General features: G+C 36.3%; 1 protein-coding gene across 1 annotated transcript; it reads left to right on the top strand.

Moving 5' to 3' along the window:
* Nucleotides 1–14,119: 14,119 nt before the first annotated feature.
* CPI1 (cyclopropyl isomerase) lies at nucleotides 14,120–87,288 on the top strand. The gene is made up of 8 exons (XM_089993720.1): nucleotides 14,120–14,250; nucleotides 14,331–14,464; nucleotides 15,781–15,864; nucleotides 17,974–18,015; nucleotides 26,561–26,671; nucleotides 41,443–41,634; nucleotides 44,941–45,038; nucleotides 86,784–87,288. Exons 1-8 carry the CDS (start codon nucleotides 14,247–14,249, stop codon nucleotides 86,956–86,958), a joined length of 840 nt encoding a protein of 279 aa, XP_089849846.1. The 5' UTR covers nucleotides 14,120–14,246; the 3' UTR covers nucleotides 86,959–87,288.
* The last annotated feature ends 56,891 nt before the right edge of the window (nucleotides 87,289–144,179 follow it).

A 144,179-nucleotide genomic window follows, 5' to 3' on the forward strand; every position in this document is an offset into this window, starting at 1 on the left:
CAGGTTCCTACATAGGTTGTCGATGACATAGATGTCATTTTACAATAGTATTTATCCTATCGCGATCTGTTTTGTGAACTTTGTCTATGTGAACAAATCGTTGTAATGCTCTCCCTTCGTAAATGAAAACCGGAGAAGGGATTAGCCATGTGTACGGTGAACAAATCGGTGCAATGTTCGCCCTTCATTAATAAAAATCATAAAAGCGATTAACGTTGTGTACTGTTAACAAATCGTTGTAATGTTCACCCTCTGTAAATGGAAATCGTAAAGCGATTACCGTTGTGTTCAGTGAATAAAGCCTTGTAATGTCCGTCCTTCGTAAATGAAAATCCTAAAAGCGATTAGCGTTGTGTACAATGAAAACGAGTTGTTTTCTGTAATGTGACATTCTATAAGTGTAGCACACAAATGTCACTAAACAAATCGTTGTAATGATCGGCCTTCGTAAATTAAAATCGAACAAGCATTTATATAAGTCTGAAAAAATTTGCACAAACATTCATAAATGGCTGAAATGATTTGCACAAACATTGTTTGTGCACTTTTATAGTGATTTATACTCATGCACAGTGTGATTTTCTTCCAGTTGTACCATCATGATTTACACAGTGACGTATGAAAGCAACGTCTATGTCAATGATATTTTCTAATCGCTTTTACGGGCGATTGGAAAATAGGGTTTAGGTTTACGGATTTTGGGATTTACTTCAATGATACAAAACGAGTTAACTTCTTAAATGCAAATCAATTTTGTTCATAAAAACAAAAAAAGATATATCGATCTCGCTATAACTTTGTAACTACAAATCCGCATGATTTACAACCACATTCATAAATAAAAAATATTAGTATTTAGTTACAATATCTATGGGAGGACATTTCTGTCAAATGCATATCTATCATTTAGAGACTCTCAATTTTACAGAAAAGATCACAAAAACATCCATATCGTTCATCGTCGAGTTCATTTCCTGTTGCAAAATGATTTTATGTGCAACTGAGGATACATCATCTCCAAGAGAACAAGCTCATTAATAATGGTAGACCACTGTACCATTTTTCTCGGACTGAGACTGATTCTTAGAGACTCTAGCAACGATGCACTCTTGAGAATATGCTTCACAAACTTCAGTTGAGGCACTGTACCATATTTGTCATGAAGTATATAAGAGATTAGGCAAATATTTTTTCAACAGTGAAGTATGGTTTGCGAACAATGGATGGTCCAGCAGTAGGAATAGATCAAATAGATGAACATCAACATCACCCCTATCATGCAGAATATTTGTGCTTGCTTCAGTATTACGGCAACAATTGAAGATGATTATGGTCGTTATTCAAATCTTTCCTCATGGCGTGAAACAACTACGTTATCAGCATCAAACCCCATCTATCAAGCATAGATAGAAGGAACACAAAAGAATAAAGAAGAAGAGAGGTTAAATAGATTAGGGTTTTAGACCTTGACAACAGGTCGTGTCGGGTACGGTTTTATATATAGATCTATATTAGGGTTTTATATTTTACAGGTTTTTACTCACGTGTACACAAATCGACACGATATTTACACTTAGTAAAGTACAAATCGATTTACAACTTGATACCGGTTTAAGTAACAGTTGCAAATCGATTTCACTATAACGATTTGTACAACCACAGACATAAAGCGAAAAATATTTATATCGCGAATCGATTTAGGGTTTAGGGTTTAGGTTTTTGGGTTTAGGGTTTAGAGTTTAGGGTTAGGGTTAGGGTTTAGGTTTTAGGATTTAGGGTTTAAGGTTTAGGTAGTAGAGTTTAGGTTTAGGGTTTAAGAAGCTACCACGACAATGATATATCTTTGTTTGTCTTTGTGAACGATAGGCGAATTAGGCGTATATTATCTAAACATTGTGTTGATTTTCTTCAAAATTTGTCTCTTTTATGGTGTATATTCGATTTGTGTTGTGTCATGTAGAATGGAATTTTAATATCATTTATTGAATATTCTGCTAATGTTAGTAGAACATCCACAAAAGGCGGTGCCTGAAAACTCAGCAAAGAGCTCCAAGATAACATCAAACGGATGCAAAATGAATTTGCAGAAGGGAACACTATCAGTAATTTTGTACGTATGAAACCACTATCAGTTATATATTTATGTATGCCATGGGTATGTATGTTAACAAGTTCATATTTGTTGTAAACAAACTATATCCGATTTCATCATATATATTCAAAGCAACGCAACAAGCAATACTAGATGCATAGTCATCCCTTATTTCATGGTATATAGGTCCTCTTATATGTTTATTTTCTTTTTTGATTTACTCTTGTTGCTTCGTGTTTTAACATTACTATTATCACTATTTCGTTTAACAGAGTATCGTTCGTCGATTGCCATACTCTATTGGATTTCAAGATAGACTACCATACTGAGGCAACGATGATCATTACAGAGACTTTTGGTCAAGTGAAAAGGTAAGTGAACAAACATCTTGTCTAAAGTTTAGGCCTAACAGTCGTAACACGATTTATACTATCGATTTGCAGATATTGATTCCTACACTCTGGCAAACCGATAAGCATTGGGTCTTATACGTGATGGATTTACGGGAAAAACAACTATGGTGCTACAACTCATTGGACTAACATAGTGGTGTACATAGTGACATTTTGCATTTGGAAAGTTTTCATCTATAAGGGTACGGTGGTAAAGAATTTACTTTCTTCTGCATTAACCACAGGTGGGATTCATCAAAGACGTTTTGGGTGTCGACATTGGCGAGTGAAGGTTTTGCTCAGCACATGATGCTCCTTTATAAAATAATGGCGTCGATTGTGGCGTATTTGTAATGAAGTATATTAAAATAATATATAATAGACGAGAACCTGATTTCAATGTTGTATGTTCTTTATTATCCTCTATTATTGGGGACTCAATTTATATATTGGTGTCATATTATATTTTTGTTGCAGGATGATATACCTGAATTTCGTACAGAACTATACAAAATATTGACGGAGTTTGTAATTATAGAAAAGAAAAAAATCATCTGGCAAGAATACCTAGAAGACAACGAACGACCCCCCCCCCCCCTCAGGAGTAATATGATATACATTGACTTCTAACAGATTTTATAGACTGTACAACCAAATTTTGTATACAAAATTTTTTAAGACTGTGTATACAAATTATGTAAATATCTCTTGGTTGAAATAAATAAAATTTTAATTTTACGAAACACGCCAATAAGTTGGACTTTTATATAGTAAAAGCAAATCGTTGTTATGTTCGCTCTTCGTAATTGAAAATCATAAAAGCGATTAGTGTTGTGTAAAGTGGAAACGAGTTGTTTTCTTTAACGTGACTTTTTATAAGTGTATAAATCTATTTTAATTAGTGTAGCACACAAATGTCACTCAACAAATTGTTGTAATGATCGACCTTCATAAATTAAAATCGAGCAAGCATTTATATAAGGCTGAAATGATTTGCACAAACATTCATAAACTGTGATCACGATTTGCAGAAACATTGACTGTGCACTTTTACCACGATTTGTACTCATGCATAATGCGATTTTCATCCAGTTGTGGCCGACATAGACGTTATTCTCTAAATCGTTATACCATTGTGATTAACACAATGATGTTCGTCTTTTAGATAATGAGCTTTATCTAAGCGAATGATGCATACCATCGCGATTTACACAGTGTCGTATGAAGGCTACGTGCTATTGTGATTTGCTTTTACAGGCTATGTCTATGTCAATGATATTTTTTAATCGCTTTTATGGGCGATTGGGGTTGAGGGTTTAAGGATTTTGGGTTTTACTTCAATGATACAAAATGAGTTAAATTCTTAAATACAAATCGATTTCGTTCGCAAATACAAACAAAGACTTATCGTTCTCGCCATAACTTCGTAACTACAAATCCACATGATTTACATAATTTACATGATTTATAACCATATTTATATAGAAAATAATTTAGTATTTAGTTACAATATCTATGGGAGGACATTTCCGTCAAAGACATGTCTATCTTTTAGAGACTCCCATTTTTATAGAAGAGATCACCAAAACAATTGTATCGTTTATCGTCACATCCTTCTATTATGCAAAGTGATTCTTTGTGCAGCTGAGGTTATATCCTCTCCAAGAAATTGAGCTCATTAGTAATGGCAGCCCATTGCACCATTTTTCTCAGACTGATGCTGATTCCTAGATACTCTATCATTGGTGCGCTCTTGACAATAAGCTTCACAACTTAAGCTCATGCACCATCCCCTTGAAGGAGCCAAAGGACTACATGATAAATCACTTTTACGTATTTATCATGAAGTATATCAAAGATTATAAAAATCTTTCCTCACAGTGTAAAACAACTACGTTATTAGCATCAAACCCTATCTATCAAGCACAGGTAGAAGGAACACAAAAGAACAAAGAAGAAAGAAAAATACAAGGAAGAAGAAGAAGAATAAGACAAATGCGGAAGAGAAAAAAGAAGAAGAAGCTGCGCTACCACAAAAAAGAAAGAAGAAGAGAGGTTAAATAGATTAGGGTTTAAGACCTGGACAATGGGTCGGGTTGGATACGGTTTTATATATAGATTTATATTAGGGTTTTACATTTTATAGGGTATTACATACGTGTACAACAATCGACATGATGTTTAGACTTAGTAAAGTACAAATCAATTTAAGTAACAGTTGCATAATGTTATGAGTAAATCACTATATTACATATCGATATCGTTCACATATACAAACAAAGACATATCGTTGTCCCAGTTACTTCATAAATGTAATTAGACGTCCTGTTAATTACCTACTGGTGATGATATCTTTTTTTTTTATGATGGTCATGTATTTTATTTCAGCCAAACCATTGTGGTGAGGTAAAAAAGATTATGTTTTTTCGTAAATGATTGCAGTTGTAAATCACATTGATTTGTAGTTTTAAAGCTACCGCGACAATGATATGTCTTTGTGAATTAAATCGATTTATATTTTTAAAATTACTTCGATTTGTATCGTTGAATTATTCTCGATTTGTTCTTTACTGAGTCTATACATTGTGTGGCTTTGTTTATTGATTTTCTTTTTGGCCATTTATTAATCAGTCATTTCGGCCATTGGTCATGATGTATTATAAATAGATACTAATATGTAAGAAGCTACCGCGACAATGATATATCTTTGTTTGTCTTTATGAACGATATCAATATATAATATCATGATTTACTCATCGATTTGCAATAGTTACTATAACATTGTTTCTGTATAAAATGTAAATCAGTAACATGTTGTAAATTACTTTGAATTTATCTCATTTTTTTATTGAATTTCACGTTGATTTGTAGACGAGACAACGATTTGTCTATGCACTTTTATCGCGATTTGTACTCATGCACATTGTGATTTTCATCCAGTTGTATAAATCCTTATACACATGGCAGAATATATTATAAAAATTGATACAGAAATGCAACATAGTAACTTAAAAAATGATATTAACAAACAAAATAATACCTCACAAATCGGTATTATGTTACTACAATAGTGATTTGTGATTTGCGATACATTGCATATACTGAGTGAATGGACAATACTGGATAGTGTAGAGGCCCTCCCATACAATATGAATGATACAATATATGTATAACGATTTGTATATGTGAAGGCTAGATGAGACAACGATTTTCACTAATTGTATAAGCACTAAGCAATGGAGATTTACTTACGATATCAAAATTATAGCTCTATATGCTAAATGAGACAACAATTTATACATGTGAATGATACATATTACAATGATTTATACATGTAAAATATACATTATTAAACAGAATTCACACGCAATTCTTTTATTCCATAGTTTTTTGGATGAAGTCATTTACATGAATGGTGCTCCACAAAAATATTAACAATTCTATTTTTGTGGCACACGATTCATGAAAATGGCTTCATTCCAAAAACTCTTTCTTAATAAGATCATCTAGTGTATAAGCATATTCACCTCCTATTTTGTTAAATTCTTAACAAATATGATAATGTAAAAATTGGGTCATATAAAGAGGCATGACAACTAACTTTATAGTAAGACTTAAACAGAATTCACACACGATTTGTGTGTTTCATAGCTCGCTTTTGAATTGATCTGAGTCTGTCATGAAACAGAACAATATAAGATACTATGTTAAGTTTCACTAGAAATGTAAACATCCTCCCAACATTGATTATATACCAAAAGACTTGTAAAATTGAAGCTATCATTCCGAAAAAATTGGTCAAGAGGATTGAAGGTTACAACATTGGAAATTACGTCTATAGGGTATTGCTGCATGTTGGAAATTATGCAAGTTAGATATTGATAAGCTACACGTAATGCAATTTATATGGGAAACAATATAATGTCTTACGTACCTGTTCATGCGAAGAGCTTGGTTGCTTTTGCTTAGAGGTTGGTTGTTTCTTAGACCTTTTCTTGTCAACCAATCCTAGTGCAGTCTTCGTCCTCCGACGACTGCGATCAAACACATGTTTTCTTTTGATACCCTTCGCTTGGTAAAATTTTTCATCATAATCTACAACATTCACTCCTGACTTATTGAAGATGGTGTTTATGCTTTGGCGAAACTTCTCATGAGTGTCAAGGGAATCATGATTTTTACCTCCGTTGTTCGCTCTCATTTTCTTGGACTGGTCTTCATGAGCTGCAACAAACTAATTGTGAATTAACTGCACATTTTCAAGTAACTCCCTTGACGCTTTTTTCATGCATACATAGACTTATTCACTTTTTGATGTCAAATCTGCAACATGCATAATTAACCTACACAATTGTTGGTAATGAGAGGCTATGCAACACTTCTTATCAACACCAAATTGACTCACATTATCTGTATCCAACAGTTTAATCTTTACTTGTCTCCTCCATCTTCACATTAAATATGACTCACGTATTTCTTGTATCTTCTCTTGATTAAGTGTCTTTAATGTATGACGATATAAAATACCTTTGAATTCATTCTTTTTGCACGTACATTCAACTGTTCCATTGTCAACATTGTACGTGATATGCGCTTCTTGCCTTTTCTGATGCTCTTCGGCCTCCTATACAATATGATATTTACGCATATTCTCAGTTTGCACGCGTCCTTCTATGTTGCAATTCATGACCTGTATAACCTCCTTCTTAATTCATTCAAATACAGTTAGTGTATACAGATCTGCAAGTCGTATCATTATTTTCATGCCCAAAGTTACAGGGTGTGTATTGAAACATTTCACATCTTGTTTAAGCTCATTCTGTCTAAGACCGTCTACAAATAATTCATATTGTTCCATGAAGCGATACATTGTTAAACATGAATACAAGGTTTTCTTCGGTGTGACATGCATAAATTCATCTCTTTGTGTACTTATCATACCTGCACAAAAGTATTGTCTTCCATATGCCAATGTCCACTTTTCTTTTTCTGCATATAAATTTTGTAACCACAGACAATCTTTAAGGTCATATATCTGAATCATTACCTCCCAATCAGACATAAATGTGACCTCATCTGCGCTCTCAAGTACACACCTTGTAAACTTTTTGTCAAATTTTGTCTTTTGATTAAATATTTGTCCTATGTTCTTTGCTATATTTTGAAAGATATGTAAAACCCGCAAAATTTCTACAATTATCAAACTAAATAAAGGATAAAATCCTTTGAAATAAATACGATAAAATGATATAGATTTGATTCAAATGAATCTTGAAATCCAAACTGGATCAACTGGATCCAGTATCTAGATTCGGGTACGATGAACGGATTTGGATTCTGGATGGATTCGAAAACCCAATTAGAATCCAATTGGATCTTAATGGATCCAAATAAGGTTGAATTGCGAACAAGATTCATAAAAAATAAAATAAAATAAAATAAAATAAATAACGCAAACCGATTATAAACACAAACCCAGCCTGACAACAAGAAAATCATTTAGACTTACAAGTACGCAGGCTACTACGAAACTGGGTGGGTCATCGCTTCAACATGGGACAAACCTGGACCGATAGCGGAGTGTGGCTGAGAGTTGTATGCTTAGCCTACCGATGCTGCTACTATACGGTAGTACTGGGACCACCGAAATTTACACATGATGGCCATGAAACATCAGTTTCTGTAGTAAGTATAGGAACTGGTTTTGGGTATTTTATCATATGATGAATGATATATATTGTAAACTTTGTAAACCAAAAATTTTAGATCTCAACTTATATATATATATATATATATATATATATATATATATATATATATGAAAAATAGTTTTTGTCTATGACGTTGTGAGTTTAGTTTAGCATATAGAAAAAAAAAGGATATTTCCTGTATCACGTTTCTCTTATGCGAGGAATGGATGATTATGTCGTAATCAAAATGCTCTAATATTCTTTATGATTAAAAGTAAGGGTTACACACATATAATGATTTAGGTATGAGTCTCAGTGACTCTTTCAAAGTACCTAAAACCCTTATTGTGAGGGGCCACACGGGTAGATCTAAAGCTAGTAACATATGGAAGTTGTGGTAGTATATGCTAAAGTCTAGTAGAATCGTGTCCCAGTTATTTCATATGTGGACGTCTTACTTACGGATGTGCGACTCCGCTATGAACTCAACCTTGTCATAAAAAGGTTATGATAGTTACGTTATAGTAGATGAAAATCCACTATGAACCTGGAAATGCTATAATATTCACTTGTGAGATGTGTGTACATTTGAAACTTTCTACTATGCACATACATTAATATTCTCTTAACAATGTTACGTATTGAGGATTGTGACAAATGAATTAGATTTCACTAATGTAATCTTAGTACATATTGGTTATATATGTGGCCAATTGTTAAATGCATATGTTTGATATAAATTCTCAATTAAGGAAAATCTACAGTGGTATGGTGGTACAATATGTAAACTATACATACAAAACTCTTGTAGTGTCATGTGGGCACTTATGATAAAATTTGGTTTTATGGTAATGGCAAACCAACAATTATTTCCATGTCTAGTGTCAATTTGTATATGCTGGTTTACAAAAGCTAGCTAAATAAAAGCACTTGACATGCCATGATTAGGTGAGAGTTTAAAACTGAGCTTACAGCTTCGCAGAAAGCTAAAAGTGCCATACGAGCACCTATGAATTATTAAAGTTGGGTTATGCCATGTTGCAACATCATCTGTGGGCTACGATATGTATACCCTAGCACAAAAACAAAAGCTAAGATGATGCATATACAAGTATTTGGTTCGGGTTCGCACCGAAACGACAAAAAACTGTATTAGTGCCTATTGCACACTAAGTTAAGAAATGGGTATACATTGAGATCACCCCGAGTATGGGTTGGGATTTTGGAAATCCCCTGTGGTGCAATGACTCGCATCGAGAAATAAACAAAATATGAAATATGCATATGATATAAGTGTGGGATTCTGGGTATACCTGATATGGTATATGTTACTGGTTTCTCGGGATACTGGGTATACCTAACAACGGTATATGTTACTGGTTTCTCAGGGCTCTGAGTACACCCGAAAGATGGTGTATGTTACTGGACCCATGGTCTACCTTGGAGAGGGTAGATGGTACAAACTCCGTGGGACATTTTAGTTTTTGTGAGAGCAAGACGTCTCACCCGGTCCCCAGTCCTCGAAGTTAGGGGACCAGGACTACCAATTCGTCCTAGGTGGTAGATCCAAGTCTTCTGCAGAAGTACAGGTTGCATCCTAATTCTAGTTCTAACCATTGAGGAGTACTCTCTCGATCGTGAACCGTCCACTTTGGATATCCGTACGGCTAGTCACATGGGTTATAAAATAATAGACCCTCTTGTGGTCTCGGTCCGCTACGATGTCGAATGCCTGTGCGTACCCACAGGGTAATTAACAAGATGAAACATAAAGTTAGTGCATTAAGAAAGATCTTTAAGTAGTTGCATACTGCTCGGTGTTGAAATTGTTGGATTAAGTTGTGACTCTTGTAGAGCATGATTCAAATTAGTTTTCCGTTACATGGAAATTGTGATAACTTATGAATGATGTGTTGAACGTTGATGTTTGTGCTTTATATACACTTTACATTAATTCTTTAGTTAAGTCAGGTGTACATCCTTATTAGTTGAAAAGTTGTTATTGCTTATATAAATATGGTTCATGCATGTGATGTATCGTGCTTTGACGTTGATGGAATATATCATGAAATATTTGACTTTGGTGACCTGTATATTTATCACTTGTTAAATGGTTACTAGTTCTATCTAAACATGTTGCACATATACTTGTACACGTGACACTGTGCACATTCATATGGATATTTTGCTTCTTACTTAGACGTGGTAGTCTGACCTTTTCTGAATTAATGTTTTTCAGGAAACTGAATGACGAGCAATTGCGGTCGTCGCTACGACAGTGCCATGTGACCATATCTTCTTCGGATGTTCTGAGGAATATGACTTGTAATAAATCATTAAGTTGTAAATAATAACTTGTAGTATTTCAATGCAAGAATTTATTTTACTTAAATGCCTTGAGTCTGTGCTATTACTTGTAACCCGCCCAAATAATTTGAAGAAGGATTTAATAAAGCTTTTCCGCTGTTGTTTAGAAAAAATTTGTATTCCAAAATTTTCAAGTTAAAAATTTGGGGCGTTACATCTGACCACACATGAGACACTGCAGCCGCAATTGTGTGATCACCATCTGTAAGTACAGATTCTGGTTGCTTCCCATTCATTGTCTGTGTAAATATTCTGAACAACCACTGAAAGCTTTCTTTGGTCTGGTTATATAAAAAAGCGCTGCCTAATATACAACTCTGTGAGTGATGGTTCACTCCGACAAACTGCGCAAATGGCCACTGTTCAGTATTAATCTTCACTGTCGTATAAAAAATAAGCATATCATTAAAGCATTCATAATCTACACTTGACTTTGAATCTGCACAGAACATATTCACAACATATCCATCTTCATCCAGTTGCATTGCACTAAAGAAACCAGGGTCAATGTTTGATTTCTTCTGTAAGTAATCAATCAAATAATATATTTCTTCATTCTTCATGTTATTTGTCCTCTTCCTTCTCAAGAGGTTTCTTAGATCCATAGGTGTGAATAAGACATTCTCGCGACCACCATCTATGTGCGCGCACAAATTGTATGTCTTCCTTGGTGCAATGATGGTGCTATAAGCTATTTTAGCAATTACAGCATGAACTTCAATTACTTTACGACGTGACCTTAATATAGAAGTCATAAATGAATCAGATAAATCATGGTTATGATCACTGATTATAGTACAAACTACATATTTCTCATTCGAAAATCTTCTTAACACCATTATCGTTGGACATCCACATCATGATTCTAGCTTGCTCCTTATTGGATTTCCACTTGACTTCTTCCAACCTTCCTTAGAACAAACATATATCTTTCTCACCATGACACCCTGTGCATTTTTTGACAAAGAATACCTTCTAACACTGAAGCCGAATTTTAAGGCATAATCATTGTAAAATTTATATGCAACATCCTCATTATTAAACTGCATTTTTTCTACGGAAACAGAGTCAAGTGTACTATCATGTACATTCCTAGTGCTTGCACATTTATCAAGTGTACTGTCACGATAGTCTACCTCATTATCGAATTGCATTTCTTCTGCTGGAACATTCAAGTCAAGAGTGAATCCAATGCCTGCACCCTTCTTATCATGTGCATCATTAGTGCACATGTTCACTTCTTCAAGTGCGTCATTATTAGAGATGTTCACTTCTCCATAACTTTCCAATGATTGAGATAGATCATCTTCATTACAATCAGATGATAAGCTTACCACTGTTATAAGCAAGATATCAATTTGCGTTAGCCAACGCATACATTTACTATGGTTTATTCAAGATGCATATAACAACAGATACCGATAATGTTAAGCAAGTCAAAGAAATGATTGAATGAATCATAGTATAAAAGCAACAACGATTTGTTATTTGCTTATACTATGCATCAAGTTGTTATTTACCATGCCAATAAAAGAAATGATTTGTCGTATATGTGTGTTGACGATAATGGTTCACGTGACAACGATGTAATTATATCTATGACATTGTGAAGCGATTTAAATAGAGATCGCTAAATAAGCAACAATTTTATTACGAAATCGTCACTGCAAGCACACAATAATGTATTTTCCAGACACATTTTGAAATTCTTTCTACATATATCTTACAAATTGATACAAGAAAATACATAATATCTTATAAATCGATATACATATCGCATACTATATTACAAATCGATACGACAATTCAACATAATAGCTTATAAATTGACACTACAAAACACATAATGTCTTACAAATCGATATACATATCACAAAATATATTACAAATCGATAAAAAAATTCAGCATAATAGCTTACAAATCGATATTAACAAAGAAAATAATATCTCACAAATTGATAGTATGTTACTACAACCGCGATTTGTAGTACATTGCATATACTGAGTGAATGGATGATACCAGATGGGGTAGATGCCCTTTCTCACATCTGTAAACAAGCATTCTTGTCAACAGGTCCCAGCGTCTTACAAATATTATTAAGTTTCCAACAGTCGAAGAGACAAGATCCACCTCCAATAACAAAACAATGCTTTAATGACACTCACGATGACATACATTCTTCAACAATAGCATGATAACATGAAAAGATACTAACGATGCCTTAATGACACTTGTTGAAATGTTTGTGCGTCATTGCTTTCTTCTATATTGTCTAACGACAACGAAAAAGAAGAGAATATTATAAAAGAGATGGCCGACAAATGCCCCTATGATGCTCACCAATGACCAAATCAGTCAATCGCGAACCTGAGAATGTTTTGTAACACAAGGCAGGGACGAGAAGTCGACAATGTGTTGTAACACAAGCTAAAAACCAAGGCGAGAACTTAGATTCAAGATGACAACAAAGGCTACTTCGACAAAAGCAAAGGACTGTAAATGTGCGTTGTCAAAGAAAGCTTCTGTTAGAGCATATAGTGTAAAAGTTTACTGTTTAGAGCAAAAACGAAATGTTTGAACTTTAAAGAGTTAACATCATTCTGTTTTTTTTGGATAAAAAGCATTTTTGTTTTTTTTTTTTCAAATAATCATTTTTTTTTTAATAAAAGATATTTTTGTCATTTTTCCAAACCATCGTTTCATGCCCAAAATGACAGGAAAGAGTACTTTTAAGTCTTTGCATTGCAATCACACATAATTCTGATAAAACAGGAGCCCCCATGTGCTTAACGTAGCGCTCAATCGGGGGAGAACACGCAACACCCTCCCATTTATCAGTGGGCAAGCAGACCCTCCCACTTGTACGGAAATAAGCTTTGTGTTTTGAGGTGGTTTTGTCTTGTTATAAAAAAAAAGAAAAGGAAACAGGTTAAAAAAAGATCAGTTTAAGCTGCAAGCTGGATCCAATTTCAATTTTTTTTATCAAATCCAAATCTAAATTCGACCAACTAAATAAAAAATTCAGTATAGCCTGTCAAAAGGCTGCACGAGTCACGATTGACAGCTACCAAACGGGTGTACGAAATGACGTCTCACGTGAAGCAAGAAGCCATATTTGAAGAAAGTGAGTAAATGCATAAAGCCTACAGGGCAGGGCAGCACAGACCGAGCACAAAATAAGACAAAAAAGTAGATGCTGCGGCACATCTGTTTTTTTTTTATTTAAATAATTTTTTTAAGTCTGTAAGTTTTATATAAAATATGATTTAAAAAATACAATTCTTTTAACATTAATTAGATCATTCCAATACGAAGAATAAGGTTGAAGAGATTTATTTATTTATTTTTCGACGGGTAGCAAGAGATTTTTAAAGATGGTTTGTGTGATAGCTTCACAAATAATTAGAGATAAGAGACTCCCCGCTCGCTCGCTCGCTATAAACGGATCTACCTAAACTTTCGAATCGGGTCAAGAGATCTGAAATCCGATCCGTGAAGCGGAAGCCCACCATCGTGGAAGTGGAAGTGAAAAAAGCCAAGACAAAAACCAAAGTGATGGTCCTTCCTAGATAATTCAATTTGTGATTTGTGACTCAGCTGAACCTGTCACGTCGTCCACACGCCTCTCTCTCTCTCTCTCTCTAGTGCATTGCCATCACTGCAGCTTCAACTCAACCCAGGATTCGGGAGAGCAAAAGGCAGAGATGGGTGGGTAATATTTGGATTGTAGATCCGCTTTTGGTGGGTTTTCGTTTCTGGGTGTGCTGAGTTATGTTTTGCTTCATCAGGTGCGGATGAGGAATGCAGCCCATGGCTTGCTCCTACGCCCAGCAAGAGATGGGGGGAGATGTTCTTCCTTCTCTACACGCCTTTCTGGCTCACCCTCTGCATCGGCATCGTCGTTCCTTACCGGCTTTACGAGGTGGGCGAATGCTCCCTACTTCTCTGGACCATTTTGTATGCTTGCTTGTTTTAATTTTAGTTGGTTGTCATTCCTTTTTTTTTGTTATTATTGATGTCTGTGTGTGCTTTCAATGTTGTTGGGATTGATTACATGTGGTGTGTGGGTTTGATTAACTTTGTGGCATTGGCATTGGTTTGTTGGGTGTTGTAATGGCTTTTGAGTTATGGAGAATCATTGAAGTAGTGGGAAGGTTGATGTATTTAATGGTGGTTGTTTGAAGAGTAAGAGAAGTGTTCATTAAAATTAGAAAATCTGAATGACAAGGCGTCATTCAGCACAGAAGGCAAACTACAACAAATAGCAAAAAAAATACATCACATTGTAGGGAACAAGCACCAAGATAAAGAGTAGGTTAACCAGACGTGGGATCCGTGAGGCTAGATATGCCGATCCATGAGTGGTAATCGAATCCCTTCCCAGGTGTGTACGTCACTCTGTGACTGCATATGTAAGGCAGAGGTGGAGTACGGATCTTCCTTGAAGACGCGCCTATTACGTTCTTTCCATAGGTACCACCATACAAGAATGCTTTGGCTCTCGTGGAGGGCCCAAAGTATGTGCTTTGGGAGTGACTCAACCCCCATAGGCTGTCACGACTTGACTGTGAAGACTCCATTTTTTTCAGGCAACTATATAAGCTTGTCTTCCTCCTACGAAAATCTTTGGGTGAACAGTAGAGTATGAAGACGTTCCAGTTCAGTCACTTCCAGCTCCCTTAATCTGCGCCTAAATCTGATGTTCCAGCCGGAGGAAGGCTGCCGGTAGTGCGCAACAGAGCTGTGTTGCTGTAAGGCAATAGATAATAGGTTGGGGAAGAAGTCTGGTAGTGGCCCCACGGTGGTCCATGAGTCCAACCAGAATGCAGTGGATGTCCCTGAACCTAATTTGACACTAATTCTCTGTTTGAATACTGACAGACAGGATCTCCAATTTTGGTGCTTGTTGTCGTTGTATATGTAATAGGATGCAAAGCGGGGCAGTTTTTTTTTTCTCTCTTTTTAATTTTGTATTTAAATGAGGTGGTTAGAGAAGAATGGGTTGCTGAGTGTTTCATATGTTTGGATTTCTCTCCCTCTCTCTCATATCCTGTTTACACATTTTTATGCATAAATGTAATGACATAATGTGGTAGTATATTTTGTTTCATGCGTGTTGAAATGAACATGAATCCTCTGGAATTTTGGATATTTGTTTCTTTTAGAAAAAGTATGTAGCTAGAGAGTTTACTTGAAGCCAAAAAGGTAATTTTGTTATTTTGCTTTGTTGATTTGTAGAGATTTTCAGAGTTGGAGTACCTGCTTCTGTCATTGGTTTCTGCGGTTCCTTCTTTTCTTATACCAGTGATTCTAGTTGGAAAGGTATCTCCTTGACCACCTCCTTTTTGTAGTTGGCATTCTGTTTTATTATTCATCTTGTTTTGTGCATTGTTTTATGATTCATCAGCAACCTTTCTTATTGATGGGCATTATAAGCTATTTCTCATGAGATTGTACTACAATACGTTCAACCCTCAATGATGAAATGATGTAGACTCAGAGACCGGTAACTATCAGTGTATTTGGCATTGATTTTTGTGTTCTAGGACAGTTGATCCAAGTATTTTGGTCAGTATTGAGTTTCCATGAGGCACAAGTTCTGAAAATGATGTTTCTTCAGAGCATAGTTGGCAAACCCGGTGAGTTGACTCGGGAGAATCACCCCAGTTGACCCGGATCGAATCCCAACTGGGTCACCGATTCCGGACCACCGATCCACATACCTCTTATGTATCTTTCGTCATGCATTTTATGGTTTTAATGCATAATTCTCATAAAAGATAATTTTTATATTGAATCATATATTTTAAAATAAAAAATATCAACAATTATGTATAGTTGAATACTTATATAACTTAGTCATTGATGTCATGTGCTAAATTTAGTGATTATACAATTTGGAGTTTGATTTTTTCCATAACACAAAAAAATGCATAGTCCTAACTCGTATGAGTTACCGAGTCAACCTGCTGACTCGCTCAAGATTTAGGCGATCCGGATTCAATTCACGAGTTTGCCAACTATACTTCAGAGAATGGCAATGACAGCTACTAGTTAGGAAGTTATGATATCAATTGTAATTAAACAAATAATTGATCCAATGTAGCACCTCATTGTTTGTTTGAAAAGCTTCAATTTTGTGAACACCAATTTGGACTCACTAGTGTATTGTGGGCAGTCACCTGATATTCATCTCAGATACATGGAGTTCAAAACACCCAAAATGCACAGTTTTCTAGACAAGTTGTAGAAGGCTAATAATTCTTCACATAACAAGGTTGACAGATATGGAATACAGAGCCCTAGTCATGGTTGTAGCAATGGCTGCCGAAGTGTATCGTGGGTGATCACCTGATATCAATACTCAAGTATGTGGATTTCAAAACAACCAAAATCACGTAGCAATCTGGAGAAATTTTAGAAGTCTAAATGGCTAAATAATTCTTTGCAAAATGAGCTTTACAGTATGTTAGACATGATCGTATCAAAGGCTTTGACCAAGCTGCTTCTATTTACCATAAGCATGAAAATTAAAACCTCCGTAGCATACACTGTAGTCCTTGGTTCAGCTAGAAATCAATCACAGTGGCCTGGGCCCATTTGGTCTTGTTGCACCACAATTGTCAAGGCTGAGCTTGTATTTATAACCAAAGCTCTGGCTTGACTTACTTTGCCAGTGTTTTCTGGAATATTATTTCCTCATTTGGACAAATAGATTGAGTGTTAGGCCAGCACCTTGAAATGGGCTCTATTTCCTTTCACCTGTCAGATAGGTTCCATCCATTTACTGCTTTAAATATCGGAATGCATGTTGCAGCTCTTCCTTGGGGGATGAGGCCACCCTCGAAAGAAAGGAAGGAAATGCAATGACACATTCTTGGAAGAAGAATAAAACAACAATTAAATCTAAATAAGCTTTCAGAGTTCTCCTCGTGAATCCATCCATTTATCTAATTGGGGTCTATGCGTGTGACTACTGAATCTGAATTATCACTAGTGGAATTGTGAAGATGACATGATTAAGTGATGGTATTCATGTAAAGTATGAGTTCCCGTGTTATTGGTCGGAGTCCAAATTTTACTGGGGGATGATCACTCAGTTTCATTGTGTAGCTGATGGGAAAAGGGAAAGATGCCTTTTTATTGTTTCAAATGTATCATATTGTTGCCAAAATTCCAAGTGTCAAGTTCAACACAGGAATCTAGTTTTCACATGCATCAGTCGCACTCTGTGGGCAATGTGGTCAGCTGTTGGTTAATTTGTTGTTGGCTTTGTAGTGTCTGCTACCAAAAGAAATGTCTATGTTTATCAGGAACATCTTTCAATTGGGTTTGGCTAATTTTAGAAGTTTTATAAAAGTTGAGTTTTATGTTTTTAAATAATTGAATTTGGAGTTTTGTGAAAAAATAACTTCAGGATGCTTGTTGCAGGAAGATGGTGGCAAACGTTGGAAGGACCGGTACTGGGTAAAGGTCAGTGTCTTTTCCTGCTAAACTGTTAGAGAACATGACCATGACCATGACCATGATCATGTTGACAAACTGCAATTATCAAGGTGACTTCTGCAATTGAATCTTGTTAAAAAGGAAGCTAGTGTTCATCGATTTCCCCCCACGAGTTCAAAGCATGGATAAAGGAACTAAGATTTGGGTTTATGTGAAGTTCTTCCATCATATGATGATCTTGTAATGAAATATCCTCCAAGGATGAGTAGATGCTCAGGCCACTAAGGGCACAATCACAAGCCACAAAGGCACACACTCAAGCCACTAAGGACTCACTTACATAGGCCACTAAACGCACCACAAAAAAACAAAGAGAACACAAACATACACACACACACTTAAAATAATTAATTTTATTAATCATAAAATGCACAAGAATGCATGGAATTACAAAGGCACCAATGACCCCTATTATTAGCATGGGTCGGATCTGCGTTAGGATCTAGGGTCCATGTTATCAATGCTGTTTTATATTTTCTTTTGTCTTAAATGACCCTCATTAGTATTCTTTTGTATTATATGTAAACAGGGGTGTATTTCTGGTATGCAACTCAATGGAGAGTGTATTTCTGGTATGCAACTCAATGTAGATGTTGATATAAAAGGAATAGCAAGAGGCACAATTTCCTAGATTGGGAATTGTGCATATTCAGCCCCTACACGTTTCTGTCTTCTCTCTCTTCCTGCAGAAAATTCAAAAATCCTAAATCTAACATGGTATCAGAGCTATGATCTGGATCAGAACTGGTGGGTCTTTGTAACCTTCAAGATCTGATTTTTCTCCCTCCAGGTAATCATCTATTCCTATTCCCTCTCATCCCTTCTTCTTCCTCACGTTTTCTTCAAACCAACCTCTTTTCTTCAAATCTGCATTCCTTTCTTCTCTATTATTCTGATTCATATTATTAATCTTGATTCCCATAAAGCTTGCTTGCGTTTTTTTTTCTTAAAAACTCTTGGCTCACGTTTCTTTCTCAAAATGTGTTTCTTATCCTTTATCGACAAAGATCATTCAATCTTTTCTCCTATCCTTTTTTTCTTGTTTTCTTCCTCATTTTTCTGATTGATCTCTTGCTTGCTTGATTGAATCTGTTCTTTTATATATCATATGATATTTTTGATATATATTTGTGGTGCCATAGCAACCCAAGATTGATGTTGATACGTGGGTTTGCTAAAAATATTTTTGCTGATAACTGGTAATCGTTGGGTTCCGTTTTAACCTGATCTGCAAAAAAAAAAACAATTATCGTTTTCTAGCTTGTTTTACTCTGTGGTTTATTGTGTGATATTGTCTTTTATCATTATCGTTTTCTGGTTTATTTTACTCCATTGTTTACCGTGTGATATTGGCTTTTCTCAATTATCTTTGATGGATTCAAATTCTTCTCAAGGGTCCATCTTTGCCCATTTTCTCAATCAGTTGATCTCTGAGAAATTGAACAATTTCAACTTTCTTACTTGGAAGAGGCAAATCATTCCTTTTATTAGGAGCTAGGATCTTGTTGGTCGCCTAGATGGAACAGTGGCTGCTCCACCAGAGTTTCTTGTGCACGAAGTTAACGATGACAAAGGGGCTATCATCGCAACCAGAATAGTTTGCAATCTAGATTATATCAACTGGATGAATGAGGATCAGACTTTCATAGCATACATTACTTTCACTTTGTCTCAGGAAGTATTAGTAAGGATTCCAGATGACTGCAGTGCCATGGTATTATGGAACACGTTGATGCATACTTATTCTCAAATTTCAGAGGCTAAGGTCATTTACCTGAAAAGAGAATTTCAGATGTTGCAAAGGGAAGCATCCATGTCTATTACAGAGTACTTCAACAAAATTAAATCCATCATAGATCAGTTAGCATTGATTGGATGCGAAGTTTCTGATAAAGACAAAATTCAGTAAGCTCTAGTTGGTTTGGTACCCAAGTTTCATGTGCTGTCCACAGCTTTGCAGTACACTGGGACTGTTTGTAGTTTTGATGATCTGAAGGCCAAGCTCCTTAGTTATGAGATGTCATTGAAGGGAATGTCTGACATAGGAAAGGGTGAAACAGATTCACATGAAGTGTTGATTAGAGGAACATTTTTGAATCGTAGATATGGTAAAGTTTTTTTTATCATGGAGGATGTGAAATACTTCCTAGGTAACTCTAATAATATTCCTATATGCTATATCTGCAAAAAGAAGGGTCATGTAAAGGCAAAATGCTGGTTCAAGGATGACCCAAGGTATAATCCTGAAGTTCAAGGTAAACCTCTGTTTAGTGATCAACAACATAATAACCCTAACAAGGAACTCCTTTTGCCTGCATTTTCTGGGCTGAGTTTTAAACAAAATGATCAAGGTGTTTGGTATGTTGATTCAAGGGCTACAAATCATGTCACAGGTGGTGCGTGTAAATTCTCTAGATTAATTCCTTATTCTAGTAAAAGTAATATTATTACTAAAGATGGTAAATGTCACCCCATCACACATTCTGGGAATATCCTTATTTCTCCATTTAAATCTTGTCCCATTCACTTATCCAATGTACTGCGTTCTCCCAACATAAAAAAAATATAGTCTATGTTTCTAAACATGTTGATGATACCAATTCTTACATTAAGTTTACTCCATTTTTTGTGTATATAAAGGATCTTCAAACGAGGAAGACATTCACTGAAGGAGAAAGCTGCATCAACATGTACGTTTTCAGAGAAGATCCCTTGAATGCCGAGCTAAATTGGATAGTCATTCGAAGCCCGAGTCCTCTGCGTGTGTCTTCAGTATTTTAGAGTTTGGTCCATCAAATGTTTGACATAGTAGGTTAGGTTATTGTGGTCAAGTTTTTATTAAGAGATTAGTTTCAAATAAAATGTTGCCTAAATATGTTTTGGATCAAGAGTCTAGTGATAGTTTATGTCCTAGTTGTCAACTTTGCAAAAGTCATGTACTTCCATTCAATTCATATAATAAAAGGGCTTCGAGACCTTTTGAAATTATCCATTATGATGTCAGGGGGCCATCCCCACTTGTCTCTTTCTCTGGTAGTAAATATTATGTTTCATTTATCGATGATCTATATAACACAGATTCTTCTGATAGGGAACCACACTCGCGTCGCACCCGCACCCATGCAAGTGTGACACTTGGACACAACTTCCTTTGTGTCAGGTGAAGTCAACCACATTGAGGTCAATTTCTGCCCAAAAGTAGATTAAGTTAACCCTAACCAAGTCTAGTTTTATTATATATATATATATATATATATATATATCCTTACCTTCGCACCTATGCGGTGTTAGTTTTTATTGATGAGAAATGACAATTGTAGATTGTTAATTTGATTTATTATATGAATTTTTAAATGATGAATTGATGATATGATAATTGTTTCTATTTTATTAGTGTTAACTCAAAGCTGTTAAAAATTATATATATATATATATATATATATATATATATATATATATATATATATATATATATATATATATATATATATATATATACCCTCCCCGCACCCAAGCTTTTTTAAAGTGCCGCATCGCCGCATTCACACCCGTATCCGCACCCACACCTATGTGACATAGTCGATGATTATTCTCATTAGACTTGGATATTCTTCTTGAAACATAAATCTTAAGTACTTGATGTGTTTAAAAAGTTTTGTGCTTATGTTCGTATCCAATTTTCCTTGAGCATTCTAAATTTTCAGTGTGATGGTGGTGGTGAATACTCATTGAAGGAATTTATTGATTTTTTACGGAATAATGGGATTAAGTGAAGAGTTTCACGCCTGCAGACACCTCAACAAAATGGCATTACCGAAAGAAAGCATCACCTTATTGTAGAGAGTGTGTTGTCCATGATACATGCAAGTAAGATTTTCATAAAACTGTGGACCGAGGCATTTCATTCATATCATAAACCGATTTCCCATGAAACTCTTGCAAAATAGTTCTCCTTCGTGTTATTTGAGAAGCATCCAAATTATGATGAGTTAAGGGCATTTGGTTGTGTATGCTATGTTCATGTGGACAAGCAACTGAGAAGCAAATTTCAGGACAAGGCTTGTATCTGTCGCTTTGTTGGATATGCTGATGACTACAAGGGTTATAGATGTTACGATCCTAAGTCATGAAATATCAAAATCTCTAGAAGTGTTATATTTGATGAGTGTAATTTTTCTAATGATATGTGCAACAATCATGTTTTACAGGACAAGAATAATGTTGAAGTATATTAGCCTTGGTTGGACGATGGTTTATTTTCAGCAATGAATAATGAAATGCAACAACCGAATTATAATTCTGACCAAGTTCATGATAATGAATTAGAGAATGATGCCCCTGAGGTGAACATAAAAGATGATCGTGACAATGTACAAATAAACTCAAGAAAATTTAAAGGTGTCTACACAAGGCACAACAAAGGTCAACAACAGTCAACGCCGAGTAATCAACAACCACAATCAGATCAAGGGAGTCAACTTGAGCCTGTGAGAAAGTCAAATAGGATGAGACATCCGATCGAAAGATGGTAAGCTATGAAAATTTTAGCACGAATTTTCAATTTTTTCTCACCCAGATTGAAAGGTAGCAGGAACCCAGAACGTTTCAGCACACAGTGCAATCCAATAGGTTGATAAAAACAAAATGATTTCCACATAAATTCTACAAGCAATGGGAGATGTAGGGTGTTTCAGAAAGGTGGTTCCTCAACAAATGTGATTGATATTAGTTGTTTCAGAAAATAATTGTATTTTTTGGGTATTTGAGCAAACATTATCTGCAACTAGGAGTTTTGACTCCTGTTTGGCTACAAACACAATGATTGCTACTGGCTTTCTGAGGTTCAGTTTCTAGGCAATTTGCAGCAGCACTGGTGCTATTGCATCGGTAAGGTCAGGTCCAGTGAGTTTTTCTTGACAGATATACTTGTTTCTTAGAATACAAATCTACATGTGTTAGAATTTTTCTAAGCATAGTCACAAATATAGATGATATTCTGAAAATATAGCGATAACATAGCTGTAAATTCATAAAACAATATTAAAGGCAAAATATCATGATATTTTGAAAATCTCAGAAGTGTATATATATCACGATATTATCACAATAATGTCATGATATTGAGTTATCTTTTACTTTTTTTCTATATCTTAACTACATTTTTCTTAATTCTTTTATATGTTTTACTTATTTCTTTTATTATATGAGTATTTTATTATCTAAACGTTATTTTTCTTACTTATTTTTACTATTTTTATATTTTTAATATTTTTTAAAGCACCAAGTTTTATCAACTAAACCTATATTATAATGGGAAATTGCCTTTCTGAGATATAGCCGAGACCAATATTTGTGAATATGCTTCTAAGTTGTTCCTTTTCGTTAAAGTTTTAAACTTCTTTGCAACTCTCCAGGAATTACTATAGATTGTAGAATTTGGCCAACAAAGAAGTACATGCCTGAAAAGTCTGCATTCAAAATCTCACAGAGAGAGCAACTTTGGGCAGCCATGGCTTGTTAAAGAGAGGAATTTCAGTTTTTTTGTTTTATTTGATGAATGTCTCAGATAAAATTAAGCCATGGATAAAAAAAAGGATCCTGTACAGCTTCTACAATATGATGTATGAAAAAGGAAAAGCTAAAAACAACAAGATTCATGCATAAGTTCTGACATAACAAAGGCAATTAAAAGTTATGGAAAGCTTCACCACAAAGAATTGTGTAAATGGATCAACAATGCTTTTGTGGAAACAACAATAGTCTCAAGATTCTGAATGCTACCAAATTTAAGCTGAAAAATGATCTTGAAGTTTAAGTGGCAATTTTGTTAAAGATCACAACTTACAAGTCAAGCTGATTCCTGGGTGATACTTGGTAAAAATAGAATTGCATCACAAGATATTACTTGAAAGTTCATCACCCCCTGTTCAAGCAAGTAAACCTAGCAGGATGAGTGAAACAAACTACAAGACGTGGTTCTTTTGTGTGAACCAATACTAGTTTGTTTGGATGCATGTGTGTGTGTGTCTGAAAATCAGTAGCACTGCACTATACAGAAAAATCATAGATACATGTTAGTAGGTAAATTAAACCCCTTAAATGCTTTTATCACGGTTAATTTAACACAAGAAATGTCATTGATTCAATGTATTGTACATGTGTGTGTATTATTTAATGTGATACCATATATATATATAATGGATGCTTCTATGGTGGTATTGTACCACCGTAGCTTAAGGTGGTACATGCTTGATTTACGTAGATCTAAGCTTCAAAAGCAAAATCTAACCATTGGACTATGCTTAGCATATTCTATTTATTATTTTCATGTGTTAAAGTTGACTCATATATGATGTTTTATACCATTTTTAAACCACCCTTATTTTCATGAATTGTGATTCGTTGATTTTCACCATCTCAAAAACTGGAATCTTATGGTGTATTAAATATGATAAAACCTTCTAATATACTCAATAAATCATTCTAAACTCATCTGTGTGGTTAGATTTACCATTATCTGGCTAGATCATACCGCCGTAACATATCATGATACATAGCCACTATATATATATATATATATATATATATATATATATATATATATAGAGAGAGAGAGAGAGAGAGAGAGAGAGAGAGAGAGAGAGAGAGAGAGAGAGAGAGAGAGAGAGAGAGAGAGTAATGTTTAATTTCCAGACCATGTATCTTCCAGACCATCCTAGACTCCTTTTAAAAAACATATTTGCATGTGTTTTTTACTTAATCTAAACCCGTAAATATGATATCTATGTTTTATTTAGTAGAAAACATGTATTAGTTTAAATATTTTTCAGGTTTACATGTGCTTTTAGCTCCACAAAAAAAATCAATGGTTTATATTACAGCAAAAACTTGCTTAACTAAAAATCAAGAATTCTTGTTAAATTAATTTTATCCAAAGCATGGTTCTTAGTGAATAAGTAATGATAGACACCTTTATAGGTTTGGATTAATCAAAAAACACATGTAACTGCATTTTTTAAAGGGTCTGGGATGGTCTGGAACCTACACATTACTCTCTCTCTCTCTCTCTATATATATATATATATATATATTACTGTACTGTATAACAAGGTCTTAGATCTATGTGTTATTAACTAAATCTTATCATGGTTAATTAAATCCAAAGTAAGGCCTTTCATTGAGTTATGTGGTGTAAAACCAGGCTGCTGCAAGTGGCTGGTATAATAGTTAGGTTAAGTTTGGTATGGTATTCATACTAAGAGGATACGGGGATGCCCAGATCCATTAGGGGTTAGGAGCTCAAATCATATAAATAGTCCTGTGTACAGTTTGAAGTCAGTTCTGAAATAATATTGAAAAATTGGAAGCTGTCTTCCCTTGAAAGGAGGCTCACACCCATCCTTCCCTTCTCTCCCAACCCTTCATGCTATCCACCCCCATCTTCATCTCCCTTCAGCCACTCAGTGCAAGATTGGGTCTGGATGGCCGCCAGACTTTCATCTCATGCGGTGCTTGGAATTGAAATCACCAATGGCATTCTCAGATCAGGTGCAACACCAAATTGCCTTAGCAATTTTGTTCCCATCAAGAGGTTTAGCTGGCCATCACACAACTTTGGAACATTTCTTCCCTGTGCATGAACATCACCAGCCCACACACAAGGCTTTCTCCATTATGCAGTGCTGCAGTGCTATTGGTAATTTATTTTTGTCATTATCAGAGACCTACTTCATGTTCCCTTAACTTGATGTAATCATATGGCTGAATGCCTCAGAAGATTTAATCTATTGTACCCTATTGACAAGGTGTTCCTTCAGTTTATAGGAAGTGACAGAAACTAGGTTCGGCGTTCAGCAGCGGATCACGAAATTTGCCAGATGATGCTGCACTTCCATAATACTAATTGTACGTGTCATGTATGATGTTGCATGTGTCTGTATATGCCCCTGCACATTCACAAGAGGACTGACATTGGATTTTGAAGTCCAATCATTTACAATCTATTTCATTTATGGCCTTGTATCAGATCCTGATATTGCAAAAAAGACCTTTTCTTAGTTACTATGGCATATTGACAAAATATTTGACAGAAAAGGATATGGTTTGAATTTATTATGTCACATAACATCCATATGACTCAATGATGGATTACTGAGTGAAAAAGATAACTGGCTGTCTGAGTGAATGATGCTAATCGAATATGTAGCTATCTGTTGTGAGAGTGCTTCAACTATCATATGAGAAAGTATGGTCAAAAGTGATGTGAATTAACTATGGCCAAATTTTTAGAATATGTCATTTAGAGCAGATGGTCAGCCAATCTCCAGTTTGGTGCTCCTCATGGTACAATGCTTCTTGATCTCTTGGATACTTTTAGCAAGCAGAAAGCTGTTTATATCAAGCATAACTTTGGCCATGATTATGTTATTTAAGCTTAACACTCTAAATTCATTTTGTTGATTGTGACTATGCCAATGTCCACCTAATGCTTCTATTTACTAATCTGTGGCAGGCCAGTTTGTGGATTTCTATATTTAGTTATGTTGGCAACTATTTCTGGACTCACTATTTTTTCACGGTCCTTGGAGCTTCCTATACTTTTCCATCTTGGAAGATGAATAATGTAAGTACAAAAGGTGATTCCTATGGGTATGATTAACTCTTAAATTTCAGTTTCAGATTTTGTTTTTTGTCCTGTTGTATTCAGGGTTTTAACTTTTAAAAGGAATGAGGCAATTTTGTCATACATCATAGCAAGGTGTAAGCGAAACAATTTAAATTCTTTTTTTGGGATTGAGAAATTCCAAACTTGCCATGCAACTCTGGTAATATTGTAATTTTAAATCAAAAGGCTAGGTAAGTCAATTGTTTGAATATTATCTGATAGATGCAATAGTGACCTGATAATATTCGGTTCTGGAGTCAGGACTGTAAATAAGTCTTGATAATTAAGATTTGGCACACAGGATCCTAGTAGTAAATGTTCTTGGATTTGGTTTGGTGGTTAATAAATGAGAAGAGAGTCTGATCTATTGACCCCTGTGTCACAAGGATACAAAATGTGGGAATGGGACATGATATGGATATGCTTGGTATGACAGCAGTTTTAAAAAATGAAGACATGACCATAAACACACAAAATGCGTGCATGCATGCATGCATGCATGTGTGTGTGTGTGTGTGTGTGTGTGTGTGTGTGTGTGTGTGTGTGTGTGCATGCATGATTCTTAGCCTAAATCAATAGAACATATCATCTCAAGTTCAAATTCTTGAACAGCAACCCTACATCACTATACTTGAGAACATCAAATAATAAAACTAAGTTGATACTGAAATATAATGTAATTTATGACAAATTTTAAAAGAAAGACAATGCAAGTGAATACAAATTAAGTAATCAAGATCATAAAACAAAATAGTTAATGTTAATGACACAATGTTGAATGTGTCTGACACTAGTTTGACTGTTTTCATAAAGTAACCTAGTGTTTCCGAGTGCCATGTCATGCTGACACAGGATACACCGGCTAAGTGAAGTGTCTGTGTGACATAGATTGATCCAGGTCTAATTCCTACCATCTTGACATGGACCTGAAACTGTTCCTGCCTAAGTCAATTCTGACCGGACCCTGATCCTGGTACCTGTCCCTGATAGTTGTATTTGGGTCCGGACCCAGCCTGGACTGACCTAGATGCTGCCTGTTGACAGCCCTAAGGTAGAGGTCCACTAGAAAATATAGCCCTACCAAAGATGGTGTCACTACATAAATATCTGTCCTGGAATCTTTGTTCAAAGGGAACATTCTTCCTCTTTTGTTGAAGGTATCTATGCATGAGCTGCCCTTGCCCAATGTAGCTTCTTTAGCTTGCCCTTATTTCTCCCTTTTCCCCTTGGCTGGAAGCATACTGTTTTTATTCATATTCTCGTTATGATGGATCATGGATCTTTTCCAATAGTCCACTAATTGATTACTGGAATTTGAAGGAAGGTAATACTGAGTAGAAGGAATAAATGACTCAAATAAATAGGTTGGAGTGAAGCAAAATGTTTGGACTGGGGTTCTATCTTTAGTCAACTCTTATAAGCTGGTCAAATAAAAGCATTATCTTTTTGAGCTTGAACCCTCTCAGCACCAGGCAATTACTAGTTTGTCTGCTTCCATGGCCCATTAGTGTTTTTTCTAAGGGTAGGTTCCTCAAACCATACATTATATCATGGTTTTAAAACTCGCCGAGTCAACTCGGTGACTCGGCCCTCCAGCGAGTCAACCCAGCAGGGTAAACTCGGCTTGCCTTGACTCGGCCTGGACTCGGCCTGACTCGGTCGAGTTCTGGGATATTTGAAATTTGATTTTTTGGGTATTTCAAAATAACAGTTTAATAATAAATAATAAATTACAAGACAAACCAGTTCAAAGATACAATAATCTATCAATCTTTATGTGTTGATTAAACATATTGGCAAAAAAAATGATTCAAAGATCTAACAAAAAAGTGAAGCATACACGTATCAGTGCTTGTACTTCATGTTCTGGTGTTGGGTGCCTTTGAGTGTTGTTTTATGAACACATATCATATCCTTCATTGTATATAAAAATACATTTTTGTACAAAGTCTGTATCACACCTGTGCATAACAATCTGTACCCTGTCATCCTTATTTTTTGACAGAAACACCCATATCATACCAGTTGTGCTGATCTTGTACAGTATGCTTGTACATGTATCCATGTGACAACATTTCCCTTGGTCATAATTGGAATTTCTTCTGGTGATTCATTCTCTTATTGTTGTTTTACCTTGTTGCAACTAATTCAATCTGGCTTTTTATGCAAGATGATGTGTTGCTGTTCTCAATGAGGTGAGATCACTAGAAAGGAAAACTAACAAAAGCTAGGGTGTCTTCTGGAGAAGTTTAGCTGAAATTCCTAAACCATTCTATTTAGAAACTTGACTTTAAGACTTAAGTATGTTTCTAGACTCAGTTACATGGGGCCTTTATTGAATACCAAAAACATGCTTGTTATGAAGAAGTTTCTTCATGTAACTTGATCTTTCCATGTGACCTTGTTATGAAGAAGTTTGTACTTTTTCCACTCTGAACTTGCAATTTTTTATTGTCAACTCTTTAGACTATATGTTTACTGAAAAACATGGTTTGAGACAAATTATATATTGTTTTTCTTTTAAAATCAAAAGTTAACAAAACCCGGTCCGAGTCACCGAGTTGACCCGCCGAGTCACGAGTCAATAAAGAACGAGTCGAGTTCCGAGTCACGCGTTTTAAAACCTTGCATTATATTGCACAAATTCTTTTCTCAAAATTTAGAAGATGGTCACTGTATGGAAGTATGCGGATGCACTAAAACACTAGCCACTTGAAGGCTTACAAGATTACAATCATACAAGTGTACATGCACAAGTCCTCCATAGGACAATACAAAGATCAATAAGGCAAATGAAAGATACACAAAAAGTAAAAAATTATAAGCCTTTTATTGATCAAGTGCTTAATACACATGGCCCATATATATACACAAAACCGAGGAGAAGAGGGACCATTGGGAGCTCCCAATGGAGTCGTTGGGAGCTCCCAACGGCCATATTTCTGACCGTTGGGAGCCCCCAATGACTCTATGGTCATTTTGACCATAGAGCCCCTAAACGTCTTCTAAAATTATATTTTAAGAAAAAAATAATTATTTTAATAAACAATTTTATTACATGAGTGAAATGACAAAAATGCCCCTATAGAGCATATACCTATATAACTGAATATATATATATATATATATATATATATATATATATATATATATATATATATATACATACAATCTTAACACCCCACCTCAAACTTACGGTGTAAACATCGAAAGTTTGTTGAGAAAGAAAAAAAAACGTGGAGCAATAAGAGGTTTAATAAAAAAGTTTGCAAGTTGAAATTCTGAGGTGACAAAAGGCAACTCAATAGTTCCTTTCAGGAATTCATAACAAACATAATGACAATCCATTTCGATGTGCTTGGTGCGCTCATGAAATGTGTGGTTGCTGGCAATGTAAATTGCACTTTTATTATCGCAACACATCTTCGAAGGTTTGAGGACGTCAAAACTCATATCTCTGAGAAGATTTTTTAACCATACAAGTTTCATAGTTGTAGTTGCCATAACTCTGTATTCTGCTTCAGTGAAAGATGATGAGACCTTCTGCTGCTTCTTGCATCTTCAGGCAATCAGAGAATCACCTAAAAAGACACAAAAACCAATAGTTGAGATTCTATCATTGGGATTTCCTCCCCAATCAACATCAATATAAGCAAGTAAATCTAAAGATGAAGATGGGGATAGAAAGAGTCGTTTAGTTATGGTATTCTTGATATATCTGCCGATCCTTAATACAACACTCATGTGTACACTTGTGGGAGCATGTTTAAACTGACTAGCAGAGTGAACGACATGAGCGATATCTGGTCTGGTGATAAACAAATAAGTGAGAGACCCAATTAGTTGTCTATAAGGTGTGGGGTCTTCAAGAAGAGTCACATCTTCAAGTCCTAATTTAACATTCACCACTTTAGGAGTTTCCATCTTATTATCTGAAATGCCAGATTTAGCATATATATCTGCAACAAGATTCTTTTGAGAAAGTATGTACTCCTGGGAGAGCATGTAACTTCATTTCCTAAAAAATATCTTAAGAATCCTAGGTCAGACATATCAAAAATATCTTTTAACACATTTTTAACATTACTACCTTTTTTGTCGTTCCCTGTTATAATCATATCATCCATGTAAAGTAGAATGATAACAATGCTAGTACATGTATTTTTCATAAAGAGAGCAGTGTTAGTATAGCATGAACGAAAACCCAAATTAGTCATAACATTACTGAATCTATCATACTAGGCCTTGAGAGCCTCTTTAAGACCATACAAAGCTTTTAAAAATTTAAGAGATTTTCCTTTTTCAATATCAAATCTCGATGAAGGATTCATATAGACTTCTTCGTTTAGTTTTCCATTAAGAAAAATATTTTTAACCTCTAATTGGTATGTAGGCCATTTTTTAGTTGATGTAACGGCTATTAGAGTGCTAACACTAGTCATTCTAGCTACGGGTGCAAAAGTCTCTTCATAGTCAATTCCATATTCTTGTTAGTATCCTTTAGCTACTAACCTCACTTTATATTTCTCTAAAGTTTCATCACTCTTGGTTTTTACTTTAAAAACTCATCGACATCCAATGAGTTTCTTGTTTGGAGGTAACCTAACGACCTTTCAAGTTTTTGTTTTCCTAAGATCATCTAGTTCTATGTTCATGACTTCAATCCAATGAGGAACATTTTTAGCTTCATTATAGTGTGAAGGCTCATGATGTGAATGTAAAGTTATTAAGCAAGTCCTATAATTAAGGCGTAAGAAGGTAGGCGTTGTATCCATTGAAAATAAGATGAGAGAAAATCGTTTACGGTGGTTTGGACATATTCGACGAAGGCCTAATGATGCTCCAATTAGAAGGATGGACAAATGAAAAAAATATATTAGTCAAAAGAGGTCGAGGTAGGCCTAAGAAGACTTGGATGGAGATGATAGGAAATGATATGAATGTTTTGAACCTCACCGAGGACATGACTTTGGATAGAAATGATTGGAGGAGAAGGATTCATGTGGAGGACCCAGAATGATTTTCTTTTTTGGTTCATATCGCCGACCCCAATTGTTTTGGGATGAAGGCGTAGTTGTTGTTGTTGTTATAATTAGGAGATAATGTCTCATAAGAAACAAACCTATTTGGTGGAATAGATTCTTTACTAGATCTTCTAAGAGGAGTTTCTTCTATAAATTCACTATATTGAGACATTTTTTCTAAGGGACTAATAGGATTATTTTGCTCACGCCGGGTATAAACTTGAATATTTTTAGGAGAATTATCAATGATGTCATCACTATTCGGTGATGTTCCAATATTAGAATATTCATGATTTATATCACCTATAATTTCATAATGATTCAAAGAGTCATCATTAGCATGCATATCTTCCTTTAGAGTGAGATCATACAAAAACATATAATCCATTTCTTCCCTCTTATCATATTCTTCAAAACCATTTTCATCTTCTAAGAATGTCACATCTTTGGAAACATAAAGTTTGTTATTTTTGAAATCAAAGCATCAATATCATTTTTTATTTTCACCGTATCCAATGAAAACACGTTCAATTGCTTTTGAAGATAACTTGTCTCTTTTGTGTAAAAGCACAAAACATTTACAACAAAAAATTCGCAAACGATTGAAGTTGGGTGTTATTTTAAGAAGTTTTTCATAAGGAGCGATATTTTTCAAAGTGGATGATGACATTTGTAACGCCCCAAATTTCAAACTTGCGAACCCTTTTCAGAAAAACAGGCAAGAGACTAGAAATATCTCTTTCCTTCAGAGTTTGTTTATGAAATCAACAAAAGATTTTTCTTTGATAAATCATAAGGCAAGCTTACAACTTTGGGCACGTTAGCTAAAAGAACCAAAACTCACAAGATTCGGATATCCCAAGGGAAATCCGATACAAACCCAAGCGTCCAGGACGCGAGCTAAGGGCAGGAAGAAGAAGTCTTGAAGCCATCTTGCAATCGCGCCATCGCCCGTAGTGTACCTAAAAATCACCTGTACCCATAGAATGGGTTAGTTTCGCGAAAAACTAGTAGGTGCACAAGAGAGACTACAAGGAACTGAATTAAGTACATTTAATTCAGTAGGCTACGCAGTTTAAAGCAGATATGCAGTTAAACAGGTAAGCAATGCAAGCAGGTGAATAGTGCAAACACGTAAGCAATACAAGCAAATAAGGCGTGCGAGCGAGTAAGCAGTGCAAATGCGTAAGTAGTGCAAACAGTAAGCAGTTCAACGCAAGTAAGCATACGATCCATTTGATCGTAAGCTGTGAACTACTACGCAACTAGCTTGTTTTCGTTCCTAGAACAAGGTCACAACATCTAATCACCATCAGGACATCGTTTGTCGCTCACTACTTCTAACAAACGCGTTGTCCTGAACAACCTTAATCTATCCTCATCTCTCAAAGTCTTACGCGGCTAACCGTCACCGGTTATGACGCACTAAGGCGTCATACTTTCTCAGAAAAGCTCACCCTTCCGTAGAAGGTCCAAAACATGATCACTAACTCAAATCACTAACGATCTGATTCTCATATCTGAGTCATGCACGTAATCATGCTAAAACAGAAAGCCGAAACTATGAATTCATAGTTGGCTATCACAAACAATCTCAGAAGATCGTCACAGCTCACCATAACTTTTTATGGTAAGCGAAAACACAAGATCCACGTCAGATCGTTCGGTCCGAGAGATATACAACCGGACAAGGAATTACCGCCCTAGAGGGTATACCTGATCTTGGACCCTACACTTCCTCACAGGAGTTCACCGTCTTTGCAGCTACCCGTTCGTGGACAGTGTACATTCTCACAGAGATCTACTCTAGCCGGGTCACCCGATCTGGGAAATGTATAACCTCACAGCGAAACCTTTGGGAAACAGATCCCCAACATATGCCATATCTAATGAAAATCATTGCGATACACGCATCAACACAAAAGACCGCTCTTGGGGTCGATAGCTACTAATACAAACAACAAGATCAACGCCGGATCACCTGGTCTGGGAAATGTATAACTTCACAAGGAATTCCGCCCTAGATGGTATACCTGATCTTGGACCATACACTTCCTCACAGGAGTTCACCGTCCTTGCGGCTACCCGTTCGTGGACAGTGTACATCCTCACAGAGAATCTACCACTCTAGCCGGGTACCTGGTCTTGATCATACACGCCCTCGCAGATAATCCTTTGGAGATCAGGTGCTCGTCAGACACCCTACTTGGTGATACACGCATCTATACAATCGACTGCTCCGAACAGTTGATTGCTCTCGAGGTCAGTAGCCACAATATGGGCACAAGCATGTATATCAGCAATATGCATTGTATCACTCCGCGCAGAAGCATATAATCCTACGCATCGTATGATTGCCACGAAGAATATTGCAATCCTCAAATAGGCCCTCAAAGCATGTGTAAACGACACATGAGAACGCGCAGATATGGCAATTCAGTTGATTCTATGGGCGAAGGGTAACTAACTCTACCCGTCAGCCAAACAAAACAACTGAATAAGACAAGCACTCATAACAATGCTCGTAAAACATATAATTACCATAAAATAGCTCAGTCCATGAACAAGTAATTAAATTAATCGTAAGGCATAAACCATTACATCACAAGCCATTCATAAGCAATCATACGGCAACAATTTTATCACAATATGTAAGCAGCTTATAAGACAAGCGGCCACATCAATCCTAGTTGCCACCAGTTCGTAGATTACGAGCTGTATGCAATCACATCAATCATAAGAGATGCAAGCCAACAAGTGCTACACTACAATAAGCACCAAACAGTTCGACCAAGGGATAAATCAAGTCACATGCTAATATGTAGCAACTGGTATAATGCTATTATTATAATCATTTAACTAGCATGAGAAACTCCTTATTACTCCACAAAGAACTGCGTAAGCAGTTTAACCAACTAGAGTAACGTCTTGACAGGCGTGCTTAGTTCAACGAGTAGCATACTGAACTATCGAGCAAGCAAGCGAATTAGTAGTGCAAGCGAAGCAGTAGTGCAAGCGAAGCAGTAGTGCAAGTGAAGCAGTAGTGCAAGCGAATCCGTAGTGCAAGTGAATCAGTAGTGCAAGCGAATCTGTAGTGCAAGTGAATCTCACGACCCACGACCAGTGTGAACAGACCTTATGTTTCGATAATTACTGGCTTGCGGGTACGCGCAAGCAAAACGTAGAAACAACTGAGACTAGTTCGGGCGTCTGTTATTCTATGTATTTTCAATAACCCGAATAGCTAGTTGAGTCCGCTCCAAAGGGGACGGCATTAGCCGAGAGAGGATTCCCCAGAGGCTGAAAAACAGTGCTACGGATGCATCCAACTTCTGCAGAAGTGTTGAGCTAACTTGTGTAGCCCATATCCCCTAACTCCAATGACTGGGGAGGCCGGATCTTTGCCCGTGGGTGGTTGTTAACAACCTGTCCATTGGAGTTTTTGTACCGATCTGTCCTCTCCCTTGACAGACAACCAGAAGCGAACGGGTGCGTTAGGGGTTGCTTAACTAACGACCCATTCTATGCTGTGGTCTTTAAACCACTCGAGCATCTTGCCTGTGAAGGCGAATGTGAGGCCATTTATGTGATTACAGCATTGTGCATTTAGCACTATCCGAGGTCGCACGACCGTCTCATCCGATTATCGCAGTACTAGACGTGTCGTGCACGACTACAAGTACTCTAGGATGAAGGGGGTATAGCTCCTCAATAGAAGCCTCAACAGGAGTGTTTCACAAAGATGTAAAGTTTATCAACTTTACTCTATCTTTTGAAACAACAGTACCTTGTGCCAACATGATGCATGTGATTATCTCGAATCACATCCGCTATCGGGGTATCTACATGTCTTGCATGACTCGATACCGGCCTCGATTGAAGGGATACAGGTCTCTCAACAGAACACCCGCTAAGAAGTTCGCTTGAACCTCCAATTCGGGATCACCCGAGATATGCCAAAAAGGCGAGCAGAACCAGCCAGTCACATCCTTCCAAATGCTTCGATTTGGAGCAGTCTTTGATGCTTTTGCGCAGCTCCCTGAAACCTCAAGTCGACTCTCCAGGACTGCACGCACGAAGAGCCAGGATCCTTGCGAGGTATCCCTCTCCTTAGACGAGAATGTATCGCTCGCTCCCGACTGAACTCTTGTCGCAAGAGGGAGAGGGGTGAATGCCCCTTGCATCCTCCACGAGGATGCCTTTAACGCATACGCAAAGAGCAAGAACCTGCACGTCATCTGCAATAGCAAGGCAATACCAACACATATGCAAAGGCAAGAGCCTAGGCGCAAAGCGCGACGGCAAAGTAAAGACGGTAAGCAGAAGTGCAACGCAAACCCCCGGCACAACGCGCAACGGCAAAGTAAAGACGGTAAGCAGGAGTGCAACGCAGAACCTTTGCACGATGTGCAACGACAAAGCAAAGGAACTGTAAACAGGAGTGCAACACAAAACCTGTGTGCGATGCGCAACGGCAAAGTAAAGGACAAGGATCGCAAACCGCGTCCTTGAGTTAAATGCGTACTCGTATAAATATATATGATATATATATATATATATGCATATATATTTATTTAATTGTCCTTTTTAGTTAATTGAACTCAATTCAATTGTCCAAGTCTTCTGTGCAATCTTCCCCTACCTTAAGAGTTACAAACTTGTTGTCGTCCGCGGATGTACGCGATTGGCGGCTTGGGTCGCGGAGCGCGAGCAAGATCCGTCGTACGAGCTGCAAAAGTAACGATCTTAGCAAGCTAATACCAAAATAGAAAGTCAGGGGCACTATCGTCGTCCTGACGTACAAGAAAGCAAAGGCAGGCGCATCGTGCACATGCGCACCTGCTATAAGCGCAAGAAGCAGGGGCAGGGCCACAAGCCCCTGTTGACATGCTGTCAGCAAACAACGGGGAGGCAGGGGGGTTGCTCCCCTGCCCTCCGAAAGCAAGGGTAGGCAGGGTTGCGCCCCTGCCTTACGAAGGCAACGAGGGAGGTCGAAGCGTCGCCTTGCTTGCCAGAAGAGCAAAGAGACAGGGGGTCAAGCCCCCCACCCGTTAGCACAAAGGAGGAGGCAGGAGGCTTTGCCCCTGCCTGTCGAATACACAAAGAGGCAGGGGCTTGGCCCCTGCCGGTCGAACACGCAAACAAGCAGGGGGCAAAGCCTCTGCCTGACGCCCGAGAAGAGGGAGCAGGGAGGAGCTCGGCCCCCTCCCCTGCAGTAACAAGTAGCAGGGAGGGGGCTCAGCCCCTTCCCTGCCAAACAAAAGGGCAGGGAGGGGGCTCAGCCCCTCCCCTGCCTAATAGGGAGCAGGGAGGGGAGCTCAGCCCCTCCTCTGTCTAATAGGAAGCAGGGAGGGGAGCTCGGCCCCTCCCCTGCCGAACAAAAGGAACAGAGAGGAGGGGGGGGGGGGGGGGGCGAGCCCCTCCTCTGCCGTAACAAAAGGAAAGGAGGAGGGCTCGGCCCCTCCCCTGCCGCAACGGAGAGGAGTAGAGAGGAGGGGGCCTAACCCCTCCTCTGCCGTAACGGAGAGTAGCAGAGAGGAGGGGGCCAAACCCCTCCTCTACCGTAACGAAGAGCAGCAGAGAGGAGGGAGCCGAGCCCCTCCTCTGCCGTAACGGAGAGCAGGGAGGGGTGTTGTGCCCCTCCCCTGCTAAAAGGGGGCACAGGGAGGGGATTTGACCCCTCCCGTGGCCACAGAGAGAGGTGAGGGAGAGAGAAGAGACTGCGAGGAAAAGAGGGCGTACCTGGTGGTCACCGACGGCGACAGCGTCGGCATCGGAGGCTGTCGCAGGTGGCGGCGGGTCGGCAATGCAGAGGAGCGAGAGAGACCGAGAGGCAGTGAGGGAGAGAGGCAACGAGAGAGGAAGAAGGGGGGCGGGGGTTATCTTTGAAACCCCGGCCTCTCTGTGTTAAAAACACGGGAGGCGGTGCCTCCATTCGGGTCCAGGGGGTCCGGGTCCGACCCGAATCCAAACTAATTTTTTTTCCGTTTATTACAACATTTGATTTATTAAATAAGTAGAAGTTAACACAACTTCGGCCAAAAAACTTTTGGAAATATTTTTAGAAATAAGGTTCTAGCGGTTTCTATTATATACTTATGTTTTCTTTTCGATAGCCCATTTTGTTTTGGTCTCCTAGGACAAGATCTTTGATGGCAAACTCCATTTAGTTTTAGATAGTTTTGAAAATCATTAGATAGATATTCCTCATCGAATCTGATCTAAGAATAAATATATTGCTTTGAAATTGATTATTAACTTTCATGTGAAATTCTTTAAAGGAGAAAACTTCCGACTTAAGATTAAGAAAGTAGACCCATACATATTTAGTAAAATCATCAATAAAAGTCACATAATACGAGTAACCACCTTTAGACATGACCGACGGACCCCATACATCCGAGTGCACCAATTCAAAATGTCTTGTTGAGACAAAGGTTCTATTTGAAAATAGAATAAATTTTATTTTTCTAAGAATACAATATTTGCAAATCATATATTTTTCGTTACAAAATTTGTTCCCAAAAGAAAAAACATACATTTTAGAATAGCTTGGATGTTCAAGTCTTTTATGCCAAGTTTCAATACCCTTATCTTGGGCATAAGTACAAAAAGAGTTTAAAGGAAGAGACAAATGATCCATAAAGTAAAGATCTTCCTTCTTATGGCTTTGCCCTATCCGCTTTTCGGACCAAAGATCCTATACAAAGCAACCATTAGATGAAAAAAATATTTCACATCCATAATTGAGAAACGAAAAAAATGTTTAAATTTAGTTTGGAAACAACTCTAACTTTTGAAACAAAAAATTTTTGAATTTTTTTAGAATCTAATGTTCCTATACTCTTAATTTTTAAAATGGTTCCATCGGCCGTAGAAACACAAGATAAATTTGAATTGGTGCATATACTGGTTAAGGTATTCTCACATAGTCATATGGAAAGATGCTCCCAAATATAGAATTCAAGAGTACGTACCGGGTGAGGATGCAGAGGCAATGGCGGCACCCGATGTAGAAAGAGTTGCTTTGAGAATTTGTTGAAGTGCCATGTATATTTCTCCAAGTGTGTCTTTAAGATTTTCTCCACTTTTGCCTCCTTCCTTCTTGGGAATAGATTCTTCAACGAAAGCAACCTTATATTTGAATGTTCCATTTACTTTGGGTAAGCGGGTTTAACGTGACCCGACTCATTACAATGATGACAAATAATCATTTTTCTTTCTCCACTATAGTTATTATTATTATTATAGTCATTTTGCCTTTCAAAGTGTGAAGGCTTATAGGTCTTGACATGGTTGCTTGGTTTAGATACAACTAAGACTTCATCATAACTCTTACTCATACCAAGACAAGTTTCCTCTTGGATGATTTCGGCAATAGCATCTTTTATAGGAAGAGGAGTAGATCTATGTAGGAGAAGAGACTTAACTTGCTTAAATTCGGGATGAAGCCCAAATAGAAATTGAAAAAATCTCTCTTGTTTCATTTGTTGTTGCCTAAGTTTCACATCTTCAATAGCAACCCACTTAAGTTCTAAGAATGCTAGTTCTTCCCATAGAGGATTTAAAACACTATAATAGTCTTGGATATTCATTTCATCTTGTTTGGTGGTCATAACCTTTTCTTGCAAGAAATATGCTCTTGCAAGATCCTTTTGAGTATGAATACCCTTCATAAAAAACCAAGCTTCATTGGCTTTGTGGAATTTTGTAATGTTAGCATATACCTTAAGTTCGACGTTGTTCATGAACCATGGAAGAATTTTTGCTTGGTTACTCTCCCAATCTTGTACTTGTTTATAATGATCTTCAATAGCCTTGGTACAAGCATCTTCCTTTCTCTTGACCTCTTTTTTATTTTTGTAAGCTTGAGTTGGGGTTTGGGAATAGTGCCCATCACATAACCCAAAAGCTTTTTCCCTTTGAGATTGTTTTCTATGGCGGAAGCCTACGTCATGTAATTTTTACCATTGAGCTTAAATGAGAGATCAATCTTGGTTTTGATATCGTGAGCAAGAGATAAAAGAAGTGAAAAAGAGAGGATGATGTCACAAGAACAACAAATTGTCAGCAACCTTTCTCGTCGAAGAACACTATAGCTCTGATACCATGTAAGGAAGTATGCGGAAGCACAAAAGCACTAGCCACTTGAAGGCTTACAAGATTACAATCAAATAAGTGCACATGCACAAGTCCTCCATGGGACAATACAAAGATTAATAAGACAAATGAAAGATACACAAAAAATAAAAAATTATAAGCCTTTTATTGATCAAGTGCTTAATACAAGCATAATACAAAAGAGGGGAACATGCCCCATATATATACACAAAAAGGAGGAGAAGAGGACCATTGGGAGCTCCCAATGGAGTCGTTGGGAGCTCCCAACGGTCATATTTCTGACCGTTGGGAGCCCCCAACAACTCTATGGTCATTTTGACCATAGAGCCCCTAAAGGTCCTCTAAAATTACATTTTAAGAAATAAAAAATAAAAAAGAAAAAATAACTGTTTTAATAAACAGTTTTATTACATGTGTGAAATGACAAAAATGCCCCTATAGAGCATATACCTATATAACAGAATATATATATATATGTATATATATATATGTATATATATATATATGTATATATATATATGTATATATATATACAATCTTAACAGTCACAACTTTTTCAGGCTTTCCCCCTGATTATTTTGATTACACCAAATTGAACAGAGTATGGTCATACCTGAGGCTGCAAAAGGAGATTTGATGCTTGTTAAACTTGACTCACCACATTTCTAATTATTAGTTTAATCTGTATCTATATTTTTTACATTTGAGTTAACAATAAATTCTAAAACAAGGAAACACAATAATTTGGACACTAGATGATTAATCAAAGTGATCTCATTAGCATCTCAGCTTAAGAAAAGTCCAGTGACAAAAAAATATTCTTAGTCTTTTAGTAGTGGATGAAGCTTCTTGCATTGGATCCAATCTGCATGCATAAGATCTTCTCATATAAGTACATCCAATTTGAAGTAGTCAAACCAGGAGAAGTGTTGCCTTTCTCCCGGTAATGATTCTAGAAGATAGAGGAGAGGGAAAGCTAGTTTTTCCTAAGTTTGATGTTTCTTCTGTCAGCATGTTGTATTCAGCATAGCTATTGAGTGGTCAATAGTGCTACTTGAGTGTTAACTTGTTTAAACAAAAAGAAAAACACAATTCACAATAAACACAAATGATGTAAGAAAATAAGCATAATTCTGAGATTGCTCTCTCTCTCTCTCTCTATATATATATATGTATATAGAAAGAAAGAGAGAGAGAGAGCGAGCATGCTTAGGGAAGGAATTTGTTCATCTCATCCTTCAATACTTCAATCCTCCAAAAGGGGGCCATGCTAACCTTATTTTTCCAATAGAATGCATGTCTTTTTATGAAAAGAACAAGTAATAAACAAAAAGAAAAGCACAATTCACAATAAATACAAATGCTGGAATAAAATAATCATGATTCTGAAATTTCTCTCTCTTGTGCCCTTTGCAGGCGGCATGTTTGGACACTACGCCATAGACTAATTACTATAGTATAATTTTGACTAGTTACTTTTATTACATTGTGATTTCATTTATTGTAACATACTAGATAAAGTTTTGTGGGTCTTGCTTTTGTTATTATTTTTTGTTTTCATTAACATCATTATTTATTTTGTAGGTACCGCATACAACATTTTTTCTTACTCATGTTTGTTTCCTATTTTACCATGTCATGTCCAATATGACATTACGCCGACTACGTCATTCCATCTCAGACTTGCCACAACCGATTCAATTAATTATTCAGGCGGCATGGGTTTTATTGCTCTCTTATTTCATAGCCTTCTTAGAGTCCTTCGCTATTGCCAATGTATGTTGAGAAAGATGGTGACCTTTGGCTTCAGTTTTCTTTATCTAATTATTAATGTTATGGTTATGTGCTCCATAAGATGACTCCACATGTACTGACAGAATGTAAATTCGTGTTACATACTCTGTCCATCATGATAAGTTGTTAGTCATGCAGTTATCATGATTGCTATAGTGGAATTTCTGTTTCCTGAATTTTTATTTTAATAGTGCATACACTTCAAACTACTGACATTTACTTCATCTGGGAAAAGTGGAAAAACTACTTTCATGTAATTGATATGTTCTTTCTTTTTGAAATTATCTCCATTATATGCATGCTTTGACTTTTGAAGCATATAAAATAAACAGAATAAGGCAACTTTCCAATTTCTAGTTGGAAATGAAAGTTAAAAAAATGATGTATAACAAGGTCATGACCTTCCAAGAAGAGGGCTTCTTGATTGGATATTCGATTTCAGTATAATAGATTTTGTGTATGATATTGTTTGCCCTTTAGTTTGAAATGAAGAGACAAGCACTATGTCGATCAGCAAGATGTATAGCAGTATTAAAAAAAAATTAGCAGAGCATCTATTACATTTAATATATGGTAAAACTGGCTATACTCTAATATGGTGAAAAAGTGGAGATAACTGATACATGCATATAGATCTTGGAGTATGACCTTATAGGCTCTAGATATCTAAAGAATCAACTTTGTGTGATAAAATCCTGATATTTTCAGAACATTGCATATTTTCAATGTATCATGATTGTATCAAGTTTGATATTTTATATTTTAAAATCATTTATTTATTTTTATATATTTTCTTAGATTTTCATATGTTATATAGGCTGATCCTTTCCCAAAGTTTACTAAAAAACAAAAACTTTAGGCCTCATTTATTTCATGCAACTTACATGGGAAAGTGCTGAGCTGGCAACCCTGATGTATTCCTTTCCCACCATGAATGAAACAAACATCAAATCATCATGATGGGAAAGTGCCACGCTGTCACAAGTGGGCCCCAGTTTTTCCCACCACCTACCACTTTTTGTGTGTAAATCCTTTCATACCTCCCCTACTATGAAAGCTTTCACATGGGAAGGCTGAGCTGGTAGGATGTTTTAAAAATCCATGCCCATTCTCATGTAAAGCATTTCCTTTACATGGGAATGAAACAAACAAGGACGTAGTTTATTTCTAGATTTTCCTTTTATAAGAAAATCTAACACCGAGATTACTGAGATTTGTGACATTGGCAGGAATATTGAAATACTATTTGAACACAGCTAGAAGTCTTGTCATGGATTTCATTCTTTAATTGTAGTGGTAAGAAAAATGCATTTTCCTCATGGTTCCATTCAATATGCATTACTGAAAGAGAGACTGGCAGAAGCCAGTGCTATGGACCCAACTTCATGAGTGGTATGGCCATATAACGATCAAACTTATTCTTTGGACATCTTAGATTAATTAATGCATTCCGGTTCCTTGATGCCTCCTAATTCCTATTCTTGCTGGCATTACTGGACTATGAAATAAGCCTAATCAAACTTCTATGCAGATAAACAGAACCATAATGACATATTATTTCATAACTTACTACAAGCCTTGTAACACTTGTTTTCTGCTGTCAAACGTTGTTCTGGTGTGGAAATTTGATTAATGAGGTCTACCTCAGAGAAGGACCCTTTTATGGCTCCTTCACATATCAAATGTACAACAGAGGATGTTACACCAGTCACCACTTATGACCGCCTTTCTGTTACCTGTTTTCTGCTAACACAACAGATTGTACCATGGACAACTTAATAAATAAGATAAATCTCAGAAAAAGACTTTCTAGGGCTCCAGCCATCCTTTTTTCTCTTTTTCCTTCCATTGCCTTTGCACCTAGCTGCCTTTTCAAGACTAGCATGGTTAATGTTGGACATTTGTTACTGACCCATCATGCATCGTAATAGTTCATGTTCAGTCATCTCTCATATGGAAAGCTTGTCCTCATCAGGATAGCCTGGTTTGCTAACCCTGGCTCTTTTAGATGTACTTGTTATTCATCAACACTCTCCCATCCAACATATGGAAAAGTCATATAGCATAGTCACAGATAGAAGCAGAAATAATTTACAAGTTTTGAAAATTCTGTTAAATTTGTGCTGAATTCAATGTATCACGATTTAAACTTATATGTTTATATTAACCCAAAACTTTATTTTATTCACATTTTCGTATATGTTTCTTTATTTTATACTTTCTATTTCTTTTTATTTTAAATATACCACAATTCCTTACATTTTTCTCGAAAAGCATTTTTTATGTCTTGTGAGATTTTCTTAGAAAATCTCATGAACAAGATTTTTGACTTATGTAGAAAGGTTAGATTTTAGCTGTAGGTTGGTATCCCCATTTATAAAGTCAGTAATCAAGGACATGCCACAGCTTGAGGTAGGAGAACTTTTGATTCAATGTTTAATTACCTTTAACAGAAACTATGAGACCATGTCATTAGAGGGAGCAGAGGCAGCTGACATGAACAGTCATCAAGTTCAAAATGCCTCTTCACTAAACTCATTGAGTCACCAAGCAAACGGGTCTTGCGGTTGTTTGCCCTATTGATAATTCTTAATCCATGAAGATGAGCACTTGCTTACCACTGGATACGTCTTTACCATATATGATCTAAGGAGCTTGTATAATTGTCACATAAAATAGTAAAACATCAGAAAGTGTAGAGTGTGTATGTTTACTTTTTCTAAGTATACTGCTGATAATGAAGATTCCTCGAGCATTAACTGCTACTACTGCCACCATTATTACTACTACCACTACTTTTGAGTTGGCATCTGGCTGGAGTTTATTGCATACCTAACCAACCAAATCAATTAATGGTGTTCCTTTTATTATTTGGCCTGCAGTGACTTCAAAACTATGTGCATACTTGTTCTGTGCCAATTTATTAATTTTGATGCTTTATCTATTTTATGCTTTTGTAGATGAAGCATCATGATTAATAAATTGGCAGAGAACAAGTGTGTTTTCTCTTAAAATAAAATCTATATAATGTTTTTTCTTCCTGCCGGCTAGTATAGCATCTGGTTTATCCTTGAAATGTCTTGATGAGTTGAGAATAGCATTGGTAAAAGTGATGCTACCAAGAAATTTTCTCTCTTCCATGTGTTTTGAAGTTGAAAACAGGGCTGGACAATGGAATCTGCTAATATCATGTTCTATTTATCAGTTGTTTTTGCACAAAAGTCTGTTATTGCTTCCATTATTATATTTATATTTAACAAATTCTCAGTTTTTGTTTGTGATATGCAGTTCCCTTACTACCAGTTTGTGGATCGTGCAGCAATGTACAAAGTGGGATCGTTATTCTATGCCATTTACTTTATAGTTAGCTTCCCAATGTTCATAAGGTAAGAGGTTGACGCAGGAACAAGTTATGGAGCCTTGATGTGTTACAAAGCCCTTCACACTTTCTTTTCCTTGAGTGTAGGGTTTGTTGTCTTCTTTTATGAGGCAGTGATATTATTCTACATTTATGTATGAGCTATTAGCTTGTAATCAGTAATCTTATGCACATAAAGTGCATTTGTTTCTCTGTCACATGGATAGGGATCATAGTCACCTATATTGCTCAAGGTATTTTCTTGGCATTGGTTTTTCTTGGAGAGATTTCCAAAACTTGGTTTTTCTCAGAAAAATCTCAGGAGTTTAAAAATATTGAAAAAAATATAAATAATAATAACACAGAAAATAATAGTCTTGCATGATTTTTCTTGCATAAATATAAAGAAACAAGTTTTAAAATGTTTTAAAATATAAAAGAAACAAAAAATTGAAAATGTATGCTTAAAATATTAAAAAATGAGTTTTTTCCAAAAATATCGTGATATTATCGCGATAACATCACAATAATTTGAGCATTGGTGATATTTTGAAAATATCGTGATATATTGCTGATAATATCGGCTGACTTGATATCGCCAATGTTATTGGATATTCTCAAAATATGGACAATACTGGTGACAGTGATATGGATGTAGGAATGGGGCACAACACGGGTACATTTGGTACAGCATGACAATCTCAATAATTATGACACAGCTGTACACACATGCACACAGATATATATATATATATATATATATATATATATATATATATATATATATATATATATATATATATATATATAATCACATTTGCTACCCTTGTGGGTAAGGAACCCCTTAGTTGGAACTCATAAGGGGATGTTCTGACCAAATCTGACCTCATGGATGTGTTCAGCACAGTCAAAATAGTGGGAATTGACCCTTGGATCATAGTTTTTCGACGTAAAAATATGTTTCTTTGAGATTTGAAAATTTTGTACATTGTAGGCCGTTGACATATGCAACAGAAGACGGATCAAGGGCAGTCTTGTGCAAAGTATTGTCTCAGTTATATCTTTTTTTCTAATCACATGGGATGTGTTGTCGTGTACACATAATTTATAGATTTGTTTGAGAATTGTTATTTTGCAAAATGATACCCTGCCACTCACATGGACAGGTTAGTAAATATTGTTAAAGCTAGAGTCCTTATTAGGCTTTATAAAGCCACTGTATCAAGGCCTCCCACTTTGGCTTTCCCAATGCTGCTACGCATTAATACCCAATCATTGTGGGAGGGAAATCCGTGCCTTCTTCATATTCTTGGGTTCCTCTTTTTCCTAGTTTTTGGATTTGGAGCCTTCTAGGATGCCAATTGCATCGGAATCGGCAGAAGAGGCGAGCAACCCGATTTGAAGATTAGGGTTGGGGATCAAAATCTCAACACAAACAGGGAAGAATAATTTGGATTGTAGTTTTGTAGTTCTTAGTTCTGCAGGGAGTTTTAGGTTTCGAGATTTTTGAAGAACGAGATTATTTCAGTGGTGAACTTGGGTCAGGATCTCGGTGGAAACTGGCACTACAAAGGGGGTATTTTCAGTAAAAGGGCTTTGGATGCTGTTGTTTGATGGCCTGTTTCTGTTAAACCTTGCAATGGAAGATATTTGTTGAAGTTGTATTCTCATTCATGTATATACATAGTTATACACTTATATAATATGTGTGTATATATGATATACATATATAATATGTATATATATATATATATTTATTTTGTTTTTCTGTATATGTAATAGGTTTGTGCCCATTAGGAGCATTTTGGTCATTGCATTTATATGTAATAGGTTGTGCCCATTAGGGGCACATTTGTATTTTTCCTTTTCTTTTAATTTTTGCTTTTTATTTAAATCCTTCTAGCCGTTGGGCTCCCAACGGCTAGTTGACTAGCCCCTTTGTTGTATGTGTTGCCTATAAATATGGGTTCTTCACATATGTTTGTATGCTTGTCTCAAGCATTCTCATTATTAATATAATTTATTTTTTATGTTGTTCTTGCCCATTAGTGGTTTTGTGATCTTGTTTTGCATTGGCCCATAAGTGACTTTGTTTGTTCACACTCTTTTATGCTTGTAAGCCCATAAGTGGCATGTGCCCTTTTACATTTCATTACATGGTATCAAAGACTTGGAGCTCTTAAGTTGTAATTAGTGTGATCGAGCATAGCATGGTGGTTCATGAGTTCGAGGGATCGTTGCTTTAGGAAGCGTGCCATCAACATCTTCCATCTTCTTCGTCTTCTTCTCTCTTCTTTTCTTCTCCATGTCCGTCAAAAAATTGTCAGTTCCCATCAAATTTGATGGGACCAACTATAACATGTTGGCCACCGCAGTGAAGAGGATTGTTGTTGGAAAAGACTTATGGAAATATGTGATGGTTCCACATCAGAACCTCAATCTATTCTCACCAAGTCTATTGTGGGAGAAGATGGTGAGAATAAAGAAGAAACCCTTAAAGGGAGCGAGAGAGAGAAAACTCTCTTGGATTACAAGAAGGCTTATAAAGAATGAGAATTTGGACATGCCAAAGTTCTTTCCCTTTTCATGGGCAGTATATTTGAAGAACCATATGTCAACATTCTTGAATTCGAAAGAGCCAATGAAACATGGGTCTTCATCATGCAAACTTAGAAACAAAAGGATGCCACATGAAAATGGGATTTACGTGATCACATCCACAATTGTAGACAAAAGGATATGACCATTAGAGAGTATTATGGAACTCTCAAAAGACTGGAACCAAATGACTAAAATGAAGCCTATACGTGATACCCCCAATAATGCTCTTCAAAGAAAAAACCAAATCCTTTGAGAGCAATTTTTTCAAATCATGAAGGGTCTTAGACCTGAATATGAACAAGTATGGGTCACAATCACCCACCGCAAGAAGATTCTACCTTTGTATGAGGTCTTTCCCGAAGTATGCATAGAAGAAATTAGATTGAAGACTGTCTGAAACCAACGAGACCAATGACAATGTGTTGGTCATCTCTAGAACTAATGCCAACACAAATGCACATAAGCCTCCCCACTTTACCAAACCTTACTTTGGGAGGCAACACAATGATGATGTGAGAGAAGATTATGTGTCACAATTGTGGAAAACAAGGGCACATTAAGCCCTATTGTCCCAAATATAAAGTAAAGGATGAGAAAAGGCTGGCAACCATAGATGCATCACAAGAGAACAAGAATGAAACTGTTGAAAGTAAGGAGAGATGCACAACAACCAAGGTAGAGAGAGAGAGAGAGAGAGAGAGAGAGAGAGAGACGGCTGGAGAATAATCTTACTTCCTTAATTCAATTAGGGCTACTCTCTATATTAAATAGAGATAGTCCAAAGAGCACAATTACACCCAGGTCCCTCATTAAAGAATAAGATTCAAATAACCTCTAGTTTAGAAAAACTTATTTACTAAAAAATCATAAAAACATCTTAGTCTCAACACTCCCCCTCAAGCTGGAGCATAGATATCAATCATGCTCAGCTTGTCACAACACTTTGAGAAATTTGGTCTCGCCAGGGCTTTGGTAAAAACATCAGCTATTTGATCTTCGGAAGATACATGATCGGTGCAGATATACCCAGCCTGAACCAAGTCGCGGATATAGTGACAGTCAACTTCAATATGTTTAGTCCTTTCATGAAATACTGGATTGTTGGCAATATATGTAGCAACCCTATTGTCACACATCATCAACATAGGTAGGGATACTTTCTCCTGAAGCTCGGTCAAGACTGATTTTACCCACATAATCTCAGCTGCAGTCTGGGCCATTGCTCGGTATTCAGATTCAGCACTCGATCTGGCTACAACGATTTGTTTCTTACTCCTTCAGGTAACAAGATTTCCTCCCACAAACACACAAAATCCAGATGTTGACTTCCTATCTTCAACAAATCCTGCATAATCCGCGTCAGTGTAAGCAACAACGTCCAAAGATGGATTTCGTTTAAACAACAGACCTTTACCAGGAGATGCCTTTAAGTACCGAATAACCATCATAGCTGCATCCCAGTGAACTTTTGTAGGTTTGTCCATGAACTGACTGATTTTACTCACAGCTAATGAAATGTCAGGTCTAGTAACAGACACATATAGTAACTTACCCACCAAGGATCTAAAGTTGGCACTGTCCACATACTCAGACTTCTCATCAAACATGTGAGTTTTGGGATCCATTGGAATATTAGCTGGCTTGGCTCCTAGCATTCCAGTCTCTTTTAATAAGTCCAACACATACTTTCTTTGAGACAACACTAAACCCTCTTTGTTTCTTGTAACTTCGATACCCAGAAAATATCATAGGTGACCAAGATCTTTAGTAACAAAGTGTTTCTGAAGATGATCTTTTGTGGCAGAAATATCTTGGGCACTGCTCCCTGTTAATATGATGTCATCGACATATACCACCATAACAACAATTCCAGCACTGGTTTTCTTGATGAACAAGGAGTGATCTGAAGCGGACCTGACAAAGCCAAAACTTGACATTACCTCAAATAATTTGTGAAACCATGCCCTTGGACTCTGCTTCAAGCCATAAATAGCCTTCTTCAACTTGCACACCTTCTTACACTCCCCCTGAACCTCGAAGCCTAGGGGTTGTTGCATGTAGACAGTTTCATGCAAATCCCCATACAAAAAGGCATTCTTGACATCCAACTGAAACAAGGGCCATCCATGGTGCACAACAACAGAAAGAACAAGACGAATAGTGCCAAGACGAGCAACTGGGGAGAAAGTTTCAAAAAAGTCAACACCATAAGTCTGAGTATACCCTTTTGCAACCAACCGGGCTTTGTACCGTTCAATTGACCCATCCGAGTTATATTTATTGGTATATACCCACTTGCAGCCAACAATATCTGCATCAGTTGGAGGATCCACCAAATCCCAAGTGCCCCTAGAACATAGGGCATCCATCTCATCCTTCATAGCCTGCATCCATTTGGGGTCGAATAGAGCCTGACTGTGATGAAGCAGAACAGAGGAGGCAGACAAAGCCGAGATAAAATTCTTCATAGAAGCCCCAAGATTAACTTCAGAAACAAACTGAGAAATGGGATGAAGAGTGCACTGTCTTTTCCCTTTTCGTAGAGCAATAGGAAGATCCTCATCAACAACAAAAACTTCAGTATGCTCAGAGATACTAACTTCAGGAGAAGGAGATAATGGGGGCATGGAAGTAGGTGGTAACCTGTGAGTATACACTATAGGAGGGTTTCTGTATCGAGACTCCCCAGAGGATGGAGCCACAGGCTTTGGAGTGAACGACTCTAAAGGAAAATGGGGAATTGGCAGAGGAAAAACATCACCCTGACTATCTTGTAACCTTGGAGTAGTACTCAAAAAATAAGGAATAGACTCAAAGAAGGTAACATCTGCACTGACATACTCTTTATGAGATATAGGGTCATAGCAACGATATCCTTTTTGGTTCTTAGGATACCCAAGGAAAACACATTTAATAGACTGAGCAACAAGTTTATCTCGATCAGGACCCAGCTTATGCACAAAACACACACATCCAAAGACTTTAGGGGGGATAGGAAAGAGAGGAGCCTCTGGATGAAGAATTTGAATTGGGATCTGGTCTTCTACAGAACTTGACGACATGCGATTTATAAGAAACCCGGCTGTCAAAACCGCATCGCCCCAATATGTAGCAGGCATATTGGATTGAATCATAAGGAGCCGAACAACATTAAGGATTTGTCTATGTTTCCTCTCAGCCACCCCATTTTGCTGAGAGGTATGTGGACATGTAAATTGAGGTTGAATCCCATTAACAAAGTAGAATTGAAGTAAGTCTTTGGATTTGAACTCAAGAGCGTTATCAGTGCGAACAATTTTAACACATATGTCAAATTGAGTTTTTATCTCTGCAATTAAAGATTTAAGAATGACAGGACCTTGAGACCGATCTTTTAACAGGAACACCCACGATAGTCTCGAGAAGTCATCAACAATAACTAGATAATAACGACATTGAGACCTATTCGGAATCCTACTTGGACCCCACACATCTACATGAAGAAGATCAAACAATCCTTGACTTGATGGACTCTGACTGGAGGGAAAATAACTTCGACAATGTTTTCCCAATTGACATGTTTCACACTGAAGAGAAACTGAGGGAGGTATATGAGGAATGACACGACGAAGTTTTGTCACTGGAAGGTGACCCAAACGATGATGCCACAAAAGAGGACTTGAGGATGATGTAACAACAGAATTGGCCGAAACCTCTGGTTGGTGTAGGTAATACAGACCGCCTTCCTCATAGCCACCACCAATCCTTTTCCCCGTCAACAAGTCCTGAAAGGTGCATCCCATAGGATAAAAAATCACTCTACAATTCAACTCTTTTGTCAATCGACTGACGGATAATAAATTCTGTGGAAACGAAGGAGCATGAAGAACATGCGACAATTGAAGAGTAGGGGTAATAGACATGTTTCCTTGCCCTACAATTAGGGAAGAGCTACCATCAGCAAGACGTACCCCTTTTTGATCTGTCACAGGTTTTAAACTCACAAAGTTGCTCGAGTTTCCGCACAAGTGACCAGAGGCTCCAGAATCAATGACCCACCTACCACCTTGAGCAGATAGGCCATCACCTGTCGAGAACACAACCTCCGCAACAGAAAGCTTCGAATTGGATGATCGTAAAGCAAGGAGCTCGTCATATTCAGCTCTGCTAAGAGTTACACAATCATTGGAGGAATCTGCATCTGATTTAACCACTTGAGCCATAATATAAACTGATGGGCTTGAATCACAAATATAAACCCAAACATGTACATGTAACCATATGCACTTTCACTGTGTTTGGTAGCTACATCATATACGTGTATTAACCAATGCACATTTCCTTTGAATGTGAGTGTACATGTGCAATTTCACATATTAATCAAGCGTACATGTTCAAGAAGAAAACCAGTACCCGAGTCATGCTCACACTCACGAGTACCAAAATCATAACAATAACAGATACATAACCTTCTTAGAGATAACATTCCAACCTGTTCTTGACACATCGATAGGTGTGTGTAGGTTTCAAGAATTCCCTTTATTCATACCGAAACTTAAATCATACACAATATCTATTAAATCAGGAACACCTTTTCATTGAAACTGATTCATATTAGTCAATTGAAATCATAAGCTTTCATGGCAAACCAATACACCCTGCATGCTCAAAGTACATCAATAATACATTAGGTCGTTGGGACTACTTGATTTCACGACTATACTTCCATTTTTTTTTTCATAATATATATATTGACATGGTATCTTCCCAAGTAGCCGGGGAGAAATCTTTGATTAGCGGCTGCATGTTGCTTTTATCTATATATCCTGCCAAGGTAACTAAGCTCATAAATTGCTTGTCCATCATTGAGTGTTAATATTGGATAGAACGAGGAAATTCTTCTTGATAGTACCAGCCAATATATAATTTATGAATAACCACAAATAGGGTAGGAAAAAGATTGGACACTAATGGTTTATTTAGCAAAGAAATGAATAAAAGCTAAATAACTTTCACAAGAAGTAGAGTTGTTTCAATCCTCCAAACTCATTACAAGAGGAAGTCTCCCACGGAAGGGTAAAATGACATACCCCTTCTATTAGTAAAATAATCAAATGCAAACTGAAAACAAAAATTCAAATTCTGGGAATCCAATATTCATTCCAAAATAAAATGCTCCATCATGGAATTAACAAGACAGAATATGCAGTACATTTCGGAGGCTTAATTACCCAATTAACAACCGCATCTACAAATCCCAAACAGTCCTTAAGTACTTGGTTTCAAGAATACAAGCACTCAGGTTCAGATAAACATATTTCAAGTGAGTAACAGTATCAAGACTTAACTCCATACGCATAAACCAACTGTTTTCATGACTTTAGATTATGGTTACCATATCATATCCAAGAATGAAACATTTGGCAGAGAAAACAGAGGAAAACGTAACACAAAGATCGGCTAACAACAAATTTCGACCCCCATGTTATGTTATACCATTCTACTTCTAACAAGTTTAGAGAGAAGAAAAAAGAAACATTAAGAACCTCCTTAACCTGTCATAGAATGAAATAAAAATATCGACAAAAAAAAAGAGAACTCAGGCCACCTGGGTTGCTCGTGTCCTAACTGAGAAACCCCCAAGTTTGGGGTAATCCCTATAGGATACTCGGGACCTTCACGGATGGGGTCATCCCCTACCTCAGCCGACCCCCACCATGGGCCCGATTTGGGGATTTTTCGTGTTAGGGTTAGACCTTAGGTTTTTTCCCCAAATCAGATGCTAATATCACTTGAACCCCCCCATTTTTGTTCTTTGAAACTGGGAAATCCATCCATCGACAGGGTTCGGTGGACGCTCACCTCAAACCCCACACACGAGATCGAACCCATGTTCGATCCCTCACCCAAATCCAAGAAGCACCGTACCTGTTTCTCGTCGACTTTTCTGGCGATCTCTCCGGCGATCGAAGGCTGAAATCACGTGGGTAAGGCCGGCTGGGGTTGCTCTTTGCTGCTGCCGTGACGGAGAGCTCGCTGGAGGTCTTTGGTGGGTGTGGTTTGCCGCAGCTCGCCGGCGACCTCCTCCCCTCCGATGCACACCCAACTCGACAGAGAGAGGGATAGAGGGAGAGAGAGATCGAGCGAAAGAAAGAGAGACTGAGTAGAGAGGGAGAGACGAGTGGAGAGGGCTCCCTCTCCACTCCCTTTTATCGGCCAAGACCCCCGCCCCCTCCATGCCGAGATGGGGGGAGGTCGGTTACGCCCCGCGTAACCCCCCTTCCTTTTTCTGTTTTTAAACTTATCGGGCTACCCTTATCGGGTTGCCCTTTTCTTTAAAAGGGCTGTTACATGGGGCGCGGCTCGGGTCCGAACCTGAGACCCGTAACCTGGCCCCAATCTATATGGATCCACAAGTTGGATCCGAATGGATCCAACTGTGGATCCTCAGATAAGTTTTTAAAAATAAAATTTTATTAAATTTGAATTTCACATTATACATAAAATTTTAACCCCCATCAATATGGATCCGCAAGTTAGTTCCAAGTGGATCCAACTGTGGATCCTCGAATTCGCTTAATATATATACATATATATATGTATATTTCTATTTTATTACTAATATTAATATTATTTTAATATAACTTCATTATTTAAGCATAAATACCCCTCTATGGGTCTTGGATCCGAAACTGGATCCCAGGCCCAAATCACCCATATATCATAGTATATTTAAAATAAATGCTTAAAATTATGGTTATTACATCTTGCATCTCCATGAGATCAATGAGTCTCCTAAGAATACACAAAAACCTGTGGTGGAGTGACGGTTATTTGGGTCACCTCCCCAATCAGAGTCAGTATAAGCAATTAATTTTAACTTAAAAGAAGAAGACAGAAAAACTCCCTTATTAAGAGTATACTTTAGGTATCTTACGACACGTAAGATAACACTCATGTGAATGGAAGTTGGTGCATGCTGAAACTGACTTGCCGTATGCACAACATGTGAGATATCTGGTTTGGTAATACTTAGGTACATCAACGATCCTACTAGTTGTCTGTAGGGAGTAGGATCGGAGAGAAGAACACCATCACCAATCTTCATTTTAGCTCCTACTATAGCAGGAGTTTCACAAATTTTATAGTTTGTAATACCTGACCTGTCAATAATCTCAGATGCAAGCTTAGTTTGAGACAAAAAATATCCTCTATGAGAGTATGCTACCTCAATACCCAAAAAATAAGTTAAAAAACCCAAGTCAGACATTTCAAACTTATCCTTTAAAATTGATTTTATGCTTTTAATCCCTTTAGAATCGTTTCCGGTTATAAGCATGTCATCCACATATAGTAGCAGAATAACAATCCCTGCATTAGATTTTCTAACAAACAAAGCAGTATGTAAAACCCGCTTTTAAAAAAAAATTTTTTTTTGGACCTGGGCCGGGTCGGGTCCGGACTCGACCCGGGCCCCTCTTCATTAGGGTTTTAATAACCCGACTCAGGAAGAGGATTTTAAATCCTCTTTCCGAGCCCCCCCCCCTTCCACCTTTGTTTTCGGAAGAATTAGGGAAACCCATCGGGGTTTCCCCATTTGTCGCCCCCCCCCTGATGCTTTTAAAAGCACTGCAGGGGGGCGGGGGAAGGCACACAGCCCTTTGCCCCCTGTGCCGCCTCCTCCTTCCCTGCGCACACCACCAGCGCCGCCCTCGATCCCCTCGCGACGACTCCGCCTCCTCCTTCTCTGCGCTCGCCACCGTTGCCATCGCTGCGCCCCGCGCCGACGCCGGCCACCGCCTCCCAGGTACGCCACTCCACCTTCTCCTCCTCCCCCTCCCATCTCCCTCTCTGTCACCTCGCCAGGACACCGACAGGCGGCGCACAGCCCCTGCCGCGCCCTCCCACCTCCCTCCTTGCCCATTGGAGACCCGACAGGGGGCCTACAGGGCCCCTGTCGTCCCCTTCTCTCTTTTGGGGTGTGCCGGCAGGGCCAATGGCCGCTGTGGACCCCCTTTCTCTTCCTTGTGGGAGATCGGGCGACCGACAGGAGGTCGGTCGTCCCCCTGTCACTTTCCCTTCTGCCATGACCTACGTAGGGGTCGGCAGGAGGCTGATGGCTCCTGCCGCCCCGATTCCACTCTCTTTGGCAGGGGCTATCCCCCTGCCACCTCGGTGATGTCGGTAGGGGCGTGATCCCTGCCGCTTCTGTGCTGACGGCAAGGGGCTCGACCCTTGCCAATTCGCCGGTGTCGGCAGGGGCTCGATCCCTGCCGATCCGCTGCCGTCGGCAGGGGCTCGACCCCTGCCGATCCGCCGTCGGCAGAGGCTCGATCCCTGTCGATTCGCTGCCGTCGGCAGGGGCTCAACCCCTTCCGATCCACCGTCGGCAGAGGCTCGACCCCTGCCGATCCGCCGCCGTCGGCAGGGGCTCGACCCCTGCCGATTCGCTGTCGTCAGCAGGGGCTTGACCCCTGCCGATTCGCTGCCGTCGGCAGGGGCGCGACCCCTACCGCTTTGTTGTTATCGGCAGGGGCTGTCCCCCCGGTCGATTCGCTGTCGATGGCAGGGGTTATTCCCCCTGTCGCTTCGCTGCTGTTGGCAGGGGCTTGCCCCCTGGCGCCTTAGTGCCGTCGGCAGGGGCTCGTCCCCTGCCGCCTCGCTGTCATCAACAATCAGGGTTTTACTCTCTGTCAGTTGTTGTCGGGTAGGGGCCGAGGCCCCTGCCATTTGTTGTTTGGTCAGGAAGGGGGCCGAGGTCCCCTGTCGCCTAATTCTACCAATGCCTCAGTCGCACCATTAATTATATTAGCATAATTGAATATTTCACACTCTTGCAGATTTACGCAACGGGTCCAGTTCGCGCTCCATGGCCCGACCCTCGTATCATCTACACTCGTAGACGCACACAACTGCACGACATCCCGAGGTAGGGTAAAGTCGCACAAAGGGCAATTAATGAACATAATTAAGTTGAAATAATTAAGATGTCCATGCTAGTTGTACTTAGATTTATATTGCTTTTGCGTGACGTATTATTCTTGTCTACATTGCGTATTATCATGTTTGTATGCTCATGGGTCGAGGTATAATTTCATTCTTCGTTCATTATTTTGCATAGTTGCTTATGAGTTTGAGGTGTGGTTTCGTACTTCGTGCAATACATATGCCCTTGTTTGCTTGTATACATTTCTGCCTGCATATTTCCTTTGAGTGAGGTACGATTTCGTGTCTCATGTATTACTTATGACCTTATGTGTTTGCTTGTCTAAGTGGTCAATATATGGTTTTGGTACCTCGTGTATTACTTATGTGCTTTTCCCTCGATGTGCGGCATCGCAAGTCGAGAGTTGATTGTTGACATGTTATAACCTGCATATGCTCACACTCATGGTAAATATGTACTTACATAAATGTAGTCTTGTGCCTATCCTGATATCACTTGTTTTCAAAACACTAGAAGTTGCACTTGTGCGCTATAGTTCTTTTAAAAGAGGGTTTCCTCCTGCGAACCCAGTGCTCTTCAAATGGCACAACTTTTGCAAAGTTAAGTTTTAATCCTCGCAGGATTTCGAAGTTGCATTTGAGTCCTCCCAAGTCCGCACACTTGGGAGAAATATTTTATAACCCCGATTCGAGTTGCGACCCAATTCGAATAACCCCGATCAAGAGCATGAGCATATGAATGAGTGGGGTTCTGTTGAAGGACCCATTATTTATTTATCAATCTAGTGTCACATGTCGATACTAAGATAAATTTTGGATGCGAGTTTGATAGTGTTGTGCCTTGCGTGAATGACTTAATGTGGCATTATGGCTTTTAAGGATGAATCGTGTCAAATGAGCACTCCTTTATTCTTTGGATCGTTATGAAGTTATGTGTTGGGTGTTCCTTTTGAGAAGCTCACACACCTCCCTGGTTCAGTATAGCGTACTTTTAGACATGCACAATATGTTAAGTACTTTGTTGATCAGACGAGAGATCTGCGATAACCTTGCATCATGAAATATGAAAAATGTTGTTGAATTGAATTCAAGACTTATCTTGCCAGGATGTGTTGTATTAATTCTTTTGCAGATAAGATCTGTTGGGGTTTCTTTTGTGGAACCATTTCCCTTTCATCGTAGTCGTACTTTTGACAAGTACGACCGTACTTTTTTTGACAAGTACGTCTTCTTACGTTGCGATGATTGGATAAGTAGGTTGTGGCAACCTCGATGAGTGCAAATAACAAAATGTTGTGATCACCTAAATAAGTGATGTTTTCGCCTTCACCGGCAAGATACTCGAGTTAGTCGAAAGACCAGAGTATGTAGAATGGGTCTTCAGTTAACTACCTCTGATGTACTCATTCGAATCGCTGACTCCTGTCAGGAGAGAGGACAAGAAGGTACAAAACTTCGATGGACAGGCCATTAATGGCAGTTACGAGCAAAAGACTCGGCTTCCCCAGTCATCGGAGTTAGGGGAATGGGACTACCATAATTATCCTAGGTGGTAGCTCTCCATGTTTGGGATGCATTCATTGTTTATGCTGCATTAGGGATTTCTCTCTTGATCACCGACCGTCCTCTTAGGTGCGGACTCAGTCAGCTATTCGGGTTATCATAAAATACATAGCATAATAAACCCCCGGATCAGTCTAGGTTGTTTCTAGAGTCGTGCCTTGTGCGTACCCGCTTGGCCAGTTAATATCGAAACATAATTTAAATCCGATCACACAATGTGTTCAATTATGCACGTATGAAAGTTACAGGGTACAACAGGTTCAATACTTATGGAATTGTGTGTGTGGTTGATGAAGCATTGTATTTTGCTTGTTAACTTTCTTGTGCAGTGCTTTGCTTGTAATAGTTAGCCTACTTTAGCCAGTAAAATGCTTGTAATAATTTTAGCATTGTGCTCATGATAGTTGCTCTGTGAATCTGTTGAAATTAAATTGCTATATAATTGCCTGTCTACTTGACATATTAAATTATTCTGCTTAATTATGTTCAATATTGTCCTGTCTGTGTATTACCAGTTTTTAGCGAAACTGACCCATTTTATGGGCATGTTTTGGATAGGTAATACAGTCTGCGATGGCACGATGGCGTGATGAGGTCAAGATAGAGCTCTTTCCCTGACGTTTCGCTCCTGAGGACATGTTGGTAAATTTGGTATAAAGTGTGTTTCAAAATTTCTCTTTTATTAAACCGTGAGTTAATAAAACTGTTTTAGTAAGCTTCTTTTTGGTTTCAACAAACGAATTCTCAATTATTGAAACTCCGTTTCTAAACCATTTGATTTCAATGGTTGTGCGGGATTTGACAAAAGGAAAGTTTACGCTGTAATGTGCTCAAGGTCCATTGACTTGTGGTTTTAAAAATATCATTTTCCGCTGAAGTATTATTTAAACTCTGATTATTGTATGATTTCAAAGCTTTCTAAACTTTTCTAAAAAGTTACTAGTACTGGATTTTTGGGGCGTTACACAGTATCAGTAAAGCAGGATGAGAAACCATTTTCTAACATTACGGAGTTAAACCTATCATACCAAGCCTTGGGGGCTTGTTTCAAACCATAAAGTGCTTTTCGAAGGCGAAACACTTTTCTTTTACGAAACTCCATTCCAGGAGGAGCATCCATATACACTTCTTCGTTTAGATCTCCGTTTAAAAAAACATTCTTAACATCCATCTGATAGATGTTCCACTTATTGATGTTGAGAAACTATATTTTGATGACACACAATATGATACACTTTCATATATGATTTAATATGATATGATAATATGCCTTCATGAATAATGTTATATTATGACTGGATATGATTTGTCATGTATTTAACGAGTATTTGATGCAAGGATATTTCACCCAAAAAGGATGAAGACCTCCTGCTCAAGTACAACCTTTGGTACAATCATACTCTCTGAAGAAAAAGCTTGATGGGCCATTCATTCTTAAAGATCATACAAGGAGATCGGCTACTTCAAGATGAAGATTTTTTTCTTCTTTAGAGTCATATGTAACAGAACCTTCAGAAGCATGCATATTGCATATTACACGCTTTATCATACAAGCCACCTATTTACAAAAGTCATCTTTCATAAAAGCATACGATATTTCAAAAAGCACCTTTTTGAAAACTAATCATTGTACTTTCTTACAAACTTTTATTAAAAAGGTATTTTGACAAGATATAATAGCTCATGATTTCAAAAACATTAATTGTACCTTCTATCATGCATTTATGAATAAGACAACTTGAAAAGAAATAAAAAGTAATGATTTCAAGTATGGAAGGAAAAGACAAACATAAAAATCGGCTAGTTGAACTAACAAAGAAAACTAATATTATTATAATATGTTTAGAAAAGACTTTAGTTACTTTATACAACTCAAGAATGTCGACTTACTTAAAGTCATCATTCTTTCTGTAAAACATTAAATACCACCTCAAAAACTTTTTAGAAATGACTATTTTAACCCCACTCAAGAATGTCGACTTGCTTAAAGTCTTCATTCTCTCTATAGACATTAAATAACACATCATAAAGTATTTTTGAAATATGACCATTTACAAATAAAGAACTCAAAGCATTTATTGTACTTACATACATTTAAGTCAAGAAGTGACGATTTCTAATAAAATACTAATGTACTACAAATCATTAATTTGAATAAAGACAAAACTACATGATGATTTACAATCCAACGTTCAATGTACTACAAATCATTTATTATGAGAATAGACCTTTTACAAAACATATCACACCTAAAATACTACAACGAATAGTGTACCCCAAATAATACACTTATAGAAAAAAAGGCTTTTTCGAAAATATATAAAGTTGTTTTTGAAATGACTTGACATCTCACATTCCAAAAAGACAATCATTTCAAAAAAGGCAACGACTATTTTCTGAAGGCTATATAAACACAAACAAAATAGTTTTTCAAACAAGGACACGTGAGCTTACAACGAGAAAAAATTCTATTCGATATTTGAAAAAGAGAGCCTAGAAAAAGAAAGAGAAAAGAAAGAGAAAAAGTCAAGAATAACTCTTTGACAAAGAGTATCTTCTGAGTGAAAAGAACAGAACATTCTGAGAATCCTTCATTCGTGCATTCATATTATTCTGAAGGTTCTATAGGAAGTATTGTAACTTTCTGTTATTCACTGTATTCCTTTTTTGTTGAAAGAAGTAGACCTCTGTGAAAGAGGGTGTGCCCCTTCTCTGTTGAGAGAAGAAGACCTCTGTGAAAGAGGGTGTGCCCTTTTTCTGTTGAGAGAAGAAGACCTCTGCGAAAGAGAGTGTTGTACTATTTATCCGGTAACTCGGATGTTATAGTGAAAGGCTCAAGTGTTTTGCTTGAGGATTGGATGTAGTTCAGTGACTCGACTGAACCAGTATAAATCCTGTGTTTTATGTGTTGTGCCTTGTTGCATTTAATTTTTAAATTATCGATCTATTTCATATTTCAATATTCACCCCTCCTCTAGTGGAATTTCATTTGGTATCAGAGCAGGTTTGCTGGTTTCGACATAACAAGTCTTCCAACACGTATGACATCAACATCTTATGCTCGTGATATTGAAGGTCAACACGCATCTCGTGCTCCTTTCTTCAACGGCTCCAACTATGGATACTGGAAATGCAGAATGACTATATTTCTAAAGTCCATAGATTTTGCAGTATGAAAAATTGTTGAACATCCATACACATCTCCATCCTTAGACTATAGCTTATAGTCTGATGAAGAAAAGAAGATGGCCAATCTATATGCAAAGACTATGAATGCTTTGTATTGTGCCATTGATCAAAATAAATTCAACATAATATCTATTTGTGAATCTGCTTATGATATTTGGCATTCTCTGGAGGTTATTCATAAAGGAACCAACAAAGTGAAAGAAGCCAAAATCTCATCTCTAGTTCGAAAATATGAGTTGTTCAAAATGAACAAAGATGAACCCATCACAGAGATGTTTACAAGATTCACCAACGTCACAACTGATTGATCGAAAAAGACAACAACAATTGAAGAAACTCAAGATTTATCCAAGCTTACCCTGGATGACTTAATAAGCAATCTTATGGCTTATGAAGTCCATATGAAGGAAAGAAGGGAAGATGAACAACCTACAAAGAAAACTCTGGCCTTCCCAGCTCTTTCTGAGAATGAGGACTCAGAAAAAGAATCTGAAATTGCGCTATTCACCAGAAAATTCCAGCGCTTCATGAGAAAAAACCGGCTTCCAAATAAGCACAAGGAAAGAAAAGACTTTAAGGAAGATTCCATGTACTATCAATGTAATAAGCCAGGTCACATGAGATGTGACTGTTCTCTTATAAAAAGAAAATCCAAAACCGAGGAACCAAAGAAAAGGTTCTTCAAGAAAAAGGCTCTGCATGCTCAATGGGATGATTTAGAACCATCCACTAGTGAAGAGTCAAGTGATGATGAAGCTGAAATCGCCAACATGTGCTTCATGGCAGAAAGCTCTGTAAGTGAATCTCTCGATTTTTCTTTTGAAGATCTTCAAAATGCTTTTCAAGAACTTTTTGAAGAATCAAGAAAAATGATTTTTAAAAATAAAAATTTGAAATCTGAAAATCTAGAGCTTGTGCAGAAAATGAAAAACTCAGTATTGAAATTTCTGAGTTGAAAAAGAAAATTTTTATGATTACTTCTGAAATCTCTTCTACTAGCTCCAAGACTAAAAATCTTCAAGTAGAAATTTCAGAATTAAAAAGTAAAACTGAAAACCTTATGAAAACGGTTTTCAAGTTTACCAAAGGAAAAGAGAACCTAGATAAACTCCTGTCTTCTCAAACATTCTCTTTCTACAAGAATGGTATTGGTTATTCTCACATGAGTAAACCTTCTTGTATAAATAAAAAGACTGTTTTCATCAAAGGTGCTGCTGAACCTAAGCAGGAGCATTATAACTTTCATACTTTATACTCCTCTAAAGTTATAGACAAACCCAAATCAAAATGGATATGGGTTCCTAAGTCTAACAAAAAGGGACCTGATTGGGTACCACAAAGAATTTTTACTTAATATCTTGCAGGCTCCAAAGAAGAAGAACAGATGGATACTAGACAGTGGATGTTCAAAACATATGACAGGACATCCAGATCTTTTTGTTGTTCTTTATCATAAAGGAGGAATTGTCACCTTTGGAGATAACAACAAAGGTTTGATAATTGGTATTGGTAATATCGATAAACCTCTTATCAAAGATGTTCTCCTTGTTAAAAGCTTAAAACATAACCTCTTAAGTATAAGTCAAATGTGTGACACAGATTATAATGTTAGCTTTAAACATGATGCATGCCTTATAGTAGACACCAAAGAAAATATCATTTTAAAAGGTATAAGAAGAAATAATATATATGAATTATACCTAGAAAACATTTCTGAACATTGCCTTATAGCTAATAATGACACTCAAAATTTATGGCACATGAGAATGAGTCATGTCAACTCAAAATACATGTCTAAATTAGCTAAAAACACCTAAAATGACATTTAAAAAAGACTATTTTTTGTGATGCATGTCAACTAGGAAAATTGTCAAAATCATCATTCAAGTCAAAGAACATTGTTTCAAGTAAAAGACCTTTAGAGCTTCTCCACCTGGATCTTTTTGGTCCTTCTAGAGTAGCTAGTCTAAATCATAATAAATATGCTTTTGTCATTGTAGATGATTACTTAAGATTTACTTGGGTAATATTTTTGAAAAACAAAAGTGATACGTTTTGTGAATTTGAAATTTTATGTAAAAAGTTACAAAATGAAAAATCTTGTTCTATTATAAAAATTCGTAGTGACCATGGAGGAAAATTTGATAATGATCTTTTGTAAATTTTTGTAACTTGCATGGTATTTCTCATAACTTTGCCTTTCCTAGAGCTGCACCTCAAAATGGTGTAGTAGAAAGAAAGAATAGGACCCTTCAGGAATCTGCTAGAACTATGCTCTAACATAATAACCTTGCTAAATATTTTTGGGCAGAAGCTGTTAATACTGCATGCTATATATCAAATAGAGTTCTTATTAGGCCCTTATTAAATAAAACTCCCTATGAATTATTCTATGACAGAACTCCAAGGATAGACTACTTTAAAGTCTTTGGATGTAAATGCTTTATCCTTAACACAAAAGATAGCCTTGATAAATTTGATGCTAAATCTGTTGAAGGCATATTCTTAGGATATTCAAGTCATAGTAAAACATACAAAGTATTTAATAAGAGTTAAAATACTATTGAAGAATCTATGCATGTCAGTTTTTGTGAATCTATTGATCAATCTGTTCATAAGCAGACTAACGATAATGATGTTGAAAGTATAGATTTATTCTTAGATAACGCAGCTAAACCCAATGACGATGATCTTCAACGAACATTTACTGAAATCAGAGATCATCCTCAAAAGCATATTTTGGGAGACCTGACCAAAGGGGTTCAAACTAGAGCTCAACTGGAACGGATTGCAAACATGACATTCATTTCTCAACTTGAACCAAAGAAGATTGATGAAGCCATCATCGATGAGTTCTGGATGCTAGTCATGATTGAAGAACTGAATCAATTCCAAAGAAACAATGTTTAGGATCTTGTACCAAGACCAAAAGATCATCAAATCATTGGGACAAGATGGATCTTCAGAAACAAGCTAGATGAAACAGGTAATGTTATAAGAAACAAGGCAAGACTAGTAGCTCAAGGATACAACCAGGAGGAAGGTATTGATTTTGATGAAACATTTGCTCCTGTTGCTAGACTTGAATCTATTAGAATGTTTTTAGCATATGCAAGCTATATGGATTCTAAACTATATCAAATAGATGTTAAAAGTGCATTTCTAAATGGATTTATAAATGAAGAAGTATATGTAAAACAACCTTCAGGCTTTGAAAATGAACAATTTCCAGATCATGTTTTCAAACTAAAACGTGCTTTATATGGATTAAAACAAGCACCTCGTGCTTGGTATAACAGACTTAAAACTTTTTTATTAAAAACTGATTTTTTTGTAGGCAAAGCAGATTCTACTCTATTTGTAAAAATAGTGAATAATCATACCTTAATCGTTCAAATTTATGTGGACGATATCATCTTTGGATCAACTAACAACACTCTCTGTGAAGATTTTTTTAAGTCCATGCAGAAAGAATTCGAAATGAGTATGATGGGAGAACTCACCTACTTTCTTGGACTGCATATTAAGCAAACCAAGGATGGAGTCTTCATCAACCAATCTAAATATGCTCATGAACTTCTGAAGAGATTCAACATGAACTCAACTGCTTCAAAAACTACTCTTATGAGCACAACCACTGTATTGGACAGAGATGAAGATGGTAAGACTGTAGATACAAAGTTATACAGATGTATGATAGGATCACTACTTTATTTAACTGCTAGCCGTCCGAATATCATGTTCAGTGTTTGCTTGTGTGCTAGATTTCAGTCAAATCCAAAAGAATCACATCTTAAAGCTGTAAAAAGAATAATGAGATATCTAAAAGACAAAGTTGATTTTGGGTTATTTTATTCAAAATCATCTAGATTTGATTTAATCTCATACAGTGATGCTGACTTTGCTGGAAGTAAATCTGACAGAAAAAGCACAAGTGGAACATGTCATATGCTAGGGCACTCACTAGTTTCATGGTTCAGTAAGAAACAAAACTGTGTATCATTATCAACTACTGAAGCTGAATACATAGCTGCTAGCCTAGCATGTACACAAGTCATCTGGATGAAACAAACTTTAAAAGATTTTGGTTTGAAATTCGAAAATACAACTATTTTATGTGATAACACAAGTGCTATAAATTTATCTAAAAATCCTATTTTACACTCTCGAACTAAACACATTCAAATTAGACACCACTTTCTAAGAGAACAAGTCCTAAACAATACAATCAAAATGAAATTTATACCAGAGTTGCCAGTCGAGGAAGCGGGAAGGGGAAGCGATACGGGAAGCGGAAGCGGGAAGCGAGGCACTTTCAAAAATTTAGGAAGCGGGAAGCGTGGGACCACTTAGGAGCGAACAGGGAAGCGTCTCGGAAGCGACATAGGAAGCGTCTCGGAAGCGACATAGGAAGCGAACCGGAAGCGACCTAAGAAGCTATAAATTTCTAAATTGTAAATTATAAGCTACAAAGTTCTAAACTCTAAGTCTAACCTTAAAATTAACATAATCCACTACTTCACTTCATCATGCAAGATTCAAAATAAAAGTATACCAAAAAAATATTATAAGACCATGACAAAAAAGTAACATAAAAGTTTTTAAGTTGGACTACTCCAACTACATCGTAAAAAAACATAATAATTCAAGTGTTCATTAATCTGTCATCTTTCTCTTCCCCTTCAAGTCAGCAATAGATCGCGAACTTTCTGCATCATCACGTCCATCTTGTCCTCCACGACCATGTCTTTGTGAAAGTATCTCCAACAAGATACTAATATCAAGACCTTAATATTCTTGATATTGAACCCACCACGAAAGCATAACAAGAACACTTTAGAACACTTGTGCACAAAAAGCACAACCCACAAATAACTCACAAATGCACAAAGGCATAAAATAATGGAATCAATTTATTGAGAACTTGGGCTTTGACTCAAAGCCATGAAGAAATACAAAGGGGAGAACCCCTATTTATAACATCACTAAAGGGGGCCTTGGAGGGGCTCCACCCATAGTCGTTGGAGCCCCTCCAACGGTCACAAATGTGACCGTTGGAGAGGGCCCAACGACTATGTTGGTGGGCCCCCCAAGGTACCTTTTAGGTACAAATCCAAAAAAGAAATAAAAAGAACAAAAATAAAAATAAAAATAAAAGAAACATAATTACAGTCACATCCGAAAAGAGAATGTGCGCAAAAATAGGGAAAAGACTAAACTACCCTTATGACAAAATAAATAGAAATATATATTTTATATATATATTTGAGTAGATACATATACATATATATTAATATATGTATATGTATTACCATATATATATAAAATATATATATTACATAATATGATTAATGTACATAATTTAACACCCCCCCTCAAACTTAGGGCAGGATGACCGAGAGTTTGCTAAGAAGGAAGTTGAAGCGCGGAGCACACAAGGCTTTAGTGAAGAAGTCTGCCAACTGATACTCGGACGTGACATATGGAAGGTCAATGATTCCTTGGAGATACGCCTCCCTAACATAGTGACAGTCCATCTCGATATGTTTAGTCCGCTCATGAAAAGTGTGATTTTTAGCAATATAAATCGCACTTTTGTTGTCACAGCAAAGCTTGGTAGGCCCTTCAATTTTGATTCCCATATCTTCCAGCAACTGATGAATCCAAACAATTTCCATGGTAGTAGTTGCCATGGCACGATATTCAGCTTCAGTTGATGATAGAGATACCTTTTGCTGCTTCTTGCATCTCCATGAGATCAATGAGTCTCCTAAGAAAACACAAAAACCAGTGGTGGAGTGACGGTTATTTGGGTCACCTCCCCAATCAGAGTCAGTATAAGCAATTAATTTTAACTCAGAACAGGAGGACAAAAAAACTCCCTTATTAATAGTGTGCTTTAGGTATCTCACGACACGCAAGATAGCACCCATGTGAAAAGAAGTTGGTGCATGCTGAAATTGGCTTGCCGTATGCACCGCATGTGAGATATCGGGTCTGGTGATACTTAGATACATCAACGAGCCTACTAGTTGCCTGTAGGGAGTAGGATCGGAGAGAGGAACACCATCATCAATCTTCATTTTTGCTCCTACTATAGCAGGAGTTTCACAAACTTTATCATCTGTAATACCTGACCTGTCAATAATCTCAGATGCAAGCTTAGTTTGAGACAAAAAGTACCCTCTATGAGAGTATGCAACCTCAATACCCAGAAAATAAGTTAAGAAACCCAAATCAGACATTTCAAACTTATCCTTTAATATGGACTTTATGCTTTTAATCCCTTTAGAATCACTCCCAGTAATAAGCATGTCATCCACATATAGCAACAGAATAACAATCCCTGCATTAGACTTTCTAACAAACAAAGCAGTATCAGTAAAGCATGATGAAAAACCATTATCTAACATTACAGAGTTAAACCTATCATACCAAGCTTTGGGAGCTTGTTTTAAACCATACAGTGCTTTCCGAAGACGAAGCACTTTCCCTTTAGGATACTCCATTCCAGGAGGAACATCCATATATACTTCTTCGTTTAGATCTCCGTTTAAAAACGCATTCTTAACATCCATCTGATAGATGTTCCATTTGTTTATTGAAGCAACAGTTATAAGACATCGGACGGTGACCATCCGAGCAACGAGGGCAAAAGTCTCCTCATAATCAATCCCATATTTTTGACCATACCCTTTTGCAACTAAGCGGGCCTTATATCTCTCAAGAGACCCATCACACTTAGTTTTGACTTTAAACACCCATCTACACCCTATTGCTTTCTTATCTTTAGGAAGGTCTTGAAACTCCCAGGTTCTTGCTTTCTTTAGGGCTTCAAGTTCATTGTTCATTAGCAACTATCCATTCTGGGTATTTACGTGCTTCCTCAAAATCCCTAGGTTCTATGTACGAGTGAATGACGCTTAGACAGGCTCTATATTTTGGTGAAAAAGACTCATATGAGATGAACCTAGAAGGGGGTTTTCTTGATCTTTCGGTCCTACGAAGATTTCCATCACTTGAAGGGGTAGACTCACTATCATATCTTTCGAGAGCACTTCTAAAAGTACTCCTATCTCTATGAGAGTAGGTTATAGGATCTCTATGTGGTTCTTCATTAATGGATTGATCAGTATGAGATTCAACATTTAGATTTGTTTCATCATCGCTAGTATCATCATCTTCAGTTAACAAATCAAACAGAAAAGAATAATCTATATTCTCATCATTAGTTTCAAGTTTTTCGAAACCACTAACATTTTCCAAGAAGCTTACATTTCTGGAAACATAAAGTTTATCACTCTTAACATCATAACAGCGAAAACCTTTATGAGTTTCAGAGTAACCAAGAAAGGCACAAGGAATGGCCTTAGGGGAGAGTTTGTCATTTTTATCAGTAAGGACAAAACATTTACATCCAAAAACCCTTAACCTGCTATAATCAGGTTCTTTTTCGTATAATTTTTCAAACGGGGAAATCTTGTTCAAGTTTTTAGATGGAAGTCTATTTATGAGATAGACAGAGGTAAGAGCAGCCTCCGCCCAGAGTTTTTTCGGTATATTTTGAGAAATGAGCAAGGTTCGTGTGGTTTCAATAATATGCCTATGTTTCTGTTCGGCCAACCCATTTTGTTGGGGGGTTTTGGGACAAGATTTTTGATGAAGAATTCCATAGTTTTCAAGATAGCTTTTAAATTCATTGGAAAGGTATTCGCCACCTGAATCGGTTCTAAAAATTTTCAAATTTCCATTGAATTGATTTAAAACCATCATATGAAATGTTTTGAAAGTTAAAAAAACTTCATATTTATGTTTGAGAAAATATATCCAACTAAACCTAGTGAAATCATCCACAAAGATAACATAGTACGAAAAACCTCCCTTGGATATCACCGGAGCTGGACCCCATACATCGGAGTGAACGATTTCAAAAGGTTTTGTTGTAAACATGGATCTTTGAGGAAAAGGAAGACTTCTCATTTTTCCAAGAATACATTCATTACAAACAAAATTTTCATTACAAAGATTCTTAACAAAAGGCAAATAAGAGATTTTAACAATGTTGGGATGACCCAATCTCTTATGCCATACATGAATATCTTTGTTTTGAGCAACATTACAAAATTGATTCTTGGGAATTTTAAGAAAATCAACATAGTAGAGGTCTCCTCTCCTAGAGCCTTCCCCAATCAATTTCCCGGACTGACGATCCTGTATCCAACATTTATTAGAAGAGAACTTTATATCGCAACCATAGTCCGAGAGTTGAGAAACGGAAAGTAAATTTAAGTTTAGTTTTGGAATAAAACGAATTTTTGGGATAAAAAAATCTTGTTTTTCAAAATTACCCATTCCTTTGATTTCAAGAGGGGTTCCATTCGCGGTTGAGACAAAAGATGGAAGGCGATTTTCAGAATAATTAGAGAGAAAACAATGACTTGGAGTCATATGAAACGAAGCACCAGAATCAAGTAGCCAAGATGTCTTACCAAGAGAGGAAGAAGATGACATGGCGGCTCCAGAAGTGCCTCCTTTGAGAAGAGGTTGAAGAGCATCCATAATTTGATGAAGCGAAAGAGGTTCATTCGATGTTGAAGGCCGTTCCTCCGATTGGGATGCTAAAGCCGCGGCGAGGAACTTCTTCCATTTAGGACAATTTGGTTTGATATGTCCCGGTTCTTTACAAAAATGACAAGTTAATTTGCTATAATATCTCTTGCCATATCGATCATTTTGCCCTTGATTTTTGAAATGGGGCGGTTTGTAGGTCTTCAAATTATTACCGGGTCTTGACACGGCATTGACCACTTCATAGTCATTTTGAGAAGGTGTAGCAAGAATGCTTGGGTTATTTTTACTAATCCCCATACGTGTTTCCTCACCACTTAGCTTGGTGATGACATCTTCAATAGATGGGGAGGTAAAAGCCGATAGAAGGGAGGACCGAATTTGCTCAAATTCGGGTCTAAGACCATTTAAGAAGTTGAAGAAACGATCTTCCTCAAGTTGTTTGTGCCTTAACTCAATAGCTTCTCCACTCCATTTTGGTTCGAGCATGGCAAGCTCGTCCCAAATAGATGATAATTCGGCAAAATATTCCCGAATAGATAAATCATTTTGTTGAAGAGTCAAGGCTTTCTTTTGGAGGTAGTATTTGTGAGACAAGTCCCTTGACGTATACATTTTTTCAAGGTATAACCAAGCTTCTGGAGGCCCTTTTAAATTTGATGATGTTGGCATTGATCTTGGTTTCAACGGACGAAAAAATCCAAGACAAAATTTTGAAGTTCTTCATTTCCCACTCATCATGCCTTTTGGAATATTCTTCTAAGGCCTTTTGTCTATCTTCTCCTTCAAGAATTTTGATTTCCCCTTTCTCTATAATAGAAAGCTTGGGTTCGGGTTCCGATATGGATCCTTGAACATAACCCCAAAGACCTTTCCCTTTGATGTGGGCTTCCATGTTGCCGGCCCAAACATGGTAGTTTGAACCACTAAGTTTAAAACCAAGGGAGAAGTGGGAGTCTTTTTCACCCATTATGGAGAAGAGAAGATGAAAAATAAAGCGTACCTTAACGGATTTTCAACCTTTTCTTGACAAAAGTTGCTTCTAAAATATTGCCCGGAGCAAATGCTTTACTCAAAAACTTCACTAGCTTGAGGGCACGATTTTCGAGGTGCTTCACAAGAGGCGAGATACACGATCTTCTTTCTTCCAACGAGGCTCTGATACCATGTGAAAGTATCTCCAACAAGATACTAATATCAAGACCTTAATATTCTTGATATTGAACCCACCACGAAAGCATAACAAGAACACTTTAGAACACTTGTGCACAAAAAGCACAACCCACAAATAACTCACAAATGCACAAAGGCATAAAATAATGGAATCAATTTATTGAGAACTTGGGCTTTGACTCAAAGCCATGAAGAAATACAAAGGGGAGAACCCCTATTTATAACATCACTAAAGGGGGCCTTGGAGGGGCTCCACCCATAGTCGTTGGAGCCCCTCCAACGGTCACAAATGTGACCGTTGGAGAGGGCCCAACGACTATGTTGGTGGGCCCCCCAAGGTACCTTTTAGGTACAAATCCAAAAAAGAAATAAAAAGAACAAAAATAAAAATAAAAATAAAAATAAAAGAAACATAATTACAGTCACATCCGAAAAGAGAATGTGCGCAAAAATAGGGAAAAGACTAAACTACCCTTATGACAAAATAAATAGAAATATATATTTTATATATATATTTGAGTAGATACATATACATATATATTAATATATGTATATGTATTACCATATATATATAAAATATATATATTACATAATATGATTAATGTACATAATTTAACAGTCTTCTGCTCCTTCCTTCATTTCCTATAATGAATACGTTAAAAAGTTAAAATGTTCAAAAGCCATAATTTAAAATATAAAAAACACAATATCAACATACCTTGCCTAGGTCTCCGGCTAAAGAAACGATTAATCCGACCATGAGGAAGTGATGGTCGCTCTTGTATATCTGCAGTTCTACTAGCTCTGATAGATTGATTTGTATCCTCTTCAACTTCATTTGTACGTATAATTATTGAAGGTAATGGAGCTCTTGGTTGTGCATCTTTATGTTTGGATTTGGAAATAGTGCTTGATTGTTGTGCACTATCATCCAAATCTCTCCATCACATATCCTCTAATCTCAACGTATTTTCTTCTACAATAGGAAGTTCTGGATTGATATCCCATTTTCGACTAGGCCCTTCTTTATAGCGATTGTTGCACCTTTTATAACAAGAATATAAAATATGAATGCTAATAAACAATCAATGATAAAAAAAGAGAAAAAAAATACCAAAACAAAAGTACAACACAGTTTAATTATACCTGTCAATCAATCGAAGATTGGAATGAATATACACTAAGGTATCAGCACGATCTTCATTGAGCCTATTTCTTTTAACATTGTGAATGTAACTATGGGTGCTCCACACTCTTTCTGCAGAAGATGTGCTAATAGGTTGAGATAAAGCCTTAATGGCTAATGCTATCAACTCCGGTGTATCACCACCATAAAAATGCCACCAATTAAGCACTGACATTGTATGATTCAGTGCATCTATTCGTGCTGCATTTCGGCTAAATCTTCCACTTCTTGATGCAAAAGCCACAAGTTGTGACCTATAAAGTGTAGATAACTCTTCATTTCCAGAAGATATGACTTCAAGCGCAAGCATTGCACCGTCTAAGATATCATTATCTTTTTCTGAAAAAAAAATGTTTAGTAACTATAACAAAAGAAATGCAAATGAAATAATAAAATAATTAAATCATTTAACTTTAAATTTTATTAAATAGATAGAATTAAATTTTTACCAGGAGAAACTCGTTTGACCCCTCCTGTTGCTGGGATTTTGAGATACTCTGACTCGTAATATTTTGGAGTAAGCATGTGGGCTAGACTATGGAGAGGCACATTCATTCTATCCCATCTATTTGAGACAATCTTATGAATCTTTTCATATAAATCTGGTTGTCCTTTTAGATTGTCTTTGATTTCTCCCAACATGTTGTCCATGCCTTCATACACTTCACCAATTATAGGGCCTTCCTGATCACAAAATTTAATCATCTTATAGATGGGTTTTGTAATCAATAATGCTAAACGTATAGAATCCCAATATTCTTCATCAAGAACAGTTGTTTCTGTTGTAACAACCATTTTTTTCATAATTTCATCCGTGCATGATTGCTTCCAATCGCTCTATCTATCTGAAATTACTGTGAGCCTTAAGCTCTCCCTCATATCAAGCAAGCGTTTCAAAGTAGTATAATGTGAAGCAAACCTTGTTTTTGCAATCTTTATTAATTTTAATTTTTCATTGCTTCTAAAGATTGCTAGTGCTTTTGAATGATTTGTGATATACTTCACAATTTCTTTACTCTGCAAATATGTTTCTCCCAACCAATGAAACTCATGTGCCAAATCCTTGAACATCAAATTAAGTGTGTGCACAACACAAGGTGACAAAAAAATATACTTGTACGTTTGTTTTAATTCTTTACCTGCTAACTTGCAATTTGCTGCATTGTCTGTAATCACTTGCACTACATTAGAAGGCCCCACAAGTTTAAATCCCGTTTTCAAAAACTCGGCAATGTTTGCAGCTGACTGTTGCACATTAGAAAAATCGCTTGTATATAAGAACATCGAGCCAAAACAGTTTGAGGCAAGTATATTTATCAAGTGTTTGTTCTTGATATTTGTCCAACCGTCTGAGACAATGGAAACTCCAAACTCCTCAAACTTTTCTCGAAATTCATTTAACTCTCTATGAACACACTCTTTCTCACTGTCAAGCAACGTTGTTCGCGCTTTTTCATATGATGGGGGTTTATATCCGGGCACTTTACTAACTGCAGATATCATCTCTTCCCAATATGGTGATCGAAGCACATTGAAAGGTATGCCATTTGCACACAAAAATCTGATAATTTTGTGATCTACATCATCTCTTTCTACCTTTTTAAAGGTATCACGAATATCAACTGTTTTTCGGCTTCCACTAGATGATGTATTCATACTAATAGGCTTCTTCGGAGTATCAATTCTTGATCTCCTCAACTCAAATGCACTTGATGAAACCTCCACTCGACGAACTTGCCTCTTAATTTTTTTTGCCAATTCTGCATTTTTTGCAACCTCAGGGCAAAAGGCAATCCCAACACTTTGTCCCTTTGGAGATCCCATGAGATGTGCAAAAACTCGAGTATATGACCCATGATAAATATTTTTGCAGTGCCTGCACATAAAAACTTGGGTTCCACCTTGCTTTCCTTGCCCACTCTTCTTTTGTTTCAATACATGGCGCCATAGCACTGTTGTTTTATGCATGCTAGGTGGTTCATCGTCTTGGTCATCTTCAGAATAGTAGTCATCCAAGTCATATTCTTCTTCATCTTCCTCATCAAAACAATTTTTGTTTCGGTCCTCAAACTGATATGGACAAGCAGAAGACCTCTTCTTGCCCTTCCCAACACCACTAGATGATTCATGCTCCAAATTGTACAAAGAATCGTCATCGTCATCAGAATTATCGTGATTATAGCTTGAGATGGTCATTAATGAAGCAAAGAACATGCAAATATATCAGCATCATAAAAGTATCAGAATCAACCTAAAACACTTTAAAAAAGCTATTATTAACAGTAAATAATGGAGAGTGAAGAACACAAATCATTACTCATAATTTACCAATTACTAAAACAAATAAATAAACATCATTTAAGGAGGTGAAAGATCTATGATTCTATAATATACTATGATAAAGCAAACAAAAAAAAAAAAGTTCTTTCAAAAGTTTGCATTTATGAAAAAATGCCAAAATAAGATAACATAACAACTAAGAAAAACAAAATTCATATTAGCCGACTGTTACTAGCAATAATGATATTTATTTAAAATTTTAAACAACTAGCTGCAGCATACTAGTTGCCCCACTCTTCTGATAGAGTAAATGAGCCGAGCCTGGGTGTGCCCACACTCAGTATATCAAAGAATTCATACTTAATAGGAATGATAAGCTCAATCATGCTTGGTATACATTTTGTATAATATGTTTTTATAATATGAATTCAAGAATTTTCCTATAATATATTTTTTATATATTATAGGATACTTATAAGTATCTCTTTTGTTTTGTTTCTTTTATCATGCTTGGTTCACTTGATCAACATGTAAGTTCAGAATTCATATAAAGCAAAATCACTTCAAGAGATCAAGGAGAGAATAGATTCTAAAAGTCTGCAAGATCAAACACCATAATGAAACCATAAGACAACTTGTGGAGGCAGAACATGTTTTTCATTGACTTTGAAATTAAAAACAATAAATCAATAATCCATATATATCCAACAGTAAAAGAATAATAAAAGTGATCCAGTCAATCTGATAAGGAATCAGGATTCAAGCAATCGTCAAAATGACTTAAAAGTTAAAACCTACAAGAATGATAAAAAAATACTGCATTAACCCTTATTTCTAAAAAAGTCGACCAACTAAACTCAGTTAAACAACCACAAAATGTGAAATGTTTCTCAACCAATATACTGTTCATTTATGGGTCTCAAATAAGAATATAAATGATCATCATATGATAACACAAAATAAAAGATAAAGACCATCATGTTATTGCAACGGAAAAATGAAACAAATAGTCTCTAACAATCCCCTATTCCTTAAATGTACTTTCTAGAGAGAATGAAGGAATCAAACCTCTGCTCACGAGCTGAACCTCACACCACACAAGTCAGACACAAGCCCTATATCACTCGAAAACTCTTCATCAAAGCAAAATAATGGGCCTCCCGGTCCAGTTAAAAAAAAAAATTTAAAAGCTCAGTATTAGCCCAGCTCCGATTCCATATGAAATAGATTTTTATCCATTTTTGTAGCCCAACCCTGACTGCAGCAAATAGTTGGATTTGTCCATATGAAATAGATTTTTATTAATAATTGTAGCCATTTTTATTTTATCTCAAAAAAAAAGGAGGCTGCTGCCCCTGAACCCCTATCACACCAATTTTTTTTCTTGCTACACCCCTATTTGCGCCCCCGAACCCCTATCAGCAAAGTTTTGTTCATTTCTGGGTTGACCCAGTAAATGCCTGAGTGAAACCGAGTCACTAGGTTGACTCGACCAGTTTTTAAACCATCATTAGATAGCGTATCATGGAGACAATAAAAAACAACCCACTGCTTCATGCAAAATGAATAAAAAAAACCGCTGCGATAATGAATCAGAAACTAAAAAAACTACAAACAAACCCTTGATCTACAGGAACAAAAAAACCCTTGATATACACCCAGAAAAAGAATCTTACACCTAGCAACCCCTGCGATAGATCTACACCGAGAAAGAAAAAACCCTTGATCACTTTCCCCAAAACTACCCTATTGGATCCCACTGGTGTTGCTGACTGGAGGGGAGCTCGCACGACAGAGAGATAGAGAGAGTGACGGAGCGTGAGAGAGGGGGGTAAGAGAAGATAGCGTACCTGAAGGTGAACATCTTCATCTTCGGAAGTCGGTGGAGGCCACCGGAATTTTTTGAGGTCGCCGGAACTCGGAGCTCGTCCAAAACTCGAGAGAGAGAGAGAGAGAGAGAGAGAGAGAGAGAGAGAGAGAGAGAGAGAGAGAGAGAGAGAGAGGAGTCGGAAGATACGCGTGAAAAAACAAAACCCTAAGCCCCTTTCGATTTTATTTTTTCACGGGTTTTATAAAATACCCATTTTAACCTCGGTAAAAAATATATTCATGTGTAAAATAAAAAATTTTAAGGGCAAATTCGACCTTTCCATAATAGCGTCCCCCTTTAAAGGGGTACGCGTACCCCTTTAAAGAGGTACGCGTACCCCTTTAAAGAGGTACGCGTCTCCCTTTAAAGGGGTACGCGTCCCCCTTTAAAGGGGTACGCGTACCCCTTTAAAGAGGTACGCGTACCCCTTTAAAGAGGTACGCGCTTCCCTTTAAAGGGGGACGCGCTTCCTCAATTGAACCTGCGCTTCCCCTCGCGTTTCGGAAGCGCTGCGTTTCGCGCTTCCGAAGCGCGTCCCGGGGAAGCGCGCTTCCCCTATTCTATAGGCGTTTCCAGTAACTCTGATTTATACCCACTAATAAACAATTAACAGACATTTTCACTAAACCTTTAAAAAATGAAGACTTTATAAGAATTAGGAGAAAATTAGGGATATATAAATTAAGTGATTTATAAAATCAATTCATATTACTAATTAAAATATAGAAAGATTAGTCTACTCGAGTTCACCTTTACAAAATATTAAAATATAATCTTTACTTGACAAAATTTATCTTAAACAAAGATTAATAAGTAAGAACGATAAAAACACTTTATGTGAAATCTTGTTTGTGTCATAATCGAGTGTTTGCATTTCTTACTATTTTTTATTTTGTCATCATTCCATTCGCCACCTTTTTCAAAGTTAAGGTCTTTCATATTTCACGAACATCATAAAATTTTACTTTTTTAATGCTTTATGTCATCTTTTATATCATATCTCAAGTACAATCTATTTTTTGTCCGTCATCTTTCACACTTTTTTATAAAAAAAAGGGACTCCTTCTCGACAACTTGTCTTTCATTTATTATATGTTATTTTCATTAGTACCATCATTTTCTCTCTCTCTATCATGCGAATTGAGCCTCCATCCGTGACTTTGACTCCTTTACATGTTTTAATTAATCTTTTTAAAAAACTATGGACTCCCTCCAATCGAGCTTCTCTACAAACCATGTCCTTTAAACAATCATCAATTCATGTCAATCATGGCATTGCTTTATGTCACTCATCTCATATCAAACATCAATTTTTTTTTGTCCTTTTTGTCCACTCTTATCTCACTCTAAATTCGTATATGACATCACCCTTTCTTTATGTCTACTCTTACTCCTTCCACGCATATCCATAAAAATACTTCTTATATAAGAAATCATTACTCCTCACTCATTTTTTTTTGTCTTCTTCTAAATTCATCTTTCACGAATTTAGAATACATTCTCATAAAGTAAAAAGATTATTTAAAGTTGTTTGTTTTATTAGGCCATTGTTCATCTCACATGATATGGCTCTATGACACTCTTACACCTTCCTTTCACGGATCACTTTCACTCCTCACATCTCTTCACATAAAAATCTTTATAAACCATGGATTATAATTCACTTCGTAAAACACACCTCTTTGATTCTTTTTTCTATTCTTTATCACACTTCACAATTTGATGGATTCTCCTCTATCAAAAATCTCCTTATATAGAAATTTTTAACTATGTTCTTGTCATATACTCTCATCAACACTATCCTCCAAAGAATGATTTGATCTATCATTCACAAGAGTCCTTAAGTTACAACTCACGCATTCTTCTTTCAACTAAAATCTAAAATTCAAGTGTCACTCAATTCACTCAAAAATCTCTATCATTCTTCAAGCACTTACTCTCTCCAAGTACTCACCTTTGTTTCTCAAAGTTTCCATTATCTCAAGACCTTTGGAAATGACATCTTCCTCACGATCAACCGATATCAACATGATTGAAGCATGGGATTTGAGATATCCAGATCTCATTCACCTGTTTCATTCCATTAACTCCATGCCCATCCAAACCGGTAAGTTAGTACACCTTGAAACTTTTCCATCATTCGACCTACAAACTTCCCTTTCAGAATTTATTCATGTTCTAGCATCACCCCAATCTATGACCATTTATCCACATCTTATCAAAATTTTCTACACAAATCTTTCAGTCGACCATGACCAGTCCACTATCAATTCCATGGTTCATGGAAAAATCGTCTCTTTTAACATTTCTCAGTTAGGACGCATTCTCAATATCTCTTCTTACGGCATTGAGCTCCCCAACATAGTTCCAATCGATCAGACTGTGTTTAAGAAGATCTTCTCTCCACACGTTCAACCCATTTTCCGTGGCATATAAGCAACTTGAAGCCTCATGCTCTGTTGTTGTCATAGATCCTTTCTTCCAACGTAGTCCCTAAGTCGCCCTCTAAGGGATTTATTGCCAATGAAATCTCACTCCTTCTCTGTGCAATCTTCTGTGCCTTTCCCCATCAACTGGTCCAGTGTCATCTTTAACAACATGATTAACTTTCGTTCTTTTTGCTCTCTTCCTTTCGGGTACTTCATCACCCTTATTCTTCAATACTTCCAAATACCTCTTGACACCGATGTCGTCTACTACTCTAACCACACTTTTGATGACTCCTTCCTCCCTTATGAAGGGTCCCCTCAACTCAACTCTGACGACGAAGGCCATGAAGAAGCAACTCTTGCAACAACTTCTGAACTAGACATCTTCTCAGCAATTGTCGATGTCCAGAACACCCAGGATCTTCTTTTGAAGAGTCAAGCCTCTCTGCATCAAGCCTTCGAATCCTTGAAAATCGGCCAAGATCTTTGCTTCGGAAGTTTCAACCATCCGACTCGGAATGAACTTTTTTATTCATTGGTCTGTAATAACTTTTTATACTCTGATCCCCTCTTTTTTGTCCATGACAAATGGAGAGAAAAACCTGTCTCTAATATTGGAGAAAAATACTCTGACACTTTCTATATTTTTTATGCATTTTTATGATATTACTATGCATAATGGCTTTTTGACAGGAGGAGCATATTTTGTCATCATAAAAAGGGGGAGAATGTTGATAAACTATATTTTGATGACACACAATATGATACACTGTCATATGATTTAATATGATATGATAATATGCCTTCATGAATAATGTTATATTATGACTGGATATGATTTGTCATGTATTTAACGAGTATTTGATGCAAGGATATTTCACCCAAAAAGGATGAAGACCTCCTGCTCAAGTACAACCTTTGGTACAATCATACTTTCTGAAGAAAAAGCTTGATGGGCCATTCATTCTTAAAGATCATCCAAGGAGATCGGCTACTTCAAGATGAAGATTTTTTTCTTCTTTAGAGTCATATGTAACAGAACCTTCAGAAGCATGCATATTGCATATTACAAGCTTTATCATACAAGCCACCTATTTACAAAAGTCATCTTTCATAAAAGCATACGATATTTCAAAAAGCACCTTTTTGAAAACTAATCATTGTACCTTTTTACAAACTTTTATGGAAAAGGTATTTTGACAAGATATAATAGCTCATGATTTCAAAAACATTAATTGTACCTTCTATCATGCATTTATGAATAAGACAACTTGAAAAGAAATAAAAAGTAATGATTTCAAGTATGTAAGGAAAAGACAAACATAAAAATCGGCTAGTTGAACTAACAACGAAAACTAATATTATTATAATATGTTTAGAAAAGACTTTAGTTACTTTATACAACTCAAGAATGTCGACTTACTTAAAGTCATCATTCTTTCTGTAAAACATTAAATACCACCTCAAAAACTTTTTAGAAATGACTATTTTAACCCCACTCAAGAATGTCGACTTGCTTAAAGTCTTCATTATCTCTGTAGACATTAAATAACACATCATAAAGTATTTTTGAAATATGACCATTTACAAATAAAGAACTTAAAGCATTTATTATACTTACATACATTTAAGTCAAGAAGTGACGATTTCTAATAAAATACTAATGTACTACAAATCATTAATTTGAATAAAGACAAAACTACATGATGATTTACAATCCAACGTTCAATGTACTACAAATCATTTATTATGAGAATAAACCTTTTACAAAATATATCACACCTAAAATACTACAACGAATAGTGTACCCCAAATAATACACTTATAGAAAAAAGACTTTTTCAAAAATATATAAAATTGTTTTTGAAATGACTTGACATCTCACATCCCAAAAAGACAATCATTTCAAAAAAGGCAACGATTATTTTCTGAAGGCTATATAAACACAAACAAAATAGTTTTTCAAACAAGGACATGTGAGCTTACAACGAGAAAAATTCCTATTCGATATTTGAAAAAGAGAGCCTAGAAAAAGAAAGAGAAAAGAAAGAGAAAAAGTCAAGAATAACTCTTTGACAAAGAGTATCTTCTGAGTGAAAAGAACAGAACATTCTGAGAATCCTTCATTCGTGCATTCATATTATTCTGAAGGTTCTATAGGAAGTATTGTAACTTTCTGTTATTCACTGTATTCCTTCTTTGTTGAAAGAAGTAGACCTCTGTGAAAGAGGGTGTGCCCCTTCTCTGTTGAGAGAAGAAGACCTCTGTGAAAGAGGGTGTGCCCCTTCTCTGTTGAGAGAAGAAGACCTTTGTGAAAGAGGGTGTTCCCCTTCTCTGTTGAGAGAAGAAGACCTCTGCGAAAGAGGGTGTTGTACTATTTATCCGGTAACTCGGATGTTATAGTGAAAGGCTCAAGTGTTTTGCTTGGGGACTGGATGTAGGTTAGTGACTCGACCGAACCAGTATAAATCCTGTGTTTTATGTGTTGTGCTTTATTGTATTTAATATTTAAATTATCGATCTATTTCATATTTCACTATTCACCCCCCCTCTAGTGTAATTTCAATTGATTGAGGCAACGGTTATAAGACATCGGACGTTGACCATCCGAGCTACCGGGGCAAAGGTCTCCTTATAATCAATCCCATATTTTTGACTATATCCTTTTGCAACTAAACGGGCCTTGTATCTCTCAAGGGACCCATCACTCTTAGTCTTGACCTTAAACACCCATCTACACCTTATTGCTTTCTTGTCTTTAGGGAGGTCTTGAAACTCCCATGTCTTTGCTTTCCTTAGAGCTTCAAGTTCATTATTCATAGCGACTATCCATTCTGGACATTTTCGTGCTTCCTCGAAGTTCCTAGGTTCTATGTAAGAGTGAATGGCGCTTAGACAAGCTCTATATTTAGGTGAAAAAAACTCATATGAGATGAACCTAGAAGGGGGTTTTCTTTGTCTTTCGGTCCTACGAAGGTTTTCCTCACTTTGAGGAGTAGTCCTACTACCATCATCATATTTTTTGAGGGCACTTCTGAAAGTATTCCTATCTCTATGAGAGTAGGTTATGGGATCTCTATGCGGTTCTTCATTGATATGTTAATGAAGCGTTGAGGGCTCAGAATTAGTTTCATTATTACTTAAGTCATTTTGTTTTGACTCATCATCTTCAGTCAACAAATCAAACAGAAAGAAATAGTCTCTATTCACGTCATTAGATTCAAGTTTTTCGAAACCACTAATATTTTCCAAGAAGCTTACATTTCTGGAAACATATAGTTTATCACTTTTAATATCATAACAACGAAAGCCTTTTTGAGTTTCAGAATAACCAAGAAAGGCACAAGGAATGGCCTTAGGGGAGAGTTTGTCATTTTTATCAGTAAGGACAAAACATTTACATCAAAAAACCCTTAACCTGCTATAATCAGGTTCTTTTTCGTATAATTTTTCAAATGGGGAAATCTTGTTCAAGTTTTTAGATGGAAGTCTATTTATGAGATAGACAGATGTAAGGGCTGCCTCAACCCAAAGTCTTTTCGGAATATTTTGTGAAATGAGCAAAGTTCGTGTTGTTTCAATAATATGCCTATGTTTTCGTTCAACCAACCCATTTTGTTGTGGAGTTTTAGGACAAGACTTTTGATGGAGAATACCATGATTTTCAAGATAACTTTTGAATTCATTGGAAAGATATTCGTCACCCGAATCGGTTCTAAGAATTTTTAAATTTCCATTGAATTGATTTAAAATCATCATATGAAATATTTTAAAAGTTGAGAAAACTTCATGTTTATGTTTAAGAAAGTATATCCAACTAAATCTAGTGAAATCGTCCACAAAGATAACATAGTATGAGAAACCTCCCTTAGATATCACCGGAGCCAGAGCCCATACATCGGAGTGAACAATTTCAAAAGATTTTGTTGTAAACATGGATCTTTGAGAAAAATGAAGACTTTTCATTTTCCCAAGAATACATTCATTACAAACAAAATTTTCATTACAAAGATGCTTAATAAAAGGCAAATAAGAGATTTTAACAATGTTGGGATGACCCAATCTCTTATGCCATACATGAATATCTTTGTTTTGAGCAACATTACAAAATTGATTCTTGGGAATTTTGAGAAAATCAACATAGTACAGGTCTCCTCTCCTAGAGCCTTCCCCAATCAACTTCCAGGACTGGCGATCTTGTATCCAACATTTATCAGAAGAGAATTTTATATCGCAACCATAGTCCGAAAGTTGAGAAACGGAAAGTAAATTTAAGTTTAGTTTTGGTATAAGACGAATTTTTGGAATAAAGAAGTCTTTTTTTTCAAAATTGCCCATTCCTTGAATTTCAAGAGGTGTTCCATTCGCCGTTGAGACAAAATATGGAAGAATTTTTTTAGAAAAATCAGAAAGAAAACAAGAACTTGGAGTCATATGAAACGAAGCACCGGAATCTAGGAGCCAAGATGTCTTACCGAGAGAAGAGGAGGATGACATAGCGGCTCCAGAAATGCTTCCTTTGAGAAGAGGTTGAAGAGCATCCACAATTTGTTGAAGTGAAAGTGGCTCATTTGATGAAGAAGGTCGTTCTTCTGGTTGGGATGCCATAGCCGTAACAAGAAATTTCTTCCATTTGGGACAAATGGGTTTGATATGCCCCGGTTCTTTATAAAAATGACAAGTTAATTTGCTATAGTCTTTTTTGCCATATCAATCATTTCCTCCTTGTCCTTGATTTTTGAAATGGGGAGGTTTGTAGGCCTTCATATTATTCCCGGGTCTTGACACAACATTGACCGCTTCATAATCATTTTGAGAAGGTGTAGCAAGGATGCTAGGATTATTTTTACTAATCCCCATACGGGTTTCCTCACCACTTAGCTTGGTGATAACATCTTCAATAGAGGGAGATGTGAAGGCGGATAGAAGAGAGGACCGAATTTGCTCAAATTCGGGTCTAAGGCCATTTAGAAAATTGAAGAATCGATCTTCCTCTAGTTGTTTGTGTCTTAACTCAATAGCTTCTCCGCTCTATTTTGGTTCGAGCATAGTAAGCTCATCCCAAATAGATGATAGTTCGGCAAAATATTCCCGAATAGACAAATCGTTTTGTTGAAGGGTCAAAGCCTTCTTTTGGAGGTAATATTTGTAAGATAAGTCCCTTGAAGTATATATTTTTTCAAGGTACAACCAAGCTTCGAAGACCCTTTTAAACTTAATGATGTTGGCATTGATCTTGGTTTTTACGGATGAAAAAATCCAAGACAAGATTTTGAAGTTCTTCATCTCCCACTCATCATGCCTTTTGGAATACTCTTCTAAGGCCTTTTGTCTATCTTCACCTTCAAGAATCTTAATATCCCCTTTCTCTATGATAGTAAGTTTGGGTTCGGGTTCCGATATGGAACCTTGAACGTAACCCCAAAGACTTTTCCTTTTGATATGTGCTTCCATATTGCCGGCCCAAACATGGTAGTTCGAACCATTAAGTTTAAAACCAAGGAAAAAATGAGTCTTTTTCACCCATTAGAGAGGGAAGAAGATAGAAAATAATGCGTACCTTAAAGGATTTTCAATTTTTTCTTGACAAAAGATGCTTCTAAAATATTGCCCGAAGGAGATGGTTCACTTCAAAACTTCAATAACTTGAGGGCACGTTTTTCGAGGCACTTCACAAGTGAAGAGATGCACGAACCTCCTTCTTCAACGAGGCTCTGATACCATGTAAAAGTATTTCCAAACAAGATACTAAGATCAAGACCTTAATATTCTTGATAACAAACCCGACACAAAGGCACAATAAGAAAACTTTAGAACACTTGTGCGCAAAAGCACAACTCACAAATGCATACAAATATTGGAATCACTTTATTGAGCACTTGAGCTTTGACTCAAAGCCATGAAAAAATACAAAGGGGAGAGCCCCTATTTATAACAACACAAAGGGAGCCTTGGAGGGGCTCCACTCATAGACGTTGGAGCCCCTCCAACGGTCACAAATGTGACCGTTGGAGGGGCCCAACGTCTATTTGAGTGGCCCCCCCAAGGTACCTTTTGGTACTTTAAAAAAGGAAAAATAAAAATGAAAAATAAAAATAAAATAAATTTACAATCACATTCATAAAGTGAATGTGCGTAAAACAGTGGAAAAGACTAAACTACCCCTACACCTAAACAAATAAAAATATATATTTTATATATATAATAGGTAGATACATATACATATATATATATATATATTAATATATGCATATGTATTACCTTATATATATAAAATATATATATTACATTACATGATTATTTACATAATTTAACAGCCCATTAGGGTCATGTTTGTAATTTTTATTTTTTTATTTCTAGCCGTTGGGACTAGCCCAACAAATAGTTAGGTTAGCCCTTTCCTTCTTTCTTGTATAAATATGGGATCTCTTCCACATTTTTTGTGTGCTTCTCTTAAGCATTTTATTAATAAAAATTATTTATTTTTTATGTGCTTCCTTGCCGTTTAGTGGCTTATATTGGTGAATATCTTGTGCTCTTTGTATTAGCCTTTAGTGGCCATTGTGTATTTCCTTTTGTGGCTTTGTATTTGTGCACATCTTTCATTATTTTGTACTTTTTTGTATTGTCCGACATGCTTAATATAGTATTCGACACGTATGACATGGTGTCCGACACGATACAAAATATATTTATAAATATATATATTTTTAAAATTTAATGGATAATATATATTATTATTATTATTATATATAATTATATAAATATATATAATATATGTACAGCCGTGTCCCAAAATCATAATTTTTGAAAATTGTTGTATCGTAACAAGTGAATCCACATCGTATCCTGTATGCACATCATATCCCATATCCGCATCCGCATCCGCATCCGCATCCATGTGACATAGCCTGTCATATACTATGGAAAGCTTGTAAAACTAATTTTAGTATATCAATAATTTATGGATACAATCTGGAAAAGTTTCCATCCTAAAAGGATTATGAACTGTTTGGGTGCATGGACGGAGGAGAACAAAAATATCTAGAAGGCTAAAATTCAGTTTCTACATTCATCTGTAAATAGGAAGACTGACCAAAAGATGCCAGTCTGTATGCTAGATGGCTCACATGTTCTGACTTTAAGGATTCCGGCCCAGATTAAGTCAGCTGCTCATATCACCAACTATATGATGAGATCAACAGTGACAAGCTTTATGAAACCGATTCTGTTGATAAAATGCCAGATCCATAACTAGTGATTATTCACCCAGGGATTTCTCAAAACTAGAAGGTTTTATCACTGAAAAAACCTTGAAACAGCTCCAAACCCTATATTAAATACACTCTGGTTTAGCACTATTGGATACACAAAGACAATGTTTTTGCCTAGCTTATGGAGAAAGGGTAGATAAAGGATATCTGAAAAATCATAATCATAACAAAAGGTGCACGGGACAACTTCCTTGGGAAACACATGTCCTTAGTCTGCGTGCTCTTGTCATGTGATTGACTGTTTACTGCTGTCCTGCTTGGATCTCATGCAACGTGATCCAGCCTTTTGAAAACACATTTAGTCAACTTGAGTATTTGAAACCATTTTAGTTACTTTCTGATTAAATTGCTATCCCCTGTTTGTTGTTTTACTTTTTCACTTTCATTCTCAATTTTGTTGCATCTGGGTTTTGCATGGTTGGTGTTTCATAGTCTAGCAAAAAAATGTGTTATGGGAATAGTTTTCTCATGCCTGACTTTGTGTCATTGGCTATTAATGTTGTCTTTCATTTTAGAAGCCAATTTTGTTTTTTGGGTGGTGGGCGGCAAGCACTATTTTGTTGCCTTGAGTACAAATTCAGGGGTGTTTATGATTTTATCAGGAATAACATTTATTTTGAGAAAGAAATGGTCACATCTACAAATGAATTTCGTTCAGGTACTCTTTATCCTTCATTATGGTTTGTACTTTGACATCCTTTTTCTATTTTGACAGATTAGATGAGAAACCAAATGAACCGTGGAGCCTGTCTAGATCCGCTATTGATGCATTGGCTGCAGCAATGCTTGTAACAATAATATTGGATCTGTGGCGCATCTTTCTCGGTCCTATAATTCCGGTGCAGGAAACTGAACAATGCACACAGAAGGGTCTGCCATGGTTTCTATGAAGGTCCTTGCCACAATTCTGTTGTTGAAGTAACGAGTTCATCCCTTTGCACTAGATCGATTTGTATCAGGCTGTAGTTGGGTGTCACTGGAAGTAACACAAAACTGTTGTAAATTACTGGAAATTTCTTCTCAAACTAGTGTAGGGGAGGAGACAATGGAGGTGAAACGTTGATGATAAAACTGTGGTGATTTATTCAAGCTGGGACCTCAGCTGAGTAAGTCTTAAAGTGGAGGCTTGGCATCTGTATGTGATTAGCCTGGTCCATGTTTGGATTTTGTCAAAGTACTTCTCAAGCTTGATTCATCATAATCTTATTTTAACTCTGTCATGCATAAGTTCATGTTCTGATTATGGTTGCTGACTTGTGGCCTCCTGATTGGTCGGGGGAAAGTTATGATCAAATTTGGTTCACTTCTCCAAAATGATTTTACAGATCACCTGATATGCTCTCCTCTCTAGTGGGCAGGGGAATCACAAGGGTTATACCAAATGAAGGGGTTTGTCCTTTGACCTAGCCAGGGGAATCACAAGGGTTTAGATCAGGCATGGCCAAATCTGATTGAAATCAGCCTTGGTGGGTTTGTTTAGGCTGTGCAATACCAAGAGCAGAAATGGTTGGGAATACGCCTTGGGGCTGTGTGGATGTAACATTTAGGTATGTTTGATCGCTTGTCCAGGGTTGGATGAAATGAACAAAAAGAACGGAATATAACATAAACGGAATAGAACATTGGTTCTGTTCTCTCTATAACGACTGTTCCAAGTCCAACATTTGTTTGGACGATACTCAAATGCTATGTTCCAAACGTTCGTTGTTTGATGAGGATGTGCGGACCTTGGACAGTCATGGAGGGTCAAATTATTTTGTTTTGGATCGTATGACCTGATCTGTCCACCATTTTACATGTTTTAACAAGTTTATTATAATTTTTTGCTTGGATAAGGATTCAATTATGAAATTATATCTAAAATCATGATTTTTTGCTATGAATATGGATTTGGAATTGGATTTTTGCCTCAAATATGAATTTTTACCTTGAATATTTTCTTTAAAACTCAGCGAAAACATGCAAATCGAGATTATTATAGTTTCCTAATCAAATAATTCACTAATTAAATTGTAGAAAGAAAAATATATCATAAATTGAATTGAATTGAATAAAAATTTAAATTATCCATAATAGTCCATATTCTGAACCACTCTCAAACAAAATGTCTAAGCCAAAAACCAAATCTTTCTAACACGTGGATCTAAAACCATCACCTTGACAGGTAGCAAGCAAAGTCTATTGACAATTGAACATATGAAAGATCACTCGACCTCTTCAGAACTTAAAAATTGTTAAAGTAGTGGGTCAAACAACCCAAAAAAGAGTAGAAAATAACATACTTGCAATAAATGTACGATATCATAATACATTCAAATACAACCTCACACCTTAATCATACAATACATATTTTAGCAAAAAATTAAGCATGAAATCATGCTAAACAATAAAATAACAAGACAACTTAGTATACATTTATTTATGCTAAGATGTGCAACAAAGCAAAAATAAATGCACATGCACGAATATTTACAGGAATGCATGAACATATACCAGATGCATAAACTTACCATTTCAGTGATATGAGTCCTTCATACATGAGTAGGCTTTTATCATCAATTATCATTTTCTTTCTTAAATACTGCATGTAATGATCTATCTATATACATTTCATATTCTACTTTCACTTGCCAATTAAACATCTGTGGGTATAACACAAAGTCTCCCAGTTTGGAGGTACGGCCCAGGCTTGTACATTCATGCAATTGTATTTTATTAGCTTGCATGATGCCCCAACACTGGTCATATCTTTAGAGAGGGACAATAAATTTGAGAGAGTGAGTTTTTAGACTTTTGCAACCTGATATATCAGTATTTCCTTAATGAGTCTTGCCTACCATACCGCAGACAAGTCATGTTAGTTCCTTGTCACACCAACTCCGTGGATGGGGATAATGCAACCTTTCATGCTTAAACAACATCCTCAAAGAGTCAATAATTGTACCATGTTTACACTTTCCATAAGCCATAAGAGAATTAATTTCATTTTAGTTTCTTAATTAACTTTCTTGTTAAGTGTGCTAATGCAAACATGCAACTACATTTTTGGTTTATATGCAATAATATTCATGGCACCATATGCATGTGCTTTATTAACCTCTACCAAAAAAATTATATAAATAATGCAATCAACATGCATTTACACAGTCAAGGTAGACTAATCATTAATATTTATGCATGCACAATTCAAACATGACATTAATTTGCAATTCACTTCATGTATGCAATTTATGCATTTTCAGATCATGCGATCACACAAGCATATGTGTCATTACGTGCATACATTCAATTACAAATTTCATCTCATAATGTCTTCACACATGACACAAATACATTTAAACATTGCCCATATCATGCCTCATTATGCTTGTTGTATAATCAGATTACTTGCATCAAATATCACAATTTAAGTTTTCTGTCATGCTTAACATGAATTGTCCACTGAAAAAGACTTAGGCATTTGAATGAACAAGTGAGGTAAATTTGAACCTCTATTTGCTTGTTTTTGTAAAATCAATCAGAAATTACAAAAAATTGATTCAAATTTCATTTTTTCTACTGAGTACACCTTAATATGTTGGAAAAATAACTCAAGAAACAAATCTTAAAAATCAGCTATACAAAAATTATAAAAATTTTGTAACTATAGAGTGTTCTGGAAAGATAACCGATGAATTCTTGAAATTTGCAAAAAAATTCCCAACTTGGAGAATTTTCGTGAATTGACAAGTACCTCTTTTTATAGTATCTTTTATATATGTCGGATATATCACAAAATTTTTGTGATTTTAAATGAGCTATTTTAAATAGTTTTCGGGACTTTCAAAATATCTGGTTAGAACAACCTTGTAACCAAAGCCAAAAAACTATGCTCTGTTACAATGAGCGTTTCTCCCTCAAGACAGACTCAAATCAAACAAAACAACATGCTAGAATTAAGCCTCGAATGTGTAGAATACCATAATATTTTTATTTTTTTTATCCGTATCTTAAGAGAAACAAAATTATTTTGAAAACTGGTTGTGTTACAAACGGAAACAACAGTACAGGGTTATCATAACTCTTGATGAAATCATAAACCATATGCTAAACGTGGCATTAAAGCATGATTCACCATAATAGATGATGTTATAATATGAATATAGTAAATACACAACACTATTTAGCCATTTTTGACACTGACCCACCATTGAAAATTCATAAATTCAATTGGTAAAGCATAAAACAACAAGGATCTAAACTTTAATTTATATTTGACACTAATCACATGATAAATACATTAAATCATGATATTCTAGATTATTTCAAACATGATAACAACAATATTTACCTTTTCATCATGATAAAATCCACTCACATGCTCACAACAATCATATTTAAACAAGAAAACCATCTCTTAAAATCGATTTTGCCTTTTTCTTCTACAAAATGATTTTTGCATATTTTAAACATAGATATAAGCAAGAACCAGATGTGCAATATTTTGATTTATTAAAACACTCAAACACATTATCATATACACATTATACATGCTGAACAAATCAATAAAATATAGATCTAAACATTCACCAAGATTTTTGCTTTTAGGGTTTCAAAACTAGCTTTTTTCAAAAATGTTTTCTCAAAATCGAATTACCAAAACACCATTTTGGGTTTTCAAAAGTCTTTCATGTAGATCCATTAGCATAGATGGTTTTAGGCATAGATCACATGTAGATCCAAGCTCTGGACCAAAAGAGGGTATGCCAATGCATCCCAAAATTGGACACCATATAAGTAGAAATCCCCTACCTCAAAAATATTTTTTTCGTAATAATGTAAAACCCAAGTTTTTTCTTTGACAATTAAAATAAATAAATAATAAAATTTATTTGTATCTATGACATGAGTGCAATTTCTTGGTTTTCTTGAAATTTTTGATTTTCTTTATTTCAAATTATTATGAAATTAAGTCTCAAGTTACGAAGAACAATGCAAGAATAGTTATAAAATTTAAAATATGTGGACTAAACAAGAATGTAAATGATTTTAATATTTTTAGATTAGGGATACAAATCCTAGCATTCAAATTTAGATTAAATATGGATTTGAAACTTAAATTAGGTAGTAGATTTAACTAATGACATTTGGATCCAACCCAATTAGGTTGAATATTATCCATGATATTTGAATTTAATTAGGGATGTATTGGGTCATATATAACTCATGATATTTGGATCAAATCTCATGGGATTAAACTCATGGGGTGGGACACTCTGAAACGTCATTATTGTTTCAATAGAAATTTTGGCCGATCAGTGGCTTACCTATTAGATCGGAGTCAACCTTAACATTTCTTATTTTGAGAGAATCTAAATCGACTATCTACACGCCCAAATTAGTGTTGATTTAAGTGTTTTATTGTCGACCAAAGTTCATACCTAATTATAGGTCAAAAATCAATGTTTTTTGACATCAACTAAAATTTTTTGTTGATCCATGTGCATACGATTAAATCTAAGACCACCACAATGCTCTACGTTTTGAAGGTTATCGAATCGACTATTTAAATATCAAATTCTGTTGAGTCTTTGGGTCTATAGGCCTCCTAGAAGGTTACCCTATCACTGAAGCCCAAGTCAGGGTAAGTTCTTACTTTTCTTCTCTATCTTAATTAATTTCAAAATTTAATGAATTCAGACCCATAATTTATTTTTTATTTTATTAATAAAAAATTAATAAATATTAACTTCTTATATTGGAGATGAGACTCTTGTCTAAGTCCATCTATAAATAGAGGCCCTCATGAGGAGGATTAACAATGTTAGTTCTCTCTCTCTCATTTTTATTAGAATTCACTATCTTCTTCTTTTTTTTTCTTCTTTCTTAGAGCTTTTCCTAGCAGCCATTGAAGCTGCTTCAAGGTACTAAGATAGGAGATAAAGGTGTTGGTATATTCGAGAATACGTTTCAGGTAGAATTCATCCTACGTGTATCATAAATCGAATGCAAACACATAAACCATGCATCTTGCCGATTCTACGAGATGATTCATCGTGGATCATATCTGAAATAGGTTTGAAAAAGGTTTTAAAATTTTTGTTGTGTTCTTAAAAATCATGTAACAGGATTTAAAAAAAATTTTCCTAAAATTTTTGGTTTCAAAAATTAGGGTGTTACAAATGAAACCTTTACTTTTTTGTAACAACCTCGATTTAGAACTCAATTTTTTGTGATTCTTTTTAAAACTCACCGAAAACATGCAAATAAGGATTATTATAGTTGCCGTACCAGACTATTCACTAACTAAATTGCAGAAATGAAATTACATCATCATAAATTGAATTGAATTGAATAAAAGTTCAAATCATCCATAATAGTCCAGATTTAAAACCCCCCTCAAACAAAATATCCAAGCCAAAAACCAAATCTTCCTAACACGAGGAGCCAAAACCACCATATCAATAAGTAGCAAGCAAAGTCCACTGACAGTTGAACAAATGAAGGATCACTCGGCTTCATCAGAACCTTAAAATTGTTAAAGTAGTGGGGTCAGACAACCCACATCTGAGTAGAAAATAACTTGTAATAAATGCACGATATCAGAATACATTCAAACACAGCCTCACACCTCAATCATACAACACATATTTTACAAAAAACTGAACATGAAATCATGCTAAACAACAAAATAACAAGACAACTTATTGCACATTCATTCATGCTAAGATGTGCAATAATGCAACAATTCATGTACATGCATAAACATTTACAAGAATGTATGAACATATATAAGATGCATGAACTTATCATTTTAGTGATGCGAGTCCTTCATACATGAGTAGGTTCTTATCTTCAATTACCATTTTCTTGCTTAAATGATGCATGCAATGATATATATCTACATGCATTTCATATTATGGTTTCACTTGCCAATTACACATATGTGGGTACAACACAGAGTCTCTCAATTTGGAGGTACGACCCAGACTTGTACATTCATGCAATTATGTTTTATTAGCCTGCGTGACACCCCAACACTGATTATATCTCTGAAGAGGGACAATAAATTCAAGAGAGAGAGTTCTCAAACTTTTGCAACCTGATATATCAGTATTTCCTTAATGAGTCTTACCTACCACACCGCAGATAAGTCATGGTAGTTTTCCCTAACACCAACTCTGTGGATGGGGGATAATGCTACCTTTCATGCTTAAACAACATCCTTACAGAGTTAATAACTGTACCATAGTTACTCTCTCAAATAAGCCATAAGAGAATTAATTTCATTTTGATTTCTTAATTAACTCTCTTCTTAAGTATGCCAATGCAAACATGCAACCACATTCTTGGTTTATATGCAATAATATTCATGGCACTATATCATGCACTTGATTAACCTATACTAAAAAAATTATAGAAGTAATGCAATCATCATGCATTAAGACAGTCACGGTAGACTAATCATTAATATTTATGCATGCACATTTCAAATATGGAATTAATTTGCAATTCACTTTATGTATGCAACTTATGCATTTTTAGATCTTTCTATCACACAAGCATATCATGTATCATTACGTGCATACATTCAATTGCAGAGTATTTCAATTGCAAATTCCCTCTCATAATGCCTTCACACATGACACAAATATATTTAAACATTGCCCATAGCATGCCTCATTTTGCTGCATAATTAGTTTACTTGCATCAAATATCACAATTTATGTTTCATGTCATGCTTAACATGAATTGCCCACTGAAAAAAGTCAGACATTTGAATGAACAAGTGAGGTAAATTGAGACCTCTATTTGCCTATTTTTGTAAAATCAATAAAAAATAACAGAAAACGAATTCGACTTTCATTTTTTTTATTGAGTACGCCTTAATATGTTGGGAAAACAACACAAGAAACAAAAATCAGCTATACAAAATTGATAAAATTTTTGTAACTATAGAATGTGCTGGAAAGTTAATAGACGAGTTCCTAAAATCTGCAAAAAAATTTCCAACTTGGGGATTTTTCATGGATTTAGTAGTAACTCTTTTTACAAAATCCTTTTTATAATATCTTCTACTATATATAAGATTTATCACAAAATTTTCATGATTTTAAATGAGCTATTTTAAATAAGTTTTCAGGACTTTCAAAATATCTGATTAGAACAACCCCTGTAACCCGAGCCAGAAAACTATGCTATGTTAGAATGGGTATTTCTCCCTCAAAACAGACTAAAATCAAACAAAACAACATTATAGAATTAAGCCTCGGATGCGTAGAACATCGCGGTAATTTTATTTTTTTCTAATCTGTATCCTAAGAGAAACAAAATTATTTTAAAAATTGGTCGGGTCACAAACAGAAGCAACATGGTTATTATAACTCTTGATAAAGTCATAAACCATTTGTTAAATGTAGCATTAAAGCATGATTCACTACAATAGATGATGTTATAGTATGAATACAGTAAATACACAACAATGTTTAGCCATTTTTTATGCTGACCCACCATTGAAAATTCATAAATTCAATTGGTAAAGCATAATACAACACATATCTAAACTTTAATTCATATTTAGATCTAATCACATGAATAAATTAAATCATGAGATTATAAATTATTGCAGATAATAATATCAATATTTACCTTTCTATCATGATAAAATCCACTCACACTGTAATATCCGAAAATTTCTAAGTTCTTTTCTATAGCATTGTGAAATGTCTTGAATTTCGTGCCAATATAAAACCCAAATTTCTTTAAAAAAATTAATGTTTGAGTATATTTGTAAGGATTAAGGGGTTTAATTATATTGAATTGTAGTAAATATAAACCCTACATGGTTTGGATATCTGAGAAAATTCTAAGTGATGTCTAATTGAAAACATCTTACTTAAAAAGAAAATGTTGATTTTTCTTTTAAGTAAAATTATTTAAATAAAGTAAATTAACAAAAGTAGATTTTAAAAATATACATATTAATATGCTTAATAAGATGGAATTAACTTATATTCAATTCCTTTACATTTTCACATGAGTTGTAGTTATATAAAACAAAAACGGTTTTTAATTGGAATTTTATGATTTATCAATAATAGTTTAATATAATAGTTTTCTTTTATATACATTAAAATCCATTTTTTATTAGTTTAGTAGGAGCCCATAGGTGGGCCATCCCATCCTATGTGGCATCTTACTTCAAATTCAAATTGAAAATAAAGGTATAGTGATTTTCAAGGTTATTTAAAGTTTGAAAAGTCAAAGTGGAGATCAAAGGCTCCAAATGAATTTCATTAATGAGATCAAGGGCTGGAATTAATTCCAGCACATAACCTAATTTAAGAAGGGTTATAAAACCCTCCCATAGCCCTTGCCCTCCTCATTTGTGCTGGAAAAAAAAGGAGAGCTTCTCTCTCCCCCAAAAACCCTCTTCTCTCTCTCCTCTCTTTCCCTTCCCTATTCTCTTCTTTTAGGGTTTCTTTTGGTTCTTGAGTGCAAGATCCAGACCTCAAGGGGTGTGGTGAGGAGATCTAAGGTCCTCATCTTGCTGGAAGAAAGGGCTGATTGGTGGATCGATCAAAAAGGGCTATTCATCCATCAAGAAATACATTTTTTTCAACAAAAGGTAGGGTTTCTATGCTTTTCTTGCAAGAACGGAGTTCTTGGCATGGATTTTGATGCTTTTTCATGAGTTTAGATCATAATCAAACCCTCCTAACCATGGGTTTGACTCAGATCTAATGATCCATGGCAAAAACACATTTTCCTCTAAAGAAAACCATTTTTGAAATCGGGTTTATTATAAAAATCGGTTTCTTAGAAATAGATTCGTAAAATATATTTGTATTTGATTTATTCCATGATTTTTATGCAAATATTAGTTTGGATTGATAGATTATGAAGTGTTTCATCTACTGTGAATATTTTAGAATTTTTGGAATTTTATTTCATGCGTATTCCCTATTTCTTTTAATTTTTCTTGGGATTCGGGTGACTCGGTTTGATTCACCCAAATGCAAATCTCGGAATTTCAGGTTTTCCACTTGACCTCCGTTCAGTAAAATGGTCGTTTCTCCCTCGTCCGGAGGAGTTTTAATGAACGGATTATTGCGTTGTAAAGCTAACTCCATCGTGCATCTACTGTAGAAATTTGGGCTCTGTTCATGGATCGAGCACGTCTCTGTAATAGTCGAAACAAAAACAAATAGGTCTGTAGTAAAACATGCATAACTCTCTCATACAGCGAAGTTTTTACGAACGGTTTGCGGCTATGGATAGCTGACAACAATTCCTATATACTGTAAAAATTTCAGCTCTGTTCATGGAGCCAAAAATTTTCTGTGAGCTCTGTACCAGTTGGACAGAGTTAACAAATTAGAAAAATTAGGGCAAATTCATAAATCAAGGCTCAAAGGGTCCATAGTATATATGTTTTTAATCAATTTCTTTATAGAATTAGTATGCATTATGTGAATGATTATGCAGGTCTGATTTTATGTAATCTTATATGATTATGGCATGAATTGTAAATGGAAGGTTACACATTAAAGATTTAGGATCAAAAGGTCCAATGAATACAAGTTTATGTTTTAAATTCTAAAAATGTGTTGACTACATATATGTTCATGATATCGTGATGATATGATTGTTTCATTGATATGAATGTTCATATATATTCTTCTTGTTGCATTGGCCATGTACATGCATATGCATTATAATGTGTGAAAATGAATAAGATGTTTATGCTACGCATGTGCTCAAGTGTCTGTTACAAGTTTAATTATATGACTTTGTCCAATGCTTTATAAGAATGCATCCATGACCATAAAGTGGTTTAAGTTTGATGTTGCATAAAAAGTATGACTGTAAACAAGTAATCATGTGACATTAAACTCAAGATACTTGCTTTGAGAGTAGCAGGTGATACAAAACTTCGTGGGACAAGTTCTGTTACGGGCACGGAAGGTTGCTCCTCCCCTCCCACGATTTTAGGGGGAAAACCTCTGCATTAGACTGCAGCGTAGAGGTTATAGTACTCATGAGGAAAAACTGATGCATTGGGTTGAAAGGTGTTGGGAATCTCTCTCGTATTAACGTCCCTCACCCCGTCTTAGTGAATGGACCTGGCCAGGCTAAAGCCACCCCTGTATGTAAAACACGTCCTGTGTCATGGTCTTGATCTGAGAATGTCTGCCTGTGTCGTATCAGCAGGGCTAAGAAGTGCTAACTTAAATGGTGTGTGCATTAATTTGGCATCACATGCATCATCTAATTAAGAAAATATAACTAAAGATAAGAAAATATGCATGCATTGAAAGAGCTTCTGCATATGGTAAGTCATGCATTTTGTATCTTGAATGTATGAATTTATGTCTTTCTGTTAAATATGAAAATTCTAAACATGCATGATTTGTTGTATGATTGTTTAAGTTAAATTAAATGTTAAACCATGAAATTTCTATTGAAATCTTTGTCTTGTTATTCTGTCTTACAAGTTTAGCATAATTACTCTACTTAGACATGTTGTTTGACCCTATATGGTTTACAAATTTTCAGGTAATGAGTAGGTACTTACGTGCGAAGGCGGAAGGTTGTGACGGGGACTAAGCCTACCTTTCCTCTGCTTCATGAATTCTGAACTCTGATTTTAATTTAATTCAATTCAAGGACAAATGTGATTAATTTTGGATATTGTGAAACTTGAATTTTATTTCATGCATAGTTAATTAGTTGTTAAAGTTTAAATTCCATAAGTATATGTTTGCAAGCATTCATCTGAAGTAGCACGCCAAGTTTTATGCCCAAGGTGTTTTTCCGCTGTTAACTGCTAAAAGATTTAAATGTAAAAAAAAAAAAAAAATTCCACCAATTTCGGGTTATAAAAATTGGGGTGTTACAAACATGGTATCAGAGCATAAGGAAAGCATGGCTCAAAGCTCGTCCAACCAACCACCATCGCTGTAAGTATGCTTCCATTTCTATTTGTTTTGATGACTTGTTGTAAAAGTTGTATGTCTGTAATTATTTCTGTTGATAAATGCGATAAGAATCAGAACGTAGATCTGATAGGATTACATGAATCAGAATTTTGTATTTATACCCAACTTATAAGTAATCTGAATCAATGTGTGTGTCTTTAGATGGCCGAAAGACAGCCCCCAGGTTGGACTGCTCAAAGAGACTTTATTTTTGAAGCCCTCGCGAATCTGACGGCCTATTGTCAGAACCATGCCGGCAACAGAGGTAATGGCAATAGTGCAGGCCATCAGCATGAGGGTCATATTGCGGCACCAGCTGTCGCAACCAATGGGGCGTCGTACAAGCGCTTCATGGAATTGAGCCCTCCTGCTTTCACTGGTAAGGAAGATCCGGATGCAGCGGAGGAATGGGTTCGCGCCATAAGCGAGATTTTTGAGATTCTCGAGGTTCCTGTTGAGAGGCAGGTTTCTTTTGCCACTTATCGGCTCCAAGGGGATGCCAAGAGCTGGTGGGAGACGACACGCGAAGTACGCTATATGCCTGATGAGCGACGCACCCTCACATGGGAGGAGTTTACAGCGGTATTTATGGACACCTACTTTCCCCAGTACGCGTGCGATCATAAGAAACAAGAGTTTTTAGATCTTCGACAGGGGTCCATGAAGGTGGCAGAGTACACTACACGTTTCCGACATTTAGAGAAGTACTGCCCGCATACTTATACCACTGACGAGGCGCGAGCTAAAAAGTATGTGCAGGGTTTACGTGATGGCCTGAGGACGAGAGTGCTGACCAGCCATCCTCAAAACCTCAACCAGGCCATCGAGATGGCCACAGTACTTCAGGTGGGGATAACTAGAACCAACTTTTTGGCTTTTTCCAAAAACAATCTCGATAGATCGTAACGATGTCTTTGTGATGCAGGATGACTGGGAGTCTTCTAAGAAGACTCAACCTAGCCGTTTCGACAAGTCGAAGGGAAATGCGAATAAGGCCCCTCGACCAACAACGAAGAGTAGTAAGGCGCCACCCGCAAAGAAGGCCAAGGGACAACAGGGCGACACACCAGCACCGCAGTCTTATGCAGTATGTAAGCACTGCAACAAGAGGCACCCTGGAGTCTGCTATAGAGTCTCAGGTGCATGTCTGAGATGTGGAAAACAGGGTCACTTCATCAAAGACTGCCCTATGAGGCCAGTTCAGGAGGGAGTTGCCCCTGTTCTTAGAGGACCACAGCTGCAGTGACCCCAGCAGTCCCAGCCGCAAGGTCAGAAGAAAGCTACTGGACGCGTGTATGCGACTTCTGCAGAGGAGTTGCAAGAAGATGCCAACGTCATTGAAGGTACAATCTCTATTGCAAAGTTCGATGCTAAAGTTCTTTTTGACACTGGTGCTACGCATTCCTTCGTATCTGTACGTTTTGCGAATTTGATTGGTGTCACGCCGACTTCTTTGGGATATACTCTGGAAGTTATCACACCTTCGAGTGGTAGCTCTATCGCTCGTACCTATCTATCTAGAGTAGAGGTTATGATTGCAGGGCAGAACCTCCCTGCCAATCTTATCCTGTTGAATATGGTCGGTTATGATGTAATTCTTGGCATAGATTGGATGTATGAGCATTACGCTTGTATGCTTTGTCATGAGCGACGCATTCAATTTGCTCGCCCTGATCAGCCTGTACTCGAGTACAAGGCCTGTAAAAAGGAGAACAAAGGACGACTTATCTCGACATTAAAGGCACATCGTTGTGTAGAAAAGGGGTGTGAGGCCTTTTTGGCTAGTGTTTCTTGGATAGACCCCAGTACTACACCACTGGTAGACTTGGACGTAGTTCGAGATTTTTCAGACGTTTTTCCAGATGACCTGCCAGGCATACCGCCTACCAGAGAGGTGGACTTTGCGATAGAGTTGGTGCCTGGAATGACCCCAATATCTAAAGCACCCTATCGTATGGCCCCAGCAGAGTTAGAGGAGCTAAAGAAGCAGCTGCAAGAATTGATGGATAAAGGCTTTATTCGGCCTAGTGTTTCACCTTGGGGAGCTCCAGTATTGTTCGTCAAAAAGAAGGTTGGGTCAATGCGTATATGCATTGACTATAAAATGTTGAATCTGGTAACAATCAAAAACAAATATCCTCTTCCCAGGATCGATGATTTGTTTGATCAACTTTGAGAGGCCAAGGTCTTCTCCAAGATTGATCTTCGTTCAGGGTACCATCAACTGAAGATCAAAGAATCCGATGTGCAAAAGACAGCATTCAGGACACGATATGGTCATTACGAGTTTTTGGTGATGCCCTTCGGGTTAACAAATGCCCCTGCGGCATTTATGGACCTGATGAATCGGATCTTTCGGCCTTACCTAGACCTTTTCGTGATCGTATTTATAGATGATATCCTAATTTACTCCGAGAGCGAGGAAGATCATAGGGAGCATCTAAGGATTGTCCTCGAAGCACTTCGACAACATCAACTATATGCTAAGTTCTCAAAGTGTGAATTTTGGCTGAATCAAGTTATGTTCTTGGGTCACGTAATCTCTAAAGATGGGTGTCAGTCGACCCTGCCAAGGTGGAAGCAGTCATAGATTGGAGACAACCTAAGAGCGTCTCAGATATACGCAGTTTTCTCGGGCTTGCAGGCTATTATCGTCGTTTCATTCAGGATTTTTCGAAGATCGCTTCACCTATGACGAAACTACTTCGTAAAGGAATTAAGTTTGTCTGGACCCAGCAATGCGAAGAAAGCTTTCAAGAGCTGAAGAAGAGGCTTACTACAGCCCCTATACTCAGATTGCCTTCTGGGCAAGGAGGCTTTGTGATTTATAGTGATGCATCAGGTACTGGTTTGGGATGCATTTTGATGCAGCACGACAAGGTGATCGCCTACGCATCACGTCAGTTGAAGGTGCATGAGCGAAACTACCCCACTCACGACTTGGAGCTTGCTGCAGTAGTCTTTGCACTAAAGGTATGGCGACATTATTTGTACGGCGAGCAATTTGAGGTCTTCTCAGATCATAAGAGCCTCAAGTATATCTTCTCACAAAAGGATTTGAACATGAGGCAGAGACGATGGTTAGAATTTCTAAAAGATTACGACTTCTCCATTTCTTATCATCCAGGCAAAGCCAATGTAGTGGCTGATGCTTTGAGTAGAAAGGCTGGGAGCCTTGCGAGTTTTATCAGCGGTAAGTGGAAATTACTCGAAGACCTGATAGATTGGAAGCCCTTTGAAGCAGAATCGGGTCAGATTCAGATCGCTAGCACGGCAGTGCGGACAGAACTCATGGATCGGATCATCACCCAACAGAAGGATAATCCTAAATTCAATAAGATGATTGCAGCATGCAAGCAAGACCAATCAGCATTGCACTTAGAGGAGGATGGAAGCATCTGGTATGGCCAGAGGCTCTGGGTGCCCGCAGAGCTCCAGTTGAGGAAAGAGTTATTGGATGAGGCGCATCGTACCAGATTCACTATACATCCCGGAAACACCAAGATGTATAAGGATCTTCAGAGGAATTACTGGTGGCCCGGCATGAAGAGAGACATCGCTGAATACGTGTCGAGATGCTTAATCTGTCAGCAGGTCAAGATAGAGCACCAGAGACCAGGCGGTATGATGCAGTCGATTGAGATTCCGCAGTGGAAGTGGGAAGACATTACCATGGACTTTGTGGTAGGTCTACCCAAGACACGCCAGCAGTATGACACCATTTGGGTGATTGTGGATCGCCTTACAAAGTCGGCACACTTCTTACCGACCAGGGCGAATCAAACCTTGGAGAGTTTGGCGGATTTATATGTCGACGAGATTGTCAGATTACATGGGATACCTGTTTCGATTATCTCAGACAGGGATCCTAGATTCACGTCAAAGTTTTGGGGACAACTTCAGAAAGCTTTGGGGACAACACTTAAGTTTAGCACAGCTTTTCACCCTCAGACGGATGGTCAGTCAGAGAGGACTATTCAAACACTCGAGGATATGTTGCGAGCGTGTGCATTGGAGTGGAAAGGTGACTGGAGTAAGCACCTAAAGTTAGCTGAGTTTGCCTACAATAATAGTTATCATTCGAGTATCGGCATGGCTCCATATGAGGCATTGTACGGGCGACCCTGTAGGTCCCCTGTTTGTTGGAGCGAGGTAGGTGATCGAACTGTCGAATCACCTATAGTTTTGCAGCATTATACGGATCAAGTACAATTGATTCGTAAGAGGCTTTTGACAGCACACAACCGTCAGAAGAGTTATGCAGATCCAAAAAGGCGAGAGGTTTCTTTTGAGGTTGATAATCATGTATTTGTCAAAGTATCGCCAACCAAGAGTGTATTTCGGTTCGGCAAGAAAGGGAAATTGAGTCCGAGGTATGTAGGACCATTCCTCATCCTTGAGAGGATAGGAGGCACCGCGTATAGATTGGCACTTCCCCTTCAGTTTTCCAACATCCACGATGTTTTTCATGTGTCAATGTTGAGGAAATATGTACCAGATCCTATTCATGTTATTCAGTATGACGAGGTCGAGGTTCAGAGAGATCTCACGTTTGAGGAACAACCGGTAGAGATAGTAGATCGACGAGAACAAGTGTTGCGACATAAGTCAATTCCACTTGTTAAAGTACGATGGCAGCACCACGGGCTTGAGGAGTGTTCTTGGGAGCCCGAGGCTGATATGAGAGCTAAATATCCATACTTGTTCGGTACGTAATGTTAACCAAATTTCAAGGACGAATTTTTTTTAGGGGGATTGGATGTAATATCCGAAAATTTCTAAGTTCTTTTCTATAGCATTGTGAAATGTCTTGAATTTTGTGCCAATATAAAACCCAAATTTCTTTAAAAAAATTAATGTTTGAGTATATTTGTAAGGATTAAGGGGTTTAATTATATTGAATTGTAGTAAATATAAACCCTACATGGTTTGGATATCTGAGAAAATTCTAAGTGATGTCTAATTGAAAACATCTTACTTAAAAAGAAAATGTTGATTTTTCTTTTAAGTAAAATTATTTAAATAAAGTAAATTAACAAAAGTAGATTTTAAAAATATACATATTAATATGCTTAATAAGATGGAATTAACTTATATTCAATTCCTTTACATTTTCACATGAGTTGTGGTTATATAAAACAAAAACGGTTTTTAATTGGAATTTTATGATTTATCAATAATAGTTTAATATAATAGTTTTCTTTTGTATACATTAAAATCCATTTTTTATTAGTTTAGTAGGAGCCCATAGGTGGGCCATCCCATCCTATGTGGCATCTTACTTCAAATTCAAATTGAAAATAAAGGTATAGTGATTTTCAAGGTTATTTAAAGTTTGAAAAGTCAAAGTGGAGATCAAAGGCTCCAAATGAATTTCATTAATGAGATCAAGGGCTGGAATTAATTCCAGCACATAACCTAATTTAAGAAGGGTTATAAAACCCTCCCATAGCCCTTGCCCTCCTCATTTGTGCTGGAAAAAAAAGGAGAGCTTCTCTCTCCCCCAAAAACCCTCTTCTCTCTCTCCTCTCTTTCCCTTCCCTATTCTCTTCTTTTAGGGTTTCTTTTGGTTCTTGAGTGCAAGATCCAGACCTCAAGGGGTGTGGTGAGGAGATCTAAGGTCCTCATCTTGCTGGAAGAAAGGGCTGATTGGTGGATCGATCAAAAAGGGCTATTCATCCATCAAGAAATACATTTTTTTCAACAAAAGGTAGGGTTTCTATGCTTTTCTTGCAAGAACGGAGTTCTTGGCATGGATTTTGATGCTTTTTCATGAGTTTAGATCATAATCAAACCCTCCTAACCGTGGGTTTGACTCAGATCTAATGATCCATGGCAAAAACACATTTTCCCCTAAAGAAAACCATTTTTGAAATCGGGTTTATTATAAAAATCGGTTTCTTAGAAATAGATTCGTAAAATATATTTGTATTTGATTTATTCCATGATTTTTATGTAAATATTAGTTTGGATTGATAGATTATGAAGTGTTTCATCTACTGTGAATATTTTAGAATTTTCAGAATTTTATTTCATGCGTATTCCCTATTTCTTTTAATTTTTCTTGGGATTCGGGTGACTCGGTTTGATTCACCCAAATGCAAATCTCGAAATTTCAGGTTTTCCACTTGACCTCCGTTCAGTAAAATGGTCGTTTCTCCCTCGTCCGGAGGATTTTTAATGAACGGATTATTGCGTTGTAAAGATAACTTCATCGTGCATCTACTGTAGAAATTTGGGCTCTGTTCATGGATCGAGCACGTCTCTGTAATAGTCGAAACAAAAACAAATAGGTCTGTAGTAAAACATGCATAACTCTCTCATACAGCGAAGTTTTTACGAACGGTTTGCGGCTATGGATAGCTGACAACAATTCCTATATACTGTAAAAATTTCAGCTCTGTTCATGGAGCCAAAAATTTTCTGTGAGCTCTGTACCAGTTGGACAGAGTTAACAAATTAGAAAAATTAGGGCAAATTCATAAATCAAGGCTCAAAGGGTCCATAGTATATATGTTTTTAATCAATTTCTTTATAGAATTAGTATGCATTATGTGAATGATTATGCAGGTCTGATTTTATGTAATCTTATATGATTATGGCATGAATTGTAAATGGAAGGTTACACATTAAAGATTTAGGATCAAAAGGTCCAATGAATACAAGTTTATGTTTTAAATTCTAAAAATGTGTTGACTACATATATGTTCATGATATCGTGATGATATGATTGTTTCATTGATATGAATGTTCATATATATTCTTCTTGTTGCATTGGCCATGTACATGCATATGCATTATAATGTGTGAAAATGAATAAGATGTTTATGCTACGCATGTGCTCAAGTGTCTGTTACAAGTTTAATTATATGACTTTGTCCAATGCTTTATAAGAATGCATCCATGACCATAAAGTGGTTTAAGTTTGATGTTGCATAAAAAGTATGACTGTAAACAAGTAATCATGTGACATTAAACTCAAGATACTTGCTTTGAGAGTAGCAGGTGATACAAAACTTCGTGGGACAAGTTCTGTTACGGGCACGGAAGGTTGCTCCTCCCCTCCCACGATTTTAGGGGGCAAACCTCTGCATTAGACTGCAGCGTAGAGGTTATAGTACTCATGAGGAAAAACTGATGCATCGGGTTGAAAGGTGTTGGGAATCTCTCTCGTATTAACGTCCCTCACCCCGTCTTAGTGAATGGACCTGGCCAGGCTAAAGCCACCCCTGTATGTAAAACACGTCCTGTGTCATGGTCTTGATCTGAGAATGTCTGCCTGTGTCGTATCAACAGGGCTAAGAAGTGATAACTTAAATGGTGTGTGCATTAATTTGGCATCACATGCATCATCTAATTAAGAAAATATAACTAAAGATAAGAAAATATGCATGCATTGAAAGAGCTTCTGCATATGGTAAGTCATGCATTTTGTATCTTGAATGTATGAATTTATGTCTTTCTGTTAAATATGAAAATTCTAAACATGCATGATTTGTTGTATGATTGTTTAAGTTAAATTAAATGTTAAACCATGAAATTTCTATTGAAATCTTTGTCTTGTTATTCTGTCTTACAAGTTTAGCATAATTACTCTACTTAGACATGTTGTCTGACCCTATATGGTTTACAAATTTTCAGGTAATGAGTAGGTACTTACGTGCCAAGGCGGAAGGTTGCGACGGGGACTGAGCCTACCTTTCCTCTGCTTCATGAATTCTGAACTCTGATTTTAATTTAATTCAATTCAAGGACAAATGTGATTAATTTTGGATATTGTGAAACTTGAATTTTATTTCATGCATAGTTAATTAGTTGTTAAAGTTTAAATTCCATAAGTATATGTTTGCAAGCATTCATCTGAAGTAGCACGCCAAGTTTTATGCCCAAGGTGTTTTTCCGTTGTTAACTGCTAAAAGATTTAAATGTATAAAAAAAAAAAAAAATTCCACCAATTTCGGGTTATAAAAATTGGGGTGTTACACACACGCTCACAATAATCAGATTCAAACAAGAAAACCCATCTTTTAAAATTGATTTTGCCTTTTTATTCTACAAAATGTTTTTTGCGTATTTTAAACATAGATATAGGCAATAACTAGAGTGTTGTGCAATCGTAGAGTGTCATTGCGGTTGAAGGGAAAGTTTTATAGGATGACTATTAGGCCCACTTTACTATATGGTACGGAATGTTGGGCTGCAAAGAGACATCATATTCAAAAAATGAGTGTAGCTGAGATGCGTATGCTTAGATGGATGTGTGGAAATACAATAAAAGATAAGATTCAGAATGAGGAGATCTGTAAGAAGGTAGGCGTTGCACCCATTGAAAATAAGATGAGAGAGAATTTTTTAAGCTGGTTTGGACATATTCGGCGAAGGCCTAATGATGCTCCAGTTAGAAGGATGGAGAAATGGGAAAATATATTAGTTAAAAGAGGTCGGGGTAGGCCTAGGAAGACTTGGATGGAGATGATAGGAAAGGATATGAATGCTTTGAACCTCACCGAGGACATGGCATTGGATAGAAATAATTGGAGGAGAAGGATTCATGTGGAAGACCCATAATGATTTTCTTTTTTGGTTCATATCGCCGACCCCAATTGTTTTGGGATGAAGGCGTAGTTGTTGTATATAGGCAATAACTGGATTTGCAACATTATTATAATGACCCAAAGTTTTAACTAAAAAATTTTAGATTTTTTTTTTCTAATTAAAATAGCAAAAACGTCCTTCTATATTCATAGCATAGATTTAATATTAACCCATTTAGTAAGTTTTGAATTAGCCTTAGATTTTAGAAATCGTGAATTATCATTTAGGTAGGCTTTCATTAATGTTAGTTTGTATTCTAGTTAGTTGTCTAAATTAGATAGATTAAGTTTTAGTTTTAATTCCTTCAATGTCGATTTTAGTAAATAATTTTTATTTGTTAGGTTTTTATTTTAATTAATTCTCAACCTTAGTTAGCCTAGTGGGTCCATTGAGGTGGGGCATGAGCCTAGTCAAGGTCAATCATTAACCGCTCTCCTTAGTGTTGTGAGTCAACTAACCCTAGTTAGTTTTTAAATCTCTTAGATGCAAGTGCATAGTTAACTCTAATTTAGAAGTAGTTAATGTAGTTAGTTTTACAAAGTAATTTACATTAATTTAAAAATAGTGTTTTGTTAGAATTAGATTAAGAGTCTTTGTTTAATTCGGTACATGTTATCTTAGTTAGTTCATTTGAATTCAATTTCTATAGTTTGACAGTAGATTAGAGCATTTAGGACTGTTTTGACGTGTGATTCAATGTTATAGTGTCATTAGTGGATATGTTCAAATGAATAGTGCACTGATCTAAAAACCAGATTTTTACTGCATTTTGCACTTGTCATTTCATGTGCAAATTTTTAGAGTTTATCCAAAATTTTTGTTCTGTTATCTTTATCAGAGTGTTCACTGTCAGCAGACCAAAAATCAACTCATTTTGAGTTGGTTTGGTCTGAGTTTTAAGCGTTTTTCAAAATCAGCTTTTTTCGGGTTTTTCAGTTTCGAGACATGCGATTTCCAGAATTTTCATGAATTTGAAACACTTATATCTGGAGCTTTCGAATGAATTTTTCAAATCCGTAAAATCTAACAGATTCTTGAATTTGTAAGAAACAGAACAAAAGAAATTTCGTGAAAATCGGACTTCGTTTGCTCCTTCAAATTCTCTGTTTGCGAAAAGTTGTCAGAATCCATCTTTGTACTATTTAGGGACAAAACAGTCATTTAGCTAGTTGTTTGATTTTACGTAGTTTTTCATATTTTCTAGCATGTAGTTATTGAATTAACTGTAATTATAACTAGTTAGGATTGATTTGCTTAGTTAGTTTATTCAGAAATTGTAGTGTAGTTTTCGTTGTTTGTAATTGTAGTTTAATTTATAACTTAGTTAAGAAATGATTAGAGTATGACTTTTATTTAATTATTGATTGTTTACTGACTCTTAATTTTCATTATTGTAGGTTGTTAAGTTAGAAACAGATCTACAGGTGTATTTACAATGCAAAGTGCAGATGCACGTGTGGTGAAAAGACAAAATTACCCCTGGCGATCTGGAGAAGACTTAGCTACCTGTTTTAGTTCATTTTCATTTTTAGGTTGTTATTTAATTAGAATTGTAATACTAACATAGTTGTAACCCTTTGTGATATTAATAAATTGATGTTTTAGATGTAGTTCAGAACGTATCCCGCTCCCTATGGATTCGACCCGTACTCGCCACATCTGTGGAAAGTCGGTTTTTATTATTTTTGGTTGATGATTTTCCAAATGCTTTTAATGAAAATAATGTTTTAAAAATACCACTGCAAAAAGTGCAACCACAATGGTTTTCGAAGATAGCCTAAGAGTGTAGGCGGATTGTGGCTTAAAAGAAGATGACAAATTTGGATTTTGTTCGTATTCTGATTATGACCATAAATACGAACTCAATCGAGTTTACCAACTCTCTAGAAGCTAGTGCACGTGCCATTCGTATAGATCATGGTGAGTTTGAACATGCATGAATCATCATTCATCACACATTAGCATTTATATAAAGAAGTAAACTATATGCACATGCAAACCTTAATCTAAGTAGGAAAAGTAAATTCTTATTCTAAATCTATTTATAATTTACATCACTAATTGAATTTAAATAAAAAAAATAGAGAGATAAATATAGCCTTGAATGTCCTTGCAAAACTAGAAAACTTGTTTGTGAAAATATGTTGGCTTATCTGGATTTATCCAGTTATATCTGGAAATTACTGGATTTATTCGGATATAAGCCATTTTCATATTTTTCCTAATATAAACATAATAAAGAATAATGTAAAATTAAAGAAATAATAAAAATAAATAACTTTAAAATTTGGGAAAAATTAACAAAAATACACCTGAAAACAAGACTATGGCCTTGAAATCAGGGTTTTTCAGAAAATATTTTGGTAAAACTTTGGATTTAGGGCTTAAAAAGACTCAAATAAAAGCCAAATCGAATATGAAGTGTCCTAGAATGATTTTAAACATGAAAAAACTCTAAAAATATGAACTTTTATATAAAAAAAATTAAAAATAACACAAAATCATGATTTTTTGCTTGGATCGGGACTCCGCGGGCATCCTGTTTTCATATTTTCATCAAATAACCTTGGTTTGCTACAACGTCAATGGAGAAAGTAGAGGATTCTAGTAGGAGATAGAGGCCACAAAAATTAAGAGAGAAAAAGGGAGAGAAAAGCCCCCTTTTGGTCCCTATTTATAGATTTTTAAGAAGACTAATTTGGAAAGATTTTTAGGTTAGTTTTAAAACTTACCTAAAATGGCTTGGATAGACACATGGGAGGATGATTTTTTGGGAGACTTCTAACCTAAATAGACTCTAATCTAATCCCTAATTAACACCTAATTAAACCCTAGAGAGTCCAAATATGGCGCCACCCAGAGTGGGCCGACATTTGGTTTTTAAAACTTGAATTTAAAACCTTTAAAAATCAAGATTAAAACCAAAGTGAAAAGGGAAATTTTAAAATCTATTTTGACTCTTGTGACTCCTAATCTAACTATGACATGGACTAACCCTGACTCTCTCAAATGTGGTGCCACCCAGAGTGGGCCCCATTTGATTTTTCAAAAATGATTTTAAAACTTGAAAATGAGAGATTTTAAAAGAGGTTTGAAATTAGGGTGAGAATTGAAAGTTTTTGAAACAACACAGAGTCCTGACTAGGTCAGAACTCCTCTAGATATGGCACCAACTGAGTGGGATCCACATCAGAGTTTTGAAAAAGTTGAAATAAAGACTGAAAATGGTTTTAAAATGGAGTTAAAATCAACAGATAAAATTCAGAGGTTTTTAAAATAGTCCTAAATGGACTGAAACTCTGTACCAGAGTCCTAAACCAATTAGAACTCTGAGATTTAGGTTTTTGAAAGCCAAATAAAGAGTTTTTAAAAGGATTTTATCAGAACTGGTAAAAATAAGTTGGAAAATGCAGTCAGGGTTAGAGTCCTAACTCAACCGAAACTCTAAAATAGAGTCCTAAATCAACTGAAATTCTGTAAAATAGACTAATTTTCGAAAAACAAATGGAGAAAATGGAAATGGTGGTAGAAACAAGATTCAGAATAGAGTTCTGATTCAGATTAGGTCTCTGGAACAGAGTCCTGATCGGACTAAAACTCTAGATTTTTTGGTATTTTTTTGAAAACTGATGAAAGAATTTTTGAAAACCAGTGAAAACAACGAGCAGTGAGATCAGAACAAAGTTCTGATCCAACCAGAACTCTGTAAATAGAGTTTTAATTCGACTAGGACTCTTAAAATTTTGGATTTTCTGAGAAAACAAACAAGAAGATATTTAAAAACAGGTGAAAAGAAGGTAGAAATTGAAGTCAGGTTCAGAGTCCTGACCTGACTAGGACTCTGAAGAAGGGTGCTAATTCCACTAGAACTCTAAGAATTTTTGATTTCTAGAAAACAAAAGATGAAAGTTTGAAAAGAACTTTTAAAAAATAGGTGAAAATGAATTTAAAAAATGAAATCATGATTAGAGTCCTGATTCGATTAGGACTCTGGGATAGTGTCCCAGAATTTTGAAACTTCGTGATAAAAGTGTAACAATTTTGGTTTCTGAAAAGATAAATGAAGAGATTTCTGAAAGATTCTCTCAAAATTGAGGCCAGGTTCAGAGTTTAAATCCAACTGAGACTCTTTGAATAAAGTTATGATTCAACCGAAACTCTGAGTTTTTGATTTCTTTTGAAAGATTTGGTTGAAAATAAGTAAAAATGGCAATGAAAGATAGAATTTTAATCTGACTGAAACTCTGAAAAAGAGTCTTAATCTGATCGAGACTCCGAATTTTTGACCTAAAACAAAAGAATTCGAAAAGTTTTATCAAAATAGATAAAAATGGCAGTAAAACATAGAGTCCTGATCGGACTGGGATTCCAAAAAAAGAGAGTCCTAATTCGACAGAGACTTTGAAAAAGAGTCCTGATTCAACTAGGACTCTAAGATTTTGGCTCTTTTGAAAGTTAGATGAGAAGGTTTTAAAAAACAAGTGAAGAACAAGAGTAAATGATGATATCGGGATAGAATCCTAGTCTGACTGAAACTCTGAAGAAGAGTCCTAATTCGACTAGGACTCTAAGATTTTGGCCAAAATGAAAGATTTTGAAAGATTTTTTTAAAAACAGGTAAAAATGGTAGTAAAAGGCAGAGTTTTGATCCTACTGATACTCTGGGAAAAGAGTCCTGATCCAACTAAGACTCTAAGATTTTGTCCAAAATGACAGAAATGGACAGGGGATAAGATCACCTTTGATTTAGAACCAAAATAGAATTTTAAAAAAGGTTTAAAAAGATGAAAAAACAGAGTCCTGATCCAACTAGGACTCTGAGATTTTTAAGAAATTTGATAAATGAAAGAATCCAGAAATGACACCATCTAGCTGGGTCTCATCTGAGGATTGAAATCAGTTAAAAAATGGTTTTAAAATAAATCCAGATTATTTTTTTAAAGAAAATAAGATCCTGAGGGTTAACAATTGAAAAATATCGATGCAAAAACCCATGTTTGTGAAATTTCTTTCGAAAGATGAGTTTTAAAATCGAATCTAGATTAAAAGATTTTGAAAACAGGAGTGCTGAATCTCAAAAATGAGATGCGATGACATGTAATGTCATGAAATGATATGAGATGATATGCCAAATGCATGCAGTGATATACAATGACACATGAAATATAGACCCTGGATGAGGGACTTGGAATCCTGGACCCTCGGCAGAGACAGAGAGTTTAAAGATTCTCATCTGAGGATGAGAACTGATAATTGAAATTGAGCCAAAATGAGGATTGAATCTTGATTGTAAGATAAAGTACTTGAAATTTTTGTAAAATTTGGGCTACAAGTAGCCCTGGCTCAAATATCGACTAGTTGGTTCCTTGAAGACTACAAAGAGTGGGTCCTAGTGGCAAGAATCAGATGTTTGAGAATGAGGGTAAAAATTTGGGGTGTTTATAGATGCTCCTCTTTGCTACAAAGCCGGTTGAAAGCCGAGCTTAGTGACAAAGAAAAACACACCAAATTCGGGCTATAAAAATACCCCAGTTAGAAGAATCTGACCAGGTATGAAAGAATTGACTCTGGGGACTATGGTAGATATGAAATGGAGAATGAAGAAGAAAATTCACCTCATCGAGATGAGGCTCAGGCTTAGCCCTTAACCTAGATGGGACGCAAAATGCCTCGTGTAAGAACGAGGTTCAGGCTTAACCCTTAACCTAAAAGGGACGATACCTCATGAAAAAATGAGGTTTAGGCTTGACCCTTAACTTGAAGGGGACAACGAAATTCTCGAAAGAAGAAACCATGATGGGACCTTCAAATTTTGCACAATAAATTTGAGAGGGGTTTGCAAAAGGAAGAAAGGGGGTTCCCTAAAGGTTGAAAAGAGATTGTTCTTGGGTGTCTCATTGCTGAGACATAATGACTTTTAAGACAGATGACCATTCGTAGAAACAATTCAGGTTTAACCCTTACTCTGAACGAGAACTGTCTATGGTGGGATAGTGGGGTACACAGGAAAGTGTGTGAATCTGAGAGCTCAGGCTCTCATATCAAAACAAGAAGGGAAGAATCTTGAAAACTCCCATTATAAGTCCTAAAAATGGACAAAAACAATGCCAAAATATATCAAAATAGACATTAAGATCTCACTTCATGTCAGGATAACCTGAAAAGATCGCCAATAAGATAAAAATTATAGTTGATTCAAGATAATTGAAAATAAGCACATTTGTTTAAAAAATATTTCTTCTTCTACCTAAAGTATTACCTTCAACTGGGCTAACTCCATAGAATCCAAAATCAAATTATTCCTGTTGAGTTTCTTCAAGGAAGCTATCCATTTTCTTGATACGAAAAGAAAGGAATTTGTTCTTAGTATCATAAAAGCAATTGATGAAAGGGATATTGATAAAAGAATTTCACATAAAGATAATTCTTGATAATTTGGCGGTTTGATATCTGAGGTTTACCCATGATGATCTTTTTGCACTCTTTGGAGACATAGAGAATGAGTTTTCTTGAGATTTGGCAAGAATTTCATCACATCAGCCTTCAACTCGGTTGCGTTATGATTTTCCATGGAAGGACACGTCACAAACTCCTTCAAGTCGAAGATGTTTCACATCTTCTTTGGTCCCAAGAATTATATTAAGGATGTGGTCTCTTTTAATTGAAGTATCTTGATAATCTTTTGTACTCTTTTGAGACATGAAAAGTGAGTTTCTTGAGATTGGGCGAGAATCTCATCACATCAGCTTTCAACTTAGCTGTGTTTTGATTTTCTTAGGAAGGACACGCCACAAACTCCTTCAACTTGGAGATATTTCACATCTTTTTTATTCCCAAGAATTAAATTGATAAAATGGTCTCTTTGGTTGAAAATCTCTTTATGATAACAGTAATTAAATATCTTTTGGGGATTGGCAGGAGGTTTATCGCATCGGCCTTCAACTTGACGATGATTTAAACTTTCCCTGGAAATACATGTCACATACTTCTTAAACTTGGAGATGATCTGAGTCTTCTTCGGCCCCGGGGGTTGAACTCATCCACCAGTCTTCAACTTGATGATGATTGAGAGATCCCTTTTGCAGATAGTTGATTGTAACTTGATTGTTTAAAGAGATATTGAGATTGGGATTGAGATTGAGTGAATTCTTTTTATATTGCCCAAGATATTTTCACTGCTTTATTACCAAAAGAATAATCTTTTAAAATGTGCCATAGCTATGATCAATATCAGTTCACTTATGGCTTCTCAACATCATTAAATTTTTCCTTTGCTGGTTATATCGAGGATTTTTTTTCATCCTTTCGATTGACCAACAGAAAAACTTGAATTTTGAATCTTTCTTCTCAAAAGCTTTGTCCTTTTGGAAGGAATACTGAAGGTAATATAAGGTAAACTTTTGTGCAATAAAGATCTTGAGATCAACAACTGTTTTCCATGACAAATTGGCAAAATATTCTTGAAATCCTTGGTGAAAGAACTCGCTTGAGGTCTAAATGACTCATCCTTTGCTAGATTCTCCTCTCCTTTCCCTAAAGGAGAGACTCATGCTTGACCCTTACCTGAACGAGTAATAAAAGATACTCCTCTCTTCCCCAAAGAGGAGGTGTTTGCAAAACAAAGTTTTTAAGAGAAATATAGTTTTCATCAAAACTCCCTATCTCTAGGCTTCTCTTATGGAAAGGTGGATGCTAACAAAGGTCGTGAAGGATATCATTGAGGAGTGAGTCCATCACACTCTCCTTGGAAAAAGGGTCCCCGATGATGGGATGGCCTAACAAAAGACTTTGGGACCATAAGGAGAACGAGCTTCCGTCAAAACTCTCCCTGAAAAAAGGGTTTCTTGTGTGATAATAAAAATTGTTTTGCAAACTGTTCATGAAGCACGAGTCCCTTCAAACTCTCCCTAAAAAGGGTTCAATGAACGAACAATAAAGACATGCTAAAGGAGCGAGCTCCCTTGAACTCTACTTGAAAAAAGGGTCCCTCGCAAGAGAAAAGATTGATAATTGATTTTGAGCTAATTGGCAGACGAGTTCAACACAAAGGTCGAATCTTGAAAGACCATGATTGGTGGCTGCAACCCAAAGGTTGGAAAATGATTGACTTCGACAAAATTGATGATCTAGAAGGAGTGACCCGAGGGTCTGATAAAAATCGTTTGGCTCGCAGATATGAAGATTGACATTGAGTCTGGACCCTAATGCGAGTGTTATCATCGCAAAATTTTACTTTTGCAAGTCAAACTGACCTTTGAAAAAGATTCTGAAAATAACTCGCCTTTGTTTTTAAAATGTGGGATAATTCCGAGGAATGAGACTCGCCTGTCAGTACGAGGTTCAACCATTCCTGGCGCCTTTACCAGGGGTAATCGAACCAAGGATTAAAAGTGTGCTTAGCTTTGCTCAACTTGTTTAAATCGTGTTCTATTTCCTAAATGCATAAAGAATCAAGCATGTGCTATGAATTTTTGAAAATGCAGATTTGAATATATGATGTTTGCTTTGAATATTTAAAATTCTTGGAAATTATATCACTTTGAAAACCGTGAATCATGATTGGGAGAGAATTTTTGAAGAAAATGAAAATCGATTTCTGAAGAAATACAAGTATTTTATGAAAATTGATTTCTGAGAAATTTCAAATAACTTTGGAAAAACTTGATTTCTCTGAATTCAAACTTTAAAATTGAAGATATTATGACTTGGAAAATTGAATTTTTGAACTTTGAAAAATACTTGAAATACCATTTGAAAGCTCAGAGTTTTGAGAAAATCAATTTCTGAGTAAGACTTAGGAAATTTTGAGAAAATCGATTTCTCTGAATTGGAATTGGAATTGGAATTTGCCATTTGAGTGAAATGAATGAATATGGATCTGAAAGATATTGTTTTGAAGAATTGAGAAAATTCTTTTGTATTTTTGAGAAATGCAGTGCATTTTGAAGTTAGTCTAAGAGTGTAGGCTGAATGTGGCTAATACAAAGATCACAAATCTGAGTCTCATTCGTATTCTGACTATGGCCATAAATACGAATTCCACCGAGTTTGTCAACTCCCTAAGAGCTAGTGCACATGCCATTCATGTAAACCGTGGTGAATTTGAAATATGTGCATGAATGACAAGCATAACAGTTATATATCAAAGTTCAAACTATATGCAATGCAAATCCTAATCTAAACAGAAATTGAAATTCTTATTCCAAAGTTTACATTTAATTTACATCACTAATTGAATTTAAATAAAAATAAAGGAAAATACAGCCTTGAAATATCCCTGCAAAACTAGAAAACTTGTTAGTGAAGATATGTTGGCTTTTCTAGATTTATCTAGTAATATCTAGAAATTACTGGATTTTGCTAGATATAAGCCTTTTTTCATGATTCCCTGAGATAAACATAATTAAATAGGAAATAAAATTGAAGAAATATGAAAATAAGATTTGAAAATTTCGAAATTGGGGTCAAAATGACCAAAATACCCCTGATAGCAAGACTATGGCCTTGAAATGAGGGTTTTCAGAAAGATATTTTATAAAAAAAAGATTTTGGAATTCAAATGAAAATAAATCAAACATAAGGTGATGTGGTATGATTGAAAAGAAGAAAACCCAAGTTAGGGATTTCAAAATTGAGGTCAAATAACCAAAATGCCCCTGATAGCAAGACTATGGCCTTGAAATCAGTTTTTTCAGAAAATATTTTGGTAAAAACTTTGGGTTTAGGATTTAAATAAAATTAAATAACAAGAAAATTGACCATGAAGTGTCTTAGCATGATTATAAATATGAAAAAACCCTAAAAACATGAACTTATGCATAAAAAGCTAAAAATATCACAAAAATCATGATTTTGGCAGTGTTTCGGGATCCTGCGAGCATCCAGTTTTGCAATTTAATCTATTCAAGCATCCAATGAGATCTTAAGTTCATAAAAATTGGCACCTGCACTTATTATCGACTAACCATAGTCTAACCCAGACTTTATTCAAAGGTGGCGCCACCTCGAGTGGGCCCCACTTGAATTTTCCAAAACGATTTTAAAGCTTTAAATTGAGAGTTTTTTCAAAAGATATTCAAAAGTGAACTTGATATTGAAAGTTTTGAAATGATACAGTGTTCTGACTGGGTCAGGACTCCTCCAGATATGGCGCCAACTGAGTGGGCCCCACATCGAAGTTTTGAAAAATTTGAAATAAAGACTGAAAATAGCTTTGAAAAGGGTTAAAATCAACAGTTGAAATTCAAAGGCTTGAAAATAGAGTTCTAAGCGAACTGAAACTCTGGGCTACAGTCCTAAAATTTTAGGACTCTGAGATTTTAGGATTTTGAAAACCAAATGAAGGAGTTTTTGAAAGATTTTAGCAAAACTGGTAAAATAAGTAAGAAAATGCAGTCAGGCTTAGAGTCATAACTCAACCGAAACTCTGAAATAGAGTTCTGAATCAACTGGGACTCTATAAAATGACCTAATTTTTAAAAAACAAATGAAAAGGAATGAAAATGGAAGTAAAAACAAACTTCAGAACAGACTCCTGATTGGATTTGGACTCTGGGACAGAGTCCTGATCGAACTAAAACTCTAAATTTTTTTGGTGTTTTCTGAAAAACAGATGAAAAAACTTGTAAAAACAGTGAAAATAATGACAAGTATTGAAATCAGAACAGAGTTCTGATTCAACTGAGACTCTGGAGACAGAGTCCTAATTAGACTAGGACTCTCAGAATTTTTGGATTTTTTGAGAAAACAAATAAGAGGATTTTGAAGAACAAGTGAAAACAAGATAGAATTGAAGTTCGGTTCAGAGTTCTGATCTGATTAGAACTCTGAAGAAGAGTCCTAATTCGACTAGAACTCTGAAATTTTTTGGTTTTCCGAGAAACAAATGAAGAGATTTAAACAAAGCTTTTGAAAACTAGTGAAAATGAAGTGAGAAAACAAACTTTGGATAGATTCCTGATTCGATTAGAACTCTAGGACAGAGTCCTGATTCGATCAGGACTCTGAGATAAACTCCCAGAATTTTGAAATTCTATGATAAAGGTATAACAATTTTGATTCCTGAAGAGATAAATAGAAGGATTTTTGAAAGAGTCTCTCAAAAATTGAAATCAGGGTCAGAGTCCTGATCCAACTAGGACTCTTCAAACAGAGTCCTGGTTTAACCAAAACTCTAAGTTTTTGACTTCTCTTGAAAGATTTAAAAAAATAGGTAAGAATAATGATGAAAGATAGAGTCCTGATTCGATTAGGACTCTGAGAAAGATTCCTAATTCGACTAAGACTCTAGAACTTTTGCCAAAAACAAAGGATTTTGATAGATTTTCTCAAAAATAGGTAAAAAGGGTAGTAATAAAGTTCTGATCCGACTAGGACTCTGGAAAAAGAGTCCTGATCCAACTAGGATTTTGAAAGAAGAGTCTTGATTGGACTGAGATTCTTAAATTTTGGCCAAAAATGACGAGAATAAGCAGGAATATGACCACAGCTAGTTTAAAATCAGAATGGAGTTTTGAAAAGGTTCAAAAAAAGATGAAAATACAGAGTCCTGATCCAACTAGAACTCTAAATTTTTTAATATTTTTGATAAATAAAGGAATCCAAAAGCGACACCACTTGAATGGGTCTTATCTGAGAATTGAAATCGATTAAAATTGAGTTTAAAATGAATCCTGATTGTTTTTGAGAAAAACACTTCAAAATATAAGATCCTGGAGGTTGACAAATGGTAGAATGTTGATTCAAAACCCAGGTTTTGGAATTGATTTCGAAAGAAGAGTTTTAAAAACTCGAATCTGGATTAATATTTTGAAAACAAGAGTTCTAGATCTCGATAATGAGATGAAATGACATGCAATGCAATAAAATGATATGTTGAATGCATGCAATGATATGCAGTGACACATGAAATGTAAACACTAGATGAGGGTGAAAATTTAGGGTGTTTACAATGAGATTAGTGTTTGGATCACGACCAATATGAAAACTGGATTTTAAAGAAGCACCAGCACAAACACTGAGTTTTGAAGAAGTACCAGCATGAAGACTGGGTTTTAAAAACAAAGTACCAACACGAGCACTGAGTTTTAACAACAACGTACCAGTACGAGCACTAGGTTTTGAATACAATGTAACATCACGAGCACTGACTTTTGAAACAAAGTACCAACACTAGCACTGGGTTTTAACAACAAAATACCAGTATGAGCACCGAGTTTTGAAGACAACGTACTGACACAAGCACTGGGTTTTGAAAACAAAGTACCAGTATGAGCATTGGGTTTTTGAGAACAAAGTACCAATACGAGCACTGGGTTTTTGAGAACAAAGTACCAGTATGAGCAGTGGATTTTGAAAATAAAGTACCAGCACTGAGTTTTGATTGATCGACCAACTCAAAAGCAGGATTTGATTGACCGACCAGCTCGAAAGTAGGATTTGTTTGACCGACCAGCTCGAAAGCAGGATTTGATTGACCGACCAGCTCGAAAGCAGGATTTGATTGACCGACCAGCTCAAAAGCAGGATTTATTTGACCGACCAGCTCGAAAGCAGAATTTTGATTGAAAGGTTAATTTGACGGTTTGAAAAATGGTTGATATTGATAAAGTTGTGACCCGAAGGCTTTGACAAGATTGGTCGACCCAGAGGTCTGTTTATAGAAATTTGGCATTAAGCATGAGATTGAACCATTATAGAGAGCTGCATTACTTCTATGAATGGTCTCAGGATTATCCCTTATCTTAAATGGGGAGTGAATAAAAATTGAGAAGCATTGATACAATGGATAAGAAATGCTGAAAGGTTGATAAAAATTTAATGAAAATTTTGAATTTCAATAGACCATTATAGTTAACTGTATGTGGCTTAGTTTTAGGATTATCCCCTTGTTCTGAATGGGGACTGGATTGATGTAAATCGATGCAAACTGATATAGATCAATGCAAATGAATGCAAATGAATATGAATGAGTGCAAATTGATGCCAATGAATGCAAATTAATGTAAATGGGAGCACATGTGTGCAAAATGAGAGATTTGTTTGATCCTGCCTGCATACAGGATGTTTTGAAAATAATTTTTTTTTAAAAAAAAAATACTCAAGTGTAATGGGGGAAAGAAGATTTTGAACAAAAGGATAAATGATTGACGTTTGAAGAACGCTCTCTGAAGATGATAAAGCAACTGACTTTTGATTGATTCAGAAGAGTCTCTGAAGAGGGTCATTCCTCATGAAAGGGCATTTTGCAGAGAAGGAGAACAAAAGGTGGCATCAAACTTGTGAGGAAAATTGATAATTTTATTGATGCATTGATAGAAAAATGACAAATCAAGGAAAGATAAATGAGATTACATCATCCATTTAAAATAACAAAAGCAAGATGAGAAATGGGAAAGCACTGATGTTGTCAGCTTCTTGAATGATTGAGGAAAAGCTAGGTCAGGATGACTGACTGGTATCTTCTTCATCTTGAACAAGAAGATTCTTGTCAATGCAATCTTGAACAATGTTTTTGAAGACAAAGTAGTGTTCGGTGTCATGACCCATTGTTTGATGGAATTTACAAAACTGATCTTTAAATCTTCCAATGGTCACAGAAGGATCTGCCATCTTGGGAAGTTTAACCATCCCCTTGGTTATCATATATTCAAGAACTTGGTCAAGCGACTGTTTTAAGGGAGTAAATTCACGGTCATATCCCCAACTGTCATGCTTTGGTCTTCCTTGGGACTTTAATTCTAGTTGGACATTCGAGAGAGAATTGTCATTCTGCTTACTGATTCTATCCTTTTGACCTGTGTGATCATCTTTGTCGGGATTTAGGTCCCCTGATCCGTCAGTGATGTTTTTTCTGCCACCCTTTTTGCTTTTACCATTGTTGTTGCTAGTGGTATTCACGGAGAAGGTGAAGCATGACTTCTTCTTGGTATCTGAGTTGCTCTTTAAGAGTGTGAGGCTCTCATATACTCTATTCTCTATTTCCATTTCGAGCCATTTAGTTCATTCTATCAATTCGATGAAAGATCGTGCTGAGGAAGTAGAGATCAGGCCTCTCAAAGGTTAGGAGAAATTATTCAGGATGACTGACAATGCATGCTCTTCCGATATTGGATCCTTTATTCGATTGCAAGTGGATCTCTATCTGTGGATAAAGTCTCTGGCTTTTTCATTATCCTTCTACTTCAAGTTGTAGAGGTGATTCAGAGTTGGCAGTGCTTTTGTGTTGAATAGAAACCACTCGATGAATAGATTGACCACCTTGTCGAATTCCTTCAACTCGATGGGGTTGATGTGTTCTGAATACCATTTAGCCACAATACCCTCCAAACTACAGGGAAAACAAAGGAAAATGGCTCGATTGTCCCTTTTGAACTTAGAACACTCCGTAAAGAACATGGCGAGATGTGACTTAAGATCACCAGAACCATCAAACTTGATAAATTTCTTAGGGAGGTTATCAAGACTGTCATCTTCATCTAATCCATCGTAAAAAGTCTTCACTCGTGAAGACCTTCTTGCCTTTGTCACGGGCTTGCAGGTCTTTAACCATCTTGACCACATCTCTGAGCTGCGACTGGTCAGGGTCATCAACAGACTGATCCTTATGCTTATAAGCCGACCCTTGCCCCTGAGTCGACTTTTGAAGTGCTTGTTGAATCTCGTATTCTTCATCGGTATCACCCACTGATTCTGCTTCGTCAGAAGTGCCTTCGTGATGACTCTGCTTTTTGGAGATCTTCACATGCTTCTTCATTGTTCGACCCTTGACCTTTTTCTTATTGTGAGTTTTTCTTAAGCTAGCCTCTGTCTGTTCAAACAACATCTTGTCCATCATTCTCTGAAACAACGAATATATCTGAGGGTCAATATCATCATTGCACTGTTGGCTTCTGTTTCTGGAAGATCGCGAAGAATCAATTTCTTGTTTACTGCTACTGCTAGGGTAGTGAGAGGACATTGTTTTCTTTCCGGATCTGGTCTGAATCACTCCACAATGCCAAAACTCTCTGTAGGACAAAGGGATGATCAGAGTAATGGAAAAATTTCTGAAAGGCAATAATTTTGAGAATAGAAGAAAAATAATGGATGAAGATTTGAGGTTAGGTTGACAATTTGAAGGATATCCCTTTACCAGGGATTTGGTGATCACTGGGATCACGACAATTGTGTTGTTATTCCGTGAGAGGTAATAAACAACCGAGATATGCCTTTTTACCTAGGCGAGGTCGTCAACTGCGAAGAAAAAGACATTTTTGTAGGAATATAACAAAGTAATGCGTAGCTGACAATGAGCTTCCCTGTGAACATGGGAGATTATCTGAGAAGGAAGGCAAGAAGAATTTTTCAAGGAAAATTATTCATCACAAAAGATATATTGCATGAGAGTTTAGAAAATAACATTATAAAGAAAGTGACACCCAAATATAAGGAAAATTGATGATTTTATTGATGTCTTAGAAAAAAGGATGACAAATTTAAGGAAAACAACGGGGGGCTACATTATTCTTACGACAAAGAAGCAGAAAACATAAATGATAGAAATGAGAAAACATTGACATTGTCATTTTCATGAATGATCAGGGAAAGGTTCAGTCAGAATGGCTGACTGATCCTCTTCTTCAACGGGAAATTTCTTGTCAACACAATCTTGAACTATATTTTTAAAGACGAAGCATTGCTCAATATTGTACCCCATAGCTCAGTGGAATTTGCAGAAGCGATCTTTCCATTTTTCTAGGGCGACTGGAGGATTAGCAATTCTTGGAAGTTTAACCATTCCTTTGCTCAACATGCCTTCGAGGATCCTTTGGAGGGGCTGATTCAGAGGAGCGAACTTGCGGTCATGACCCCAACCTTCATGTTTTGGCTTCTTTCGAGTGCTTTCTTTCTGCTGCGAGCAAGTTTGAAGGGGTTTGGCTAGGACAACCGACTGATCTGTTGTTTTGTTTTCTCCTAGAATATTCTTATCAATGCGATCCTGAACGATGTTCTTGAGGACGAAACAATTTTCTGTGTTGTGTCCTATTTCACGATGAAACTTGCAAAATTGTTCTTTGAATCTATCCATGATTGCCGGAGGATCGACGATTTTTGGTAAATGAACCATGCCTTTTGCGAGCAAATATTCTAGAACAGTCTCGAGTTTCTGGTCTAGAGGGGTAAACTTTCGATCAACGCTCCAGTCTTTGTGTTTTGGTTTTTCCTGACTGTTCCTTTTTTGCTGAGGACCAGACTGAAAAGGTCGATCATTCTGCTTGGTTGACTTCTTTCTAATGCTTGACTTAGGTAGCTCCAATAGCATCTTTGTCATCATCTTTTGAAACATCCAGTACATAACTGGATCAATGTCATCTTCACTTGTCTGATCCTGCTTCTTGACTAGTCTTGGGGAACTCATCTCTTCGACACTGCTTGGTATTGTTCTCTTTCCTGACCTTGTTTGGACCATAATGAAATGCCAATGCTTTCTGCAGAATAAATGAATGGTTTAGACTGAAGAATTTTTTAGAGAAAGGTAGATGACGAAGGAGATATTGAGGATTTGAAAAGAGACTTTATATGAGAAGACAAAAAATTTGGATAGAATTTGGAAGACATGAAGAAGAGAAATTTGAAAATAGATGACAAGATTTAAACATTTGAAAAATTACAGGTAGGATAAAATTGGAAATTCGAGATCCAGAGGAACGAAAGGATGGAAAATCACACAGAGTTTTGAAGAAAAAGTAGATAATTTGGGAAAATCGTTCAGGGTTTTGAAAAAAAAATATATTTCAATACAACAACAACAACAACAACTACGCCTTCATCCCAAAACAATTGGGGTCAGCGATATGAACCAAAAAAGAAATTCATTTTGGGTCTTCCACATGAATCCTTTTCCTCCAATCATTTCTATCCAACGCCATGTCCTCGGTGAGGTTCAAAGCATTCATATCCTTTCCTATCATCTCCATCCAAGTCTTCCTAGGCCTACCCCGACCTCTTTTAACTAATATATTTTCCCATTTCTCCAACCTTCTAACTGGAGCATCATTAGGCCTTCGCCGAATATGTCCAAACCACCGTAAACGATTCTCTCGCATCTTATTTTCAATGGGTGCAACACCTACCTTCTTACGTATCTCTTCGTTCCGAATCTTATCTTTTATTGTATTTCCACACATCCATCTAAGCATCCGCATCTCAGCTACACTCATTTTTTGAATATGATGTCTCTTGGCAGCCCAACATTCCGTACCATATAGTAAAGCGGGTCTAATAGTCGTCCTATAAAACTTTCCCTTCAACCGCAATGGCATTCTACGATCGCACAGCACTCCAGTAGCACTTTTCCATTTCATCCACCCAACCTTTATCCTATGATTTACATCTCCATCAATTTCTCCATACTTTTGAATGATGGATCCCAAATATTTGAAATAATCATTCACCGGTATATCTTGCTCACCAAGCTTCACTACACTCCCATCACTACTTCGTTGCTTACTAAACCGACATTCCATATATTCAGTCTTACTCTTACTCAACTTAAAACCTCTAGCTTCCAATGTCTATCTCCATAATTCTAACTTAGCATTAACCCCAGCTCTAGACTCATCAATCAAAACAATATCATCAACAAACAACATACACCACGGTACATTTTCTTGAATTGATCTCGTAAGCTCATCCATCACTATCGCAAATAGGAACGGGCTTAAAGCAGATCCTTGATGTAACCCAACCGTTATCGGAAAATTGGTTGTCACCCCTCCACAAGTGCGGACACTGGTTACTACTCCTTCATACATATCTTTAATTATACTAATGTACTTGAGAGAAACACCTTTCTTCATCATTGTCCACCAGAGAACGTCCCTAGGTACTCTATCGTATGCCTTCTCTAAATCAATAAAAACCATATGCAAATCTTTGTTCCTCTCTCTATATCTTTCAATAAGTTGTCTAAGAAGATGTATAGCTTCCATAGTTGATCTTCTAGGCATAAAACCAAATTGATTCTCCGATACCATGACAACCTACCTCAACCTAGACTCAATCACCCTCTCCCAAAGTTTCATAGTATGACTCATGAGTTTTATACCACGATAGTTTGTGCAATCTTGTATATCACCCTTATTCTTATATAAAGGCACCAAAGTACTCTTCCTCCACTCATTAGGCATCTTATTTGTTCGCCAAATCAAGTTAAAAAGATTTGTCAACCATTCTAAACCTTTCTCTCCCAAGCATTTCCAAGCCTCGATAGGTATACCATCTGGGCCAACTGCCCTTCTTGATTTCATTTTCTTCAAAGCCTCTGCAATTTCTTTCTTTTGAATCTTGCGCATGAAGTCACGATTTATCTCATGAAAAGGAATGGAGAAGTCTCCAAGATCTTGAGCATGACTATCATTAAATAGCTTATCAAAATAATCTTTCCATCTCTCCTTAATCTCCTCATCTTTGACTAAAACCCTTTGCGTTTCATCTTTGATACATCTAACCATACCCAAATCCTTCGATTTCCTATCTCTCATCTTTGCAAGCCTATAAATATCCTTCTCGCCTTCTTTGGTATCCAACTTGTCATAAACCTCCTTATGTACCTTAGCCCTCGCGTTTCGAACAACTTTTTTAGCTTCCTTCTTTGCTATCATATACTTCTCCAAATTCTCATTATCACGACTCTTACTTAGATTTCTATAACACTCTCTTTTAACCTTAATAGCTAATTTAACATCCTCGTTCCACCATGATGTATCCTTACCTAGTGGTGCACCGCATTTAGACTCACCCAATACCTCCTTAGCTACTTTTCTCATACCACCCGCTATCTTATTCCACATTGATTCTGAATCCTCCTCGAGACACCAATCAACTTCCTTAACTACCTGCTCTACAAACATTCCTTGTTTAGCTCCTTTCAGTGCCCATCACTTAATTCTAGGATCTATCCTATGTCTATCCCTTTTGCGGCATTGTCTAATTCTAAGATCTAAAATTAAGACTCTATGTTGTGTAGCTACACTTTCTCCTGGTATAACCTTACAATCGATGCAACAACCCCTATCTCTCTTTCTAAGTAGGAAAAAATATATTTCAATAAAAGATGAAAAATGAGATATTTTGGAAAATCGCCCAGTATTTTAGAAAAGTTGGGGGAAAACAAGGGAAAATTAAAAGGAAAATGACTACAATACATTCGATCACATCTTGCACAAACAATAATGCACATATAGCAGCACTCTCTAAGAAGCTGACTCTAAATGCATCAGTTTTGAAATAGCTGTAGGACCTTAATCCTAACTCTAAAGTTCACATCATCTGTGTCCAATCATGCTATGCCTATATACTCAAGCCGAAACCCGATGTACGTGGCATAAAATCAATTTCTTCAGTTCTAGGCTTGTGTTTTCCTACATCCTTGAGCACCTGCCGATATACTTTGGACTATGGCTCTTGGTACGTGACAGGGGGAGCCAACCCAAATAGGTGGCCCAGTTGTGAGGCTTTGTCCCAAACTATGGATCTGGAAGAAAGCCCAACAACGTAAAGACCGGGTAAAGATAGGTGGGGTTGTCTTTGAAAAATGATCAACATGCAAGAAAACAAAAGGCTCTAAGACCTAAAGAAGTAGAATTTTGAAAAATTTATGAGAAACAATCATTGTTTTCAATCAGATCCTAGATTGAGGAGGATTGTATTTGACCTAAGTCCGGTGTGAGCATGAATAGTGCCTCCTCAATCAGTCCTACCAAACCATGCCTAAGTCAATATAAAATCCATGTCAGCTGGGTTTGAATCTAGGCTCCTAGGTTCACATGATATCATGAAATAAAAATTGACATTTGTAGAACATGATTTTGATAATTAGAACAAAGTATAGCATTACATTGCTCAGGCGAAGACAAGTCCCATCACGGTCGCCAAACCTGCTATCATTGCAAAATTTTACTTTTGCAAGTCAAACTGACCTTTGAAAAAGATTTTGAAAAGAACTTGCCTCTGTTTTAAAATGCAAGATAATTCTGAAGAATGAGACTCGCTTGTCGGTATGAGGTTCAAGTGTTCCTGGCACCTTTACCAAGGGTAATTGAACCAAGGATCAATCATGTGCTTTTCTTTGTTCAACTTCTCTAAATCATGTTCTATTTCCTAAATGCATAAAAAATCAGGCATGTGCTATGAATTTCTGAAAGTGCAGGTTTGGAAAACATGATGTTTGCCTTAAAGATTTGAAATACTTGGATTTTTTTTGGAAAATATGACCCTTTGAAAACCGTGAATCATGATTGGTAAAGTATTTTTGAAGAAAAGAAGTGTCGATTTCTGAGGAATCCAAGTGTTTTAGGAAAATCGATTTATGAGAAAAACCAAAAATGACTTTGAGAAAGTTGATTTCTCTGAATTGATTCTTTGAAATTAAAGATGTTATAACTTTGAAAATCATGATTTGAACTTGGAAAATACTTGAAACATCCTTGAAAACCAAGGTTTTTGAGAAAATAAATTTTTGAAAAAGACTTAAAAAATTTCGAGAAAATTGATTTTTCTGAAATAGAATTGAAAAACTAAACCAGAAAAAGGGCGTGTGGCCCTGTAAAATACTTTCATGATGCAATCTAAACCTAGATGAGTGAATGCTATTTTGAAGAAAATGTTTTCTGAAGAACTTTTAAGAAAATTATTTGAAAAATGAAGTTTATGTGTCTTATAGAACTTTAATGAAGTAAATTCGCCTCATATCTCTGACTATGGCCACATATATGGGTTGAATATATCCCATTTGATTTTAAAAGTAGAAAAACATTTATAAAAGATTGAAATATGCAATGGTTTTCTAAGATAGCCTAAGAGTGTAGGCTGATTATGGCTTAAAAGAAGATGATAAATCTGGATTTTGTTCGTATTCCGACTATGACCATAAATACGAACTCAATCGAGCTTACCAACTTCCTAGAAGCTAGTGCACGCACCATTCGTATAGATCATGGTGAGTTTGAACATGCATGAATCATCATCCATCACATATGTTGTCATCGCAAAATTTTTTCCTTCACTGCGGGAGAGAGGGGAAATGATCCTGCGAGTCAAACTTGACGAGAGTTTGAAAATTGTTTTGAAATACTCGCCTCTGTTTTGAAAATAGCAGAAAAATTCCAAAGAATGGGACTCGACCTGTCGGTACGAGGTTCGACCGTTCCTGGCGCCTTTACCAGGGATAATCGAACCAAAGACCAAATGTGTGCTTGACTTAGCCAAATTAATAAAATCTTGTTCTATCCTAAATGCATAGAGAATTCAGGCATGTGCTATGAAATTGTATAAAATGCTTGTTGGAAAACACGATGTATGCTTAGAAAATATTTTGGAGTTGGAAAATGTTTCTAAGGCAAAAGATGGAAATCGATTTCTCAAGGAAACCCTGATAAAAAGATTTGAAAATCTTAAGAAAGTCTCTGAAGATTTTGGGAAAATCATGAAGGGATGAGAATCCTTAGAAAATAGTGTGAATTCTTGAGAAAAGACAAACACTTGAAGGAAAAAAAATTGTCAAGAAAAACTCCAACTTTGAAAATTATCTTTGAAAAATTATTAAAGATTCATAGGAAAACTCTTTTGAGAAAGGAAATCAAATGTTAAAAATTTGAAATTCTAGAAATCCTAGCCTTGAGGAACTGGAAATCGATTTTGACTCTTGAAAATGATGGAAAACTTCCTTTGAAAAATTGAAAATGAATTCTAAGAAATCTTTTCCGGGAAAATCAAGGAAAACTTAATTTGGGAAAATCAAACTTTGAAAAAAATTTCAGAATATCCTTGAGGAGTCGATTTCCTTGAGATAAAATTTTCTTGAGAAAAAAAATTCTTGAGAAAAACATAAGAAATGCATATAATCCCATCATGCAGGTTATTTGAATGAATGAATGCACTTTTATGAAGATACTCAGGAAATTTCTGAGAAATTTGTTGGAAAATGTGTATTAAATCAAAGTAAATTCTTTACATATTTTGACTGTGGCCGTAAATATGTTTAGAATTTAATTAATTTAATTCCACAATATTTTGCAAAAAAATAAAAATATGATGTGATTTTGAAAGTAGCGTAATAGTGTAGGCTCAGTGTGGCTAATCAGAAGATAGTAAATCTGGGACTCGTCTGTATTCTGACTAGGGCCATAAATACAGACACCTCCGAGTTTACAAACTCCTTAGTAGTTGGTGCACGTGCCATTCATGTTCATCCATAGTGATTTTCAAAGGAAAATGCATGATTCACATAATCAGGATGTTGCAGAAATTCCAACTATATGATATGCATCCTAATCTAAGCAGAAAAGTAACTCTTATTCCATCATTTATTTTACATTTACATCAATAAAATAAAAGAAATGGAAATTTGCATGTTGATAGGCTAAGCTCCTTTATTTGAATGCTCCTGCAAGAACTTGAAATGGGGTTAGTTCAAGTATGTAGGTTTTTCCAGATTTTAAAATAATATTGAGAAATTATTGGATTTAACTAGATATAAACCCAATATGATGCCTTCTTGAAATATAAATAATTTGAAGTGATGGGAATATCAGAAAATAGGGTAAGAAAGATTTGAAATTCGGAATTGCGGTCAAAATGACCAAAATACCTCTAATATTGAGGTTATACATTTTAAAATCAGGGTTTTTGAAGGAATTTTGATAGAATTTGGATATCTTGAAATGTAAATGGAACCAAATGATGATTAAATGATGGTGACATGCTGCTAAATGTGATGGAACTGTAAAAATCAGAAGTAATGTTGATTTTTTATCAAAATGATGAATTTTGTTTGTTTTTCGCCTAGATCAGGGTCCTGCGAGAACATTGTTTTGATGATATGACTAATCCGAACATCAAACGACCTTCAAATTATGCAAAATTTGACAAAGAGTATCCCTTTACCTTTAGGAACAGTATAGAATGATAAAATGCATGAAATGGTATGACCTAGATGCAAAATTTTAGATAAAATTCTAAAATAAGCAAATTTCACCTGTGGGAGCGAGCCAACTACGGTATTTTACACAATAATGGAGCAGTACACCATAGAAATTTCTAATATTTTATAGGGTGCTGAAAAACATAAAAATGAACAACTTTGGCTTTTACAACTTTGGGATTTGACCTACGACACATTCGGTAGCAGAGATTTATTTCTGATAGGTATATAATTAACAAGATTTGCTACAAAAATAGACAAAAAATAATAATCTGCCATCAAAATTCCGGATATATTAAGGGAATACTTCTAACATATATACAAACAACTTTCATGTTTATAGTCTTGGCATTTGATCCACTGATAGAGAAATAAAAATATGATGATAAATGTAAAATTTTGAAAGCAGATATGGATGTCAAAACAGTAGTCTCACATTAAAATTACAGAACTGATATTCAGACTATTCTAAAAATTCTAAAATTCCAGAATCACATAGTGAACACTTAGAACATAAAGTTATTGTTTTAGAGATTTGGATTTGGAGTTATACCCAGAGAGAATCAATTGACTCAAATCGACCCAGGACCTCAAAAGCTCATATTAGGCTCTGACACATGTCACCTGGCCTTAGGTTTTTTTCAGGTAGTAAAAAAAATCAGAAAACTCTGATAAAATCAGATTAATTACCAGACTCAATCTCGAATCCAGAGCAATTTTTGGATTGGGAATCGAATCCCCCACAAGGAAGATATCGATTCTACAAATCAGGATCCAAAATTCTTGGCGTTTCCCGGGTCTTGAAGCTCGTCTCAGCACCGGGGGTTTTGAATAAAATAAACAGGTTCAAATGACTCTGATTTTTTTGCGGAGTATCAGGGACAGCTATTTGCACATAATATAATTTCTTTGGCATTTTTAGAATAAAATATGCATATAAAATAATGCATGGACTGACTGCCAAAAACAGAGAATTACAAAAATGAAACAGGATGCATGAAACACCTAATTAAATCATAATGCATGCTATTTTAACGAAATATATAAATCTAACCTATTAAATGCATGATTATGATGAAATGCTAAAGAAAAATAAATCAAGGAAGCTAATTGATTTTTTTTGCTATATGCCATTTATAAAGAGGATTCAATCCATTATTCGGACGAATCATTTCTTTGAAGATGGCGAGATTGGCATGATTAAATGTCATTTTAGAATCATAATACGAATATGAATATAATTTCATATTGAATATGGATTTTAAATGGCATTATCAATCTGATTTGCGTGAAGACCTACCTTATGTTCTTTTGACGATTCTGGAGCTTTTGGATGCACAACTATAGATGGCTTCCTTTGGTCTTCGATTTTCTCCTCAGGGATGCAGCTGGAGATGCAGGGGGAAGGATGAAGGAAGAAGGTCAGCCATCAATGCTCAGCTGCTACTGAAGGTTGAAGAATTAGTGAACTATAGGGAGCGGCTAGAGGTTCTCCTAGGAAAATGGTAACTCTGTTGAATAGAGGAGATGAAGGAAGAAAGAGGGGCGGCTAGAAGGTCTTCAGAACCAGATCCCTCCTTTTCAAAGGGGCGTGTAAGGAGGTTTTAAAGCTGGAGCCCTTGGGTTTGAATTCATTTGAATTTCGAAATCAGTTTCTGTAGGAGCTTTTCATGTGGCGCCACCTCATGGTGGGCCACCTTGCTTTATTTAAACAAAATAAAATTAAAAATAAAAACTAAAATGAAGAGCTCTTGGAGTGACGCCACCTCAGAAGAGATTTAAAAATTTTCAAAATTTGGTTTTTGCCTTTTTCCTAAAATCAAGTAACAAGGCTAGTTTTAAGGAAGACCTCCAGAGATGGCGCCATCTTATAGGGGGACACCCCTCCTGGTCTGGGTCATTTGAAATTCAAATATTTGTTGGTTCTGGAGAAAGGAGGGATGGAGATGTGGCGCCACCTCAGGGTGGCCCCACATTGACACATGGCAAGTGAAATAAAAAAGGGAAAGAGAATGACATGTGGCGCCACCTCTGGGTGACCCCACACTGACACATGGCAGAGGAATAAAAGGTAAAGAGAAGGACATGTGGCAACTAATGGAGGTGTAAGGAGAAGGACATGTGGCATCACCTTAGGGTGACCCCACACTGACCCATGGCAGTGAAATAAAAGAACAAAGAAAAGAGAGGCCATGTGGGGGGTCATCTCAGAATGACCCCACACTGCCAAATGTCGCAGAAATAAAAGGGAAGGCAAACGACATGTGGCAGAAGGTGGAAGGAGAGAGAATAAGGTAGTGTCATCTCTGGGTGGCCCCTTACGAATAAAAATTTAAATAAAAAGAAAATTGAAGTGTGATGCCACCTCAAAGTGGGTCCCACATCATTTCTTTATTTAAAATAAAAATAAAAATAAAATAAAATTAAAGTGAAAATGTAAATAAATAAAATTCTTTTTGAAATTTTTATAAAAATTAGACTGGCTAGAAAATACGAAGCAAAATTTGCAAAAATTTAAAAGAAAGGTGTCTCTTCAGAGCAAAATAGTAAAATAGAGAGATTTTATAAAGAAATTCAAAGTCTTTTTGCAAAGAAAATAGAAATTTAAAGTCCAAAGCTTCATCCACTTCTTTTGGCAGGGCCGATCGATTTGATAAAATTTGAAAATCCATATTGAAAACTTTCCAGATCATTTTCCTGAGAAAACTTTTCAAAATCTAGGGTCCTGGGGTTAAAAGGAGAGAAATTGACAATTTTAAAAGACCCAGAGGTTTGAAATCACTTTTGACACGGTTAAAATTTGAATTTGGATTGAAAATTTTGAAAATCCAAGTTTTGGACCTCGAAATGACATGCTATGCAGTGATATGATATGCTCATGTCATGATATGCAATGACATGCCTTGGGGATTCAATGCCGAATGAAAATTTAGAGATTTTGATCTCCTGATATGACCCTTGAAAATTTTGCGGCTGGAGGTGAATTCCGTGCAAAAGTAGAGAAATTCTGCGAATTTTGGGTGAAATTTGGACTCCTACGGGATTCAAGCTTAGAAAATGACTATTTTGCCCTCTAGTGATCTTAAGGGATGGTTCACGACGATTGGTGGAAATGTTAGGGAGGTGAGTAAAAATTTGGGGTGTTTACAAATGCCCCTCTTTGCTACTAAGTCGGCTTGTGGTCGAGCTTAGTGGCAAAAAAAAACACAGCAAATTTGGGATATAAAAAATGCCCCAGTTAGAAGGATCTGACTGGGTACAGAGATATTAGCCCCGACGAAGAGGGTAGATATGAAGTGGAGAATGAAGAGGAAAAAATTTACTCTATGGCAGTGAAGTTCAGGTTTTTGCCCTTAACCTGGATGGGATAGAAAATGCCTCGTATGGGACAAGGCTCAGGTTTAACCCTTGGTCTGATTGGGGAATGAAATACCTCATCAAATGAGGTTCAGGTTTGTACCTTTAACCTGCTTGGGCAAAAACATGAAATACCTCATCAAATGAGGCTCAGGTTTATTCCCTTAACCTGATTGGGAAAAATGAATGGAATCCTCGAAGGAAGAGACCGTGATGGAACCTTCGGATCTCGCACAATAAGTCCGATAGGGGTTTTGCAAAAGGAAGGAAAATGGGGTCCCTAAAGCTTTGAAAAGGGATTGATCTTGGGCGCCTCATTGTTGAGACTAAATCAACTTTTAAAATTGCATTTTGCTATAGAATGATTGTTGGTTTGACCTTGAACCGAAATAGGTCTGTCTATGGTTGGACAGTGGGGACACAGAAAAGTGTGCGAATCTGAGAGCTCACACTCTCAAATTATAAAAAGAAGGGAAGAAATCTTGAAAACTCCTGTTAACAAGTCCTAAAGAAGGATGAAAATGGTGTCAGGATGTGTTAAAAATGGACATCAAGCTTTCACTTCACGTCAGGATAGCTAGAAAATATTGTCAAAATGTTGAAAATTTTGTTATTGACTCAAGATAGTTGAAAATAAGGCACATAGTTGCGAAAGTATTCCTTCTTTTCTACTTGAAGTATTACCTCCAAACGGGATTGACTTCATAGAATCAAGATTTGAAATTCAAATTGCTTGCGATTGACCTTTTTCAAGGAAGCTATCAATTTCTTTGATATGAACATGAAAGAACGAATTAATATTATGTAAGCAATTGGTGAAAGAATATTGATAATAGAATTTCACAAAATCAAAGAAGATTCTTGGTAGATTCGGTAGTTTGATATCCTAGGATGCTTCTCTCATGATGATCTTTCTACACTCTTTTGAGCTCTTTTGGGTTTCAGGGGAGTTTATTACATCATATTTCATTTTGGAGATGACTTGACTTTTCTCTCTTTCTTTTCCCTCTCTCTCTCTTTTTTTTTGGAAGGGTACATCACAAACTCCTTCAACTTCGAGATGTTCTGATCCTTCTTTGCCTCAGGGATTATATTGACAATATTGGTTCATTGGTTGGTGGTCTCTTGATGATAGCAAAAATTAAATATCTTTTAGGGTTTGTCAGGAGGCTCATCACAATCGCCTTCATCTTGACGGTGGTCTGAACTTTCCCTGGAAGGATCTGTCACAAACTCCTTCATCTTGGAGATGATTGTTTTCGTCGCAAAATTTTTCCCTTCCCTGTGAGAGAGAGGGGAAAAGACCCTGCGAGTTAAAGTTGACCAAAGTTTTGAAAATTATTTTAAAATACTCGCATTCATTTTGAAAATAGCGGAAAATATTCTTGTGGAATAGGACTCGACCTGTCGGTACGAGGTTCGACCGTTCCTGCCGCCTTTAATAGGGGTAATCAAACCAAGGACCAAATATGTGCTTGACTTAGTTAAATTATCAAAATCACGTTCTATCCTAAATGCACAGAGAATTCAGGCATGTGTTATGAAATTTTGTGAAATGTAGGTTGGAAAACAAATGCAGCGAAGGCTCTTTGTAGGATAAAGTCTTGATTAGACTCTAAGGAAATTTTTGGATTGGGAGGAAAATGATTATTGACGATATAGTAGACAATTGGAAGAATATCCCATTACTAGGGATGGAGTCGCTGCTGAAATCACGAAAATTGTATTGTCATTCTTTGCAAGAGAAATAAACAACAAAAAATGTGCCTTGTTACCTAGGCGAGGTTGTCAACCACGAGGAAAATACCATTTTTTGAAGGAAAAAGATATCTCTTGGAAAAATAATCCGCAAATGGATTTAGAATAAGGAGACGGCAAGAGGAAAGGTAGATAAACAATTTTTCTTGCAATAATCAAGGTATGTGCAAGGAAAATAAGGTGAAACATCAAATAGACAAAAGAATTGAGAATCCAAGAAAACAATAAGAGAAAAACATATGATTTTAAAAAATTGCAGGCAAGATAAAAATGAAGCTGGAAATTTGAGGTCCAGTAGAACGGAGAAATGGAAAATCATCTGGAGTTTTAAGGAAATGGGATAATTTAGAAAATCGTCCAGGGTTTGGAGAAAATAAGAGAGATATTTTATGAAAGATGAAAATAGGGATATTTGGAAAATGATCTAATATTTTGGGGAAAAATTGGGAAATATGAGAAAATGAGGAAATAAGTTGCATACAATCACATCCTGCACATACATTTATGCGCATACAACACTCCCTAAAAGGTTGACTCTAGATGCATCATTTTGAAAAGCAGTTGTAGGACCCTAATCCTAACTCTAGGTTCAGATAATCTTTTTTCAATCTAGTTATGCCGATATACTCGAGTTGAGACCCGAAGTATGTGGCATAGAATTTCAACTCCGGTTCTAAGGTAAGGTTTTTCATCATCCTTGAGTGCCTACCGATATACTTCGGACTGTGGTTCTTAGTACGTGGTAGGGGGGCGTTAACCCAAATAAGTGGCCCAGTTGTGAGGCTCTGTCCCGAACTAGGGTTCTGGAAGAGAGCCCAACAACGTGAAGACCGGGTAAAGATAGGTAAAGCGGTTTGAAAAAAATGATCACATGCAAGAAATAGAGGGCTCTAAAACCTAGAGAGATAGGATTTTAAAAATCTTTGAAGAAGCATACATTGTTTGCATTCAGATCCTAAATTGAGGAGAGTTGTGTTTAGACCTAAGTCTATGTGAGCATAAAAGTATCTCCTCAATATAGTCCTACCAAACCATGCCTAATCTATATGCAATCAATGTCAGCTAGGTCATAGTCTAGACTCCTAGGTTCCCATGATATCAGAAAGTAAAAGAGCTGACATTTTGAGAACACAGTTTTGATAATTAAACTAAGTCAAGCACACTTTTGATCAGACAATGACAGGTCCCATCACGGTCGCCAAACCTGTTTTCGTCACAAAAATTTTCCCTTCTCTGCGAGAGAGAGGGGAAAAGACCCTGCGAGTTAAACTTGACCAAAGTTTTGAAAATTGTTTTAAAATACTCACCTCCGTTTTGAAAATAGCGAGAAATATTCCATGGAATGGGACTCGACCTGTCGGTACGAGGTTAACCATTCCTGCCGCCTTTAACAGGGGTAATCGAACCAAGGACCAAATGTGTACTTGACTTAGTTAAATTATCAAAATCGTGTTCTATCCTAAATGCATAGAGAATTCATGCATGTGCTATGAAATTTTGTGAAATGTAGGTTGTAAAACATGATGTATGCCTAGAAAATGCTTTGGAGTTGGAAGATGTTTCTAAGGCAAAGGATGAAAATCAATCTCTCAGGAAAACTCTGATAAAAGAATTTGAAATCTCAAGAAATTTTATAAAGATTTGGGAAAATCATGAAGGAATGAGAATCTTGGGAAAATAGAAAGAATTCTTGAGAAAAGGCAAACACTTGAAGGGAAAATGCTTGTCAGGAAAACTCCAACTTTGAAAATTTTCTTTGGAAAATGATTGAAGATCCATAGGAAAACTCTTTTGAGAAAAGACATCAAATCTTAGGAAATTGAAATCTCGAGAGTTGTAGCTTTAAAGACTTGAAAAACGTTTTTGACTTTTTTGAGGCCTCATTTGAAAAGATTGAAAATGAATTCTAAGAAATGAATACTTTATGACAAAATCGTGGGAAATGTAGCTTGAGAAAATCAAACTTTGAAAAATTTTCAGAATATCCTTGAGGAATCACTTTTTTTGAAAATGGAGTTTTTGTGATTTTATCAAAGAAAAAGCATGTACTTTCATGATGCAAACTATCATGAATGAATGAATGAATGTTTTTTTATGAAAATATCTTTTCAGGAAAACATGAAATTTAAAAATTAAACTAAGGTAAAATTATCACATATTCCAACTATGGCCGTAAATATGCTTGTAACTTAGTTAGTTCTAAAATATTTGTAAAAATTGAAGATATGCAGTGAATTTTGGAAGATAGCCTAAGAGTGTAGGCTCGGTGTGACTAGTAGAAAGATGCTGAATCTGGGTCTCGTCCATACTCCGACTAGGGCCATAAATACGGACTCCACCGAGTTCATCAACTCCCTAAGAGTTGGTGCATGTGTCATTTGTGTTCATTCATAGTGATTTCCTAAATAAAATGCATGAATCACATAATCAGGATATTGCAGAAATTCAAACTATATGATATGCATCATAATCTAAGCAGAAAAGTAAATCTCTTACTCCAAAGTTACATTTTATTACATCATTAAATAAAATGAAAGAAGGAAAATTGCAGATTCCAGCTCCTTCCTTTGAATGTCCCTGCCAAGCTTGAAATGAGGTTAGCTCAAATATGTGGGTTTTACTAAGGTTTTCCAATAATATCCTGAGATTATTGGACTTAGCTGGATATAAACCCGATTTTCATACTTTCTTGATATCTGAATGATGCAAATGCATGAAAATTAGGTAATAAATAGCTTGAAAATCGGAATTATGGTTAAAATGACCAAAATACCCCTAATATTGAGGTTATACCTTTAAAATGAGGATTTTTGAAGGAGTTTTGACAAAATATGAGTATTTTAAAATGTGAATGGAATCAAACGATGACAAAATGCATGATGACATGCTACTAAATATGATGGGACTGTAAAAATCAGAATTGACATTTAAAATTTGGCCAAAATAATGAATTTTGCTTGTTTTTCGCCTGGATCAGGGTCCCGCGGGAACCCTGTTTTGATGATACGGCTAAACCGATCTTTAAACAGTTCTCAAATCATGACAAATTCAGTAGAGAGAATCTCTCTACCCTTAGGAACAATATAGAATGATAAAATGCATGGAATGACATGGCCTAAATGCAAAATTTCAAAGAAAACTCTAAAATAAGCAAATTTCGCCTACGGGTACAAACCAAACATAGCATTTAATGCAATAATGCAGAAATCCAAAATAAAAATGTCTGATATTTTTCAGGATGCTAAAGCATATAAAAATGAACATCTTTGGATTTTACAGCTTTGGGATTTGACCTACGGTGAGTTCGGTAGCAGAGATTTAGTTCTGACAGGACTAAAATCAATAGGATCTGCTGTGAAAATGAATAAAAAATGATAATTTACCACCAAAATTTCCAAAAATTAAATGGGAAACTACTGACATGCATATGAACAACTTTTATTTGTATGGATTTGGCATTTGACTAACTGGATGAGAAATGAAAATATGACATTACACGCATAAACCAGAAGAGCAGATATAAATACTAAAACAGGAGACCGAAATAAAAAATACAAAACTGGCATGAAGACTATTCTAAAAATTACAAAATTTCAAAATTATATAGAACACATTTAGAACATAAGTTCATTTTTTACATATTGGGATTTGAAGCTATATTAAGAGAGAACCAGTCGACTTGATTCGATCTAGAGTCTCAGAGACTCAAATTAGGCTCTGACACATATCCCAAACTCTTGGATTTTTGTCAGATAGCAAAAAAAATCATAAAAATCGGATAAAATGATATTAAATACTAGACTCAATCCCGAGTTCATATCATTTTTTGGATTTGGAATCGAATCTTCCATGAGGGAGATATTGATTTTACAATTTGAAACTCAATGTTTTGAAAGTTTGTCGAGTCATAAAATCTGACTTGGAATTTTGAATTTTGAATAAAGAAAATGAACTTAATCGACTCCAATTTTTTTGAAGGTTATCAGGGACAAATATTCTCAAATAATATGATTTTTTTGGCATTTAAAAAAAAAAGTAAAAACATAAAATAACGTGTGGACAGACTACTAAAAACATAGAACTACTGAAATGAAACAAAATTGAAATAAACACTAAATGCAACCTAATTAACTTCTAAAATATGATAAATTAACGAAATAAAATATGAATTAACTCTGATTAATGCATGAATGCTGGAAAATCATCAAGGAAGCATGATCATACTTAATATATATCATTTTATGAGAATAGTTCGATCAATCATTCAGACGAACCCTTTCTTTAAAACGAAAAATCCATGGGATTTAGTATGTAAATCGAAACAAGAGAATTATTACAATAAAATCAACTTGAATGGGAGCTCACCTTGTGTTGTTTTGCTGTTTTAAAACTTCAGAAATGGGCGGCTACAGATGGCTTCTCTCGCTTTTTGAATCGAGCTTAAGAATGTACGTGGAAATCAACTTCTGCTCCTAGGTCGAACTTGGGGTGGCATGAGCCAGGTAGGAACTTTAAGGTACTGTCCCAGATGAGCCCAAGGAGGGGCGTGAATTCAGAGGAGGAAAAGAAGTTTGAAGTTGAAATTCAGATCCAAAAAGAGCTCTCCCTCCCTAGCTGGGCGTGAGCTAGGGTATTTATAGATTTTCTGGAGAGTTTTGAAATTCAAACAGAATAAATCTAGACCTTCCATGTGGTGCCATCTCAGAGGATGCTACTTTGGATTTTTTGAAATAAAATAAATGCAAATTTTGTAAATAAGACACCTCAGCAGAGTTCGAATTTTTTTGAAAAGGAGTTGGCTTGATTTTCTCTGCAGGGAGCTCTAGTGTGACACCCAACAACATTAAAATTTGAATTCGACTCTGAAAAGTGGGGAGTTAATCTCATTTGGAAAGAATACTCTAGGTAAAAAGAGGGAATATCTTTTGCACACACGTGAACATTCTTAAACATTTGAATCAACTACGAGTTATCTTATTGGCAAAACTTTCTAGTTATCCAAGAATGAAATAAATATTCAATATCTATTTTTGATGCAACCTAGCATTGTTTACATTTTTCAAAAAATAAAAGAGTTGTCTCATTTAAACGAGGTCTCTCTTCTAGTCCCCTCACGGTTTTTTTATTCAGGGATTCCGTATGGTTCCACCCGCTCAAGATAAGGGTTAAAACCTGAACTTTCTATGAAAGGTCATCCATTTTAAAAATCTATTTCAGCCTCAACAATGAGACACCCAAGATCACCCCTTTTCCAAGCTTTAGAGAACCCCATTTTCCTCCTTTCGCGAACCCCTTTTCGGATTTGTTCGTCCAACTCCAGAGGTCCCATCATGGTTTCTTCATTTTGAGGATTCCGTATGATCGTCCCTTTCAGGTTAAGGGTGTAAACACCCCAAATTTTCCTCGTCTATTCTTAAACAACCCTCCTCGTGCAGTGCCAACCCTATTAGGTCAGTGTAGGAGTCAAATCCTGAGTCAGTTTCAGAAAATCACCACTTTACCCATTTTTATTAGGAAAATTACTATTTTACCCCTAGGACATCCCGGACCCCAGTCAGTCGGAGTCAACCAAGCTCGTTGGCCAGTTCAGAACAGTTAGAATATCAATCATTTCAAGCTCACCCGAGCTCACAGTGAGAAGATTATTTTCATTTCTGACCATTCCTGCTAAAATGGGATCATTTCTTCAGAAACAAGCTCATTTCTCACCCAAATCCAAGCTAATTGTCTCTGAGTCAGTCATTCACAGTTAGTCATATTCCCCAGAGTCTAACTTGAGCTCACCAGAAGTTCAAATGCTCCAGTTTCAGTTCAAGACCATTTTTAAGTGTCCAGGAGCCCATTTTAGTCCATTTTAGCTCTTTCAGCTGAAATTGAGCTGAGTTCAGCCAATTGAGCTAGTGTTCAAGCTTCGATTTTAGTTCATGTCAGTATTATTGACCTTTTTTTAGCTCAAAGTCAGCTCAAGTTCGTAATTCACTTCACTCCAGTGACCATTTCGTACCATTTCTCTAAAAATGGCAACTTTTCTTGAAAATTCAGTCGGAAAGGTCAGTTGAGTCAGTGCCTGGTCAGTTCATTTGAGTTCTGAAACTCTAAAACCCAGCTCAATCTAGCTCATCTTAGTTCAATTCACCTTGAAACCCAATTTTCAGTGTCACTCTAGCCCAGTAGAGTCCCAAAAACTATTTCTTGAGCTATTTTGCAAATTTTATCTATTTTAACACTTTTGAATCGGTACAACTGCCAATCAGGGTCTAACATCCAAAATTCTTCATTTAGGGCCTGCATTTTGCATGTCATTTCTCATCATTTCATATCATTTCTCAGCATTTCATAACATTTCATCACATTTTCGAAGTCCAGAACTCCAATTTTATAAATTTCAATCCAGATTGAGTTTTAAAAGTTTTCAGAAATCAATTTCAAACCTCGGATTTCCAAAATTGACATTTTTACCCCCGAGATTCTAAATTTGGAAATATTTTCTTGAGAAAAACAATCTGGATTTATTTCAAACTCAAATTTTCAAATTCTACACTGGATTTGCTTTGCAACGGGGTATTGAACTTCAAAATTCGAGATCGTTTCAAAAACTGCCAAAAATAACTCGTTTTGTCTGAAAATAGATTTGGAAGCATTTTTTCGAGAAAAATAATCTGGATTTCTTTCAAAATTATATTTTTAAATTCTACACTGGATTTGCTTCGCAATGGGGTATTGAACTTCAAAATCTTTCTTTCCTTTCTTTTTCCCTTTTCTTTCTTTTTTCCTTCCCTTCTTTCCTTCTTCCCTTCCTTCCTCCCTTCCTTTCCCTCTTGCCCAGCCATTCACGTAAACCTCTTTGAGATTTCTTTTCATTAAACCTAGAAAGACCTAAGTATGGAATGATTTAAGCTCTAAGTCCAAAAGATAAAAAAGGGGAGCCATACGACTGCTCATTCTCTCCAACTCACGCCTCTCTCTCTCTCTCTCTCTAGCTAGCTATCTCCTTCTCTCCATTTGCTGCAGCAAGACCCCAAGCTATCCTTGGCTGCAACTCCCAGCCATTGAAGCCACCTCCAGAGCTCCTTCCTCCAGCCAACATCCAGCCTCCACTTTGAAGCACCATCAACGTCTTCACCTCCAGCCTAGCCAGCTCCACCAGGGATCCACAACAGCCACCAGCTTGTAGCCACAACAACCAGCACCTCCCTGCTCCAGCCAACAGTCACCTTCATCCTTCTTTGAAGTAGCCATACTAACCTTCGGCAGCCATCTCCAACGCCCTTGCTGTGGCAGCCTTTCACTTTGGCAGCACCACTTCAACACCTTGCAGCCATCTCAAATCGATTCCCAGCAGCAACAAGACAACCTTCTCCATTTGCTGCAGCAAGACCCCAAGTTTTGCAGGAACATTCAAGAAGAAGACTTAGTTATTTTATTTATTTATTTTATTCAATTCAATGTAAAAATCAATGTAATATTTGGAATAAGAGTTACTTTTCTGCTTAGAATAGGGTTGCATTGCATATAGTTTAATTTCTACAAAATGTCAATATCTGAATGTATCATTCATGTGCATTTATTTTAAATCCACTATGGTTTACACGAATGGCACGTGCACAAGCTTTTATGGAGTTTATAAACTCGGTGGGATTCGTATTTATGGCCATAGTCAGAATACGAAGAAAACCAAGATTTATGATCTTCATATTAGCCACATTCAGCCTACACACTTAGGCTAACTTCAAAAATGCACTGCATTTTTCAAAACTTCAAAAGGATTTCTCAATTCCCCAATGAAATTTCCTTTTCAAATTCATATTCATTCATTCATATTATTCAAATTTCATTGTTTTCAAATTCATTTTCCAATTTCAATAAAAAAAAATTCAGTTTTCTTAAGAATTTCCAAGTCTTTCTCAGGATCTGATTTTCTCAAAATCCTAAGTTTTCAAATGACATTTCAAAGCATTTCCCAAGTTCAAATCAAGATTTTCCTATGCTTTAAAATTCTCAAATTTCAAAATCCCAAGTTTTCAGAAATCCATCTTCTCAGAATTCCCGTTTTGGTGAGAATTCATTTTCCTTTTCGGAAATCCTTTTCCAATGAATTTCTTGAGTTTCTCAGAATTCTCAAATCCATTTCCTCAGAAAAGCAATCTAAATCTCAAAATTGATTTTCCAAAGTACAAGTTTTCCTGAGTATTAATTTTCCAATGCAAATTTCTGATTTCCAATGAACTTTAATGATTTTCCCAGGAATTCAATTTTCAAGTACTTTTCCAATCATTTTTCAAGCATATTTTCCAAAGCAAACATCATATTTTCTCAAACTTGCATTATTTTTAAAATTTCATAGCACAAGCTTGATTCTTTGTGCATTCTAGGAAAATAGAGCATAATTTAGCTATTTGAGTCGAGTTAAAGCACGTAATTGATCCTTGGTTCAATCACCCCTGGTAAAGGCGCCAAAAACGGTTGAACCTCGTACCGACAGGCGGATCCCATTCCACGGAATTTTCTCGCAAATTTTCAAAACGGAGGCGAGTAATTTTCAATACCAATTTCAAAACTTTGGTCGAGTTTGACTCATGAAATTCATCTCTTTCTCGCAAGGGAGCGAAAAAAATTTGCGATGTTAACAAAGGGTTAAGCCTGAACCTCGCTCCACGAGGTATCTTTCGTTCAGGTTTGTGTTAAACCTGAGCCTCGTTTTGATGAGGTGTTTCTCTTAGTCCCATCATGGCTTTCCTCGTCGTGGAATCCATCTCCTTCATAGCCATTCAGGAAAGGATCATACTTGAGTTTCATTTCACGAGACATTTTTCTCAAAAAATGTTCCATCAAGGTCCTCATGTATTTCTTTCCCCATTTAATTGATCTTGATATATCTTCGTCCCATCCAGGTTAAGGGCTAAACCTGAATCATTCCAAAAAGCTAATCTTGTCTCACCCATGACACTTGATTAAAATTCTTATCTTTTATTATTTCGAGATCTTCACCCAAAAAGTCCCATCACGATTTCCTCATTTCTGTTATTTAGTCATATCATTTTCGAGGATTTCGTCTCCCCAAAGCCATTCAGGATAAGGTTTTAAAACCTGAGAAACCATGTCTTTCAAAATAAATTCTTCCACACCCAGTTCAGATAAGCTAACTGGGGCATTTTTCAAAATTTGAAGTATTTTCTTTGCCACTAAGCTCGGCTTTCAACCGACTTAGTAGCAAAGAGGGTCATCAGGATAAGGGTTAAAACCTGAACTTTCTATGAAAGGTGATCCATTTCAAAAAGCTATTTCAGTCTCAGCAATGAGACGCCCAAGATCATTCCTTTTCCAAGCTTTAGGGAACCCCATTTTCCTCCTTTCGCGAACCCCTTTTCCGATTTGTTCATCCAACTCCAGAGGTCCCATCATGGTTTCTTCATTTATTTCAGTTTCTTTAAGGAAGTTATTTATTTCTCTGATATGAATAGAGAAGAAATACTCTTAA

Source organism: Nuphar pumila, chromosome 17 (genome assembly GCF_984573655.1).
Source record: "Nuphar pumila chromosome 17, dmNupPumi1.hap1.1, whole genome shotgun sequence".
Taxonomy (NCBI): Eukaryota; Viridiplantae; Streptophyta; class Magnoliopsida; order Nymphaeales; family Nymphaeaceae; genus Nuphar; species Nuphar pumila.

Bases quoted from the DNA above. Each gene is read 5' to 3' on its own strand.
- CPI1 (XM_089993720.1), top strand. The intron at 18,016-26,560 runs GTCAGTGTCTTT...AATCTGTGGCAG, and splicing joins AGGACCGGTACTGGGTAAAG to GCCAGTTTGTGGATTTCTAT. The intron at 45,039-86,783 runs GTAAGAGGTTGA...CTATTTTGACAG, and splicing joins AGCTTCCCAATGTTCATAAG to ATTAGATGAGAAACCAAATG.